Raw genomic sequence first — 142,483 nt, forward strand, 5'->3', positions numbered from 1 at the left:
ATGGCTTGAGAATACTCATGTAGTTTGTTTCATTGAAGGACTGTTTTATTTGAAGTATTTTGTTTATGGAGAAATATAAAACACCAAGAATTTGTAAGAAATGCATTAAATTTCTAGTTTAACATTTAGTGCGTCTAGCAAAACAATATATACAGTATATATATATATTTTTTATTTTTTTTCTTACAGCCGCAGAAAAAATTAAAAGACTATTTCAAAATAATTTTTAGTTTTTTCCGTATTTACTATTTTTAGGTATGTGTTTAGGTAAAAATGATCATTTTTGCTTCATTCTGTGAATTACTAACAACATTTCTCCCAAATTTCAAATAAAAATATTATTTCTATTTGCATTTCTTTGCATAAAAAGATTTTTTTGGATAAAAAATAGATAAAAACTTTTTGGATTATGACTATCCCAAAGACTATGGTTTTCCTGTAAATTGCCTTTCATATGTCAAAAAGTAATGATTGTGTGTGACTATAATGTACAATTTTTAAATAATTATTCTCAATAAGAGCTGTTTTTATCTACCACAGGATTGGCTGAGCAAATACGGGTACCTCCCACCCTCTGATCCCGTGAATGGACAGTTACAGACTAAGGAAGCACTGACCAAAGCCATTAAAGCCATGCAGAGGTTTGGAGGCCTAGAGGAAACTGGAGTTCTGGGTCGGTATAAAAGTCGTTTTTTAATATACTTTGTATATTTAATGTCCTTGTTTTTTTTTAGGTTTTTTTGGTTGCAGGTGTTCTTTTGCAGTCTGCGCGACTGCAAACATCGCTTTGTATTCTGCACATGTTTCTGGATCTGTATTTATTCTAGTATTTACTTCTCCCCAGACCAAGCAACCTTGGGTTTAATGAAGACCCCACGGTGCTCGCTGCCTGACGTGTCGGAGCCAGATATGTCAGCAGGTCGGAAAAAGCGAGCGCTGGCTCCTCAGACCAAGTGGAACAAGAGGCACCTTTCCTGGAGGTAATTATATGCCTTATTATGTATTTCTACCATGTTTTTACTATGCTGCACCCTTTAAACATACTATATCTGATTTCTTTGAAACTTGAATGGCAAGTTATTGATAAAAGGTGGGGGTCTTATTATCTTGTTTTTATTTTTTAAAGCTGCAATCTATAACTTTTACCTCTATTTCACCATCTGTGAAACAAATTTGTGTGAAATTAGACCCAAATGCTCAAATGTAAATAATTATTATGAGCTTACTGTTATGAATAAGATAGGGAGAGAGTTTTGAACACTGATTTTTTTGTACTTAATAACTGATTTTGGTTGCAAAAAAAAGTTGTGAATTGCAGCGTTATATAATACAGCAGCCAGTAACATTCATTTCATTCATTTGATCTAATCAACCATAAAAAAATAACACAAAACTAAAAATAAACAAAATTGCACAATGCAGCTTTGCCCGAGTTGAACGCAAACCGAGTCATTTGAAGACAGTCTGCCGCTTCCTTTTCCAAATACCACAAAAAGCGTTCCTCGACACGAGCGGTTTCTGACACAGTCATTCCTGAAGAGAGATTGACAGCGTGAATGTGTTTGCGTGTTGTGTGTGTCAAGATGATGTATTGTGTGATATCAGGTCTTGTTTACAGACTCTTGTTGCCTGTTTCTCATTACAGAAGCCCACTGTGATCTCACATTCTCTATGGTGCCAATCATAGTGGATTACTGTCAACCTACTGTTACTGTCTACGTGTTGGTTCTCACACCTTGATTACAAATCACGGTTTTATATGGATTTATCCCATGCACGTACTGTGTGCTGAGAAATACGAAGCAATGCAATCGATAAAGTGTTTTGAGGATGATAAATTCATGACGTTCCTCAGGCACACAGCTGAGGAACGTGTGTTTAAGAGTTTATTCCAGATCTGGATGTGTTTTTGCATTTATTGGAGATGTTTCTCCGAGCATCCGAGTGGTTTTATCAGCTGCTGGGTGGTGGAAATTCCCTGACTTTTAACGTAAACACACACCAAGCAATATCGTAAGCCTCTCATATCTCTGTGGAAGTGGCCTACCTGATGTTTGAACTGCAATTCGTGTGTGAACTGGGGTGCAACTGCTGCGGTAGAATCTAAATAACTCTGAAGAAGTGAAGCCTGTCCTACTGATGCGGGTACATGACCATCCGCTTGTAAATATTCGCTTTCCCGTTTTGTATAGTTCAGCTTCTTGATTTTGAAAATACTACAGTTTTCGACCTAATTCGCACAGCGATTGTGATTCGCGGCATCAAGGAGGCGACTCTCGCAGCGGTTTGTAAGCCTTCACAATGACATCATTCTGTGCGATGAAGTTTGTGACAAAAATGAAGATTGTGTCATCGTTGCCTCATGTTGTTCCAAACCCGTGATTTTCATTCTTCTGTGGTCTTGAAAGCAAATGAAAGCAGACAGTGACCACAGGCTGTCAAGCTACAAAACTGCAACAAAGCACACAAAAGTGGTCCGAAGTGTTCTGAAGTCGTTCAATAGATTTATGTGTAGAAAGATGTAGTTCTCAAATCTCCTTAGACCATATTCAGATTTAGCACACTGTGATTGGTTGACATGACCCAAGAAACAGAATTATTTTTATTAGGGATGCCCGGGCCCGATACCAAGCTCATGTTCTCGTACTCATTTAGATACACCGATACCAAAGACCAATACCTCACGTGACATACCTGACAGAACTGACTGAAATTTGTGCTTTGAAAGTTTGCGACAAGCACATAAAATTGTCTTTTTCGTAATTTCTTTTGAGTTATTAGTTTCAGTGTGTCGTGCTTGGAAAATTGCCATCACCTCACCAAAAAATACAGGTACAGTCATCGGTATCGGTGAGTTCCAGAAAAATATATAGATATTCCTACTCGATCTTTAAAAAATCGTATCGGAGCATCCCTAATTTTTATTGCCAAGTACTGTGCACATACATCACGGCTGAAAGAAACCCATTAAAACCATCACAGAAATTCTAATGGTTTCTATTCAAATACCAGGGCAGTTTGTCTTTGTGTACTGGTGCTTAATAATGACAAAAAAAGAAAAAATATTGTATTAATAAAGCTTTGAGAATTTTGAACAAACTTGTGAACTGAACAGTTACTACCAACAAAGTTACCTGTACATTGGTATATCAATGATATTACCAATGACATTTGGTTTTATCGATGTCAGACCTTCAAGATGTGCAACATTTTGATAAACTCAAGCAAAAATGACATTTGAGAGCTACAAAAAGAGGACATTTTAATAACTAAATAAATGTGAAATATAGTTATGTATGGATTTAGGAGACTTTACAGTCTGTGACCACTGCTTTCATTGTAAAAAAAAAAAGAAAACGTAATTTTTCACTTTGTGTACCACGAAAGGAAGACAATCATATGGGTTTGAAGTCACACAAGTGAGCAGATCAAACATTTTTGTGAACTGTGCCTTTAAGAGCTGAAGAAATTTCTGCCTGATCCATCATATCAAGTTGTTAACATCTTCAAAACAAATCCCAAGATGCTCCAGACATTTTACAAGACATCTTCACAGACATGCATCTAATATACGTCTGTGTTTTGAACTTTTGAGCTCCTTTTCATTGTCTTCCTCAGCATTTCTGTGCCTGTAATTTTGTCTTGAACCCACGTTCTCAGTGTTAATGAGTTTGGCCAGACCTTGGCAAGTGACCGCCACAAGCTGTCTCGGTGCTTGCTGGGGTGACATGACTTCTATAACACCAGCATGAGATCTCTATAAGGCTTGTTTCAGTCTTGTCAGGTGCTTTGTACCCCATCCTAAGCCAGAGGCAGAGGTGTCTCAATACTGCAGGTGAGAGGCCAGCCGCTGTAATAAAGCACCTAATGGCTTGTTCTAGGAGCAGTGATAAAAAGCCTCGCTTGTGTCCAAGGCAATTGCACAGGGGTGTACTGAAACAGACAAACAGGAGGGGGTGGAGAGGAAGGGAGAAAGACAATGATGTATTCTGAGTGATTATTTCACTGCGCCATGATACGGGTTGCTATGAGATGAGATGTTATCAGATGGGCTTGGGCAAGGGAAGAATCAATAAAACAGCATATATACAGAGAGCGTAAACTCTGCGCTTTGATCAGCTCAGACTGACAGTTTTTCGTTCTTTGTACACATCAAGATTCTTCAGGAAAGCAGCTTGTTGTCATTATTTACTCTCTCGGATGCTGTTGTTTTTCTGTGGAACGTGAAAGGTTTTAAAGAATCTTCACAGAACTCACAATGACGGTTTATGTGGCATTTCGCACCACAGGAACTATTTGCCGAAAGTACTCGCTTTTTGTTGTAAAGAAACTAACAGCGACACAAGCGTGTTGACTGTCTGAACGCAGAACAATGTTTTATCCATACAGATAGATAATGTTAGCAGCATTTACCTGTCGTATTTGGGTTTTCTCTCAGTCTGTAGCACTTTAAATTGATGTATGATGTTTCGTCTCTTAGTCCTCCTTACTGCTCTTTAAATCACAACTTGTATGTGTTATCACGAAACCCTCCGCAGACAACAAAAAACGACTCTGATCACGGCGTCCTTTTTTTTTTTTTTTAAATGCCATGCTGTCAGCCAGCTTATGTCACTTCAGAGGTCTTAATGCCGCAAACAACAGGCCTCTTTACTAGTTTAGGCACTTTGTTCCTGAAATTATCTGGTGTGAAAGTGGCTAAGAGTAAGAAAATTTAAAAAATCATGTTTTTTATCACGTTATCGTGTTTTTATTGTGTTAGTTGGCTATTTTTTGTTATTATTACTTTATCAGAACAACCCAACTGCAGTTTGATATTAATTGGAATGCACAACCCTGCTGAAAAAAAAACCCAATGGAAAGCCAATAGAAACCGTCACAGAAATTCTAATGGTTTCCATTCATTCTAATGGGCCCACATTAGCTTTTTCCATAAAAACCATTCCAAGATTTCCCTGTTGAAAAAAACAATAGAAACCATTAAAGAAGTTGTAATGGTTTTGAGGGTTTTAAAAGGATTTGCATTGGTTTTAATGGAAACTGTAATGGTTATACTGGTGTGTGATGGAATCTATTGGTGGCATGCTTAATTCTACTGGAATAATTCCCAAAACACACTAGAAAAATGCATTTTGTAATGGTTTTAATGGAAAAAGCTATTGGTACATAATGGTATTTTAATGGAAACAAATAGAATTTCTGTAATGGTTTCTATTGGGTTTCTATAGTTTTTTCAGCAGGGTTCTTTTTGTCGTGTGTTTTGGGCATTATTCCAGTAGGATCCCTGCTGGAAAAAAAACAATAGAAACCATTTAAGAAGTTATAATGGTTTTAAAGGGATTTGTTTTGGTTTTAATGGAAACTGTAATGGTGCCTACTGGTATGTGATTGATGCTATTGGTGGGATGTTAAATCCTACTGGATTATTGCCCAAAACACATAAATGGAATTTGTAATGGTTTTAATGGAAAAAACTATTGGGTTGTACTGGTATTCTAATGGAAACCATTAGAATTTCTGTGATGGTTTCTATTGGGTTTCTATTGTTTTTTCAGCAGGATGTAACATCCCACCAATATAATCCATCACACACCAGTAGACACCATTACAGTTGTCTCTTTAAATATGATTATAACCCATCAGCAGTTTATACTAAAACCATTAGAAAATGTCTTTATGTAGTGTGTTTTTACCCTTCAGTACAATGTTCTGTAATTGTGTTAGATTGTGTCCTTTCTGCCAGATAACATCCCACTAATAGAACCCAACACATTACCAGTAGAGACCCAAAGAGATCTTTGACCAATATAATTCCTATTATAACCATTAAAACGTAGAATTTCTGTGATGTTTTTTTCAGCAGTCATATGACTTATGCGCTATTTTCCACATAAAGTTATACAATTATTTGGAACACAGACTAAATGGATTTTCTGTCAGAAAGAAGTATGGAAAAAAGGAGAAAATATATGTTTTTCACTTTGGTCGGCAGGAAAAAACAGCATGCAAGTTTCAAACCACGCTGAAAGATATTCAGAATTCAATCTCAGGATTTTCATTTTTAGGTGAACTATTCCCTTAAGGCTCCTTGTACTGTATCTGCCTTTATTTAATGACACTGCTATGTGATTTACTCTTTATTTAAATAATTGACTCCACAAAAAGTTCCTGGCACAACATATTACACTTTTCTATTTTGTAGTCAGTTTCAGGTGAACATCCTCCTGAACTCCGCATAGGGCAAATACAAGATCGACCAATGAGATCGCAGTGCCCACTGTCTGGATGTGTATTCCGAGCGTGTGGATCATCAGTCATGAACCGAGACAACCCCTCATCATGACTTCATCACTCCACATTAGACCCTCACCACTGGGCCACTGTCTTCTCATTAACACTCTCATTAATTACCCAAATAGATTAGGAGTGATTGCTCTGAAGACAATGTGTGTTTTCCCTCAGACTTTGTGTGTCTCAAGGCCTGATCTCGCGAACTGATTAGCAGGGGAGAGAGTGAAATGGCTTTATGATAAGCATCTGCTTCCTCACCACCCTCCATTACCCCATCACATTTCTGTCTATCAGAACCCTTGATGCTCCTAATCCGTTCCGTGTCATCTCGAAATGGGAACATCTCTCACAATGCTTGAATTGGCTCTGGGCGAGACCTATAAAGGAGATGTGATTTTTGGTATCGTGGGCATCTTCGTGTGCACTTGAGAATCCAGCCCAGATACTGTCACACAATGGGTGTGAGTGTTGTAAATCATCACGCTGTACTTTAGCCAGATAATCCCATCCGTATCCAAAGAGCTAAAATGGCAGTAATCTGTCAGGGTTGGATTTCTTTTCATCCCTCATGGCATGTGTCTGTCTCTTTAGACGGGGTAACTAAAAACCGTATGAAGGAATGATGCAGTAGGGGTTTATGATTTAGGTAAGAAATTGTATTGTAGTTTGTCTGGGATTTGATCAACATTTAACATCTCATATTGTTGTTGGTAGGATGTGAAGGATGGATGAACAAGAATGCTTAAATTCACATTAGTGTTGTCACGATATCCAATTTTCACTACACAATTATTGCACACCAAAAATCACGATAACAATTTAACACGATATTTATCGCAATGTTTATAAAACGAAATAAATGATGCCATCGGTGAAATTCATTTTTTATGATGTGTTTTATCTGTTATTTGGTCAATGAATCATACTTAAAATAAAAGTGTATGAAGGCAGAGAGAGCGTTTGTAACCATTGTGGCTGAATAGTTTACGATATTATAGTATGTGTAGAATTAAAGCCACAATATGGAATAATTTTGTTATGAAATATCCAAAAATAACTTGCACAGTGTGATATATTTCATGCAGTTGTGTACTTACATTATCCCAAATGTTCCCAAGAATGTGCAAATCCAGAGAAATTCCTATTTAAAATAATGGCCCGTCCCTTGTCTCCCTTGTATTTGTCGCATATCAGTGACTTAATATCCGCTGCTCCGCACTACCCGCAGTTTCCGGTTGTAGAAACTACGGCAACACGCAAATGCGTAAGTGGTAATACAGCATCTGGGACGCAGCATCTGTTGTTCTGTTATTATGGATCACGATTACTCTTTGGCGAGTAAAGGAAACCCACAAAAGCGTAAACGTTGGCCAAATGAGGCAAGCAGGCTTGTGGACAAATGAAGAAATAAAACAAGGATTAATATCGGCGTGGCGTTTTCTAAATGGAGAGAGCTTCGCGACCAACTTGGACTCGACACAGACTCCGCTCTCGCATGTGTTTTAATAGACAGGTAAGCACATTTTTTTTATTGTCACGAAATACACATGCACAGATTATTTGAATAGTTATGAATGCAGTTACCCTATGAAATACACTATATGTCGCACAAAAATATGTAAATTGTACAATGTAAATTTACATTGTAAATACTGTGGCTTCGTTCAAATTTACTTTTTAAACGACGACTGTATGACTGTTTGAAACACGTAAAACTGTGTAGCATTACGCTACCAAATCAATTGACAAAGTCCAATATCAGTCGCGGGCTAACGTAGCATTACATTCCACGTTTCTTGCAAGCTAATTCATTACGTTGACATAAAATAAAATTCATTCATTACCTCGTCCGTGAACATGATGGGCGATCTCCATACGCCTCTGGATGGTAAAAACGACATGTCCCATAATTCCACTCTCCTACATAACGTCATTTAGCTTCGCCTTTTGTTGTTGTTTCGAAAGTGCGCCATGTAGCGGTCCAAATATTCCATATTGTGGCTTTAACGCGATTTAAATAATTGTATGTTTTTAATATCCCATATATTGTCAATACCAGTATATTGTGACACTCCTAATTCACATTAAGAGACAAACTTGCAACGATGCCTTTTTTCTTAAAATAAAATTTCTTAAAAGTGTTTTTGTAATAAGTTCTCAGTCTTATTTTTGGAACCCAGTTAAGTTTAATATAATACTGAATTATTAGTAGTAGTAGAAGTACTAGTAATATTAATTCAGTATTATATTAAAGTGATATTAAATGGCAGGCTGAATAAAGGAATGTCCCTTTAATCTGAAGCACGCACCACATGCAGATGGCACAATTATTCAATTAAATCACAGTTTTTTTTAATAATCATAATAATAAAATCGAGAGATCTTTAAAATATCACTCTCAGTTCCTGGTTGTGAAGATTGATTTAATGTGTGATTAACATACGATAAATGGTGAATCTGGGCCACTGAACTGCAGGCTGAACTGCAGGGGTCAGGCACACAGTGAGAATTAGGACAGAAAAGAGGAAATGAGTCTTTTAAGCCCGTTGCCCTGATTTCTATTTGCTATTTTCTCTCTTTTCATCCTTTTCTCGCCCATCTAATCAGTCTTGTATCACATGGAGACAAAGGCGGAGATTGTGATTGAAAATTAAAGCTCAACATTTATGCACCGCTGGGATGGCCAATCTTTCCGCAGGCACTTTTCAGTCTTTTTGGTCAGCCGACACAACTAGTACCTGTATGAGAGCCAGACGAGACGGATGAAAAAGCAGCCTTGATTATTCACCAATTTAAAGTCATCGTCATTGAAACCCTGCCGAGGGCACATTATAGGGAGAATGGATATAAAATTACGCTTGAGATTCATAGCCCCTTCCCTACCTACCTGAATTTCCCAAATGACCTCACGTAAGGTCTTTGTACTTTGGGCCAGAGACTGTGAACTTATTCACGCAAACTTGTTCTGACAAGAAGTTTCAGTGAGACAGTATGCAATGCGTAAGAAAATCGAAAAAATTGCAGGGACACCCAAACTGCGTATCTTTACTCTTACCTGTTCTTACAGTAGATGATGCATGAGTCCTCTTAAAAGCTTAATGTGGGGGGAATGATAAATTGATGATTTACTATTGATAACAATTGTATAGCTTATTGGCTGTCTGTACTGTAGGTAAATTGATAAAAAAGTGTAAAAATTGTAGCTCTGTGGGACTTTCCTAACATTGCTTTGTTAGTCAGCCTACCCGGCGAGAAGAAACTCAGAATTAAATGCCTTGGATAACCAACACAATATATGATCTTAGATTTGGAAAAATGGGCTGAGGAGGGATGTTGAATCCCATGAGCTGACCAAAGCATTTATGTTTACCTTATTTCCAGGTTCCTTCCTTGCTTTCGATTTCAACATGAAACTCATTTTGGTGTTGGCACTATTTGTTTGAAAAGCAACCTTTTGGTAACCAGTCCAGATCTTAAAGGGATAGTTCACCCAAAAATGCTAATTCTTTCATCATTTACTCCCTCTCATGTCATTCCAAACCTGTATCACTTTCTTTCTTCTGCAGAACACAAAAGAAGATATTTTGAGGGACATTTGAAACCAAACGACATCGGCACCCATTGTATGGACACACTAAGACATTTCTCAAAATATCTTCTTTTGTTTTTCACATACGAAAGAGTCATATACATGTTTCGAACAATGGGACGGTGAATTAGTGTTTTGGGTAAACTATCCCTCTAAACCACATATCATTTCCCATTCAATTCTTCAAGGTTCATGTTGCATTGCTTAGTTGATATCTGGAATACTATCAATTTTCACTGCATATCTAAAGTAAGTCAAGCAGAAGAGAAATAGGGTATGATGTATTAATGTACAATGTAGCACATCACATACAGCAGATTAGTACACCGAGAGGTCACTTAACTCATTTTAAATCCATCTGTGGCCAGCACTGACCCTGACATGCTGTCATTGTGCATGCCCTGCATTTCCATTCACACCAACCCACTGAAAACTCATCACATTACCACCCTTTATCCTCACAGAACATGATTTTACATGCTGACCTTAAGCAGCCACAAGCAATACGCCATAAATTGCCATGCTACCAGCACCCAAGTGCCCTAATAACTGCACTGGGAAAGTCAATGTTCTGGGAAAGGAATGGAACGGCTGGAACTGACGTTGGGTGCGGGACGGATAAGTGTATGCGGTGCAGAGGGCACACTTCTTACTTGGCACTTACAAGAGCAGGCACTCCGAAATTAATTTCTCATCGATTTGTCTCCGTACTTACTCAAATTGCCCTTGGAGGAAGCGATTACTGTGATTGTGAGGTGTAGCGGACCTTCATACCACTCTTGCTTGTCTTCCAACCACCTTGACTGGAACACAGAAGAAAAAAGGTTGACAGAGTTTGTGTTGGTCCAGTGTTTTACCAACAGACATCAATCTGAGTGTTAGTTTATATTAGAAAGAGACGGCAGAGGGCTTTCAGGGCTGTTTTTAAGCAGCCAGACAGTCTGATGCATGTCTCGTTCTACTTACGCACGTCTAAGAATTGTTCATGTGTCTTTGGTACTGTAAGGATTATTGTCTATTTTAAGATGCTGTTTCACATGTGTACATACTGAATATGACTGTGAACAAATTAACAAATAGTGCGCATGTGCGGGTGTATATACAGTATATGTATATATCCATTACATATATGTGACCCTGGATCACAAAACCAGTCTTAAGTAGCACGGGAACATTTTTAGTAAAAGACAAAAATACATTGTGTGGGTCAAAATGATTGATTTTTCTTTTATGCCAAAAATCATTCGTATATTAAGTAAAGATCATGTTCCATGAAGATATTTTGTAAATTTCCTACCTTAAATATATAAAAACTTTATTTTTGTGAGTGGATGGTCTGCCACAGTGCCTCTGATTAACAACTTCAAAGGCAATTTTCTCAATATTTTGATTTTTTTGCGCTCTCAGAGTCCAGAGTTTTAAACAGTTGTATCTCAGCCAGATATTGTCCTATTCTAACAACTCATATATCTATAGAAAGTGTATTTATTCAGCTTTCAGATTATGAAAAATTGACCCATAAGACTGGTTTTGTTGTCCAGGGTCACATATATGTATGTGAATTAATACTTGGTCTGTCAAATTTTTTGTACGTTTTATAAGTCTGTCACTAAACTACAGTCCACAGCAATGCATTTTACAAGTCTTTTTTTAAATTGTAAAGTGCTTTTCACAACTTGCGTGTTATTTTATTTTATTTGAATTCATGCATGTTTTGATCTACTTTTACGTTTATATTTTATTTTTTTATATTGTTAGCTTGACAAGTTTGTCGATAATTGTTTATTAATAATTTATCTATTGTTTAGAGGTTTTTTTGAGTCAATGAGTAATCGTGTTAAATAATTGTGATATCAACATTGAGCAAAATTGTTTTTAATTTTTGTCATAGTCAAGCAGCCCTAGTACTGATCTATCGTCTTTAACATTTTTTGAGATTTTTATTTATTTATTTTTATTGAGATTATATTATTCCATTATTTTGTTAACATGACACTGATATAGAAAGCAATGTACTGTACGTAGTCGCAAAATCAGAGTCTTCTTTTGATCATATCGCTCCAGACAGATCTTAAAACAAACACCTTTGTTTTTGCGCTCACAGGGTGAGGACGTTTCCTAAGGAGTCAGTGCTTCTGGGACGTGACACTGTCCGTGCGCTCATGTACTACGCCCTGAAGGTGTGGAGTGACATCGCCCCACTCAACTTCCATGAGGTGGCAGGCAACGAGGCCGACATCCAGATTGACTTCACCAAAGCGGACCATAATGACGGCTACCCTTTCGATGGACCCGGTGGCACGGTAGCCCACGCCTTTTTTCCTGGAGAACGATTTACAGCCGGTGACACACACTTTGATGATGATGAGGCCTGGACCTTTAGGTCACCAGGTGAGGGTGTGAATGCGTTTGTTTGTTACAATATCTGCTTCTGTTGCATCAGAAGAGTGCATAATTGTCATTGTATTGTACGTATATCAGCAGTACGGAAGGTTTTTTTGTGTTACAGTTATTTACCCAGGTTTAAAATGAATACTTATTTTAGATCGAACTAATATCAATAATATTCATTAATATGTTAACTGAGTGGTTCTCAAACATTTTAGATCAAGTATTAACTTCGATCAAATTAGACATTCCATGTACCACCTACTCACCGCCAAAGAAAATCGCATGCATACCACAATAAGTTTGTATTATTAAAATGTATCATTTTAAATAATTATTTTATTGCTGTCATTGTAGTGATATAAAACGTTATGCATAAAATTATAATATGTTAAACTATATTAAAACTACATGTATATTATCATTTATTAACATTTATAAAACATTTTAGTCGTCAATTTCTTTTGTGTCACTTACCACCAGGGGGCGCTAGTTTGAGTACCACGTGTTAATTGATTGTTGATCATCTATAATGTACATCCATCCTTTGTACATCCTGTACAAAGTTTTGCAGTTTAGATTAATATACATCTTAAACAATAGTGTTTTGTTTTTAATTAAATTATTGTGTGTTCTGGTAGAGCATTGTGTCAACAGTGCAAAGGTCATGGGTTTGAATCCAAGGGAATATGCATATTGATGAAATGAATTCATTACATACATACGTTATTAATATGATTGAGCTTCCACAATGCACCTTTAATCCAAAAGATGCTCACGTTTCCTTAGAGGCTGTGATAGTCACGGGTCTAATAATTAGAATGGGGACCAGATGGGGTCCCCAATACAGAAACTTGCCCAGCCAGTGAAGCCCCGCTGGGATTGGACAGCAGTGGAGTCTGCCCCAATTAGACCCCCCAACAGACGAGCAGCTGTTTGCATAGCCCTTTGGCAGGTGCACTTGTAATACGAGGGTTTGATGAAGAGGAAACCCCCCTCAAAAGTCCTGAGCCTTTAACCACCCTCTCACACTGTCTTGACAAACGCACCTGAGCATCTCTCTCCTCCTTATCTCTGTGTGTGTTTTTCTGACCCTTCATCATATCACAGCCATTTCCATGTTTTCAATTAATTAACTGTCCATCTAAAGACCACACCACCTGCAACCTGGTCCTCCATGTGGTTGTCAAGTACCCCCCTCTCATCATCACCAGAGATTATTCATTATGCGCCATTGTAACCAGCCCAAGAACTTCACATCGTTCAAAAATCCTCTCATCCTGATTCACCTGTTATTTTTGGCTTTCCGTCTATCCTCCGAGACTGTCGTCAGGTTACTAGAAGTATTTTGAGACAAGCGCAGGTGGCGTGTTTTATATTTTGAGCTTCAGTTGAGTTTGAAACATGAACAGTTTGGGGAGTAACTTACTACATGACCTCCCCACACACAAATGTATTTTAAAATGTATTCATTATTTTAAAAAATTGTATTTTTAATTCAGTTTCTTCATGCTATCACAAGCTGAAGCTTTTGTTTGTCATTTAATAAAGTTTATTTTTAAGCTAAATTTAGGGTGTCAAATTTTCTAGGGCTGTCAAATCGATTATTCGTGATTAATACATTTCAAAATAAATGTTTGTGTTTATATCAAATAAGTGTGTGTGTTGTTGTGTATATTTATATACACATGTGTGTTTATAACAAATATTTACATAAATATATATTAATTTATATTAAAATATAATTTGTTATATAAAAAAACATATATTTTACACATGGTTCTTATTTATGTTTTTGTATTGAAATATATACATACATACATATATGTATGTTTGTGTATTTGAAAACACCTAAAAATATTCACACCACTCAAACATATTATATAAACATTGATTTTGCAATTGATTAATCGATTTGATAATCAATTCACATGTGAACTCCTATATGTTTGTGGAAAAAGGCCTTTGGGTTTTTACCTCTTGACACTGAAACAATCCCATGATGCATTGCTTTCCAGCGACGAGATACCGCCAGAAAAATTGTAAGGTCAGAGAATGCATACCTGAGGCTCAGCAGATTTCTCATACCTTAAGGGCCAGGTATACTTGACTTTCCGTGTCCGTCTCGCAGAGAAATGCGCCCGCACAGCTTCTTGAGCATACTCATCGCGGATACGCATGGACAGACGAGTTCAACACATGAGCAATACGATTCCAAAAATGTTTGCGCATGCGCTGTTGTACGTGTCTTGTCCGCGTGCAGCCCATTTTTTGAGACCACGCGGATGACCGCTGACCCTCCTGATGACAAAAATTACGTCACGCGGGCGGCTTGCGGACGCGGACAATACTTTTGCCTTTAATCTTCTTCTTTAAGGGTGCATTCATACTTCTAGTTCATGAAGTGTTTAATGCAGTCAAAACGGCGCCAGGAATTCCTCCGTTACATGCGCAAGCACATATCTAATAAACACTCCTTTTATATTACCAAATCACTTCCTGTTTTTGGTTCGGTTAGATGCCATTGGTCCGTGTTGCATTCATATTTCAATCGAACCGTGCCAGAGTTCGTTCGAAGGTGGACCGAGATCCATCATTTTCAGAGGTCTCGGTCCGCTTGTTTGTTGCGCACTAGGGTTTGGGTGGCAGCGTTCACACTTACACAAATAAACCGCACAAATTTCAGCAATCGCACCAGATTTCGTTTTAATCGAACCAAACATGGCATGTATGAACACACCCTAAGACTGCTCTTATCATGCAAACAAGCGGGTGTGTAATCACAATTTCCCTCCTTACAGTCTGCAGGACTGTAAGCGAATTGTTCGTGACAGAACTGAAGAAGTCTCTTCTTTGATGCGACAGCAAGAAACAGGAAAGAGGAAGTTCTTTTATGTATACAGCGTAATCAATTCTTAATTGAGACTAGACAAAAATCTGAAATGCTTCATTTGAGATGGCGGGTATCCTCGTACTTGTTGCGCAGCAGCAGAGGCGGCTGGCATTCCCATGGGTCAGATGAGTGGAACTGGAGGAGCTACTTTGTTATCATGACAGCAGGCAGATTGCTTTTATTAATTATGCCTCCACTGGTTGCTCGCTAATGCAGACGGATGATTGTGGCCAAAACAAAAGCCTCATTAAACAGGTGGTTTTTTGATAAAATTCTCACGCTTAATGCGTGTGTATGTGTTTGCGTGCGTGACAAAATGCCCATTATTGCCCATTTCGTTGAGCTGCCTGTCACCAGACGTTGACTTTCCCTACTCAACATCTTGCAGGAGAAAACGCTTTTAACCTTTATAAAGAAAGTTATTTTAGGAAATCATCAGCCTTCTATCTATGCCTCGCTGACGTTAATACCATTCTGATCAGATAAGCCAAAACACACACCAAACAGGAGGTTTCGCGAATCCGTAACCTCAGCTCGAGCAATCATTAGAAATCCAGCACCAGGCTGGTGACACACCAATGTAAATTCCCGTCTTAAAAATATTGTTTACACTCATTTACTTCCCCAGCATCTCTGACAGACACCTTCAGCTCGGTGCCTGAGGCCGCTCGATTTACCAGATGTCTTCCAGTGTAATCAGATTGCTTTGGATCCATCTGTCATCTGCCGCATCTCCTCCTTTGCACTCCGAGCGACACAAAGTTCATCTGGATGAATCCTGGTCTGTGCTAAATAAATCAGCCTCGAGCGATGAGATACGGTGGTTTCAAACCAAACAGCAGAGGCGTGTGCTGGGCTTCATATATATGACTATCAGGGTTTAATCCAATGTAAATTCATGCCCCTTTTGATGTTTACACAGTTTTCTTAAAGACCTATGGAACATTTTACATTTACAACTAAAAAGAGACAATCATACTGTGCTTTATTTCTTTATTTGTCCAGTGTATGAAATTTTAGCGGCATCTAGTGGTGAGGTTGCGAATTGCAACCAATGGCTCACTCCACCGCTCACCCCTCCCTTTCGAAGCATTACGGCGGCTGACACAGGGCTAAGATGTTGTCTAATTTTCGCTTATTTGCCGAAGGAGATAACGCATTTACAAAAACGAAAAAATTACTAATTGGACATTTAATTAACAAATCGTTTTTAAGTCACATTGAGTCAATATGGTTTTGAACTTTGTCACAGTACATTGTTTTAAAAGTACTGACTACAATAATATGGTATCAAGGATATTCATTCTAGGCTAAATTTACAGATTTCAGCTTCAATTTAGTATTCATACTACTCGTTCTGTTTCTCTACAATAGTCATGTGAGTTTTCCTCAAAGTATGTACGGCATAGGATTGTTATCGTTGTGCTCCTAAAAGCTTGTATTCCTATTGTATAAGTGCATAATGCTAATGCAAAAGCAGACATACCTGCACGAGGGTGCCGAGGACCCGGCAGTGATACCTGGCTCATTCAGAGCCGTAATCTTAATAAAAAAGTCACAGGTTTAATCCTCTCGCTCAAGAAGCTTGTCTAGCTGTGTTATGCTTTTACAAACCGGAACTGTCACGGTTTTCGACATTCCCACAGCTTGTAGATCTCAAGGCTGTTCCCAACCTTCCTTTGTCTCTTTCAGTTTATCTATCTAAATATCTGTATTTCCTTCCATTTCCCGCTTTCTCCGTTCCATCGATTCCAATGACACTTTCATGGCTCTGACTGCTTTTATGTTGCCATCTCTTGGGGCCATTTAACAGAAAAGTGTAAATGTTTCTATGGCCGGCTGCGTTGCTCAGATTTGTCTTTGTACTAAAGAGAGCGCAGGGATAATGAAAAAGGTGAGCTACATTTAATGACACGCACCTCCCCATCAATCACCGGCTCATTGTGTTGATGTGTTGAATGACAGTGTCTCTGGACATCCTGAACTATTGTTAATTTAATCACCATGTTTTTGAGGACATAATTGCAGTGGATGTTTTATGATGGGTCCTTTTTGAAACATGGAATTAAGGGGTTACTTTTATAGGATAGAACAAAGATTGCTTTTGTTTTTGTTTTAAAGAGAAAAAGGCAAATTCTGTCATCATTTACTCACCCTCTTGTTATTTTAAACCTGTATGACTTTCTTACTTCTGCAGAACACAAAAGAAGATGTTTTGAAGAATGTTGGTAACCACGCAACAGCTGTACCATTTGACTTGCAGTTTTGTGTCCATACAATAGAAGTGAATGGTTACTGCCATTGTTCGGTTATTAACATTCATCAAACATTTTTACTTTTGTGTTCCCGAGAAGTAAGAGAGTCATACAGGTTTGAATGACACGAGGGTGAGTAAATGATTACAGAATATTCATTTTTGGGACTAGACAGCAGTGTGAGAAATGGAGAGCGTAAGTGATCTTATGTGGCACCCTATGTGTTTTAGAAAAGATCTCCACATGTGGTGTGATGATGGCCAAGATACATTACAGATTTAATATGAACATAAACATTTCTCATCAGATTCTTCAAAAATCAAATTGTCTGAGTTTTGTGGTCCACAAGAAAGCCCTTTACTCATAATTTCATTTACACTTTTATCCAAAGATGCTTACAGTGCATTCAAGGTTTATTATTTTTTTATCAGTATGTGTGTGTATCAGTGACTTTTCAATTGAGCTATTGTATGTCAACCATTTGTGTCTCCTGTTATTTAGCTTGCCCAAATTTTTTGGGAAAAATCCCTGCTGGAAATTCTGTTCGCTGTGTTTTGGAACATGGCATCTGGAGTCTGGATGTCCAAGTTGGATATGTGCTGGTCCGAGCTGGTTAGCCAGTTACCATCTTCCAAAAACCAGAATGAGCAGTTTTCCACTGATGTGACCAGCTGGTTTGTTAGCTAATGATCGGTTTGGTCCAGCTAAAAACCAGCTACCATGTTGTACAACAGAGCTTTCCGCATAGACTCCGCATAGTTTCCAGAAGGGCCATCTGTTATGTTGAACAAGTTGAATTATGTTAAATAAAACGGAACTGAACATTAACTCCATTACATAATTTCAACTGTGATGTATAATATTGTATATAATATCATTTAAAGTAACTCCTAATGCAATAAAACATTTCTTCCAGGCTGTTGTTATGAAGAAAACAATTTAAACTCTCCGATTTGTCTTCTTCCCATCAGATTCACACGGGATGGATCTGTTCGCTGTAGCCGTGCACGAGTTCGGTCACGCTATCGGGCTCGCTCACACCTCCACCATTGAATCCATCATGCGTCCGTACTACCAGGGGCCGGTGGGCGACCCGCTGAAGTACAACCTCCCGTACGAGGACAAGGTTCGGGTTTGGCAACTTTACGGTAAGAACAGGTCAGGTCTTCTCTGTGTACTCCAACACCTGCTTTATCTTCATCAGTTAGCTGTAAACAGACAGGGCGGCGGACTGCCGGAGCAAAGATCCTCAATCACTCTCTGAATCTCTGATATCTCTGAATTGTTTCTGGGAAAGCAGAAAGTGACAAGCGGACAAATCGAAGACACTGTGTGGAAGACAAACACATACTGTAGATGGCAAATTGTGTGTAAACAGAGAGTTTGGTTCAATCACTCAGTTGTGCACTACAAACTACTTCATGGGGTCTTCGGACAACTTTAAATGAGTTTCCTAACTCCTAGGAATGTGTATGTTGGTTTTAGAATAAGTGCGTGCATCAGTACATCACTTACATTTACATTTAGTCATTTAGCAGACGCTTTTATCCAAAGCGCGACGTACAAAGTAGGGGAAAACAATAGCAATTTGTGCAACAAAAGAATGCTTACAGTGCATTCAAGGTTTATCATTTTTTATCAGTATGTGTGTATCAGGGACTTTTCAATTGAGCTATTGTATGTCAACCATTTGTCTCCTGTTATTAGGGCACTTAAAGGGATAAAGGGATAGTTCACCCAAAAAATGAAGATTCTGTCATTATTTACTCACCCTGTTGTCATTTTAAACCTGTATGACTAAATAAACCCACTCACACGCTTGTCTTCATGTCAAGTGCCCCCCTGTAATTCGCAATGATTGGCACCACATGCCCCCTCTGCGAGCTGCCCTTTTCTGGGATCCCACCAGGCGATAAAACAAGCCACAAGCAAGGGAAGCGGCGTGCAGAAGTGATTTGGCTTGTATTAGGGCACTATTGATTTAATTACACGCCTGTGTTGAGCCAGACGAGGAGAGCGGGATTAATTGGTCGTCACCGCGGTTCGGGCCCCGCTGATGAACATGCAGAATGCCACACTCTGCTGTGTAAACACTCATGTGGGAGGCGAGGAGATAAGAGAGGACCATTGGATGTGGATGGAGGGACAGAGATGGGCTCAGAGACAAGACCAGAAGCCCTGCATCTCTGTTCTAGCTAAAAGTAGCAGGTGTGGGCTAGCCACGCATTTTAATAACGTTTAATAAATCCATGTATAATGTAATCTGAGAGCAAATGTTAAATGTTAGGAGTTAAATACCAAAGCTTTGTGTCAAATTAATTAAAAGTCACAGAGCCGATTGACGTTTCTCAGAATGTGTTTTAAAAGGCTGACTGGGAAATTTGTTGGATTACTTTAATGTTTTAATGGTGTTACATAAGCACATTATTTTTTATGACTCATTTTCTGACAATCAGAAGGTATTTTATATCTTTGAGTAATTACGTGAATGTAATGGGGTTTGTCCAAAAGTCAAGAAATTAAATAGTGAACCTTTGAAGGTCCCATGTATGAAATTTAGCGGCATTTAGTGGTGAGGTTGTGAATTGCAACCAATGGCTCACTCCACCCCTTCCTTTTGAAGCACTACGGTGGCTGAGACAGGACTAAGATGTCGTCACGTTTTCCCTTCCTTGCCGAAGGAGATAAAGTATTTACAAAATGTGATCTGTAGAGCAGTTTGTCCGTTTAGGGCTACTGTAGAAACAACATGGCGAATTCCATGTAAGGGGACCCGTGGTGTATGTAGATAGAAATAGCTCATTCTAAGGTAATACAAACATTATTAAGCTTCATTATGTAAGGTGTTCTTACACCTCTGAAGACATAGTTATATATATTGCATATGTATATTATATTGCATTTCTGTCAATAGATCCTCAAAAAAATGACACACTGGACCTTTAAATGCGTGTGGTTTTTTTGCAAGCATTTTTGCGCACGTTTGACTTATCTTTACTTGTTTTGTCAGGTGTTCGGGACTCAGTATCGCACACAGTCCAACCTGATGACCCCTCCCAAACGGCCGAACCTCCCGTCCTGCTTGACCTCCCGGAAAACAGATCCACGATCCCGTGAGTACAAAAACCACTCGCAAACAAAACACGCATTCCTCAGGTCTGCATGTCTTCAATATTCAAAATCGCAGAGGTCCGTAGGTCAGGAGTTGAGAGTATGTCTGGACTTCAAAATTGCACCGGACCCAGCCATCCTGAGGCAAATATCAAAATGACACAAATTACAGACTCAATTACCGATTCTAAGTAAGCAAGCGTAAGTAAGTTCAGCGCGCACCTCTCCGCTTGCCTCCTCCCGGCAGACATGTACGACAGGTAGATTTAGTTTGACAAAGGTCAGTAATATATTCCTCTCAGAGCGTTCGTCTAATAAGCTGTGAATGAAGATCTTTGTTAATAAAGTGTCACCGAGTTCCCGCTCACAAAAGAAGCTCTGTCGCTGTAATTGCTCCATCATTAGCAAGCCAGCCACGTCAGAGTTCTAAGTCAGTCATTAGCCATGAGAATAACACGTTCAGACACTTCCATCGCAGGTGATAACATCTCCCTTGATTTGTCTGGTCTTTAAAGCAAAGCACATGGTCAGGCTGTTCTGCACTCGCCTGCTTATATACAGCACGGCAAAAGCTTTTGTACACAGATATTGATAAAGTATCAAATGACATTAGTGAATGCTTGATTCTGATTGGCTGACAGATCGTTGTCGATTATTTCTTTGCTATGGTTCACGGGAATAACTAACGATAACTCCATCGTAATATTATTTAGCAAAATAAAATCAGGATTGCATGCACAAACAAATTATACTGAGAGCCATGTAATGAAACTTGGCCGCATTACCACATCAAGGCGAATCATTCGTACAGCGACGCAAACACTCGTAGTGCTATACATCCACACTCTTTACAAAGCCATGTCTTCAAAGTTGTCTTTCAATTCTTTTCTTTTTGCTTGTTCTTTCAGACCTGCCCGTGACGCCCCTGACCGATGCACTAGTCACTTTGATGCTGTTGCCCAGATTCGAGGGGAGGCTTTCTTTTTCAAAGGTATAAAAACCTGAAAGTCCTGACTCAGTAATTGACCATTCACGATGTACACATCCTTCAGTTTCTACTTCAAAAGGGTTTTATGAAAATCAAAGATGGGTCTGGAACCGATCCGAAACGTGGGTGGGACACATTATAAACCTTATTAACTTGCCTCATGAATATTCATGCTTATTGCTGAACGGCAGGTAAATAAGTGCTAAATATAGTGGATTAGTTTCATACTGGAACTCATGATATCTCAAGACGCAGAAAGAGTTTATGTGCTGCTATATTTGCTCCTCCTACCCATTTTTCCGGGCATGTACACATTTCTTAACTTTTAAAGGGATAGTTCACCCAAAAATGAAAATTCTGTCATCATTTACTCAATTTAAACCTGTATGACTTTCTTTCTTCTGCAGAACACAAAAGAAGTTATTTTGAAGAAAGTTTCTTAACAGTCATTTCTATTGTATGGCCACAAAACCGATGCAAGTGAATGGTTAACAACATTCTTCAAAATATCTTCTTTTGTGTTCTGCGGATGAAAGAAGCCTAAAACAGGTTTGAAATGACATGAGGGTGAGTAAATGATGACAGAATGTTCATTTTTGTCTTTTATGCATCTTGAAGGAGCACAGAGTAGTACCATGGCTTACTTTTTATTCTTTCAAATACTCAGTCTTCAATATTCTGAAATCTCTCATCAGGGAAGTATTTTTGGCGTCTGACACGCGAGAAGCACTTGGTGTCACTACGGCCAGCTCAGATTCATCGGTTTTGGAGGGGTCTGCCTGCCAACCTGGACAGTGTGGATGCTGTTTACGAAAGACCTGGAGACCATAAAATAGTCTTCTTTAAAGGTATGTGCTTCGAATGAATCATTTATCAGCTTTCTAGGGCAGGCATTGTTCATACTTTTGTATATTTACCTCTAAACCCAAGTTGCGGTTGTCCCTATTGCTTTCTTGGAAATTTTACAGTTAATAGCTCTCACACATCTTGACACAAGGCAAAAAATATATATTCAATATTCCATTTGTGACAGATGATTGTTTGGTTATTGCATTACATCATTTCAAACCAAATGCTCCCTGGAGCGTAAACACTCCCCAAAGCAAATTCTTGAAATGATTGCGATGTAAAGCTCTCGAGATATGTAAATGTCATTTTTAATAAGAGAAGGCAATAAAGCACACGCCGCCCTTCAAAGGTTATAATACGAGAGCGTTTTAAGCCCTATAAAAGAACGGGTGTTGTATATAGAGCACTTAAATGCATTTCACAGCAGGTCTGTTTTCCAATGAGACGCTGGTGAAGAAAGCCTTTCAGATTTCACCACCTCACAACAAGCTGTTGAAATTCTTCTCTCGCACCTCTCCAGGAGGGAAATATTGGGTGTTCAAGGACAATAATGTCGAGGAAGGCTATCCACGGCCTGTCAGTGACTTTGGCCTGCCCGTGGAAGGGGTGGACGCAGTGTTTGTCTGGCTGCACAACGAGAAGACGTACTTCTTCAAGGACAACCAGTACTGGCGTTACGACGACCATTTGCGACGGATGGACCTCGGATACCCTAAAGACACGGCGCTCTGGAAGGGAATCCCACCACAATTGGACGATGCCATGCGATGGTCTGATAGTAAGTGTTCTAGTTCTGTCTAAGTTCTTTTATTGCTTGTGTGATAATGTGTAGATATAGACCTGATGCTGGAGAGAAAGCAACACTTGTTTATGTATGAGATTAGCACTGTCCTCTTTGTTTTATGGGTTATCCTGAGGAAGGCAGAAAAATGACACTTTAATGAATCACCGCTAGATACATTTCAAATATTAAACAACTATCATCCTGACACACGTAGTGTCGTTTGTTCTATTTCTGGGTTTTTTTGTTTGTTTGTTAAAATAAAAGTCAAACACCCCCAACTAGAGGTTTTATCCAAATTTGATACAGTTAATATGTAAATATCACAGTTATAGTTTTTTTTATTGTAGCTTTATTGCTATTTTGAATTAGATTTTACTTTTAGATTCACGTTCATTTTAGTTTCGTTTTTAGCAATTTTGTTATGTACTTTTTTTATGTTGCTATACAGATTGAATTTATTTTATCTCAGTTTTAGTTTAGTTTTTAGTTAATTATTTTACTGACTCAAACTAAAAGAACATTAGAAATGCAATAAATTGAAATGTGATTTATTCACACTGAATAACAGCAACTAGTAGGATTTATCATTTTTTGTGTCAAGTTCTTGTACAGAATTTTTTAGGTACATAAAATTTGATACAAAAAATTAGGTAAATCCTACTAGTTGTTTTATTAAGAGTATTTTATTCGATTTTAATTCACATCTATAGCAAGATATATTAATCGAGGTAAATATAAAAATGAATGTTAAAATGTTTTTTACGTGTATAATGTTTCTTTGTAAACTATGATACTGTGAGAGATGTGTAGGTCACTACGTCAGATGTTTTTGTCAGGTTGCTGAATGTTCAGCCCATTATATTATATCATACCATTACAGTATATTACAGTGTTTTGCTCAGCAAGAACGAAAATTAGAGGGAACATTGATGGTAACTTTTCGACAGGATTTTATATTTCCCCCAATGACAAGATCACTTAGAACCGTACCACATCCAACTTATTCATAAATCAGGATTTAAATCCGCACAATATTCTCAAATCTAACACGCAAACCAAAGTGGAAGGGATGTGCGTGATTCAACGACACCCTCCACCTTGAAAGAAGCTGATTTTATTTAGCTCTATTATTTAGAGGATGTTAGCCGATGCAGGTGTTTTGATTATGTGGTTGCCATGGCAGCGGTTGTGAGGTCTATGTGGACGAAATGGCGAGAGGAGCATAATGTCCTGTCATTCCTAATGCACGCCACTGTGTCTCACACACAGCGTGTGTCTTATAAGTGAGGAGCGGTCGTTTGAAATGCCACGGCTGATCAAATCAAACCTGTCTCAAATTTAATCAAAGCGTACAGCACGTTGCATCGCACACACGTTTCTTTTGATGTTTATTATCTTTTACGTTTAGATGTACACACTGTATGGAGGGGTAGGTTGGTCCAGTAGTTGGTGAAAGGGAAGAATTAAATGAGACAACATATCTGAGAGGATTCTAGCGTGCTGACAGCATGCAGTGCATTAGTGTGCATTTCTTGTTTTAACTTTATCACTTTCAACAGCAAACATGAAGTTTGCCTGAAGTTTCTTTGTTGTGCATAACCTGCTGATTCATTTTTTGGGTGATCTGTCCCTTTAAGACTAATCAACCAGTTTTTCAGCCCACTGACCTGTCAGTTTTATAAAATGTAAGTCTGCACGTCCCCAAATACACACCACAGGCATGCTGTCAGGCTCTTCATGACACACACAGATCTTCTTCCCCACAGTGCTGGTCCTGTAGACAGCATGCGGGGGTGAGAACATGTGCTCGACAGGTGTCGTCCTCTGAGGCTTTGCCAACCCCGCTGGTTCCGCTCGTAGGGGTTTGAACTAAGAGCGAGAGCACGGCCAAAACTTTAAAGTGACAGTTCCGGGTCTCCAAAGGGGGGTAAAACGATCAGCCTGGGGAGGAACGACAACTGGATTCTGTTCAGAGACCGAAGCACCGAGGGCCAATTTTACCCATGGATTGAGAGAGAGAGAGAGAGAGAGAGAGAGAGATCGTAAAGCTTTCAATAGAGGGTACAAGAGAAACAGTTTTTCATCAAGTGTCAAAACATGGTGGCCTCCATTCTCTCCATTCATTCAATTCCTCTGTATTTAATCTCTGTACCTCTAAAAATCGTTGGTTTAAATCCTGTTTCAAGGATGTTTCGTTTTTTTAAGTTTTATATTTTTTATTCAAATCAATAACCAAATATTGTCATTGGTTTATTAAAAACGACATTAAACGTTTTCAAGCCACAGACTATCTCCAGACCAGCATATCCTACAAAAATTATTTGGACGTGAAGCCCCTCTTTGTCTCAAATCCCACCATCAGGTGGTCTCATACCTGAAAATGGAATTGCAGACAAAAGTTGCAATAATATAAATAAAAAAATGAAATCAGTGCTGTAAAATTCATTCAACTTTTATTTGATTTCCATCTCTTTCCAATCTTTCTGCCCAGGTGCATCGTATTTCTTCAAGGGAAAGGAGTACTGGCGAGTGGCGGGCAGCGATATGGAGGTTGAAGCAGGTTATCCGCGTCCCATCGGCAAAGACTGGCTGGTGTGTTCCGAAATGCAGTCGGACTCTCCAGAGACACAGAATAACTCAAACACCAGGCTCCACGACCAGCATCACGCGGACCATGCGGAAAATGGCTACGAGGTGTGTTCGTGCACTTCGGACTCTGCCTCGCCGCTGGGGTTGCGGCTCACCCTCTCGCCCGCTTGGGTGTTAGCGCCGCTCTGGACGCTGGCGCTCTCCCTCTCTGCTCCTCTCTGATGAGGGCAGAGCCACAGGCCTGTACTCAAAAACACTGTAGGAATGAAGTAGACGGCAGCCTGTGGTTGAAGAGAGCAACGAGAGGATTGGGTATTGCCTTTAGTCAGCCGGAGTGATGGAATGGCCTCAGCAACTCGATCCACGTAATGATTGGCTCGCATCATTTTGTTTGTTTTTATTTTAACTGGAAAATTCTACATTATTTGTGACAGTTGTTTTGTGTTTGAAAAAGTATAATTTTCGAATATCGCTAGATAACACCAGCATTTTGAGGCATTGCTAGGCTCAGTAATAATTATGATCATAATTATAATGAAACTTAGAAATTATTTGTGATATTGCTAATGCAGAAATGAATGGGGCTCCCTATTGGCTGACGTTAAAAGGCATCATGGGGTACCATGAGTCACAATCTTAACCTTTCCTCACTCCAAGTGCTTTAAAAATCCAGTCATTTGTTCTTTATTTGGCACTTTTGGGCTGTTTTCTTACTATATGCATAATCCTTTAAGCATTCTACAGGTTGTTTATTATAACCCTCTCCTGCTCTCTGATCTGTTTCAAATGTCTAAGCAATTATACTCATCTTCAATATTGACTGTATTTTTGTAATCACGGCATTACAGATATCATCGTTCTAAGCAATGACAGTTACTTAGAGTTACAACTGACTCCAGTTTTATAATAAACCACTGTTCTTTAGTTCATCAAGGGCATGCTTTACGCTGGATTCACAATGTCTGGATCACAGCTGAATATATTTTACAGCTTTGTTTATAAAGGGATCATTATTTTTTCTCTATTTTGTCTCTTGCTACTGTTTTTCCGATTCACATTTTTCCGGACAGAGAGCGTAGGACAGGAAATGCAGACTGGGAGGATATTTGACTCATTTCCTGGGCTGCTGAAAGTGCACTCAGATCATATCGGGACAACATGCTTATATACTATATATAAAACATATACATATATATATTTAAGGTAAAAAACTTGAGTTGCAAAAAATGTAAATTCTGATCTGTTTTTTATATGGTGAAATATTTTTGTAGAAAAATAAAGAGGAGTGGGCAAGCTTGCGTAAGGAGTACAGTCATTTCCTGTCACACTGAGACAAAATGTGAGCTCGGCGGAGCTTTTTCCCACAGATGTGACAGCAGTTGTCACACACCAGGAGGAATCGTATTCGCACCTCTGTTTTTTTGTACCGCATTCACCCAGCATTGCCAAAACAACATCACGTCACCAATCAGAATTGTCACACCACCCCAGAACTCTGATATTAGCATGTTTGGTTGTGTAGAGCCACACTACATGCGTTCAGCTGTAACTTTTGTTGACTGCCTCGGTATCACTCAAGGACAGGCTTCATATGATAACGAAAGGTTGAGCCCGTACTGAATATCTATTGCACAATGGGTATGAGTACTATCCGTCACCTTGGTAACGAGCCCACTCTCCTCCATGTATGGGAAAAATGCAGACATGAGCGAGCTGTAGACATTGTGTGTGTGGGTGCCGGCACAAAATATTTGAAAAAGTGTTAAAGGGAAAAGCAGTGATTGAATGATGCGTCTATCGTGCAGTGGTGATAACCAAAAAACATGAGACGCAAAAAAGTTAATCAAAGGTTCACAAGCTACTAATTACTGTGCATGGAGACCCACGGAGCTCATAGGTAAACAGATGAGAGGTCATGTTTCAGTGACTGAAACTAAATTTATTGAGACAAGGGACTTGTATAGGTTTTGATTTTTTTCTGCACACTGTTCCTTTTAACGGTAAAATGTAGTCAAGCTGATTATTTATTTATGATTGAACAAAACTAAGCGGTCTGGTCAATTAAATTTGAGTTTAACTGTTGAATGTTCCCACCTGAAAAATTTGACAGTAAAAAGTATAGAAAAGAATTCCAAGATACTACAGTGTTTTTGAACTTTACAGTAATTACAGTAATCTACAGTTTATTTCATTATTACAGTTAATACTACAGAATACTTTAGTATATTATATAGGGGTAATAATATCATTCAGCGCCACTGGTCTCTCTCTCTCTCTCTCTCTCTCTCTCTCTCTCTCTCTCTCTCTCTCTCTCTCTCTCTCTCTCTCTCTCTCTNCTCTCTCTCTCTCTCTCTCTCTCTCTCTCTCTCTCTCTCTCTCTCTCTCTCTCTCTCTCTCTCTCTCTCTCTCTCTCTCTCTCTCTCTCTCTCCCTATTTCCCTCCCTCCCTCTCTCTCTCAGTTTTTATAAAAAAACAATAAATAATATAATATGAAATATTTAGTGAATCGTATATCGTGTTGTGAACATCGGATATTGTGACAACCCTAATAACTAGTTAATAAATAATCTAACTTATAAGATTTTTTCCAATTCTTACGTTTAAAACTACAGAATACTACAGAAGCCTATACTAAAGTACAATTACTATAATATACTACAGTATACTACATTTTATTGCAGTTTACTATAGTGAATACTATAGTGTACTGAATTATTTTTTTCATGGACTTGATCATCAAACTGAAAAGAGTTTGTCTCAATTCAAATTCTATACCACTTTCCACAATTTTGCATTGTTGCGAAGCAGATTTACAGAAAATTCATTTATAAGAACAAACAGTTGAGACATAACAATTTTTTTAAACGAATTCAAAGATGAAGATTGTAAAATACACATTTTTCATAAGATAATCATAAATATAACTGTAAATAGTTGTTGATACAGAACGGAACGGAACAGAATAGAGCAGAATCTTGGTATTCATATTAGCAAGCATATGTGTCCAAATACATGGTAACATTTTAAATGCCAAAAACAGGCATACACAGTACATGCCTGCCAATTTAACACAAAAAATCTCCTTTAAAAATCCTTGCCAAATCCACACTACACCACTCTATTTCTTTGGTCTAGCACTTGTAGACATTCCTTATGTTTTTAACTGATTACATTACAATTATGAGCAATACAATAGTTGTTCTTCCTTCTGTGACACGGCAGGGCTATACTGACCAAGCCACAGCAAGAAACCCACCAGATGGTTCAAGCAGATCCAGTCCAATCCCTGCCGGGCCGTCGCGATTCACTCAGCCCACATATGCCAAGCGCCCGGGGCATGTGCTGATATTGATAGTGGTGATAGACAGTTTAAGGACATGCTCTTCAAAAACCACCTGCACCTCTCAATGTCCAACTGACAGCTACTGATAACCTTTTGCCTCTAACACACATGACGAACTCGCTGACTGTGAGTGATGCGCCGCTGCACTTTCACTTGATAAACTGACAGCCTTTCCCCAACTGTGTAGCATCAGTGCTTTTTTCTCCGTTCTAAATACCCAACATTGCTTTTCTAGCAATATGACAGTTCCACCCTGCAGGGTATACTGTATATTTATTAAAAAAACAACTTTCCAAGCTTAATTTCATATCAATCATAGTGTTTTTAGAGCAATAGTGGCTGACCATGAAAGACATTTTCTAGCGTCTGCACAAAGTTTGAGTAACCCTGAGGGTGTGGAGATTATGAGCAGACTTTCAACAGCATAAGAGCTAGCATAAAAGTGCTATTTGTCATCGAGTTCGATGCCAGCACCTGTTTCTTACCTCACACAGGACAAGCCAAAAATAGGCTATTAGATACAAAAAAGTGAAAAGTGAAATGAAGATATTTTGAGAAATGTCTCAGTGGTTTTGGCCATACAGGTTTGGAATGACATGACGGTATCAATAAATGATGAAATAATATTCATTTTTGGATGAACTATCCCTTTAAAGATGCAGTTTTTGCACAGTGTTCTTGTTTAAGCCTGCAGTGTCCTCTTGTGGTAGCATAAAAACACATTTAAAATAGATGTTCTCAACCGTGACTTTGACCTGTTCCATATTCATCACTGTCACCAGATCTCTAGTATTCTTTGTTCTAAGTCTAGATGGGAACCCGTAAAGGTATTTGGTGTATTGATGGTGTTGGATGGTAACACGTAATACAATACAATATTTGATATACGGTACCATGCAGGGTTTTATTGTATTTTATGTAGGTCTATCTAATTTTATGGGTTAGGAAAAACTACTTCGTGAAGGTTAAAATATAAAAATCCAACCATGGTCATTATTAATTATTATTTCTTTTGAAAAGCAAACAAGTACATGTATCTCCAAAATATAGTAATACAATTGTAAAATACAGTATTTTCTTTCTAGTGGAAGTGTAGAATAATTGACATTTAAATTTGAAATGAGCTCTCTTATAGGAGATCGGCAATGGAGAAAACATTTCTAAATTCGAAATATCCTCATGCATGCGGTCAAACTCAAAGATAACACTGCACCTTGATTTTATTAAATATTGTATGTCAGCTAAGAAAGTTAAGCCTTCAAAGAAAACGAAAGCTTATCCCTATATGCACTTGACTTTATGTAGTTCCCTTTACTTCAAGTTGTGTAGTGAACTCACAAAGTTTTCATATCCTCTTGAATTTTTCAATTTTCTCAACAAAGAGGAATTTCAAACTTTTCCACCAATTTCCAACTCCCATAAACACCCATCTGGCTCTGAAATGTATGTGAAGATAAAAATTATGTTACGTTCTTGAAAGTTCAGTATTGACTGATCTAGTAATTATCTTTAATAGTTTGTTAATGTGGTATTATTAGCTGACCTAGTAAAAAAAGGTTTTAGTAATCCTGCACCCTTAAACCTCGAATAATAATATTATAGACATTTTACCATAGGTCTAATTATAAATTAGTTAATTGTTTGAGCAGTTATTAGATATTGTATAAAGCTAAATGTTGCATTTAGTTAAAACAAACCCAAATGTTGTATTATATAGGCCTACGCTATTTTTCCAACAGAAGTGATCAGGCGGACCTTCTGCAGTACCGCTGCAGATCCCCTAGGGGTCGTACAGCCCCTATTAAGGGTTACTATAGAAAACCTATAGGCCTATATATTTAGAAAACCTGTCTTTAACAGTTGCACTTTGACAATAACATTCGTACTAGATTTCATATACATTCATACTGATGTGTACGTATTGATCTAATTTATTATTTTTAATTTTTTAAATGTTTGGTCATCTATTTCCTTTAGTACCTTATTCAATAAACAACTTATTTTTAGTGTTTTTCACATTTGTACACTGTTGCAAAGCAACTTTCCACAAAATACATTTTAGAGTAAACAGCAGAGACAGTGAAACTGTAGAAATAATAATAAGAAAAAACAGAAATGATAGCAAACTAAAAAAAGATCAAATAGAAAGAGTACTTTGAAGAAAAGCATACATAAAATATGCTCCAAAAAACTAAATATCAATTCTTAGCTTATTTGTTGTCTGTGTCATTAATAATGACGTGTCGTGACAGTAGCTCTGACGTCACCAGTGAGCTCCGATGAAACGGTGGCGCATGCGCACCACTACAGACCGCAAGCAAAATTGGGGTCTTCGTTGAGGCCAAAAGACAGGTCTTCCTCAAGCTTTTCAAATATATCAGGACTATTTACTGAAAAGAATACAGTGCTGGATACAGTCCCGACCTTGCCAGATTATTATTGATGCGAGGATACGTGCAGAGCTGACAACGTCGGATGTACACAAACAAAACCAGCGTTCTCGTTTTAAGGTGGTAATTTTAAGCGTACGTTGATTGTACGAAAACAATTGCGACAAGCGGTCAGTAGACATGGGAAGTCACAGCTATTAAAAGGAGCAGATCTCCTTTTCGCCTTCAGGATATCATGAAAGAGAAGAGGAATATTTGTATGGAAAGGCTGCCCATGGCATGCAGAAGTGGGGTTTCCAGTTGCCTCGTCCAAACAGAGGAAAGGGGGAAAGTAGAGAGAGGATATTTGTGGGCCAGCTGTATCCCTCATATTTCAGATAAATAGTCAACAAGCATTTGGGACCGTGGTGAGAAATGGAGACTGTCGGGAAATTCGAGTTCAGCAGAAAGGATCTGATAGGACATGGTGCATTCGCAGTGGTCTTTAAAGGCAGACATCGAGAGGTGAGAAAATAACACATTTTCATATGTAGTGGTTTTCATATTTCGTGTATTAGTACAACTTTTGTATGTACGCACTCATTAGCTGCAGACATTCCACCTTAAGGATACTGTAGGCCTTGAGGACAACAGATGAAAGCAAGAATGAGACATTAAATGTGTATTACTGTGGGTAATATTACACGACCGTTGTCCTTACTGAGTTATGAAGTACATATTTACATCTACACTCCATAATGTTTTATTTATGTAAACACAAAGGCAGAGTGAAATTTCCGGTTTTATTGCTCTGGGGGTTTAGGTCGTTGTCGACAATTATTAAGACAAATATTGTGAAACAAAGCACTCATGCAAAATGGACATGAACAGACATGTACTCCACGCACAATAATGCTCACACGTTGCATTTTCTGTGCAGAAGCACGATTGGGAAGTTGCAGTCAAATGCATCAACAAGAAGAATTTGGCCAAATCCCAGACCCTTTTGGGCAAAGAGATCAAGATATTAAAGGTAGATATTTTTTGTGACAATTACAGAATATACAATCTGAGCATTCACATACAAATAAACTCTTATTCGTTATTTCTAGGAGCTGAAACATGAGAACATCGTTGCGTTGCATGACTTCCAGGTAGGTTGATCATCAAATAGCACTGCAGGTGTTTGGATGCACACTGAGCAGTGTCCCTAGTTTTTATGCAACCGTTTAGGTTTTTTAAACCCCAAGTAGCACAGTTGGTTTAAATGACAAATATTTTTGTGTTTTAATTGTCAAAAGCAGACTGCAAATCTTAAATGTGTTTTAGCATTCCCGAGTCTGTATGCTTTCTGTTGCATTAATCGGATTGGTTCAGAGTGGTCACGTGTTCTTGTGTTGACATGGCATGTGCGCTTGATTGAATTGGTTAACATAAGGGAAAGCTTGCGCTGCATTGTGGGTATTGACGTTTTTTTGCACATTTATTACTCATTAAATATTTAGACCTATAGATTTATTATATTTGTATAAAACTTATGTAATACTGTGGGAGCAACGTTTAGAACATTAAAAACAATTGTATCACAGAATCACATTTTTTTTTATGCCAAGAAATGAGACATCAGTATATTTCTAGTGCACTTTCTGGTTTCGTTATTAAGTTTATTGACTTTGAGTGAAGCATATCTTGTAGCAGTGGGAGTGAAACCTGTATGTCCACTGGTGAAATGGTTACACGGAAGTCTTGACACGTTCTTTAAAGGAATACTACTTCACCCAAAAATGAATAGTCTGTCATCATTTACTCACCTTCAAGTTGTTCCAAATCTGTATCAATTTCTTTGTTCTGATGAACACAGAGAAAGATATTTGAAAGAATGTATATAACCAAACAGATCTAGCCCCCCCCCCCCCCATTGACTCCCATAATAGAAAAAGTTACTTTATAATTTTTTTTGTTTTGTTGAAATCTAAGGAAGACATTTTGAAGAATGTAGGACAGCAAACAGTTCTGGGGCACTTTTGGCTACCTTTATATTTTTTCCTATGGTAGTCAACGGGTGGCAAAATCTGTCTGGTTATAAGCATTTTCATTTTTGGGCGAAGTATCCCTTTGAACAGCTGGGTTGTTGGTATTCGCTCAGCCCTCGGGGTCATTGTAAGGTTAATGTGTCAGGCGTGTATCAATGCTTGTGAAATCCAGTTGAATTACAAAAGACGTTCTCCACACCTTCTTCCTCTTAAATGTGTTTCCTTTGATGCATTATGTTTGCTGCTAACTGTGTTTCCCTTCTGAAAAGAAGGGGATGAACCATTGGGGTTCTGTCTTGGCCGATAATTGTGTCTGCTTATCAGTTTAAGTGGTCATTTCACCTTTTTCCTCTTAAAATTTATCCATAAGCAATTTGCAAAATTATTAAAATATTTATTAAAACTTTTAGGAAGTATTTTTGTGTTATATATTGTGTGCCTTTATTTTGTGATAACAATGGTGTGCATATTAAATTTCACTATAGTTAAGCTATAATGTCATTATGTTGGCCGTTATTATGCTCCCTAAATATCTGTATCATTTTCACATTTAAAAACCTTTCCGGCAAGTTTGGGGATTAAAGTTCACTATAATGACTGCTTCATGAAGCACAGCTCAAGTGTCTCGGCACATTTCGGCCACATGCGTCTCTGCTCTGACCTGTTTGCTTCTCACATCTCCTGGATAGTCACACCACGTATTACTGTGGTGTTGAATGTCTGTGAATTGAACGCCAGTGAAGTTCAAAAAGTTCCTCTTGCTCACTCATGGGGGTAGAAGTCCGCATTTGAACTGCTTGGCTCCGCCACATGTGATAAAGTTGTTGTTTGTGCATGTGAATGTTGGAAGGACACAAAATAAGGTGTAATGACGTCTCTGCTCAACCTAGCCACCAGACAGCCACAAGCTGTAGGATGTCTTAGGTTTCCTTGGTTATACCTAGGTTTTAGTAACGTTTCACAGGTAAACTGTGCAGAGTGCAGAATATAAAAGGTGAGTTTGAATCGGACTGCAGTGCATTAAACAAATTAAAAAAAGCCCCTGCTGTGTTTCATTTCAACATTAGCAGATTTCACACCCTGCGGTGTTAAGCATCAATTTATTTTGTCATCGAAGTACAAACAGTCTGATTAATGTTAGCCTGGATCGCCAAACCCTGCGCTGCTTGTTCGGGGTCCCTCGAGTGCAGCTTTGGCCCAGTTTTGGGCCGCTTGTTCAGAAAGTACAAACTAGATGGGTTGCGTGAGTCTGCTGCATGGCAGAAAGCAAAACTTCAGTACTGCTGAGTCAGCAGCGCACGCCAGTCACGGACCGGCGGATTCAGCTCGGCTGATTGGTTGTAGGGTGAGACCAGGGGGAGGTCAGCTGTTGCTTAGTGATAAGGTCGTTCAACGTGGGCTCTGTTTTTTCTAGGAGCCTTGGAAAATAACAGGATTATGGCGCTGTAAAAACTGCGCTGATAGCAAACAAAACATGAACATCTTGATCTAGATGTCCCCATGCTTTGGTAGTAATTGTGTTGATAGTTAAAAAAGCAGTGCCTCTGTGTGCACTTTTGCATGGTCTGTACGTCTGCATATATAGACTGATACTACTGCAGTTTTCATTAGAAAGGTTTGTCTGTACAAAGCATTATCTAAAGGAAATAGTACCAGGCGGGTACTTTTGCTTGGGTCACTCACATTCATTGTGGATAAATCAGTTGTTCTTTGCATTTTGTCGAGTTGCAATGCAGTACACGCTTGAATAGAAACCTGTCACCATTGCACAGTTCACACACGTGGAATTGTGAAAAAAGATTGTGTTGATGAAGCCTTTGACCTTTGCCATCCCCCTTGCTTTTTATTAGTTCATTATGGCCCTGTGAAGGGAGACACGCTCGCGCCGTATGTGACCAAATCTAAACCAGCCCAAGAGTCAAGCTGGATTAGCGTCACTTCAGTTTGCTGCGTTTAAGATATATACAAATAAACTGTTCAAACTGATTTCAGTGTTCATTGTAGCATGTTTTCACTGAAGTCCTGACCTGCTGTCAACATATGGTTAATGTTATGCACAATGTTATGAAAGTAGGACATAAAGTGGGGGTCAAAAAGACTAAAGACTTCTGTTTTGTGTTTTATCGTTTTCATTTAATTTAAGAAGTATGATCAGCAAAGTAGTTTCTGTGAAATGGTTATTTTGCTTTAGTAGCTGCATGTACAGTCGGTCCTTGCTGTCATCCCAGCGTGATTCGAAAATGATCCAAAGACCATCTTGTATGTTTCAGTAAAAACAAGAAAAAATGACATGGTCACAGTTTTCTATTATTAATTACCCAGAAATAGTGCAGAATGTTTTTTTTTTTTTACATTTTTGCATATCGTACAACTGTTTATTTCTAGTTATAAGATACGTTTCTATGCTGCAGAAAATCTTTTTTTTGACTGTTTATCTAAACCTCCCTAAAACAATATATATTTACTTTAGAAGCAAATTAATGCACTTTTTTGTCTTGTTCTCTGAGAAATCTACCAGAATTTTGTGATGTTTTCACTTAAGACAAGAAGGTGTTTACCAATGTGGTAAGAAAAATAACCTAATTTAAAAAAAGGTGATTAAAAAAACAATGATTATTTGTCTGTTGGCAAACCTTTCTTCCTTTATTTACGTGTTAACATTAAAGTTTTTTTTTTAAAGATTTCTTGCCGTCTTCTACCATATTTACAGTGTGTTTTTTGACTGATGTAACTGTAAAAACACCAAACAAAGACGGTAATCTCATGTTTTATGTCTCCTAGGAAACAGCAAGTTCTGTGTACCTGGTAATGGAGGTAAGGTGGCATGTTTTCCAAGCGTCTTTGCTTGTTGACCTTGTCTGTCGTGTATCTGGTAATGCCTGCAATTAACTGTGCACTGGAGCCAGTGGAGGACAGCTGTAGTCTTTAATAACACACACTTACACAGGTCTGAATTAATTTAGAGTGTTCTATATAACACTGTGAGGACTTCAAGTTTTTACAATGACTATGAAACTTACTTTATTGGTCAGGCCAGCATGCTGGTTCTCAGAAAGCTCTTTTGAGTCCACAAAGGCCCCTGGGAAGCTTATCAGCGGTCCACAAAGGGAACTAACGGCCCCATCTTCTCCAAGTGATTTGGTTTAATATGCACCTGAATCCTCTCTCTACATGCAGTCAACTGAGCCCCATTCAGATGCAGTTTTCTTCCACACAGCCCTGTTTGAAACTGAAAAGAATTGTTGTGTACTGCACCGTTAAGATTAACATTCTGCCTTTCTTGTTTAGTACTGCAATGGGGGAGATTTGGCTGACTACTTGCACTGTAAGTGGGCCATATCATACCCATCAAGCAATATGTGATGACCTGATTTTGGGATTTTATTATTTTTCTAGTGGCTTTAACAGCATGATAGCCTCATTTAGTTAATTATGCGTTCATTTTTGGTAATATATATTAAAATAGGCTTTGTTGGGGAGAGCAAATTCAAGCAAAAACATGTGCTTTGACAGAATAGGGTATAAACTCTATTTAAGTCATTTAGTCAAATTTTATGACTTAAAACTAATCTTTAAGCAATAAAATAGCATATGTTGTATAATATAAGGTAAGATCCTGTGTCTTGCCTTAAAATGACACCCTTGCTTCATTTAGTAAATGTAGATTCAGGAATATGCAAATTAGTCCCCGCCTCCATTCAATCGTGTAAAATCGGACTGTTGATTCTAGATACATAGATGCCTCATTCGACGTGTGAGCAGCACATGCTCGTGTTGCAAAAACAGAGCTGAAACCACAGTGATTGTTTCAGTGCTGAGGCTTTATGATTGGTTGTAGGGCGAGACAACCAATCCTTACATACTGTATCTATGGCTCAAATCTGTTAACGTGATTGGTTACAGGGTTTCAAACGGCATTTTTTTTTACTTTGGTAAACTGCAGTTGGTTAAATGGTTTAAAATGATGCATTTGCACACGGTTTATCTTGAAGCAAAGGCATTTTAAAATCACCACATAGACATATAAACAACATTACAAATTCGATTTTCACCACAGAGGGACTTTAACACACTTTACTGACTGTAATTATTTTGTAATTTGCTTGGATGATGAAGGAAATCATGTCAGTTTATTTTAAAAGCATGCAAATGCAGTCACAGGATAATTAGCCAGAGGGACAAACTGATCCGAGCAAGTGCAGCGTAACTATCACACATTCTGAGAAGCTCAATAATTCCAGAAACAAAACGAGCATATTTGTTGTGATTTTAGTTTGCTCTGTATCAGTTTTTGAAGACACAATAAAACTTAAAAATATCGTTTGCATTGTTTGTAGTGACTTTTTTAACATAAGTTGCATTGTGAAAGCATTGCATTTCGCATTTGCATAAAATGTGCATGTCAAAGTTGTAACGTAACCTGTTACATATACCTAAGATTATATGTTTGATATAAACATTGTGGAGTGTAAACAATAGGTTTGTGCACCAGTCATTTTTGTTTATATTTTCAGCCTTTTATACTGTAGATGTTCAATATCAATATATCGATTAACATATTCATCACTTTTATTTCATTTTAGCCAAGGGCACTTTAAGTGAAGACACCATCCGAGTGTTCCTACAGCAGATAGCAGGGTCCATGAGGGTCCTTCAGGCCAAAGGCATCATCCACAGAGACCTGAAACCCCAAAACATTCTGTTGTCCTATCCTGCAGGCCGAAAGTCCCACTCCAACAACACCTGCATCAAGATAGGTGTGTGTGCCGTGCATCTAAGCATCTGCTGTATTGCTTGTACATACTTGATTCTTAAAGCGTTAGAAAACCTAGACGTGCGCATGTTTGTCTGTGATTTGGCTTTTCTCTGTTGGTTTTCTTTAATAGCACATGCAAAGGCAAGTTTCTCTTTCATTATTATTAAGTACTTTTAGATTTCTTTTAAATGCATTGCCCCTCAAAGCACCATACCATTGTGTCAGCATTTTTCAATGTCAAGCAAAACTCTTTTCCTCAGAAAAAGGAATAATGTTTGCCAAAGTTTGCCTGTCCCAAAGTAATCAGATTTGCATTGTAATTCTGATTGTTTAATACTTGATTGTTTTTGCTCATGGAGCATACAGGCATCTCACACAATGAAGCATTCAATACATAATTCTAATACAACGTGATTTCTTTTCAGTTCCAGCATATAACTGCAAGTGGAAACTCTCTGTGGGCTTGTTTTATTAGATAGTAAAAGACATCTGCAAAGACTTGCTGTTTTCCCACTCCTGAAACTGCTCAGGATTTTATTACATTGGCATTATTAACTCTTAAGTAGATTCTAAAAATACAACATTCTTTCTTCTAAATCTATGTAACAGGCCATTGATTTAAATGGTTTGGGATTACCCAGAATGCACTGCTTCCCCACTAGTCATTCAAATCGTACTTGTCTTTTTAGCTGACTTCGGCTTTGCGAGGTACCTCCAGAACAACATGATGGCCGCCACACTCTGCGGCTCCCCCATGTACATGGTACGTATATATTTTATTTTCTGCCTCAGACTTTTGCACAGAAATGTGTGTAATAGAGATAACAGCTATTATCTCTTATTGCAAATGACTATGATCACATGCTGTGCTGTATTCATCAGGCTCCAGAGGTTATTATGTCACAGAACTATGACGCAAAGGCTGACCTGTGGAGTATAGGAACCATTGTGTTTCAGTGCCTGACTGGGAAAGCGCCGTTTCAGGTATGCACAATGTTTTCCATGCAGACATGCTTTAAAGGGATAGTTCACCCAAAAATAAAAATTCTGTCATCATTTACTCACCCTCTTGTCATTTCAAACCTTTATGACTAGGTTCAGTGTCCATACAATAGAAGTAACTACAGCACGAGCACACAATATAGCATCGCATTATCCCTGCATAACTGTTGATTCACTATAAGTTTGTGTTTACATTATGCACGTACACGCCGATTGCCAACATCAACTACCGCGTGCGGTTCATGTCCGGCATCTTTTATTGGTGGGACCGCGCCATCTATCCGTTTCAAACGATCTCCAAATCCAGCGTTATATCCACCGTTTATATAACATTCATCAACGAAATGCAGTGAGCAAACAAACAAAGCTAAACTTCCATCAGCCGAGTGAAGCGGCATTGATGGGCGTGCTCTTTCTCACAATGGCTGTTGACGTGTGGGCGTGCTCTTTCGCTCGCTGGATGACGCGTGGGCGTGCTTTTCCAGGAGAATTGTCCAATAAGGGACTAAGAACCCTTGTTACGAAACGGGACTCCATGTTCGAAAAAAACTTTCCGAAACCTGGCGTAGTGAATTGAGCACAGAAATACTACGTCACACGTTCAACTCGTTTTTTGACAAGTTGACCATGTTAAGCTTGAGAAGCCAGAACGTTTAACAGGGTAAATAAGTCAGAATGCATGAAATAGCATGTTACCTTCACTTTAAAATGTCTGTTTTTGTCTGTCCATCAGGCCAGCAGTCCCCAGGATCTTCGCTTGTTTTATGAGAAAAATAAAACTCTTAGCCCAAAGTAAGTGTGAGCGTATGAATTTCATCAATTTGACAAAGATACAGGTAATGTGTAGAATGTTTTATTGTTATAAGAGTTACAAAGCTCCTTACAGTTTAAAGTCCCTGTGAACCGGAAGTTGCAATCGTTTTTACTTCCGTATTCTGACACACTTCCGAGTGAAAAGGAATTTCAAAGGAGAAATTCAGTGGGCGTGGCTTGTGTTTTTCACTGCGAATTGATTGGATGTGTAAAAACAGCTGTTGCATTGATTTTGAAATGAAACTGGCAGCAGACTGACAGTTGAAGCGGAGGCGTTAACGGACGCTCCGGCCAAGCCGTCTAATTTACGTCATTTGAGATGGATAGTCATTTCAGGGCGGAAGTGCATTTTCAGATTTTAACTGAAGATTATGAGGGTACATGAATTTTAAAAAGAAAATTACCCACATTGATAAGCTATTTACTGGGAACGCTGCAGTATTTCATGAAAATGTTTTAATTTCACTGTGACTTTAAACACTGTTGGTTCTGTGGCTTTATCAAAACATTAGCTTAACCGGAATTTAGGGTGGGACTATTTGGCTGACCAATAGCGGATCGGGTGGGGGTTTGAAAACAGTATTAAACTGTTTGTGTGGCAGTTTTGTTTGGCGATACTAGTGGCACCGAAATTGCATTTAACTTATAATTGCTTACTTCTGATTGGTGGATGAAATTCTAAGATTTTATTTTAGATTCATAGATTCTATGTATTGTCCTCTCTTTCTCTGTCTCTCTCTGAAGCATTCCCAGAGAAACTTCTATCCATCTAAGACACCTGCTGCTCGGTCTCCTGCAGAGAAGCCATAAGGACCGTATGGACTTTGGTCAGTGTTTGAGTGTTTACACTCGCCAGTTTGACGTGTGGATGTTTGTTGTATTTTTTTATTCGTTTCCCTGTTTGCTCTGTCATTCCTAATTCCATTTTCCTGTGTGGACTGTGAAATATTTCCAATTTTACAGATGAATTTTTCAAACACCCTTTCTTGGAAGCAAGTTCCTCTATGAAGAAGTGTGAGTTTCTACCCTGTCTATACCATTCTCAACTGTCATTTAAATAATAGTAGTTTATTAATGAATAATAGTTTAATTCTATTAAAATTGCTTCATCGGTGTTAACATAACATACGAATGACTTAAGCTTACCATTTTTCTGTGTTTGTCTTGATGTCCTCCAGCTGCTCCGGTGACCCTGACTTGCTTTCCTAGCTCGGCTTCTGCAAGCTCATGCAGTAGTTCATCTACATCACACCTGGCCTCTCCTCCTGTAAGTGTACTGTATATGTGTGTTTATTTCAGCTCTGTTTTGTGACTCCCGCTATGTGTCTCCCGCTATCGCCATTCTGCGAATAGGTCCGCACTTGTTCGAAACGACACTTAACCTGATATACCTAAATTCTGTATTTCAAGTCGCTTTTGATAACAGAGTTGGCTGCATGCATACATGCAAAGGTTTATGGGTGTATAATTGTCATTTTAAATCCCAAATGTTCCAGCAATCTCTTGCGGAGATCCAGCAGATCCGTGCGAAAGCGCTGGCCTCCCCTACCCAGGATTCTCCAGGGTACCTGCTGAAGGACTCAGGAGGCGGCGGAGGGGGGAGCAGTAGCAAGAACTCATCCTGTGACACGGATGACTTTGTCATGGTTCCAGCTCATTTCCCCGGTAAGCTTTATTTCCTTCACCTCCGTCTGCGACTGCCCCATTAAAGTGGCTATTTGTCATTCAACTCGTCTGTCCTTTTTCTCTTTGTTTCTGTCTCTTTCTATTTTTGTAGGTGACCTTACCTGTGAAATGCCAACAGGAAAGATTCTTCAGGAGAGTCTGATGTATAGTGGGTAAGAACTCTTTATAGATACTTCAGAGAGTCTTTTCCCCTTTTGGCTATAAAAGTTAAACGGAGCTATAAAGCTATAAAAAAGACATTCTCTCTATGTCAATCTACATAAAAAATGGCAAGAAAGTTCACCGTGCATTAGAGCTGTGGTCTATTGGTTAGAAAGCATATTATTTGGACACATTAAGCTTTTGTGCTCGTACTATTAAATGTGATAGATTGAGTGTTAATGACATCACCGGATCAATGTTGATTCTACAAAATGTCTTCCTCCTCTGCTTTGTGTTAGGAGTTCCTTTCTGGCATCTGGAGGTCAGTGCAGTCAAGGCAAGACCCCGCCACGCTCCCCCTCTTACAGCAGCTCCGCAGGACCCAGCGGGTAAGAACACATGATGACTGACACGATAACTGTTTCATGTCAGTGGACTTGCTGTGTTTGCTACAAGCAAGCATGTCTGTTATGGGCAGAAGCTACGGGCAGTCTTGGATATTCTGCATTTAGCAGCCAAGACAGAATATGACTTCCTCCTGCTTGCCAATGTCTGCTCGCTGATTTTGTTTTTGGATCATTAGAGATGGATGAGGGCCTTATGCTTTCATCACCACAGGGGAAATGATGTCCTGGATTGGCAGCAGCATTGAGACGGACACAGATCATCCTGTTCTTTTTATTATTGAATGAGGCGCGTGAAACCGACAATTATGTGCAAGAGATGATTGTAGTGCTTTCCCAGCCTCTGCATTGAACTGTTATACTGTTTTGCTTCCAAAAGAGTGGGTTATTTCCAAAAATGTCCTGTGAGATTTTAAAGGGATAGTTCGCCCCAAAATGAAAATTCTGTCATGAATTACTCCATCTCAAATTGTTCCAAACCTGTATACATTTCTTTGTTCTGTTGAAATATATTTGGAAGAATTCTGATTAATGAAACCATGTCTGTCTTTTCTTTTTTGCATTTTTGTTCTCTACATTATTTCACCCTTTCATGGATCTCTTCATTTTCACCGACTGAATCTCAGCAGGCCGAGTGAGTTTTCTGGGAGTAACTACGGCAACTCTGTGCAGTCTGCACCCATTCCTGTACCCACACAGATTCACAATTTCCAGCGCATGGAGCAGAACCTTCAGTTCCCGAGTCAAGACGAATCTCCGCGGTGAGTGTCGACGCGTTTCTAAATACAAACATACTTTGTATGAGGATTTAGCTAAATTTACATGTAACAAATGGTTTCCTTTTTGTGAATGAGTGAATTTGAATGGATCTGGCAACCCTCAGAGGATATTGTAATGGAATCAATCAATGATCAGAGAAAGTACTTCAGTACATTTTTGGACTATTTTCTCTTTCTCTCTGACAGGTCTGGCCCAGTACAGAGGTGTGGTAGTGGGAGTTTTTTGACCGGTGGAAGGTCAGGTCCTTCGCCTCCTCAGTTCGGAGGGCCTGTTTCTGCTCTCACCTCCCGCAGACTGTCTACAGGAGGAGCGAAACCTTTCCAGCTCTCCCCGCAGGGTGAGTTGCCTGGTATATTTTGCAAAACCTGGATCATGTGACTCTAGCTAGTTTTCTTAAAAACTGTTGTTTTTTTCTCTCTTCTGTTGGCTCAAAAGTGGGCACTATTCCTGAGTTGCCAGGCCAAGTGTGCCCAACTGGAGAAATGGGTCACAGAGGTTCTAGGGGTGGAGGTAAAAATGCTCTTCCTCTTTTGTTGTTGTCCTCTGTTGTTCTTGATGTAATGAGTAACTTATAGAGAAGCGTGGCCAATCAGATTAGTACTGGAACTAACTGTTATCTAATGGCTTTATGGATGACTCACCATGCACCCTTTCTGTCCGTACCCTAAAGAAACCAAACCTCGGACACAGCAGGGCCTGGGCACACGGCTCAACAGCGCCCCCTGTTTGATGGAGGCAGCTGGTGGGTGCAGACAGAAGATCAGGAAGCAGCATTCAGACCCAGTGGTAGTCCCTCAGGGAAACGTGATACCCTTTCGCACCCTGCACTCCTCTCCCAGGCTCAGCGAGCTTATGCAACGCAGCCCCCTGCCAACCATCCTAGGATCTCCTTCCAGAGTAAGCTCCCAGTCTGTCTGGTTATGTGTCCATAAGCTGTCAGATTGCATCTCAGGTAAATGCGAATAAAACTGATGATGAAAAAATGATCTATTCTAGGCCATGCCCCCATTCGAGTTTCCAAAACTCCCGAGTTCTCCAAACATGGTCACATTTCTGACCCAGCAGGGCCTGAGAACAGCTCAGGGAGAGACTGGTCTGCCACCTTCCTACCAACCTGAGGAGAGAAAAGCCTTCGGGAGGTAAGAGGAAAAGCGTTGGAGAGGGTTACATTTACTGTACATTACGTTAGCAGTTTACATGGGCAAGTACCTTCAAGGCAACATCCTAACTAAAATGCAAACTCTTGAATAATTAAACAATTAAAAGGTATAAGCAAATTTGTTTATGGTCACTTAAAATACATGTTTTAAATGACCGGACCTAGAAATGAAACGATCATAGAAATGATAGTGAGTACAGGGATAGTGGAATTTCAAAATGTTTTTTAAATTGGGGAAAAACACTGAAAAAACACGAGGGCCAAAGATCCCTGTCTGAAGCTTGGGTATATAAGCCAACTAATGCTGTGTAATGTAGACGCACGCAGCCCGTAATATTCTGTACCTTCTTTTTAAAACAGCCATTGCAGGGTTAAAAATTATAAACATGACTTTCTTCATTCTGGAACAGGACTTTTATTCTGTAGGAATCTGAAATCAAGTTGTTCTCCATTATCAGTTTGCTTTCATATCTGCTGTCTCTTTCTGTTTTGTTTTGTTTTTTCATTTTTCTTCTCTATCTCTCGCTCCCCCTTTTCTTGGGGTAGGTCTCAGAGCGCTGGTCGCCTGTCTGATGTGCTTCTGATGGCAGCGTTTGGAGGGCAGAGAGGAGAAAAAGGAAGCACAGAGAACCTCAATTCAGACAGAGCCATAGACATCACAGGTGAGCATATTAACAGGTGTTTCATTGCCAGGAACATGTGTTTTGTGACTTCCAGACAGTGAGGTTAAATGTCTGGAACAAAAGTGAAAATAGTGTTTTGGGTAATGGAGCTCCATAGTGGATTCCTACTTGATAAGCAAGTAGGTCTGATAAAGAAATCAACCTCTGAGATAGAATCTTGTAGAATTATTTCATAAAAGACATGGTTGTTTTATGTGACTTTGATTCACTTGAAAAAATGAACCATTGTTCAGCCGTTTTAAGAGATTATCTGTGCCAAGAATGAGGCTGAACATCAGCAAGTGTACTTAACTTACACTGAATGTGAGTTTACAGAATTATAGCTAATTTTTATATTAAGATAATGATTACACTATTTTTTCTCTGCTCACAGCACCCCCTGGTGGTGGAACCTTCTATGTAGGCTCAAGTAGCCCGGCTCGTGTGGTGTTCACCGTGGGTTCTCCGCCCAGTGGAGGGACACCTCCACAGAGTTATCGCTCAAGGAAGTTCTCAGGTAAAGAGAGACACTTCATCGCTCCAATTTTCACACCTTGATTTTTATCATCTTACATCCAAACATCAGATTATTCAGAGCAGTACTGACCAGACCTTCTCTATGACCCACAGTGGGTTCTTCATGCTCCATTAGTCCAGTAGGCTCCCTCACCGGCCGCTACCCACAATCAGGCTTTTGCATGGATGGCTATGAGGGGGCCTCCAGTCCTCGCTATGGTTTTAGTGACCCCATCTCGACGGTGACTTTTGAAGCACCTGAACTACCAGAGGAGACCCTAATGGAGGTAAACACCAATTAATGCATTTACTTTATTAATGCATTTAAGAAAGGATATTTAAAGATCCAGTTTGTAAAATTAAGCGGCATCTAGTGGTGGGGTTATGAATTGCAACCAATGGCTCAGTCCACCACTCACCCCTCCCTTTCAAAGCACTACGATGGCTGACACAGGACAAAATGTCGTCATGTTTTCGCTTCTTCAGTAACATATTTACAAAATGCGCTCTGTAGAGCAGTTTGTCCGTTTAGGGCCACTGTAGAAACAACATGGGGAATTCCATGTAAGGGGACCCGTGGTGTATGTAGATAGAAAAAGCTCATTCTAAGCAGTGTTGGGTGTAACTAGTTACTAAGTAATTAGTTACTGTTATTTACAGTTAATTAGTTAATTACTTTTCCCTTGAAAAAGTAAAGTAAGGGATTACTCTTATTTTTTTCTGTAATTTAATTAGTTACTTTTGATGTAATTAAACTAAATACTTTGTTCTCTCTCAATTATAGCAGGAACATACGGAGACTTTGCGCAGGCTTCGATTCATGCTGGACTTCACTCGCTGTATGGTGGAGGTAGCTGCAGCCCGGGGTGGCGACGCGGCAGAGTCGGACCCCTCCTCCACCAGCCTGCTCCAGCAACAGAGTCTAGTCGCCGACCAAATCAGCTCTCTGAGCCGAGAATGGAGGTGAGGAGATCTCCAGCATCTCTAGTCTCTCACAGCATGGGGCTAATATCTCACCCGCTGATTATAAGTCATCGGATCGAATTTTTGATCCAAGGGAACATGAAAATAAATAATTCAGTTTATACCTTCAGTGAACTGAAGTCACTTTCGATAAGTGTTTACGTATGTGAATATAGACTCTTGTTTTTCTCTCAGTTATGCCGAGCAGTTGGTGCTTTATATGAAGATAGCAGAGCTTCTGTCGTCTTCACTACAAACAGCCATTGACAGCATTAAGCAGGGAAAACTCTATCCCTCTACCACCGTCAAACAAGGTCAGTTGAAAGACTTTTCTTCTCATCATAAAAAACGTCTTATTCTAACATCCTCACCTTCTTGTTGATAAGTAGATTAGCTGATGTAAAATAGCGTTGTTCTGTTCAGTGGTCAAGAGGCTGAACGATCTGTACAAGTCCAGCGTGATGTCCTGTCGATCTTTGAACGCTCAGCTGGAGCGCTTCTTCTCCCGTAAACACAAGCTCATGGACCACATCAACAGCATCACAGCTGAGAAGCTTCTCTTCAGTCACACTGTACAGATGGTAAGAACTAGAGCCGGAAAGCCTGGAAATATCAGGGAAGTCTTTAAATTCGACTTGCGGTTTTCAGCTTTGTGTGGTCTTACAGGTGCAAGTTGCAGCTCTGGACGAGATGTTTCATCAGGGCGAGTCTTCAGTCCAACGCTATCATAAGGCTTTGCTGATCATGGAAGGTCTGTCACTCCTCCTCACCAAACAGACCGACATCCTCAGCGTCAGCAAGTGTAAGTTATACCACACATACAAATGACAAGTGTATAAATGGAGAAGGGGCAACATGTGATTGTTTTCTTAACTGATGTTCTCTACAGGTAAGCAATGCATCGAACGCCGTCTCACCGCACTGCAGTCGGGTCTCTGCGTGTAGTTTCTCCACCACTGACTGCTGAAGTCAAATGATTTTTCTGTTTTTCACTTGCACCCCTGTGCATTTTTCTTCACGCTCTGTTGAGGAGTGTACAACCCTCTGGTTGGACCAAGTTTTTCTGACTGAAGGCTGGCGGTGGGGATATGTCAGGATCCTCCATCACAACTTTATAGAGACAAATGACGGATTCTGTCAGACCTGTTTTCATTTCCATAGTTCAGTAATCGAATACAAGCAGATGCACCTGCCAGTTCTGCCTAGTGTGTACTTCAAGATGACACATTACGTCATGTTTCTCATCTCAAACGGGTCGATGGTACAGGATTGTAATGGGTTGTGCAATTTGCGGTAACTGACAGGTTTACCCACCCTGACAACATCAGTTTTATTTTTTTCCGTATTTACAGTAGTTATCTGCCTATTCACTACATGTTGACTCGCAGAGAGAAGTTTTTAAGATTATTAGGGAATTATTTGTGTATTTGGGGGAATGTGCTTTGGGAATTTGTTTAAGTTGAAGTCACTTTTGTTGGTTGTATCCAGTCAGAAGAAGTTACGATGACTGGATGAATTTTCAGACCTGCAAAATGTAAATTCTGTGCACCTGTTGAATGTTGCAGCATTTACCAAGGCCCAGATTCTCCTTATATACTTTATCCTTAGATTAAATTAAATTATGCGACCAGGCAATTAATAATACATACAAACAAATTTTGCCAATTATGTATAAGGCATTCCTTGTTTTACCGAAGGAAGCCGTATAAAGCCAGCAAAATCGTGTGTAGCACTTTAGTGAATGTTTACCAAATAAGAGCATGTCAAATTCCATTTCCTCCTTAAATTTTTAAGAAATTAATATTTGTGTGTGGTGTTCGGACCTCTCTTATGACGTAATCTTTTATTTTCCTTTTTTTATGTTTTGTTTGGCGATCATTTGTCTGAATCTAATTCTAATCTAATTTAGTCTGTGTTTTGGATCAGGACCAAAACTGGGCTCACAAAGAGAAAATTAATTGTGGACATCAAAGAAAGGTGGAACTTCAGATTATATCTATCATTCCAATATAACCTGATGGTCAGTTCTGGTCCGGACATCCACCTGGATTCATTTGGGACATTTTAGTGTTTGTTTTGAGACTTAATGTACTTCCTGTGGGTTGTGCATACATCATTGTGGTGTTCCTGCTGCTGATGTCAGCAGGTATCCGAAGGGCGGGTCTTATTATCTTAAGAGTAGACTGTTATAGTTTTCTGCACTGTTTGAGGACTCATTTGTTATATAAGCTAAAGACATTCGAGAGTGGACCATTTAATGTAAACGCCACACTTTGTAGAAATATTCAGTGCTTTTTATCTTTTATTTCAGTTGTGTTGTGTATGTGTTTATCTGTTGAAGCTGTTTAAACATTTTTTTATGTGCCTTTAAAAAAAAGCAAAACACTGAAAAATATATTGACTTAATTGTACTTTTTTGTATATTATTGTCAGATAGTCTGGAGTGAATTTGTTGTTTTCTTATTGGTTGACTTTGACCAGGTTAAGCCATAGAATTGATTTAGTTTTGCTTTTAGTTTGTGTGTGCGTGCGTGTGTGTAAATGTGCTTGCTTGTTAACGTATCGTGTGGAAAAATAATAGTTTTCTTTGAATAAACTGAAGTGTCATAACAGTGTGGCACAAGTTGTAATTTCTGATTTCCAGTGTGCAAAGGCCAGTTACCATAATAACAATGTGCATTTTTTGTCTCTAATGCCCACCACTCAAACCAAACCAGTTTGAGCAAATGTTCTCCTTGACGGGGAAGATGAACAGCATTTTGTTTTTGCAAATGGAATAATATAAGGTTCATGCTGCATAATGGTGTTTTACAGTGTATTTCTGTTGTCAAGACTGCATCAAATGAAATACACATTTAAGCTTATCTATAAAATGCTTATGGACATTGGCTGGGTCATAACGTTTTCGATCACCGAACAGCATGATGCATTTGTTTGTATGTAAGCTCCCTATTTCAGTACCCCTACACTGATGTGTGACAGTATCTCATTCTGTTCTTTGAATATAATGACCTCTTGTGTGTAAACGCAATTATTGATTTCAAATTGTACATTTAATACAAGCATGAAGAACTGCTTTCCGTCACCCTCTCCCAACCAAACAAAAATATTAAGGTTCCCCAATTGTGGCTATTGATAATTATTTACAGTTGTCTGGTCTGCAAAAAACAAGATTTAATGTAAACTCTCATGTCAATATAAGATATACATGTAAGCACCAATAAACAAGAAAAGTCCAAATATGTTCTCATTCTTTATTTACTGACCTGAGAATTATGTTTCTATTTTTAAAAGCATGATGCCTTTTCAATGATAAGAATGTACAGGCAACCTACACTACCCGTTTTTATTTGTGATGGTATATTTTGAGAATATCTGGCAACCCGTGTACCTCTCGCGATATTCGGCGAGATGTGAAAGTTCATCCACTCCACGTGGGTGTATTCGCGATACAGCGGAGGTAAATAAGTTGGTGCTTTGGATATAATTCATACTACCGTCAAAAAGTAAAACAAATCTCTCGCGGTTCTACATTAATTTAACACATCAGACACAAATGCCAGAAAACACAAATGCAGGTAATAAAAGCAATCCAGTGCGTTTGTTCTAAGAAATGTGTGCAGGCGCATCCTCACTGAAACAGATTGTCATGACATGCTGAAATTGTGTCGGGTCCTTGATGTTTTTTCAGCTCGAAGATTAATACCAACTCTCAAAATCAAAGGTAAGTTTTATTCACGAAATCTGTTGTAAATTAAATGCCTATTAACTTGATGTAACGTTACGTGTAATTAAAATGTATTTCAGGGTGGCCAGATCCTATTTTAACATCCAGTGGGTTTTGCTTATCTGGCAAAATGAGCGAGGATTCAGCAGACGTACAAAACAAAGCCCTGAAACGACAAGCGGACGATGCGTTGGTTGAGGATAAGCACGAAGACAAAAAGCTTAAAACAGATCAGGATGAGCAAAGTGCGGACAGGAAATACCCCAAGAAAAAGGTGGCAATGCTGATTGCATATTCGGGCAAGGGCTACTACGGCATGCAGGTGAGTTACAGGTTAAACGTACCATAAAGTTACCTCGGGTGTTTTACCATAACGTTTGGGTTTTCATACAGAGAAATGCAAAGAACTCTCAGTTTAGGACCATTGAGGATGAATTGGTCGCTGCTCTGATAAAGGCAGGGTGTATTCCAGAGGGCCATGGAGAAGAGATGAAGAAGATGTCTTTCCAGAGATGTGCACGAACTGATAAGGTAGGTTTAATGTTGTCTTGATCAACATCTTTCTTAAAGTGATAGTTCACCAAACAAACATTGACTTTCATTGAATGGACACAACGTTTCTGAGACATTTCTCAAAATATCTCCTTTTGTGTTCCACAATTTAAAGTCATTTTTTATTGGAAGGTATATCCAATCTTTTTCTACTTCTGTTACAGGGCGTTTCTGCTGCAGGTCAAGTTGTGTCTCTGAAGCTGTGGATGATTGAAAACATCCTGGCCAGCATCAATGCCCATCTACCCCCTCAAATAAGAATTTTAGGTACCGCCACCTTCAAGGGATACTTCACCCCAAAATGAAAATTCTGTCATCATTTACTCGCCTTCGAGTTGTTCCAAATCTGTATAAATTTCTTTGTTCTGATGAACACCGAGAAAGATATTTGGAAGAATGCTTGTAACCACACTGATTTTGCCCCCCATTGACTCCCATAGTAGGAAAAAATACAATGGTAGTCAAAAGTGCCCCAGAACTGTTTGTTGTCCAACATTCTTCAAAATGTCTTGTTTTGTGTTCAACAGAACAAAAAAAAGGATACAGTTATTTTTCCTACTATGGGAGTCAATGGGGGGAAAGATCTGTCTGGTTATAAGCATTCTTCCAAATATCTTTCTCTGTGTTCATCAGAACAAAGAAATTTATACAGATTTGGAACAACTCGAAGGTGAGTAAATTTTTGGGTGAAGTAGTATCTCTTTAACCTCTTGAATCTTCTTTCTGTGCTATTTTAAATTCCATTATTTGTACATTTTAAAAATACTCTCAATTGCAGGTTACAGAAGAGTCACAGGTGGTTTCAATTCCAAAAACAACTGTGATGCCAGAACGTATTCTTACATGCTTCCGTCAGTCGCTTTCTCCCCAAAAGACTTCAATCAGGAAGACACGTCGTTCCGTTTGAATTCAGAGACCCTTCAGAAGGTCAACCGTTTGTTCGGCGTGTACAAAGGCACCCATAACTTCCACAACTTCACCTCGCAGAAGGGTCCCCGGGACCCCAGCGCTAAGCGCTACATCACCCAAATGTCCTGCGGGCAGCCCTTTGTAAAACAAGAAGCTGAGTTTGCTGTCATCACGGTAAGAGGCCAAAGCTTCATGATGCATCAGATCCGCAAGATGATTGGTCTGGTGATCGCGGTGGTTAAAGGATATGCAAGTGAGGAGGTGATCGAGAGGAGCTGGGGGGAGGAGAAGGTTGATGTTCCCAAGGCGCCCGGCCTCGGATTAGTGCTGGAGAGAGTGCACTTTGATCGCTATAACAAACGTTTTGGAGGAGATGGTATCCATGATACTCTAGAATGGACTGAGGAAGAATCTGCTATTGCTGAATTTAAGGAGAAGCACATTTATCCAAGTATAGTGGAGACTGAACTCAATGAGAAGTCTATGGTGAACTGGATGGCCACACTCCACATCCATGATTTCGAAGCGACAGCGACAGGAAACCAAGATCGCAAAGTGGGTGTTTTAAATTAATTAAAGTTATAGTTTACCCCAAAATGAAAATTCTGTCATTATTTACTTACCCTCTTGTCATTTCAAACCTGCATGACTTTCTTCCTTCCGCAGAACACAAAAGAAGATATTCTCAAGAAAGTTGGTAACCGAACAGCTCCGGCACCCATTCACTTCTATTGTATGAACACAAAACCAATGCAAGTCAATGGGTGCCAGTTGACAACATTCTTCAAAATATCTTCTCTTGTGTTCTGCGGAAGATTTGAAATGACAAGAGGGTGAATAAATGATGACAGAATTTTCATTTTTGGGTGAACTATCACTTTATACCTCCAGAAAATAAATAGATCCGATTACAAGTAGTTAAATGTGTTTTAGAAATATTTAATAGTAGTTAACAAAATAAAATTGTATTGTACAAAATTGTTAATATTGTAAACAACAAAACTTGATATTCCTGTTACTTTTTTCCAGGATGATGACGACGATGGAAATGCATCTGACTGAATTGCTGAGAAGCAGATTTCTTTATTTTATTTTACCATAAAAGTTTGCTTGAGTTTCAAAAAATGTTGCTTGAGTTTCCTAAAGAATTCAAATTCTAAAATAAAATTACTTTTATTACAACCCTTCTGTAAGTCTCATGTTGAATATGTACAGTACACAATTATTCAGTGTTGCTAATTTGTAAAAGTTTCACAAGGGTTTTCAATTTTAACTTGGCATGTTTTGGCCGTTGGGTGGGTTATTTTAGGCAGATCTCGCAACCCCGATTTAAGGGCCCTCCATTGCCCACAACAATATTTATTTTCCCCACTCACAGTGTCTACCCAATGAAACATTCTATCCAGCTGATTTTAATGCTTGCTTGGTCTTTTAAATGTTGACATTTATGCATTTGGCATTTTTTTTAAGTCATATTGAGGCCTTCTAGGGAACTTTTGTCCACTGGCTTAGTTAGATAAGTTCTCTATGTAGCCACATGCAAATGTCAGTTTTTTAGAACATTATGTATAAGACACGTTGTAGACTACACAGGTACCAAAGGTACAACTTAAACGGTTTGGATAATTATTTATAAATGACAGTGATGGGTTGTAATAGTCATTTAACTGAAAATACCAGTCTATTTTGATTCACTCTCGCGATTCTTTGATGTCGTACGCCAATCAGTCTGCGCAGCGCTGCATGATGTCGAACGCCAAAACAGCGAACAGCCACGAGGGGGCGACCTCAACCATTCACATCAACGGCATGCTAAACGCCCAGGTGGTGAAACCGTCATGGCGCCGTCCAGGGACAGCAACGTGAAAAGAGGCGATACAGGCGAAAACAGTCAGATTTCTTATAAGAAAGCTATAAATGCCAAATCAGAGCGTGTACTTCAAAACAGAAAACATGCAAACGACATATTCGACGTCATTGAATATTTGCAGGTTTGTGTTTATTTTATAATACTGTAACGTACGTGTGTTGTGAGTCCAACAAGTTGTGTTGTGTAAATTAATCGTTTTAAATAACGTGCGATTTTATTTCTCAGTCAGATAAAGAAAAAGAAATCATTTGCGCCAGCAATGCCTGCGGTAAGATCTTCTGTGAGTTGTTTGAGAGAGGAGAGCTGTATGTCGGTCAGCTGCCTTCAGAAGATGAGATCGTGCAGGGTAAGATGCGGTGATGCTTTCTACTATGTGTTTACAAGTAGTTGTTATGTAATTTAATTAGACAATAGCATAATAATAAATCTGAATTGTTTTATAAAGAGGGGTGTACTGTATATAGGACACAGTACACACCTGTCGATAAAACAATTGCCATTTTAGTTGGTTTTATTACAAATACGATCATGAACTATCAACTGTTTTCCATTAAAACCAAATTTCCTGTATGTATTGTGGAATTTGGGATGGTGTTCTGTTGGTGCCAGGTAACATCCCAGCAATATAACCTCCCTGCTGAAAAAAACCATAGAAACCATTACAGAAATTCCAATGGTTTCCATTAAAACACCATTATGAACCATTAGCTTTTTCCATTAAAACCATTACAAAATGCCTTTTTGTAGTGTGTTTTGGGCATTATTCCAATAGGATTTAACATCCCACCAGTAGAATCCATCACATACCAGTAGAACCATTACAGTTTCCATTAAAACCATTACAACTTCCTTAATGGTTTCTATGGTTTTTTTCAGCAGGGCTTTCACATCACCAGTAGAGACCATTATATAGTTTCCATTAAAACCAGTACAATTCCCCTTTTAACTTTTGAATCCATAAGGATTTCTGTGACGGTTTTCAGTCGGTGCAGCACCTTACTTTAAAAGCAGTTGTTTCGTTGCCAGGTGATCGCAGTGCCAAAGAAAAGTATCATATATTTATGAGACACCGGTACAATAATTGTGTGGAGCTTCTGCTGGAGAATATAGGCCACAATGTTTTCCAAGTGAAGGTGAGTGAATTATGTCAAACAAAAGTAAAGCAACAGCAGGCATAACGTTTACACCGTTATGCATACACTAATTGGAAATTGATATTAATGTGTAACTAAGCAAGCAGAGTCTCAATGATCTGCTTCATTTTTGTTTTTCAGGAGAGCTCCCTTTGCGCAGTAATGAAATTTGTATCAGCAGAGGGCAAACATCCCCTTCAGAACCTGGACTGGAGTGAACATTACAGCTTTCCCAGAGAGCTCATACTGGTTGGATATCTTTCTAACAATGGAACATAATCTGTTTTAACGCTGAATGTGGAAATAAAGTGTATAATTTTTACCTGCCCCTCGTGTAAACAGGCTCTGGTGGAGCACCTTCTCTCAGAGAAAGAGGACATGTCCCTGCTCATCTCCAGGTTTCAGGAGTTTCTGGAGATGGATGATGTGCGGTATTACTTCATGAGTTCTGTGCGAGACAACATAACCAGAGTTATGGAGCGAAACAAGGGGGTATTGAAAATGTTCACGTTGCCAAATATTTCTCATAAATCACTACAATGTAAGTCTGGTTTAATATAAGGTTTTGTTTGTTCCTGGTGTTTGCAGGCTGTGATTTCTGTATATCAGAACAATGTTTTCACACTTCTCTCATCCATCAACATCCCCAGTCAGGCATCAGAAATGACCAACTTCCTTGTCAAACAAGAGTGTGAGTTTGAGGGTTTTCATGTGGTTGTGACTGAACCCACGGTAGTTCAATTATTTAAAACATCACATTAACAATTTTCTATTTTTTACTGACTACAGCAAAACACGAGGATTGGAAAGCAGCCAGATTAAAGGTAACTGCATGCTTGTATTGTCTACTAAATATACAGTACACACTTTTTTGGCTGGTGTCTGAGTGTAATCTGACATTATAACATGTTTTATAGGAGCACAAGAGAGCCTATGAACAAATGTGGCTGGTGTTTCTTAAGTACAAGGTAAAACAGTCAGTGCCTTCAGATGATGGAGTTTATGCCTGTGATGTTACCTTGACTTGGTTTCGTTTGTCTCTGCAGTTACCTGGCAGCATGTACAAGAAAATCCTGGTTATCCTGCATGAATCTATAATGCCACAGATGAGTGATCCCACGCTGATGATTGACTTCCTGACTGCTGCCTATGACATTGGTGAGTGAAGTACATAATATAATAATATAGTAACATATATCAGGATCACAATATAATTTGATTTTGTCGTTAAACACTTCTGCCTGTGTTTGATCTAGGTGGAGCGATCAGTTTGTTGGCTCTGAATGGTTTATTTGTCCTTATACATAAGCACAATTTGTAAGTTTTTGATAAAACTCGGCATGCTTATCTAAAAGAATTCATATTTAAAGCTCTTCGTGGTCAAATTACATGATTGTAACTCAATGTCTCTTCTGTCTTTTGTTATGCAGAGATTATCCAGATTTTTATAAGAAGTTATACAATCTACTGGAACCCACAATTTTTCATGTTAAATACCGAGCACGCTTTTTCCACCTGGCCAACATCTTCCTTTCTTCAACGTAAGTTTCTGTTGATATTATTTCAGTGTATAAATAAGCACATCTGTAATAGATGATTCTTGCGCACAGTCAGTGTTAAGTTCTATTCAAGTATACGGTATAATATCAACATGTTTGCTCTTTTCTTTTGCATTGTGCTCTGGCAGACATTTGCCAGTTTATCTCGTGGCAGCGTTTGTGAAGCGACTGGCTCGTCTGGCCCTCACGGCGCCACCCACAGCTCTGCTCATCGTACTGCCTTTCATCTGTAATCTCATTCGCCGACATCCCTCCTGCCGAGTCGTCATTCACAGGCCGAGTGCAGCGGAAGGTATTTCATCATTTCTTCTAATGCTCTTCACACTTTTAGAAGTGACATCAAAACAAAAGGCAGCTTTGCACAACCCAACATTTTATATACAGTAGCCTCTTTTTCAAAATGTAACAGGACAGATTGCTATAATTTCTCTATTTGCATAGTAAAGTATTGCTGCTGTTTTAGAGCCGTGTGATGACCCGTATGTGATGGAGGAAGAGGATCCAGCCAAGTGTCATGCTCTGGAGAGCAGCCTATGGGAGATCCAGGTAAGAGTCCAGGTGTTATAAAGAAACACTGAAGGAAGTCAGAGGCAATAAACAAATGTAGACCTTTCTGTTTGGTCTCTGTTGTTATGAAGTTTAAGTTATTACTATTGCAACCAATAAAGGTATATGGATATGGACAACAGATTTGATTTCATCGATTTTCAAATGAGTCTTAAAATGTTTTATATGAAACCCCAAATGTATTTACAGTGTGAAAGCCTAGAACAATAGAGGATGTTCTTGGAAATTGCATTTCTTAATTCTTATTTTGTAGACGCTGCAGAAGCATTACCATCCGGATGTGGCCAAGGCTGCTAAGTTAATAAATGATCCACTGTCAGAATCTGAGGATGACATCAGCAAACTGCTCGAACTGTCTACCTTTGAGGTACTTGACAAATTTGTTACCAGAACATGTCACGTTTTGTAGTTATAAAAATTTGAATAAGCATTTTTCCACACATTTTGTTTGCCAGCTAATGCAGCGAGAACTGAAGGCCGAACGGAAGACCATACCACTAGAGTTTGATACGGCCACAGAGCTCCTGAAGAGTTCAAAAGAAGTCCTCGGTGTGCATTTTTCTCTTGAGTGACCAACTTTTATTGGCAGATTATCCGTTTTTTATGTCCGTTTCATTTTTATTACATAAAAGATATTTGTGCATGGGTTGTAGCATTGAGTTTGCCTTTCTGAAGAAAATAAACATTGTTTGCACAAGGACGTGTTTGAATGTTTTCTGGGCTGACATTGATTCTCACTACCATTTTACTTTAGCGTTGGTGGTTTTCTCAAGATTTATTTCATTTCGTTTTATTGACGATTGCCAATACAGTGTGCTATGAGTTTTAAATAGTAATATAACTGAAGTTGGGTTGGGTGTTTGTAAAAGCCTCTTCAAAAATAAGTGATTCGGGAATAAATAACTGCTATAAAAAAGCTGCTGTCATGTTTCTCCAGCCCGGTAGGTGTCGCCAGTTCAACTTTTCTGAACATTTCACAGACGAATAAGTGGAGCGCTGCGCACAATTATATCCATTAGCTGCGCAGCCCGATCGATGTATGACATCAAAGTACCGCGAGAGCCCAGCTAACGGCCCGCTCTCGCGATTCTTTGATGTTAAACTGCAACCTGTCTGCCCAGCGCCGCATGAAGTCCATAGGCGTATCAGCTGTACTACTGAACTTATCGCATTTTTGTGGGTTTTCACTGACGCCTTTGCTAAAATGTCAGCCGAACGTCTCGCTAAAATCCCCGAGGTTGATTTAGATCCGGGTGGCGTGTTTAAATATGTCCTCATACGAGTGCACAGCAAAACCGACGAGTCGTATGTTGATATTGTGAGAGGATACGCGTGGGCCGAATATCATGGTAGGATCCATGTGTTTGAATGAATGAATGACGGGTGTTGTAAAAGCGTGTAACTTAACGTTAGACGTTACAAGTACAATGTGTTTTGTCGTGAATTTCACTAAAATGCACCACTAAAGATTCGCTGCGTGGTTTTAGTTCAAGGACAACGTGTTTCCTACATCAAAATTCAGCAATCCTGTAGAAAACGCCGGGGTTTTATTGTACTTCGGTGGACACAACCCTTCCATAACAAATACCATCAGCTGTTTACCATGAAAAAGTTTTTTATATAGTGTATTTTTGACTTTTTCCAGTACAATTAAATTGTGTCTTGGTTCCCATCTACCAGATATTATCCCACCAGCAGAATCCAACACATTACCAGTAGAGACCAACAGAGATCATTATAGCTTCCATTGAAACCAATACAATTCCCACTATAACCATTAAATTAACCTTTGCATTGTTTAGTGATTGTTTGCAAACGATTGCTTCTATCAGAACATGCAAATGTAGTTAGTAAAAGAACACAGTGCATCAGAAATGTTTTATGTTTGTGCATATTGCAATAAAATACACTTTATGTTTCAAATATGCATTAGGAAGCTGAAATAGCATAGAATGCATTGTCTATTTTGTCATCAGCCTATTTAATCATAGAATAAAACTGTTTGTTTGTCTACAAACACATTTCTGTCTTGGCAAAGCTGATATATATGACCGTGTTGCTGGAGAGCTGGAAAGAGCTGGAGGAGTGGACTGTGAATGTCTCGGAGGAGGGCGAATCAAACACAACAGTGCAGAGAAGAAGATCCATGTCTACGGCTATTCCATGGTACGTTGCGTGACTGTTAATCAGTGTTTTGCTGGAAAGAGGCGATACAATAACTGAAACGTTGTTTCTTTTGTTTCAGGGCTTTGGAAGAGCAAAGCATGCTGTTTCTACTGAGAAAATAAAGACTTGTTACCCAGACTATGAGGTCACTTGGGCAGATGAGGGGTATTGAGTATGTTCCCATACAAGGATCTGTCTTAATAGAGCAATGAACTGTTTCAAGTTATGCCAAGACGGAACAAAGCCTTAATATCATCAGATGGATAAAATGTTTACTTTTCAAATCATGGGCGGAGATCATGTTTTTCTTACATTTGATATAGAATGGCACCTTGCTGTGTTTTTCACCAAGGAGAGAATGCATCTGTGTTTCAACCATGTGTATCTAAATTAAAAAGATGCAACAAAGCCCTTAACAGTTAAGTGGAGACCGTTATATCCCGAAAAGGCAGTAAACTCATGGGAGGCACTCAGAAAGGTTCCCATAACTATTTTATAATGCATTCAAATTAAACAAATGTTACAATACAAACTAGTGTACGTGCTAGTTCCCAGCAAGGGAAAGTTGTCATTAAGGTAATTTATTTGTGCTTAAAACACCATATAAAAATCTTGATCCGGAGGTTGTAAACCTTGCCCGATAAACCTGACGATCTCATTGCATCCGTTTGTCAGCGATTTTATTTCAGAATCTCAGTAGAATGTGTAATGATTTCTGTACTGTATACATATCCAGAGAATGTTTTGCGAAGTGAAGCATTGAAACAGCATTTAAAGAAACATTGTCGGCCTAGTTTTAGTTTAACTTGGGATTTAGGCACATTTTTGTATTTGCATTTCGATTATTGTTGCACAAACCACAGAATTGCACTGCAGACTAACATGTCCAATAAATACATTTATTTTGTCTCTGATATTGCAAATCCTGCTTGTTTTGCTACATCGTGTTGCTGCTTTTCTATCAAGGTTAACTAGCAAACTTGGCTACTTTCAGAATTTTTGTTAAATAGTTACATCATCTGATGTATCTGTTGTAGGCACCAACAGAGGCCTTCGCTGCATTCTGCATGGAGGAATGTTGTCAAGAAGGTTGAGGTTTTATTAAATCCGGTACTTGTCTTAGGGTTAAAATGTAAAGTCCACGTGTTATCTCTATGTGACATCAGGAGGAAGGAAGAAAGGTGAACTTAATAACTTAAGTTATATGGTGGGACACGTCTTTTGTTCACAGCAGATCTTGTTCTGTAACCTGAAGTCAATGGTAGAGAATGAAATCATGGGCACGAAACAATGGATTCTCTTACTAGGTCTTGTGCTGAATATCTGCCAGCATGGTGAGATTTAGCTTTTTTTTATTCACTTAAAAAAAATCAAATAATGTGTTTTGAAGTGTTCGGCTATTTTTTGCACACTGTTTGCTAAACACTTACATAGGGCAGTACAATATTGTTTTGAATCCTCACATTTTTTATATTTCTATTAATAAACTTAATTTTAAATATACTGTTAATTATTAAATATAATCCCTGTCTCCAGATTAACACAATTGCAAATGCCGTTGTAGAAAGTAATGCAATATGATCAAATGTTTCTGCGAGGGATTTAGAGAATAAAATGTATCTTAATTTTATGTACTGTATGAAAATGTCCTTGGACGTGACAGCGAAGACTTGTGTATCAGAGACCTTTGACTGTGGAGTTTCCACTTCTGAGTACTAAAAAGAAATACCTTTGTGACAACCTGAACCAGAGGATTTATACATTTCTGTGATTTGTCTTGACCCGGTTTAAATGGATAGTCACCCAAAAATGAAAATTGGGTTGCACTTTATTTTACAGTATACGTGTACGTATAGTCAGGGATGCGCATAAGTGGTGCGCAGGTGCGCATGCGTGACCAAAATTAAAAATGCGCTCTGTAAATAAGTTTAGAACGCTCATTTGCGTACTGACATGGTTGAAACCTTTTGATGCACAATCACTGTTTTAGACCGCTTCTCTTAAACTTTCTAAAAGGACCAAGCTGTTTAAACTTGACACTTGGACGCAGCTTGTGTTTCTCTATGCTATACTCGATCCCAGCTCCGCACCGCCAGTCTCCATGTGCGTTCGCAAGTGCACTTCCCAGCAACCTGCCATAAACCAAAAAGGTTGTCGTTTTAGGTTTCAAAATTGGTGTTGAAGATTAATATTTACTAATGTAAAAAGAAAAACAAGAAGAAATACATTATCGTTGTATTTTAAGTGCACTTTAAAGTAATATAAATATAGTATTATCCCACTTTATTATTTTGTTTATTGTTCATTAAAAAGTAACTACTTTTTTTACTTTTATTTTTAATAGGTAAGTATAATTTGTCACACTATGTGCAATGTGAGCACCAAACCGAATCTCCGGGTGCTCTCTTGAGAACCAGATAGAAAAATGTATGTGCACCCCTGCGTATAGTGTACTTAGGCCTACCTAAGAAAGTACTGGGTAGTATAAGGTAACTACATGGTATGGGTTTAGGTTTAGGGTTAGACCCTAGTTATTACCCAGTTATTATATTTACTGTAATAAGTACACAGTATGTACATGGGAAACAGGACTGTAAAATAAAGTGTTACCGAACACTGTGTCATCATTTACTCGCCCTCTTGTCAGTTCACACCTGTATGGCTTTCTTTCTTTCACAGAACCCAAAAGAAGATATTTTGAAGAATGTTGGTGACTGAACAACGGCGGTACCCATTGACTTGCATTTTGTGTCCATACAATAGAAGTGAATCGGTACCCCTGTTGTTCGGTTACCAAGGATGATGAATTGAATGTGAATGATGACAAAAGGCCTAAACCTAGACTAAACTCAACCATTGAGAGCGACTAGCAGTATACATTTTTATTGTACTGATCTACAATAGAACTGTGTTTATTAAGGATGCAATATATAATAATCTCCATGCAATAAGATACAGTATATCCCCAAACTTTAAGACATTTTGCACCATTTAGTTGAATTGTAAAGCTAGAAGATATTTATGATAATGTTATTTAATAAATACTGTCTTTAAATTCAAATGAAATAAATAATCACTTAAAACGTCTTCATAATGTCTTGGTAGTCCTACAATATCTCAAATCTCTGATTTTAGAATTGTACTGACTTAAATACTAACTTTATTCACGAGTCTTTCCTCTTGTTCGCAGCTTTCGCATTTGGACGTACTAGCTGCATCATTCCACTAGAGAATAAATGTGACTTTATTTGCGACTGTAAAGACTGCAGTGATGAGCAGGACTGTGGTAAGATTCTCATCATCCATGTATACCACACATCACCATCTGCATCTTGCCTTCTATCCCTGAACCTGTTTCTGCTCGTTTTTGGGATGAGCAGGTTACAGAGGACCGGACTATGTGTGTGATTTTGAGCACGAGGGAATGTGTGGATGGACGGTCAGGTCGGATGAGGGCGGGTACATGTGGCAGAGACAGCAGAGTGGACAAACGCTTCCTGACAGCGGGCCGTCCTCAGACTACACCACAGGCACCTCCACAGGTATACAAAAGACATATCTTGTTTGTGTACATGCTTTTTGTCATCCAAAGCTTCTTTTTTTCACAGGCTGGTTTATGGCAGTGACTGCTGTATCATCAGACTCTCCCAGAACTGCTGTGCTCATGTCCCCCAAAATAAAACACTCATCCCCCACCTGTCGCATTCGGCTCAGATACTTCATCTGGGACGCAGGTCCACATATCCATCCATTATGATATGCATAAATCTAATGCCAGACAAATGTTCATTTTAACAAAATTCTTAACTATGTCTGTGTATGTTGCAGGTCACACAGGTCTCGGTGATGCCCCTCTGTGGGGATCGGTGTGGACCGCTGATGGTGAGGAGGCTGTGGTGTGGAGGCCAGAAGGTACCAGTGTCCGTGGCTGGAGGGAGGCCACGATCTACCTGGGTCGTATCCTGCGTCATTTCCATGTCCACTTTCATTCCAGACGCAGAGAAGGGAAGCAGGGAGACGTGTCCATCGATCAACTGGAATTCCTAGACTGTGCCCTGCCAGGTAGACATTGGGAAAATTTTACTTACTCATCCTTTTGAACACACCATAGTGAACAGATTTGAGTCTTCTTTTGCTCTCTCTCTCCAAGTTCCATCTGTAAGTGGGTCGTGCGGTCCTGGTTATGTGAAGTGTAAGAATGACGGTTGTGTGGAGGACTATAAGGTGTGTGACAGTACGGATGACTGTGGTGATGGAACAGATGAAGAGAATTGTGGTAAGACATTCTTCATAGTAAATAAATGTATCCATCTATATTTAATAGCCATCTATAGACCTTTTTGCATTTTGCAACGACACTGGTCCAGAAGGACTTCCTGTTTTAGTTTTAACAAAATACTAACAGAACATTTACAACTGAATCAGAATGTTAAACAAAACACATCTTTAAGACTTTAATAATTATATATAGGAAATGACTACATAACAAACTGAAACAGGAAGTGCTGCTGGACCGGATTTTATGTCAGCACAAGGATCTATAAACTGGGTCCAAGTGGACTAACCATGCAGCCAAACCTTGATTCTTATTATTTCTCTATTTACTTCTCATGCACAGACCTGTACACGGGCTGTAACTTTGAGGATGGCCTTTGTGGGTGGGACCTAAGAACATTTTCATCCATAAAATGGACAAGGACCAATCAGATGAACATATCGTTGTCTAAGCCTCTGAAAGGACCTGGGAGAGACCACTCAACTAATACAGTGGCAGGTATTGTCAGAACATTTGGAAAAAAAAGAGACCCATGAACTCGCAGGTATAACCAAATTTGTATCTGATAAAATGCTTAAATGAGAATATCTTTCTCAACCACATGGACGGTGGCCACCAGTGGGCCTTAAGAGACTTTAAACGACTTAAAATAAGATAAAACAAGCATAAAGTCGGATTAAACAGCTAGAAATCAAGATATAGCTTTTTTAGTTATGCCAAGAATAATTTATAGAAATTGTGAGTTGGGACTTCAAATGTTGCTGTGGACAATGGTTAAAATCTATTGATTTGGACCTGTTTCAGTACACAATATGTCAACATAGCAAGACAAAGAAATTCCTGAAGACCTTAAACTATTATGTCTCAAAACATTTGCAGAATAAATATTTAAATAAACAAATTACTGCTTTTTAGGACATTTCTTGTATGTAACCAAACCGGACGTATTGAAGAGTGATTGGACATCTTTTCAAAGCCCTCCTCTCTTACCAACCAATCACACACATCCATGTCAGGTATGTCTTCATTGTCACGTGTAAAAAAAAGGATTTCAAACAGCTTATTAAATTACAAATGTGACAAAAATGTAAAACACATCATTGTGTGTCTGTGATTACAGATGGTGATGTACACACATCAGTTTGGTCGTGTGTCCGGTGGACTGTCAGTGTTGGTGGCGGAGAGACAGATCTACCCTGTGTGGAAGCGTGGAGGTTCTCTCGGGGATCTGTGGGTAAAGGCAGAGGTGGAACTTGTGGTCAATAGCACCTTCCAGGTATGAGAACATGACATCATAGCACTTTTTGCAGTCTGTTCCATCTTTAATTTTTCTCTGTCTCATGTTTCTCTCTTTACGTCTCTCATTCACTCTTGCCGTAGATTATGTTTGTGGCTGCCATACGGGACCAGGAGTATGGAGGGGTCGCTATTGATGATATTGTATTGTCTCCTGAATGCCGCTTCACCAATGGTACCTCTAACTGTCTGTGATTTTATTTTCAGCTTTAATTTCACTGTTGCATTCAGTTTTGTGTCTCTGCATATAGAATCAATGCCACAGCCAGACTATCCAAAATCTCCCGCTCACCCCTGCACGGAGGAGAGTAAGATCTGTGACTTTGCAGTGGATTGTGTGAATGGAGACGATGAGGCTCAATGTGGTGAGGGCTTTATATGTATATGTACACTCATATTTAGTATTTGTATGATAGTTAATGAAGTGGTTGTCTATAAATTTCATTTAAATAAAAAAATGTATTTCACGTAATTAATGTTTTTTTTTAATTAACATTCTTGGCATTGTGAAATAAAATGCAGGTCGTCTTTTTAATTACCATTATGTATATGTAGTAAAACTAATTTAATTTAATTTAATTTAATTTAACAATTTAAAAAAATTATACTGATGCAGTACTGTTGAAACACTACAAATTTGTTGTCAGTTTTATATTTTATGATATACATTTTAATACACCAGAATCACATTATGGTCCATGATATGCTGTGTACACAGGGGACTTCTTTTATGTGAATGGCAGCTCTGGTTGGACAGATATCAGCATAGGAAACCATGCCTGGGATGTAAAACTTGAGTATAACGACTCCATCAAAGGTAATGAACACTTTTACTGTCCTGTTATGATCATAACACTTATGATAATTTACACTATGCATATTTGTTTGTCATTTAGAGGAGTTTCTGTATGTGACTTCTGCCCCTGGGCAACAGCTAACCGAAGCTCAAACTCGTACCCCTCTCCTGGGCCCATCAGGTCCTGTGTGCACCATGCAGTTCTCCTACAGTCTCACCGGCAGAAATCCACACATAGGTACAACATCACCTGCATTGTTTTTGAGATGTCTTTCCTCTTCAGAGCCTGAGATAATAGATCGTGTCCCTCATTCTGCAGGTGAGCTGTCGGTATATGTTGTAGACAGCGTGTTAGGGACTTTGCCTGTGCTGTGGGAGTTTGCAGGGAGGACCAATGAGACGGCAGGGATTTGGGTAAAGCAGGATGTCTACATTGGAGCCAGAGAACACCGCTTTCAGGTACTAAAAGTTTTGCTCACTTGCAATTGAGCTTCTTTTTACTTTCTTTGCATAGATTGGGTTTTAATTTTGAGTCCGTCTGTCCTCATTTTCTTTTTATTCTCAGTTGGAGTTCAGTGCTCGTGCTGAAGAGCTCTCCTCAGATACGCAGGTCGCAGTGAAGGACATTCACTATATCGACTGCCATCGAGACTTTATCCCCTCCAATGGTGAGTTGAAATGAATATTCAAAACAGTTTCACATTCTTCATGTTCATATTTATCATCTTTATGTTTCTCTTCGAACAGATCTGTCGTGTAATTTTGAGGTAAATTTGTGTGGGTGGTACCAGGACCAGACGGATAATTTTGACTGGAGTCTGAACAGTGGAATGGATCACACCATCTTTGATGGTTCGAATGCTTTTGATTGATTTTAAAAGAATTATTGCGCCAGTTTTGAATTTTATCATTGTGGTCTGTTTCTGACTTCTGTTTCAGGTAGAAGTCTGATGGTGGACATGTGGGACATTTCACTGCGAGGTCTTTCTGGACGTCTTCTTTCTATTAGACAGAATGCCATTAACACCGAGCATTGCCTCTCCTTCTTCTACAAACTCTATGGACCGAACACAGGTGGCTTTGAAGAATTCAACTTAAAATATCATACCATCGCTGTCCTTCCAAAACCTTGGATGTCCAGATTTGCTGTTTTTCAGGAAATGGAAAAAACACTGTACTTTTTAAATGATTAAATACTGTGTTGTCAAAGTTAGCAAGCACTTTTTAATACTTTTTATTGGTTAGATATTCTCAAAACCCAGTGACAAACATAAAGGGTGACTAATAATAATGATTTATGGCAAAAAATTGAAATATGGAGAGATAAGTTTTCAGAAGGACAGCAGTGATATGCCATAAACAGTATATTTCTGGCCTCAGTTAAAGAGACAGTTTACCCAAAACTAAACAAAAATTTGTCGCAATCATAAATTACAAAGGTAAAAGGTGACCAATGGTTGTCAAACCCCACGTTGAGTTCTTATGAATCAAGAACAATGTTTTAAGATCTATTTTTATCACATGATATCATAGCTAGACAGCTACTTAAATAAGTTGATTTGCCCCTCATTATTAATGAACTTGTTTTATAATGAGTTTTTCTTTCCCAGGTGCTCTCGCTGTAAAGTTGTTATTTGAGGATGGCACAGAAGACTTGCTATGGATGCGCAGTGGTGCCCATGGCAATGTCTGGCACGAGGGCCATTGCATTGTGCCTCCTCAGCTCACCGCCTTTCAGGTGCAAACAAAAGCTGGTTACTAATTCAGCAAAAACATATTTTTTATGAATGTAGCATAAATGTAATTGCAAAATGTATCTGACTATTCCTTCCCTGTGCAGTTGGTTTTTGAGGCCGTACGCTCTGGTTTCGACGGTCAGTTGGCTTTAGATGATGTGGTCTTTGTGACAGGCTCGTGTTCTTTGCCCACTATGTGCTCGTTTGAAAGTCAGACCTGCGGCTACATCAGTTCTGGAAGAGCCAGATGGGTCCATCAGAATTATGCATCAAGCGGAAGCGGTCCAGAGACCGATCGCAGCCTGGAGACGCAAAAGGGTATGAGCAAAATCCTCTGAAATATGAGAATAAAAACCTGTTTAGTTAGGTGAATAAACATGTATTGTGTTCTGGCTAGGATTCTACATGTTGGCACACAGTGGTGTGGATGTTCTTTCCCAGGGCAGTAAGACGACCTTGACCTCACCTGTGCGCAGAGGTTTGAGTCACACTGAATGTGTGCACTTCTGGTACCACACAGGAGGAGAGAATCCAGGCAAGAGAACATCATTACATATCTACGCGCTATATACAGTAGTTAAGCAACCTAAATAGAAATCTTCATTTGTATCACATTTATCCACACAGGCACTCTTAATGTTTACGTGAAGCCGTCTGAGGGAAACAGGATTAGGTTGTTTTCCAACAGCCTAGGGCAGGGCAATGCTTGGCATCGTGGTCAGGGCAATGTCAGTTGGCATGGGAACTGGCAGGTAGGTGGCACATTATATAGGTGACTTTCAGCAGATCTGCTGCCTGACTTGTTGAACCTGTATTGCCATGGTAACAGTATGTAAGTGGATATGTCTGTGTTTGTGAATTAGCTGCAGTTCGAGGTGGAGGGCGGTGGGGGCCAAAACACTTACATTGCCATTGATGACATCACCTACTCAACACACAGCTGTCCTACAGCAGGTTTGTATTATTTCCATTAGGTAACACAGCAAAAATTTTTTACAATTTACAATAAGGTTCTATTTGTTTACAATTAGTTAATGCATTAGCAAAGATGAACTAACAATGAACAATGCTTCTACAGCATTTATTAATATTAATTCATGTTAATTTCAGCATTTACTAAAACATTATTAAAATCAAACGTTGGCACTGTTAACATTAGTTAATGCACCATGAACCAACATGAATGACATATTGACAAGGATTAATAAATGCTGAAAAACTAATTCATTGTTGTAACTGTTCATTGTTAGCTAATGCATTTACTAATGTTAACTAGCACCTTATTGTAAACTGTCAGTTTTTTTTATTAAGCGTTTTTGTCTTGTTTTCTAGTATAATTATCTAAAAAAAAAAAAAATACATTTCCTTGACACGGAAAGTGACCTTAGATATTTAGTCTTATTTTGTGAAAGAAAATATCAGAACTAAGTAAGTTTATGTTTGAAACAAACAACTGGTAAGAAATGAACTTGAACTTAAGGCTGGAATACACTACAAGACTTTTAAAATCTGAACAGATTTGTAAAAAACTAGACATTATACACTTGCAGACTTTTTGAACGTTTGCATAGAAAACAATACATGATCAAATCTGCAGACTGGCGCAGACTTTCCGCAACAACTCCAGACTGGAAATCTGGGCAAAAATCTGAGCAAAAGTCTTGTAGTGTATTCAAGCCATTAGTTTACCTTCCAAGTCTAATTCAAGTTTATGTTTCTTACTTACTAAATTTGTATTTTTTCTTTCATAAAACAAGACTAAAAAACTAAATCTAACAATATCACTTTCCTTTGCAAGTAAATGTATCTTGATTTAAGAATTTGTAGATGTTTGTATTAGTAAACAAGACAAAATGCTTAGTAAGAATTTTTGTGCAGTGTATTTGTAAAGTTAACATAGCATCATAATAGTATATTTTCCTAATACACATTCTTGCAAAGAATTTGTGTTCTGTTTAAGGTAAGAAAAAAATCAAAATAAAATTTTATTCTATACAGACTTCAGTCAGTTTCTGATGGATAAACTTAAGTATTGCATTACTTTTTTTCTCATTTTACGTCGTGTTTCACATCACATTGTACTGTACATTGTGAGCAAAATAATGTGTGAGGGCTGATTCATGTTGACAAAATTTTAAAAAGTTCACATTTAAAAAGTTTAAATTGAACTGAATTAAATTGAACCATCAAAAATATTTGATCATATATGATGATTTTGTGTCTTTTTTTGTCTGTGCATTAGATAACACCTGTGATTTCGAGAGAGGTCTGTGTGGTTGGTCCAACACTCAGAGACCGTCTGTGGACTGGTTAGATTGGGATCTGACTAATGTGCAAGCTGAGAAGTTCTACAGCACACCACCATATGATCACACATTACACACAGATGAAGGTGATTTCTGCAGGTTTAGATGAGCTTGCCAATACTGTATACAATATACTAATGATAACATAATAGCTAAGCGGTAAATAATTTTCGCCAACTATAAACCTAAATAAACAACATTATGGCAGTAGCTTTACTTGAGTCTCTTTTTTGGCTCTAGGTCACTTCCTGTTCCTTCCTAACTCCCAGCGTGACACTGCTAACCAGAATGCTTGGCTGCTGAGTCCTCATCTCGCATCAACCAAAGGAACCTGCCTGAGTTTTTGGGTCTATCAGCCAACAATGTGTATGCCTTATTAATATTATTGAATATTCAGTCACAGTTTTCTATAAGCAAGCTTAATTTATTATTTAACATTTTGATTCCGTATCATAACATTAATTTCTTTTAATGAACAAGTCATTAATATAATACAGTATAATGACGAGTATTGTGTTTTTCCAAAGCTGACAGTAAACTCATTGTGTGGAGGCTGTCTGGAGGGGCCATGCACGAATTGCTGAGACTGCATGAGGGGGGTGGAAACTGGAAATATTTCAGTGCGAATATCACCTCAGACACAGAGTACCAGGTGATCCCTTACATTTAAACCACCTGTATTCTGCATTCTTAGATTTCACAATCTGATGGGATTAATTGATTCGATGTGGTTTAATGTATGGCAGATTGTTTTGGAGGGGTTTAAAGGAGAGAAAGGTGTTCTAGCCCTGGATGACATACAGTACACGGTTGGGGTAAACTGTGCCGGGCAGAAGACAGACACGACATGTAATGAAACACAAGATTTTTTTGTTTAATGATATTTAGATTTCATTGTACAGTGAATTCTGTATAGAGTAACAATATTAGCATTTGTATTCTGAATTACAAAAAGTGAAATACAAAGTACTTGTAATGCAATTATGTTGCATTTTAAAATGTTTATACAATAAGTTTACAGTTACTTTGTGAAATACACTGTAACTGATTGATAATCTAAATGCAAAAAAAATGAGAATTTGTGCTGATTTGGCACTTGAACATACTGTATAGTTACATTAATCGTGATTTTTGAAATGTTAACAACAGCATCTTTATCATTTCAGCCTCACCATCCTCCAGCAACACTGGAGCAATAGTGGCAGCTGTCATTGTCTCTGTTCTTCTCTTGGTCACTCTCTCTGCCTTGCTACTCTTCTACCTTAAAAACAAACAGAGATCAAGAGCTTTAGACTCAAACCGATCTGTTGTCAACTGCGCTGGCTTTGGCAATGAACTGTATGAATCTGATCAGACTGTAAGTTTGCTTACAATCTGTTTTAAGTCAACTTTTGTGTATGAGAGTTATAATTTTCTTCTCAGGATAGTTTTATTAAACAATCATTTTCTTTTGTGTGTTTGTTTGTAGGAACAGTAGGAACAAGTGAATACGGTAGCGTGAGAAGCTCTTTAAGTGATTGTGCTACCTTCTGGCAGGCTTCGGGCAAGACAGGCAACATCACAGCAGGAGAACTGCTTGTGTCGCCGTGGCAGGACTAGCCCGGTCATCAAATCTGCAAATATACGAACAACTTATTGTTTATAATTTAAACATCATAATGATAGCTTTATGATTGAATCGAAATGTATTACAGAAGTATAGTGGGATGTTTATCCATACAAGTAGTCCCATCCAAATTTGTGTGAAAATAGAGGAAAAAGTTAAGTACAGATACTGAAAAAGCAAGCAACGAATGGTCCATAGATATTTGTGATATTAGATGTCCATAATGTATGTTGTTAGAGGTTTGAGTGGTCCGGGTAACATGTTGTGAGTTTACCGTGGCAGAGTCTAAGACAGATTTGACCTGTGGATGATTTCTTACTTTTCTCTTGTGCAGAATAGCACACGGTCGAGAAAGAATGCACTCAATTCATAATGGAACAATGCACCATTTTGTTCATTTTTTGTTAAAGGGCAGGCAAAAGGTGCAAATTAAATATGTCATTTCCAATTTATAATGACGGTAGGGTTTGAGAGAGTTAACAAATGAATGTGGCCGAAATAAGAACCATGCGTTTCCATTCAGTGTATTTAAAATTTAATTAAATAAAGCATTTATTATATAAAAAGTGTATTTGTGTGTAATTGTTTAAAAAATACAGGTAGGCCTACAAATTCTAACGTGTGCTTTTTTTAGTTCTGATTATATTTTAGCAGCTTAAGCTTCTGTTGAACTTAATTTAGGCCTAAAATAAAAATTAAAACAAAATTATAATAGTAGTAACCGTGATATTATATGTATTTAAAATTGATCAACCTCAGTGTATAAGACTTGCAATGCAGACAGACGCTAAACCAAAATTGAATGGCGACGTCTCCTAGCAACGGCGATGTCTCCATGGTAACTCCAGATCCGTCTGTCGGAAAGATTTGATGGGATAATTCAGGCAACAAAATCCGAAAAAATGCCGTAAAATAAAGATGTTTACAGTAATAAAAAATAAGCACGCGAAATGAATTCGATAGTGAAACTTAATTTAAATGTCTGAATGACTTTGGCAGAGCGAGACGATGCAGCGACTCGGACACGAGCGCGTGAGAGTTCTGCAGTGAAGTGATGCTCTACGACTGAATTGTGCTTGTTTTTCCAAGCTGTCTCTATTGTGTAAAGACCAGTGAAATACCGAATATTGGGATGGAGCCTGGTGTCCTCATATTTTTACTTTATCTCATGATCGCTCACGAGCTGGTGTGTGGACTGATGCAGTATAGGAGACAAGCAGCCAAGCCACATAAACGACTAATGTGGCGCTCCAGGTAAGGTGTGTGCATGAGACTTTCTTTTTCTAGCACATTTTTTTAATGTCCTTTGAGAATTAACCATGGTGTTATTAATATTTTTGACGGATTAACTAAAAACAAAGCAATTTTATGGCTAATGTGGTTTTCTCCACGATTGCCATAAACTGTGCTTACTGTAGTAAATGTTTTGTCTATATGTGCCTGCTTTCTAAAGTGTGTGGACTTCACTCTTTACTAGTGCTCGTGTCTGTCGTGGGACCTGGAGAGTCAGTAGCCAGCCGGTGCATACCAGAAGACGAGTGAAATATGGACGTATTGTGAGGAAAGTGTGACATGGGGACATGTTGGTTGTGTTTGTCAATGATTCCAGCACTGTGACCACAGACTGAAGCTATGCTGGGCCACTCACTGCCTTTTAACCATTCATGATTGAAAAGTATGATGTTTACATATCGGCCACTTACTGTACTTTTGTGCACATCTATACTTAAAGGAATAGTTCACCCAAAATTGCAATTCTGTCATCAGAATTCTGCCATTCTGTTTTCTTGGTTTTCATTTAGTTTAGTTTCGTTAAGTTACTCCCTTCTTTTTGTTTTGTTTTTTGAAGCATTTCTAAGCTATTTTTTTTACATTTTCAGCCTCTTTAATTCTAAAAAAAATAATATGATGACAGAATTCTTTTTTTGGTAGACTAATTCTTTAAGTACAGTATATGTGTTGAAACACAGATTTTGGCTTCGTTTTTCTTTAAATAACATGGTCACTAGTTATTATAAGATGTAGTAGCAACATCCCCAGAACAGATCTGAGAACTGTGATCTTGCTCTGTTAGCACTTTGCAGAGATTTTCATCCCAAATAGCTGTGATGGGATTAAACCAATTCTGATAAAAGAAATCTGCTAAATGATGACTGATTTAATTTGTAAACTTGATTTGTACGTGATTTGAATGTAATGTTTTTTATAAATTTTTCTGCCACCATCGGTGTTTTGTAAAATAATTGCAATTACTATATGCTTTTGGTGTAACACAAGTATATGCAAGTTTCCATGTTATTGTCTTCTGCATTTAGCAGACTATGTAACCAAGTGTGTTAAATTTTCAATAAACATGCATTTCAGCATCAGCAAGAGTGTTTGTAGTGATAGAGATGAGCTGTCATAGAAACAGCCAGGAGAACCTGCCAAGCTCTGCAGTATAATCATTTGGCTTGTTGATTTTTTAGGTCAGAAAGGGTTGAATTTCCTCTTCAATACGTCAGACACAAGTCATTGTAATTCATTTTGAGCTTTAACTAAGGCTGCGTTCACATTTGTCATTAACATGCAATCTCTGTGCTCCGAACAAACAGATCAGATCTTCAGACAAACATGCACACAGCAGTTGACAGTGTTTAATAAGTCGTGAACTTTAACGACTTGTATGCCTAGTAAGATGCAAACAAGACGTTAAAGTACATGTTTGCTTCCAGAGCGTTTTATTTTTTTGCAGACAACTGCGTGTCATTTATCAGCTCAAGTAATGGGGTTATTTATATGGATGTTGTGAAGGCCAGCTCAGCAGGGACTCCCAGAGGATATCTGGCCTTGTATGCTATTTCATTCGGAGGTGAATTGGACTGTATAAACTCTGCTCCTCTGGGATGTATTTTTGCTGAGGTCTCTTTGCAGTGGAAACTTGCTGTGTAATTACATGCGCAGAGTTACTGAGGTGAGAAAACTGTCTCAGCAAGCAGATTCATTTAAAAGTACCGGTCATGTCCAACTCTCATTATTGTCTCGAGAGAAATCACAGAGCAGCTTTTATGAGTTTAATTTATAAGGGTAAAATGAGTCGTCAGGGTCAGGTTTTAGGTCTCCAATGATTGCGTCACGTGTCACATAAGCCTTAAACGTGGTTGTTTCAGCAAACAGGTTACAGTCTTAGGCCTATGGACTGGAGCCAAGTACAATAACTTCTCTGAGTGAGTACTCTATTAATTGACTTTACATTCATATTTAGTATTCAAATGAATTACTGTAATACGTCAAAGGTATTATATTTATAAAGTTATTATGTGTATACATATGTACACGGTCTATGTTTGATGAGAATGAATAATTCAGCTTTAAGACACTTGGTCAAATAAGAGATTCAATATAAAAACAAATAGCAATTGTGAAATTGGATTTTAAAACACAAAAAGCAAAACAATACAATTCTTTTGAAAAGTACATTTCTGGTCTGATCTGCATTGAGCTTTTGAAGTCACTCTTTATCCATTCATTCAAAGAAAGCAAAGCTATGCAGATTTTCAGATAATAAGACAATTGTTTAATATTAGATATACATAGCCTTACAATTCCTTTAAAACTATTAAAAATATTCAAGAAATGATTAACTGATCAATAATTGGTTGAAAAGGAATAGTTCACCCCAAGATGAAAATTCTGTTATCGTTTACTCGCCCTCTTGTCATTTCAAACCTGTATGACTTTCTTCTGCAGAACACAAAAGAAGATATTTTCTAGAATGTTAGTGACCGAACAACGGCGGTACCCATTGACTTGCATTGCTTTTGTGTCCATACAATAGAAGTGAATGGGTACCGCCGTTGTTCAGTTACCAACATTCTTCAAAATATCTTCTTCGTGTTCCGCGAAAGACAGAAGGTCACACAGGTTTGAAATTATGCGAGGGTGATTAAATGATGACAGAATTTTCGTTTTTGGATGAACTATCCCTGTAACTATAATTTGGAAAAGGTATTTTTAGGATAGCTATTATAAGATCCGACTGTTTTTCTCTCCAGCTTCAGCGTTTGCTGTAAATCTGGTCTAGCATGTCTTCCGTACCTGACAACTCTTGTCTCCGAAAGGCCGTCCGCCAGCATTATCTCAGTCTGGCCCGGGGAGACCACTGTCAGCTCACTTATGTCTGGATCGATGGCTCCGGGGAGGGTCTGCGTAGCAAGTCTCGAACCATGGATTCGGAACCAAACAGCATAGTTGGTACTAACATTTTGCTTTGAGTTGACCAGAAAAAAATCAACATACAGTATATGCTGGTTTGCTTGTTCCCTAACAGATCTACCGGAGTGGGAGTTCGATGGGTCCAGTACAGGACAGGCCGTAGGATCTAACAGTGACATGTTACTCATTCCTGTTAGCATGTTTAGGGACCCCTTCCTTTTGGATCCTAACAAACTGGTCCTGTGTGAGGTGGTGAAGCACACCCGAGAGCCTGCAGGTATAGGTGATATGATGATGTATAGTTTGGAAAATAAATGTAATATACTGTCTGATTATAGTGACAGGGCTGGAAAATACGAATCTAAACTATTAATCCTTTATTAAACTTCTTAGAATCAAACCATCGTAATAGCTGTAACAAGGTCCTGGAGATGGTCAAAGAGGAGCTCCACCCCTGGTTTGGGATGGAGCAGGAGTATACACTTTTAGGAGTGGATGGACACCCCTACAGCTGGCCCAGACTTGGCTTCCCGAAGCCACAAGGTTATAGAATGTGTTAATGTTTTTTGTGCACTTATTATACATGTATTCAAATGCAGTAAGAAAGATTTAAACAAATGTTTTGGCACGTTATCCAAATATCTTCAACAAAGATTACAGTTTTGTTACGAATCAGTCACGATTGTGTATTTTTTGTTTGTCAGGTCCATATTACTGCGGTGTTGGTGCTGACAGGGCCTTTGGCAGAGACATTGTGGAGTGTCATTTCAAAGCCTGTCTGTATGCTGGCATCAAAATCAGTGGCACTAATGCAGAGGTCATGCCCTCTCAGGTAACAAAAAAAATTTGGTATCACCAGGTGTTAAGGAATGTCTCTCCTGTGGATGCCCAGTCGGATTTCTTTGCTCTCTCTCTGTAGTGGGAGTTCCAGGTGGGACCGTGTGAGGGAATCGAGATGGGGGATCAACTGTGGATGGCTCGATTCTTGTTGCACAGAGTGTGTGAAGATTTTGGTGTGGTGGCCACTTTTGATCCAAAACCAATGGAAGGAGACTGGAACGGAGCCGGTTGTCACACCAATGTGAGCACTGTGCACACCAGAAAAGAAGGAGGAATTGAGTATGTACTGATGACGCAGACACACATAACTAAGTTTGGTGAGACTTAATACAAGTCTGATGGCTATTATTCTTTCCTTTACATCAGGCACATTGAGCATGCCATCGAGAAACTGAGAAAGCGTCATGTCGAGCATATTCGAGTCTACGATCCACACGGTGGTGAGGATAACAAGCGACGCCTCACGGGTCTTCACGAGACCTCCAGCATCCATGATTTCTCTGCAGGTGTTGCTGATCGAGGTGCCAGCATCCGCATCCCCCGTCTGGTGGCGCAGGACAAATGCGGTTACTTTGAGGACCGCCGTCCTGCTGCCAACTGTGACCCGTATGTTGTGATCTGTGCAATCGCCCGCACGTGCATGCTGGAGGAGGAAGATGATGTGCATGAATTGGAATGATACAATCTACACAACCAATAGCAGATATTGGAATGTCGTGTAGGGCATATTTACTTATTATTAGATTACCTCATTTTGTTGGATAATATACTGCATTATACTTTATATTACATTTGCATCTGAAAGTGTTATGTAGATCAACAGTAAACTTTAATTAGAATTTTGATGTGCTATGGAAAAAAGCAATAAACTTTACTTAAACAACTACCCAATGTACACTATTAAATGTAGTTTTCAAAATCTTATGATAGTCCTTAATGGATCATTAAATTTAATCACCATGTTTTATCCTATTTTCCCTGTTTTATTCTTTTGTTTGTGTTGATGTCACAATGTAGTAAGCTTAAAAATGTCATTAACAGAACCGATTTTTCTTATTTTTAATTAGATTTAAGAAATGGAAACTCAACCACACCAATCAAAAGTACATATGGCGCATACATTTTGTGTAAGCTACAACCTGAAGCAGTTTCTGACGTCACAACTATAAATGATTAAGATGATCTCTGTTGTGTGCAAGTGTATTTATTGTCAGAAGAGGAATTACATTTCATTCAAAATAAAGGATTTATCACTCACATACTGTATAGAAAGGAATGTAGGCCTAAATTATTGTGATTAGCAATAAAGTATTAAGTTAAATTCTGTTGTTTGACTAGTCTAAAATTGTTTGCCACACCACCCTATCCCCTCCACCTTTTAGAATACAGTATTTGTTACACTGTAAAAAATTGTTCATTAACTTAGGACATGTTTTTGAAACATGGTAACAAGTAAATGATATGATTCAGTTTCAATTTGAAACGTAGACATCAGTGATTTAATTTTTTATGTTTTATTTATTTTGCAATAATTTGTTCAGTCACTTTTTGGAATCAGTTTAGCCTACTCTAAATAAAAAAAACAATACTAGACAGCAAACATTTAGGCCTACAAGACGATATGATCAGAAATATAAGATATGCAGTCGATGTACATTTTCAAGTTTCAACATTAAAAGTGATCTAGTGTTTTTGCTTATCAACTTTAAATACAAGCTACTTCACTTTTGGCAGTCAGACATTGTGCGCTTGGATTTTGACCTCAGAATAAAGCGGCAAATTTTCCAACATGACGCAGAAACGATAGAACAACATTTAAAAATTAGATATTAAATCCTGACTGGCTTAAATTCTTAAAGTTTTATATAATCAGAGTTTCAAATCAGAATCGACTTTTAGATCATTAACTTGACGTATTAAACAGCGACAAATGAAATTTCTTGCATTGATAATTATCGCTTAGTTTAAAAAAATCTTTTGATCCCCTTACAACAATAGGTCTATATTGACTGACACTGAACTTTAGATCTCAAGTTGGCAAAACATTATGAGGCCTATATTATGTTTTATTAAGTAGGCTATATTTATAATGATCTTTATAACATTATAATAATAAATACTTCAGACAATGATTAGATGTTGAAAGATAATTTTTAAATAACTGTTTCCAACAATACTTTGTCACTGTATGTTTTACACGTACAGTATGTCTAAAACAAATGTATGGGTTATGCAAAATATTATTTAAAAGGGGAAAATAAAAAATTTCTCAATTGCATGTAGGCTACAGTTGTAAAGTTTTGTGTGCGTGTGTTGCAGCGGCCAATGGTCTGTACGTGTGGGTGGGACAAGGGACTGCAACATATTGTGTAGTGTCTACATAAAACATATAAAAATGAGTAGTGTAGGAGAGAGTGTTTGATCAGAGAACGTAGCAAAACAGTAACGTCAAATTAAACTTAAATTTTTATTTTGTTATTCAAAATTACAATTTCTTTAACTCTCTGGATTAACATGTCCTACATTTCTGTCAGCTCAACTGTAAACAAGTTCTTGCGATGGAGGTATCTCAGTCTTCCCCAGGGAGACCTATGTCAGATCACTTACGTCTGGATCAAAGACAAAAGCAACGAGGTTTGCAGCAAAACTCGAACTGTGGATTCTGAACCAAAAGGCATAGCTGGTAAAATATCTACATATACATTACATATACATATCAAACGTTTAGGATCACGTAGGCCTATTAATATTTTCCATGTATTTGAAATTATATTAAACTCAACACAAATGTAACTTTGGGAATTATGTGCCTAAAATGTTCATAATAAATGAAAACCTGTTATATTTTAGCATCTTCTGTGTAGTGCCTAGAGTTTGTAAAAAATGTTCACCCGGCATTTTATCAACCAGCTTCTAGACAAATCAACCTGTGATGCTTTTTAAACAGTGAGTTCCTTTGTTGGGCTCTTATGAATAGTTTTTTCTTCTTCATTAAGTCAAAAGGTGCCTTCATGCCATGTGTTACATTGTTGATTTTTTTGTAGCCAACTTCAACATTCTACACACAAACTTTGTGTAGAGGCTTGTGTGATACTCAAGAAAACAGGAAACGTGGAATAATTTAAATATTAATGAGTTAAATATAACTCCCCATACCTGTTTAGGCTATTTGTGATCTCATTAATGTGTTGTGTATGTGACTTGTGCCCCACCTATGTCTATGCAACAAATGAATAAATTACTACTAGCATAAAATTGTTTGCAGGAGTACAAAATTAATCATAGATCTAGTCACTCAAGTTTGTTCTCAAAATGCCACCCCACAGGCTCACAATGTTTTTTGCTTTTTTGAGAAGTTTTGTTTTTGCTAATTTGTTAATGTTAAGTTATGTGTATACTGTATATGCCCTAATTGCAAAAACGCATTTGTTTCGAATTATGTGCCATGGCGAGTGGTGATTTTTCATAGATCAGTGTTATACTGTAGAGTCATCAAACAGAAAGGTTTTAGTATGCTTTCAATTGTTGTTGTCATGATTTCCTGTTATTTCTTTGCTTTTTTTAATTGTTTTTTTTCATAGATATACCAGAATGGGAGTTTGCTTACCGAACTGAAAGATCCGTAGGTGAGAGGCTACTGGTTCCCGTTTGCATGTTCAGAGACCCCTTCCTTTTGGACCCTAACAAACTGGTTTTGTGTGAAGTGTTTGAGCACACCCGAGAACCTGCAGGTTATTTGCGCATTTGACATATGCTTTTATTCAAAGTAACATGGGCTGATATACAGTATGGAATATTCAGTAATTTAGACTCTTTCTCTTAGAATCAAACCATCGTAACAGCTGTAACAAAGTCCTGGAGCTGGTCAAAGAACTCCGCCCCTGGTTTGGGATGGAGCAGGAGTACACACTTTTAGGAGTAGATGGACACCCTTATGGCTGGCCCAGACTTGGCTTCCCCAAACCACAAGGTTATAGAAATTGTTAATGTTAGATGGGCACTAGCATGAAATATGTTTTCCATAATCTGTGTGTGACTGTTTTCCATGTCAAGTTTTGCTCTGAATTTGTCATGATTTTCTTTCTTTTGTCAGGTCCATATTACTGCGGTGTTGGTGCTGACAACGCCTTTGGCAGAGACATTGTGGAGTGCCATTTCAAAGCCTGTCTGTATGCTGGCATCAAAATCAGTGGCACTAATGCAGAGACCATGCCCTCTCAGGTGACTGAAAAGAAATTAATCTGTGACTAGAAGTTAGATTATTTTAGACTGAAAATACATTTGCAAACATTTAGATTGAAATATTAAATACAGTATGTCTTCATGTTGGATTAAATGCCCAGTCGGATTTCTTTGATCACTCTCTGTAGTGGGAGTTCCAGGTGGGACCGTGTGAAGGAATTGAGATGGGGGATCAGCTGTGGATGTCTCGATTCTTGTTGCACAGAGTGTGTGAAGACTTTGGAGTCCTGGCCACTCTTGATCCAAAACCAATGGAAGGAGACTGGAATGGAGCTGGTTGTCACATCAATGTGAGCACTGTGCACACCAGAGGAGAGGGAGGAATTGAGTATTTACTGATGACGCAGACACATAACAAAGCTTGTAGAGATTTAATAATCAATCTGAAGGCCATTATTCTCTCTCTCACATCAGGCACATTGAGCATGCCATCGAGAAACTGAGAAAGCGTCATGTCGAGCATATTCGAGTCTACGATCCACACGGTGGTGAGGATAACAAGCGACGCCTCACGGGTCTTCACGCGACCTCCAGCATCCATGATTTCTCTGCAGGTGTTGCTGATCGAGGTGCCAGCGTCCGCATCCCCCGTCTGGTGGCGCAGGACAAATACGGTTACTTTGAGGACCGCCGTCCTGCTGCCAACTGTGACCCGTATGTTGTGATCTGTGCAATCGCCCGCACGTGCATGCTGGAGAACAATGTCAATGGATTAAAATGATACAATCAGTTGTTTGTTTAACAATATCATTTTAATTCATATAACATTTTAATAGCCTCATTTTTTGTAGAATATTCAGAGGCTTTATATTAAAATATTTATCTCAAGCTAAATCTTATTAAATTCATTGTTAGCCTAATGCTTGCTGTATGAGAAAGGTGTTCATAAATCATTAATTCACTTATTCCAGTAGCAGTTGTTTAGAATGAGTGTCCATTTTATATATAATGACAAGACTGCTTTCTCACGTCTTTTGGTTTGAGCTCGTCTCGTATTGACTGCTCTCCTTGCTGTGCTACTGACTGTCCATAAGGGGGCGCAATAGACAACCGTTTAGCACCATGACCACATTTAAGTGTCTTTGCATAAACAAATACATATGGAATGAAGTTTTTCTTAGAAAGCCTTTAGAATAATGGTCCAGTATAAAAGTGTTTACTCACATTATTGTTGTTTGTGTATAACGCTTTTTTTTAAATTGCACATAGGCCTACGTCAAAACAAAATAGGCTAAGTATGTTCACTCAAAGTTGGGTCTACAATTCTGTTATAAAATATCTGGCTTATTCACTAAATGTATTCTGTTCAATTCAGCTGTGTCTAAAATTGGATTTTGCATAATTCCAAAACTTTATAAAATAGGCCTATATTTTTTGTCCATTGGCAGATTTTGGGCATGAAATGTATTTTTAAAATGTATTACTTTTTAAGCATTAAATGTGTTATGTACAAACAGACATCTTTCAGGACTATCAAGATTTTAGTACTGTGATACTACCTTATTATCATTTAGCTGCTGGATTGTTACATTTGGCGTAGGTTAACATGCCAAAGCTAGAGATTTTTAACCTCCTCCTTTCACACACAAGAAAAAGTTCACTTGCATAAGAAAGTAAAATCTCATGAATTATTAATGAAATTGGTACAATTATTTTTTTTCACCATTAGGCACTTATACTTGAATCCAGACCACAGAAAGCAAAGCAGAACATTCAGACAAGACAAAATGCTGATGTAAAGGCACAGGAGATGGGTTTAAAGTGGCTTTTTTTTAGCACACGAGGGATGTGTGTAGTTCAGGGGTAGATTTATTACTCCCAGAACAATATATATTAGCAGAAGTCATTTCAATGTGTGTGTCTCCGGACAGACTTAATGATTGGATATTGACTAAGCACAACATTTGCACGTTTATATTACATAAATAATGAATTAGCCTATTACAAAAACGTGATGGCGCTTTAAGACATTTTTGCAGTGATTTGGATCTATTCTATAGTTTTTATTAGCATCAATAATGCACAAGTGTTGTAATATGTAAAACGCTCCTGAATGTTGCGAGCAGGAAAAGTCTGAATAACTATCCGCATGACGTCAAAAACCAGTCCGGATGACGTCAGCGCTGGTTGAAGGGTGGAGAGACGAGAGACGAGAGCCGCAGGTGGGACGTGAAACCGGCCGCTTCTCGCCTGTTAACGTTACTTTTACCGACGATCTTATCCGCAGTGGAGTGCGCGAGTCGTGCTTTTCGACGACATGGGGAAGCTTCAGGAATTTGAAATTACTTTTACAAATAGCAAAGTGGTTTACAATCCCGGTGAATCGATATCTGGAACTGTGAGAGTTAAAACAAACCACGCCTTACAGTTTAAAGGTAAGAAGCCGCATAGACCCTTACAATAAAACGTTAATGGGCATGGACGCCTGTGTATGATGATGGTGATGATGTTGTTGAGTTGAAGCAATCAACGTGTTTTGCGCAGACGCATGGGCATGTCGCCATGTGTTGTGTTGTGTGTTGACATTTAGCATCCATTCCTGGTTTTGCGATTTTATGTTCAATGCGCGATTGATTCAATAAATTGATGTAAGGTTATTGTAAATGCATCGCATCGATGTTTGGATTGTCTATGTGTGTGCGTTAGTCAACATCCTGTTTCTCATGTCGTGCTGCTGGTTTCGGTTCGATTTCACAACCAAATCGAGTCAAGTTCGTTATGAACGCTATATGTCATGTGCTTCTCAACAACAGATGTGGTATCCGTATGTGTTTTGATACCTGTCATCTCTTTCCACCCGTTAACTTGAAACGTCCATGTAAGTTCTTCTCAATTTGCGTTTAGCGTTCACACATGACGCGTTTACACATTTTGCGTATCGACACGGCGTCTTCAAAACGCAAAACATCTACAGTAGATACGACGCAACGCAAGTGTACAAAGACCCTCAATTTAGAAAGACAAGAACTTATGCAACTTGGGCTTGCATTTACATGCATGTGTAAACATCATCTAAATAAAACTTTGCATGGAAGGAATTGGATAAACCTTTAATAAAGTTAAATTTTTAATAAAGATATGGAAGTAGGTTAGGTGCTTTCCACATCCTTTACAAAGAATACATTGAAAGTGTTTTGACCGAAGTGTTGCATTAGTGTGTCACTGTACAGACAGACAGACAAACCACAGAAGAAAGTGATAATTATAAATCTGTCCTGAACTTTGTTTCATTTTTATTGTCTTCTTTCCTCATTCCAGAAGGACTTCTACTAGGTCTTCCAGTAGGTGTTCTACTGTTTACCACCTGCCAGATAACATCCCCCCTATTGAACCCAAAACATAAAACGAATACAATTACCATTCTGTAAGGATTTCTATTGTTTTTCAACAAGCATGAGGTTGTGCACTGCTACACAACTCAAGGACCTCACCCTTATTGTGACACTTTTCAGATATGATCAAAAGTGGTCATGTTTCTTCTGTTGCTCTTTGTTATCTTTGTGCATTTGACAACACGTATGTGACCGTAATGTGTGAAGGATTGGCAAGCTGCTGTAGTGCTTATCTGTGGCATGTTTGACTGGTGATGTCACTCTTTTCAGGGAGAATGAGGTCATGTGACTGTGATTACTCATTCTCTGCCCGCACTTTAATTCATTAGGTCTTTCTGTATTCCCCGTGGGGATATGAGCTTGAAGCGCCATTCGCCTTGACTTAATGTGAATAAATCTCAGATTTGATAGTGACACATTTAACTGATAGTTACCCCAGAACAAAAAATCATGTTGTTTAAAACCCGTAAATGACTGTTTCTAATGTGGAACACAAAAGAAGATATTTTAAGAAATGTTTGTTTTAGTGGCTTTGTGTCCATACTAGGGAAGTTAATGGGGGTCTGTGTTGTTTGGTTACCCGCTTTCTTCCAAATATCTTCTTTTGTGTTGTGCAGAAGAAAGTTATACAGGTTTGGAATGATATGAGGGTGAATAAATAAATGATACATTTTTTGAGGCGAACCAGCCCTTTAAGCTTTGACTGTAGCTAGGTTCAGTCAGAGTTTGTTACATAAAGCCTAAGTGCTTGATTTCATCAAATTCTTATTTTACAGTCTGGCCGCTTATTTTACAGAACTTTTTTGTTGTAAGGCCCCCTTTGTGTTAAATGCATCGCTTTGCCCATATAAAGACGTATAATCTTAAACTTAGAATTTTAATTAAACCAAAAACATTCAGTTATACAATGCTGGAACCTCAATTCTTTTGGTTGGTGGTGTCATTTTTCTGATGTTTGATTGCATAAAATCTATGATAAATTTCTATATTTCATAAAATGCCACGAAATCTGTGGCCCCCTGGATCCATCTTGGGGCCCCCCAGGGGGCCACGGCCCCCAGTTTGAGAACCACTGACTTAATAAACAGCTGTACTACTCTTTTCAGAATGCTCCCAGCGTGTTTTATTAAAAATGTGGTGGTTGTTTTATCTTTTCAGTTTCCGTCTGGGCGCTCTGATAAAGAGCTCTGTCATGGACCTGATGGTCATTGCTTTGAGGCGCAGAACACAACATTTATATTAAAGTCTGTGTGTTTCCAGGCCTAGTCACAGTTGCTTTCAGAGCGTTCTGTTGAAAGCGGGTGTCTTATTTACATCACACCTGGCATTCTTTGTATAGGGTTACTGAGTGATGCTGGTCAACAGAGTGTAAAGAGCCAGACAGCTCTGGCAGAAGACATATATAATCCTTCTTAACTATAAAAGAGGGGCTTTAGCCTGTTTTTAATCAATCGGTTACAAACATTCCAAGAAGACAAGATTACGGTGGCTGACACAGGACTAAGATGTCGTCACGTTTTCACTTCTTGGCCGAAGGAGACATGGTGAATTCCATGAAAGGGGACCCGTGGTGTATGTAGATAGAAATAGCTCATTCTAAGGTGATAAAAACATAACTCTTCATTATGTAAGGTCTTTATAGACATAGTTATTCATATTATATTGCAGTTCTGTCAATAGATCCTCCAAAGAAATGACACACAGCACCTTTAAGACTTTATAGAATGAGAATGTCACCTTCCCTTAATACCACCTGCCACCAGATAGCAAAAGCAAGGCACATATTGAAGTTTTGCTGTTACGGAAATGCCCCACCCCAGCTTCCTGTTGCAATAGGAAATACATCACCATTGTAAAGAAAATCGTGTTGCTTGACTTAGAAATTCATCATTTCCTAATATTGCCTCAGGCAAACCTGTAGATGAAATGTGGGTCTCCACAGTTATTGTTACATACACAAGCACGATATGTCCATTTCATATGATTTGATACTTCCAGATCGGTATCAGATAGGCCCTGGTGATGGAGATAAGCTTGTTTTCAAAGCTCTGGAGCTTTTTGACTGTCTGTGTCTCCAGAGACTCTCACATAGACAAGTTCCTCTATTCATTACCCATGGACATATCCTGATTGGTCCTGTAAGCCCACTGTTATTGAGGCTGATATCATCACGGGTTTCACACTGACTCTGTCTGTGTGTTTGTGAGACTCACTCCTTAACATTCAGCGAAATGCTGCATTCATAATTTTAACAGTCAGTTTGGTACCCACACCCGTTTTTGTGTTGAAATATTTGGCACACTATTGAAAATAAATATTACGTTTAGCCCACAGCTGTTTGTCCCTCATAACGGGAATCGCAGGTCTCAAATGCTATAATTTATTAATGAAGCTAAACATGTTTTCAAAGTAGGTTTGTGATTTTTGAGTATTAAGCAGAAGAAAATGTATCTGAGGGGAAAAAAATGCTTTACAGCATAAGATGTGGTCTGTTTTGCCTCAAATAAGTTGCTCACCACAGCGATGCCAGAAGAACCATTTTTGCTTCCCCAAAGAACCATTCATTCAAAGGTTCCTAAAATATAAATTTCTTTTTTTTATTATCTAATGAATCATTTTCCGTAGCTCTTTAAAAAAAGCTATATTTGATAATCACTTGTAAAAGCTAGAAAGAGCTCTTTGAAAAAATAAAAAACAGAAACAATAACGTATAGTATACAACACAAGTGCGTAAATAAAACATTTATGATGTATGATCTGAACAATTACAATTAAATCTGTATACTGTAGTCTTTATGTAATGTTTCATGATGTGACTGACACCCAGATGTTTCAACTTTGAAATGAGAACATGTTCAGAAACACATTGTCCAGCTCATCCCCTTGTACCAAACGTTTTGACTGATTATCAGAAAATGTATTTGTTCGGATGAACTCTGACATTACAGCGTGTCCCAGCAGGCTTTGAAAATATCATGTAGTTAACCTGAACTCCACGCCAGCTGTAAATAGTGAACTGTGAACTGAGTCACAGTGAACCTGGGTTTCTGCTTATGGTCTTCCAACCCTCGCACCGCAATCTTGATTTAAACTCTAAGCAGAGAACTAAGACAGAGAATGTGTTTGTAAATAGGGATATATTATTATCCTCCAGTGCATCCACAATAAAAGTTAGTTTTAAATAGTTTTTCAATCCTTCAGGTGCTTTCTCATTTAGGCTTTAGAGTGTTAAATCAAGAGTGAAGATCTCTGTATGCTCTATAAATGTCTGGTTGTTTAAAATACAGGACCCTCTTGTAATGTTTCTAAGTGTTTGTGATGACAGAATTTTTATTTTTGGGTGAACTATCCCTTTAAGTAAGATGTTTGGATTGGCACTTAGCTATTCCGTGATGACACCCTTTACCTTACGTTTCTGTTTGTGCCTTCCAGTTGTCCTGTCATGCCAGCTGCCCCTCATGAGGCTTTTTATCACAGCCTCACAGGCCTCAAGAAAGGCTCTCTCTATATATGTCTCTATCTCTTCCTGTTTCTCTCTTTCTCTCTCCAGGCTGTCAGGGCAAGGAAGGGTGAAGATGTCTATTTCTGGCTTAAGATCAGGCAGATTTGTCCAACGGTTTCACAAATTGAGGGATGCAGCTGTAGCTGTTTGAAATGGAGTCGAGGACAGACAAACCGGGACAAATTTACTCTTCTCTTTTTTGGTTGCGACTAATGATGCTCTCAACTCCTTTAATTACAGTTTTTAAGTTTCGCTTAATGACTAATGTGGGACACACCGCACATCTGGCCTGTCTCACTAATATCCTCTAAATTTCGAACCAACGAAACCCCACGTTCCACATCAGTAAAGATTTATGTATCCGGCCACATTTAGGAACAAAACCTGTCACTTTTCTTTTTTCTGCCTTAGTTCCAAACCAAGTTTTTTAGATTTTATCTCATCTTCAATTCAGTCTTCAGCATTGCTCTTCATTTAATGGACGTTACGTCCCAGCAGTGCCCCGGGACTTAGATTTCCGCTCCTTTTTACGGTAAAGCCTTTCGGAAATGTCATGCTTAACCCTAATGGCCTTTCTTTGTTCCCATCTGTTTGTCTTAATCGTCCTCAAGTCAAATGACTGTGACGGAAAGTGTGGCCACACTTGATCATGATTCATGACAGTGGAATAATGGATCTGTTTGGAAAAAGGGGTCTGGAAGCTGGAATTTAACACATTCCTTGCAGACGGCGTTAAACTCTTCAAATCCCCTTGATGGTTCCCAATGATTTAATGAAATGTTTTGTTATTAGATGTATTTGTGGTGAGCTTTGGAATTGTGGGATTTCGTCTTTAGGACTTGTTTGTGTGTGTGCTTGTATGTGTTGTGTTGGGTTTTATGGAGGGAGGTTAGTCTTCACCTGACGGAAAGTTTAGGGCCGTTACCAGAGCTATCTTGTAGGAATGCGGTTGCTATGCAACCAGCTTTCAGAAGTTCTGGTCCCAGGAGATGTATGGGGTTTCCCAACCCGATGTCTTTTGTGTGCAGGTGCCCCCTCGCATTCATTCTGCAACAGAGGACAAAGACTCCTTTACCTTTCTAACCAGAACAAGATCGTGTGATTGTGCAGGGGATTAACAGGGACACGGACTTAAGCGGACAGCACACATTTGAGTGCAGTTTAATTATTCAAGTTAACGTTATATCAGTGGTGTGATATAGGCGAGTACAAGGTAAAAATCACAAGAAAAGTCAAGAGAATTTTTGTTGTATTGCTTCGATTTTGGCATTTTTGTTGGGAAGACAGTGGAGAGCTGACAGGAAATAAGAATAAGATGGGAGGATCGGAATGGGAAATGACAAAAGCTGGAATCAAACTCGGTTCACCTCCACAGTATTGTGTTGGAGCATGTATACTACACGACAGAAACATCTCTGTATATATATATTTATATAAATATACACTATACTGTATGTAAACACACACACACACACTCGCATGTATATGCAAGTCCCCATTAAAAAAAACTTTCTATATAACTCTGAATCTCGCAGAAAACTTGCTGCATTTTTATATTTTCAAATACTAGTCATTAAGTTTGATTTATAGGTGGTTTTCCTCATAGGGACCACAAAATGTCCCATCAAGGTCAAAAATGACTGGAATGGGGTATATGCACACGGAGCGATGACATACTTCCTCTAAAATCTCAGCCAGCTAAGCCACTTCCGCTCTCTTAGCGCTGAGGTCATTTTTCACCAAAAGTGATAACGATGTGTTTAGTAAGAAAACGTTCAAATTTCAGCAAATCCACAGCACTACGACTGAGCATTGCTATGTGCCTCTGTGATCAAGCCTCGACTAAGTGCTAAAGTTACATTTTTTCATATTTGTGTGAATGTAGCTTGAAATGGATAGCCTGAAGTGCATCTCCTTTTTGGTTGTGGATGTATGTAGTGTTTGGATCATTTTGTCGTTGACCGTAATCCTATGTGCACATTGAAGCAACCGAGTGAAAAACGCCATTGTTCCCTATGGACGCTACGTGCGCCATAACACAGCTGGCTGAGATTTTAGTGGAGATATGTCATCACTCCGTGTGCATATACCCTATTACTATCTTTGTGGGGACATTTGGTAAGCACACTGTAGGTTTACCAGGACCAAACACACACAAATCACGAGAAGGCAAAACAGTCAAAAGATGAAAGTTATACAGAAACATACTGTATAGTCTTAACCACAGCAATCTGCATCTTTTTAAGTGTTGGGACTTCAGATCTTTGAAAGTGAAATGTAACAGAACTGTCTGCTTTGGCACCGAGTTCACATGTCTTTAAGTCTTTGAGACTTTTGGGTAAAGGCAGTTTGTCTTTCACAAGTGGACATTCTTTAATTTCTGAGATGATGCGAGTAAAAAGCAAACCCGGCGTCTCGATTATAGTGTGAAAGATGGCTTAGTTATAGGTGTTTGTGTAATGGCCCAACTCTGTTTAATGCTCTGTTCACTCCTGTGTGAGTCTGTAAGTTTATCCACTGGTTTCGCAGGTACAATTTGTAAGTCTGAACAGGCTGAATTATTGACACACCTCTCTTTAAAGGAAACGTTCATCTCAAAATCAAAAGCGTGTTATTTTGTACTCGCCCAAGTACAAAATAAGACGCCCCGGCGTCTTCGGAACACAAATAAAGATAGGCCTGGAAATCTCTCGGATGTCACCTAAAATATCTTTATTTGTGTTCCGAAGACGCCGGGAGGTCTTAAAACATGTTGAACGTCATGTGGGTGAGTACAAAATAACACGCTTTTGATTTTGAGATGAACTTTTCCATTAACAAGCTCCATACACCTGAGGGATAACCGCATCTTATTTTACCATGTTTTCAAAAACGTCTTAATTGGTAAAGTCGGGTTTAGTTCAAATTCTCCTTGCCCTCCCAGCCCATAAGATATTATAAAGTAAGTAGAGGAGGACGATTTGTCTGTGTCAGACTGAATTTAATTACAGGCCTTTCATCAAACTGCCAAAAAAGGACTCCTTGTCTGAGAACACAGAAATACACTCAAGATGTTCTGCAGATTGTTTAAGTACTTTCATGTACCGTCATTATAAGACTTATTGGCTCTTTCCGTGTCTGAGAGAGAAATGGATGAGCACTCCAGGGCTAATACATGAGAAACGTGTTAGGAATGATTTTTCTTTCATTAGATATTTCAGTGACTATATAACATACCACTGAATAACATTTTGTCTTTTTTTTTAATTGAGGGAGAAAACAAATGAATACTGGGGTATTCCTTGATGTACAATGTAAATAATCTTTAAAAAAATATGGAAATCATTCAATACAATAGTACATTTTTAACATTAAATTTCATAGTCGTACCATGTTATCATCATCACTGTTTTTTGTAAGTAATGGGTTTGCCATTGACATCATAGTTGCATTATAACTGTTCATCATAGTTGCACAACTGTTCAATATTTCGGTTGTATTTAAAGTTTGTTTATTTAATATTTTTGTACATATAAGCTTTGACTGTTTAAATAATCGTCAGATATTAACAACATATATTAGTAAACGTTCATATCCTCAGGTTATATACACATCCATGTAGATTTAGAGTAACCTGTTTAATTATGATTCTCTCGGAAGGATGCAGATCTGTTCCAGTGTATTGAGCAATTATGATGCAAAATAGTAGCCATGAGCATTACCCATAATCCTAATGACAAGCGCTCAAACAGAAAGTAAACAAAAGCTCTGAATTATTATTCTGTCTCTCCTATTCAAAGATAACTATGTGCTCTGAGGATGGCTGTGTTACGATACACAAGAAACCACGAATATAGAGGAAGCGATACTGTTTAAATCAAGGTGACCTTTTCTCAGTTCACATTCTCACTAATCTGCCTGTTCCCATCAAGGCAGATGTGTAGTTATCGTCCCTGTGCTAAATCTCCCTGGTAGGCTTCCTGAGATTTACAGCTCGCTCATAAATTCTTGTGTTTATGTAAAAATTTCATGGTGAAGCAAGTACGTGCTACTCGACTTCTTACAAATTCATTTTATTGTGAGAAAAGTCTATCTGGCGAACAGATGCGCCAAATGGCGTGTGAAATAATATTCTTTCACTTCTGCTTGGCGGCTGCTGGTTATTTACTCGTGGGAGCTGAAGGGCGAGAGACTGAACTCAACATCTCGGTCTGTAAATGAGCACTGGTGGAATCAACGTTTTTTTTTCCTGTCTTGTTATATAGAATTTCTCTGATCTTTACACAGTCTCACTGATGCTCATTCAGCATGTGGTGATGCTTAATTGAGAATAATTGAATAATATTAAGTTAGTAGGATGCTGTTCTGAAAGAAAATGCGACTCTGTGGAAGAGATGAGAGATGGCTTTTGTTTTAGTGAGGTTGAAGCTCAGGAAAAGAACAGAGGATCATGGGACAGGCTGGATCTGGGCTCTGGTTGGTGGGTTTGAGATGAGGTGGGGTATAAGCAGAACATGGGCGGAACGATCAGAGCGAGTTGCGTAAGGTTGTCTGGTAGTGGTTAAGCTCCTTACACACTAGAGAGACAGACATTAAGTCAATTATGTGACAATTTTTTATATTTCTAATAAATCTTTTAGGTATTAGGGAAAATGATCATTTGTGAATATAAACCCAGTTGCTTCCATTAAGAATTGCAATGCTCCTTTCAGATGAGGGAGACCCTATTTAAGTCAACCAGCTACTGTATATTCCTGTCTGTCCCTCTCTCTTTCTCATTTCTTCTCACTCCAGCCGTAGGTTTGACCTTGCATTGATGGCAGTGTTGTGAATGGCAGATGTGTTGTGTCCCGGGCTGCTGAACCGAACTGAGCAGTGCTGATCTCCGGCCGCTGTGCATGGATTAAATGGTGTAATAGGCTCATAAAGGGAGTTGTGGTGAGGTCAGGGGTGAGTTGAGACTGGAGAGGGAAAGCAGGAGCTTCTAATTGCTCTTGAAGTTTTAATGAGGACATGGGAGTTTAGTTACTCTCGAGTCTGGAGCGTCAAGGATGATGAGATCCTTAGCCCGTGATGCCATGCTAATGCTCAAATATAGTAGACCAATTTCACTATTTGAGACATACTGTATATTCAAATGTTAATTTTTTTGTATATTTTATATTATTATTAAATTATTATATAACATTGTAAAATACTTTGCAAGACTTGTATGTTCAGGTACTGTATGTGAGAATGTGAAAACAATACACTGTAAATGGATACACTGCAATTTAAACGAATCACTTGGGTGGAATGTTTCTCTTGACCTTACAAATCTTTTGATTTGATTTAAGCTTATTCTGTAGACAAAAAAAACACTTCACAAACTAATGTTAACATTAGTTAATACATTAGCTCACACGAACTAACAATGAACAATGCTTTTACAGCATTCATTAATCTTAGTTTGTGTTCATTTCAGCATTTCCTAATACATTTTTTAAATCTAAAGTTGTATCTGTTAACATGAAGATAATGTGAAATGAACTAAGATGAATAATTGTATTGACATAACTAACATTAATGGATTAATAAATGCTAAAAATTTGTTTTTTTAGTTAATGCTAATGTTAACAAATACAACCTTATTGTAAAGTATTACCCATATTTTGTTTTATTTGGAATTTTCTTTAGTCAGAGCATAATTCTAATATGTGGAAAAAATACTAATAACCAAGTAGCTGAACTTTTTACCTGTAGTGTATTTATTTATATTTATGTATTTCCATACACATCTGTATTTTTAAAACCTGGACTGTTGCTTTTAAGAAACAGTAGCCCATTTCCTCAATTCAGTCAGTGTTTACACATCACTTCTGGACATAAGTCTAAACTCAAACTAAATGGATTTTAATTGTGTTTTGTGTTGCCTTCAAGACTAAATGATGCTTTCTTCCTGCTTATGATGTAAATTCAATTAGTCTCATTAATAATACTCTTGACCCATTTGCAACCGAACTTAGTACTGTCCTTTGTGATTTTGGCTTTGAGGTCAAATACTTCATCTGTGTGCACTGTAACGAGAAAAACCCGACCTTACAAACTCCCTGTAATGCTTTTGTGTGTCTTCTCTCCAGCTGAACTGTATCCAGCCCAACAGTAATCAATAAAACATCAGTCTCTCTAAGCGCAGCTGTCCGTTTCCATGCCCTTCCTGCGTGCTGACTCGTTGTATTGGCCTAATGTCACTGGGTCGAATTCTCCCAGAAGTTTTTCAAGAATTTGGTGCGGATTAGTTGTAAAGCTGCCAATTGCTAAGGAGTTTTATTATTTTTTATGGGGGTTGGCTCTTCTGACTTGCGACACCAGAACACCATAGAAAATGCTTATCAATGAGCAAAAAAATCCACTCCCTAGCAAACACGAAACAATCCTCTGAATACACCCAGAACGTAGCATCATGACAAATATATGCATGCATTTGGAAGACACTTGTATGCAAAACTGACTCTGTTTATTTTTTTAATATGTATGCTGTGTTCTCTAGAGATCTAACACATGACTTTTTGCTTTGCTTGCGAAATACCAGTTGAGCTACAGAAACACAAGTTCCTTAAACATTTTGAGTCTTTGTTACTATAATGAACCATGTGTTTATATTTAGTACAAACATCAGAAAAATATCAGTCTATTAATTAAATGCTAATTAAAATGCACAAACCAGAAGCAATAATATCCAACAAATGGAGAAGAGATGACTTTTCAAAGAACATAAAATATATCAAATATATTTTATAATTAAAAATGACATGAAATATTTTTTAATTTTCATGTGTCCATATGAAAAATATGGACCGTTACAGAGGTGACAATTCTGATTCCACCTGACTGAGGAAAATCATGCTTTAAAAATAAAAAAATGCTTTTAGAGATTCCTCTAAACCACCAAATTTTGACATCTGAGCTCTCTTTGATAAAGTCTTGACATTTGCATGGAATTGCCCATCACTGATGTTTAGGTTGAGTGAAAACCTAATATAAAAACCTATATAAAACAATGGTGTGCATATGATACTCTTATTTGTGTTATACCAGAAAAGCCCTGTTAATTCTCGTGCTAAGCAAGGAACATTATCAAAGCAAATGGGCGGCACTGAACCGAATGGCATTTCAAAGCAGATAATAAACCTTTTGACTGTTAGACTTTTGTCTACACTTTCACAGTCGTGTTCAGAACAGGGAGGATTTGAACGGTCTGCATTGTTCACAGAAATATGTCTTCTATGTTGTTAGCTGAGATCTCATTGATAATAAATGGGTGCGTTGTTTCTCGCAGTCTGCTGTTGATTGGCAACAGTGTTGCTCACGCTGTGTGTGTTAGGAAGCAGGTTCAGCCCATGCTGTCTTACCGTGTGGACGGGTTGTAATAAACACAGTGGACGGTGTGGACGCCCATGGTTCTGTTTCTCTGATACGTGAGATCAGCTATGTGAACAGCCAAGATGCCTGTAAAGGCATCCTATATTAAGTAACTGCATATTCATTTATTTTATATTATACTGTATATTAAAAGCTTTGCCGTCACCTTGACCAAGGAAGTTTTTACGTATGTAATGCCAGTGTTTACAGTCAGTGTGACCATTTACCGTACGTTTCCAAACAGAAGGCATATACATCTGTCCTGTCATGTATTATATATTGCATTTTACCTAATGTGTGTGCAAGTCTGTGCGTGTGCGTGCATGTGTTCTCTGTTAGAAAATCAATTTTAACACAATACACTGTTGTCGTTTTAGATACCTACTGATTTAAGTGTAAATAATAGTAAAGTATAGTCAACATAAAGTTTTCTCGTGCCAGGAGAGGTGCCCAGATGGCACAGAGCAGATGGCGCTGTGGTGGCGTATGCCTCTTGATTCGTTCATGAATTGTTTGAAACTCTCTTTCTCTCTCTCTCTCTCTCTCTCTCTTAAAGTCTCTTACACAACTATACGCTGCCATCTGTCGCCAGTGTTTTGTGGGGCTTTAGTTTTGGCCACACAACAGCCTTTAAAATACCCTGCCTGTGTGTTGTGCCTTTTTCCAAACCTCCCCTACCTCCTTCTAAAAATGCACACTCACAGTTTTCTCTGAGAAAATGATGCTCTATTTCTCCTCTCTTTTTGTAGGCAAGTACACTCTCCAAAATGGTCCTCCATTTCTGTGATGGGTATACTGGGGCCTTAGTACCCTGAGCAGTTTATATGTCTGTCTGGAGCTCATTCACTTGCATACTGAAAAGTGCCAGCGACATCTGTTCATATTTTCTCTCCTGCATCTCTTCAGCATAATGTCACTGTCAACCTTTTTGAAAGAGAACAGGACATTTGATGTGCCACGACTACACCGGAAAACATGCCCAGCCCAGTCCTTTGGTGTGAAGGGTTGTTCAAATGTTGCGTGACTGTTGCTCTACCATTGTCGACCAGTGCTCGATTCAGTCTCACCCTGTGAGAGATTGAAGCTGCAGTGATGCTGTTTGCTTTGCCTTGCTGTTTCAAGTCAATCCAGTTGAGATTTCTTGGGCTTTACCATCCACCGGATCATTACATAATCAGATCAGCGGGTGGTCACATGGCCGAGTCAGTTTGTCTCTGTTTTCACTTAAATTCAGATTTGTGTGCACCGTGTATCTGTGACCTGCTTGACGGGGTCACACCAGGCGTTTGTGTTTGTTTAGGTTTTAATCTTGACCCGGAGACTAAGAATCACATGAAAGTGTCTAAATGTTCATCTCTCCAGTGAATGAACATCTTTCTGAAGAAATCCAATGTAAAGCTGAAGTCTGTTTTTAAAATAATAGAGTCATGGAATTAAAAAAAATATTTTCAAACAGATTTTCCAAAAAGCCCTCCGTCTACCATTGGCTGGTCAAACAGATTAACGAACAATTTCTTGTCTATTTCTCTTTTTTAAGAAACCGAAAGCAGTCCGTTTTTGTAGACTAAACAACATGAAATTTTGTATTCACAAATGCAAATTGTAAAAGACACAAATTGTAGATAACAACATAAACGTATTTAATGAAAATGTCATATATCCTGAAATCAGATTTGTGGCTGAATTGTAGCTTTAAGGGGTCTGACGTTACAGGTTTTGTTAGTTCAGGTATTTGTGGTTTTATGTGTTAAGGTACATGCTGATCAAACCTTTGTGAAGAGGAAATAAAGGTAGACGGTTTTCTCAGACACTTCATACAAAAGCCTTTTCCGTCTGCGTGAATGCAGTTTGTACATAAGGTTTTTCTGTTAATCGGTAGAAACTGGACAAGTTGTTTTGTGGGAAAAACAATCAGCATTGTTAGTCAACATTGAGTTAGACGTCTGGAATGAGATCAGATCTGTTTACTGCGGACCATTCGGTCTTAAATAACTTTTAACAGACCTGTCCTTATATCATTTCTCTGCCTTGAATAGTTAAAAAGAGACCAATATATAAAGGTGTGGAGGAAGATTTGACAACTTTTGTGGTAAACAACCTTATCAGAGGTGAAATGATAAAGGTGTGTCAGAAGGATTATGGATTTGCTCAACATAGAATAATACTTCCTTATGAGAAATAATACTTCCTTCATTTGTATTATATGTTTTATTTAAAAAATACTTTGCTTGTAAGGGATAAAGGTGAGAATTCTCATCTTCTTAAATATTTTGATATTTCTACATGACTTGACACCAGCAAGAAAATAGTGTTTTTATGAGGTTTGTGTTGTGTTTACTCTCCACAGCCATCAAGGTGAACTGTGTTGGCTCGTGCGGGATCTCCTCCAAACTGAACGATGCCTCGTGGATGCTGGAGGAACGATACTTGAGCAGCACGCTGTCTGTAGCCGACAAAGGTGAGATTTTTTTACTCCTTCTCCTGTTGTTTAATGGCTTAGTACGAAAATAAATAACCTTACTTGCTTTAGTCAGAGGACTTAACTTTCTTTTAGCCGTATTGCTCGAGCAGCTGTTTGTGTCTGGTAGGTTTCCTGTTGCGTGTATGTGTCTGTTTGCGTCTTCCTGTCTGTCTGAATATGTCTGATATCACATAACCTTTAGGTAGGTTTGAGCAGTCAATCGGAAACCTTTCTTTGGTCGGTTTTGGACAGTCTTTTTGTGTACCTTAGGAAATGGCTGCTGCATAAAGAAACAATTCACTCAAAAATGACAATTCTGTCATCATTTACTCACCCTCGCATCATTACAAACCTGCATGATTTTATTCTGAAGAAAAATAAAGAAATGTACTAACTACTCTTTCCTTTGTCAAATCAAATCATGTATTTGTAAAGTAGTGAGATAAAATGTTGACTGCCTTGTACAGATCACAATATACAGTACGTTATACACAATTTAAAAGATATACACTAAGTACATGTCAAAGCTGCAATTAAAGTATTATTAAAGAAGTCCGTCTGATTTATATTAAGCCTTCTGAGTACATGTGATAGATTTATGTGAGGAACAGAATGAAATTTCATGCGTTATTCACTGAAAATGGAGAAAGGGCAGACGTGGCCAATCACAACATTTCTCCTTTTGTGTTTCACAGAAGAAAGGAAGTCATACGGGTTTCGCATTTCCTGTTTCTCTGCTGTGACGTTTTGAGCTGTTGACCACATGTTTGTGTGACCGATGGAACAAGAAAAACTGATATCTCAGCTTGTTTTACGTTAGTAGCTTTCAAATTGAACATTTGTTATATAAAAAGAAACAGTTTACCTAAAAATGAAAAGTCTGTCATCATTTACTCACCTTCGAGTTGTTCCAAATCTGTATACATTTTTTTGTACTGATAAACACAGAGAAAGATATTTGGAAGAATGCTTGTAACCAAACAGTTCTTGGCCACCATTGACTACCATAGCAGGAAAAATGTCTTTGTTCTGTTGAACACAAAAGAAGATATTTTGAAGAATGCTAGGAAAGCAAACTGTTCTGGGGCACTTTTAACTACCATTGTCATTTTTCCTACTATGGTGGTCAATGGTGGCCAAGAAATTTATCCATCCAAATATCAATCTCTGTGTTCATCGGAACAAATAAATGTATACTTATTTGGAATAACTCGAGGGTGAGTAAATGTTGACAGAATTTTTATTTTTGGGTGAACTGTCTCTTTAAAGAGTACTAGGGATTTTTAACGTCCTACTTTGGTTTATGGAGTGTCCAACAACAAGTTTATGTACATAGAAGGTATAAAAACACTATTATTTCGTAATAATCGGCAGTTATTCTTACCTTACTTCATGACTGACTCTCAAATGATTCGTTCCGTGAATCATCTGTCTAATCCCCTCCTTTCCGCTAGCGTAGTCTGATGTGATTGGTCAGATGGTCTAGTCTGCTGTGATTGGTCTACCGCGAATGAGGCTCACGAGCTACAGTGTTTGGAGGAGAAGAGTGAAGTTTTCGCGGGCAGTCCTAGCAAAACATAGGCGGGGACTATATGTAGTGACGTAAATCCGTGGCGGTTCGCGAATCGGACTAGGGACGACTCGTTTGTGTGATTCAGAGTCGACTCCCTTTTTTCCAAGCCAATAACTTTGTTATTCATTCACCTTCGGATTTGAATGAAATGTAATTTTCATGATCTCATGTTATGTACTCTTTAAATTTGTGAATGCCATTAACAATTTCCCTCTAATGAAAACCAGTAATTCCATAAATTGTATCTTTATCTCTGAAGTCTCTCTGACTCTCACCCTCATGTTCAGGTCACACACACTCATTATGTGATGTCTCAGCTTATGTGTGCTGGCAGGTCTTTCCCCGTCCGGGTGCTTGTTAGCGCACATGCTCGGGCTAGTCTTGCTTCTGCTTTCTTAAAGGCTTTTTTTAGCATCTGAATCAGCACTGGCACAGATGAACTGGGTAACAATTCTCATACGAGCCCGCAGGCAGATAGAGATGCTAAATGCTTCTCTCTGCTTGCTGCCAAGAACTAATGCTGTCAGCCCATTAAGAGTTCAGGTTCCACTTCTCATAGCTCAGCAGTCCTGATGTGCGGGGCGGTGGAGGTTTAGATGCTTTTTCCACCGAGAATCGAAAAGTGTCACTGCATGTTGATGATTTCGTAACATTCCATCAGACATTTGAGAACCGACTCATTGGCTCGTTCTGAGAAATTCAACAGATGTCTGTCTTGGCATGATTCTGCTCTGTTGCATCTTTTGTGTATGCACAGTTTAACTCTGTATTTAAGTTATTACACTTTCACTTACCAAGCAATGCGAACTGATTTATTAAAGGGACAGTCCATAAAAATTTCAAAATCATCATTTATTAAAATCATCATTAATCATCATGACTTTCTTATGTGGAACACAAAAGAAGATATTTTGAGAAATGTCTCAATGGTTTTGTGTCCCTACAATGGAAGTCAATGGGGGGAAATGTTGTTTGGTTTTCTACATTCTTCAAAATATCTTCTTCAGTGTTCTGCAGAATAAAGTCAGTCATACATATTTGAAATGACATGAGGGTGAGTAAATGATCAAAGAATTTTTATTTAAATAATGAACTATTCCTTTAATTTGTTACATATTGTAAGATCAGTAGGGTTGTGGAGAGCTCTGAATGCACCAAGACACCCTTTTGAGTTCATTAAGAGTGCATTTGCACGCTTTCTGCCTATTAGTGCACTTGATTCTCTTACATTTACATTTAGCAGACGCTTTTATCCAAAGTGACTTACAATATTGGGAAAAATAATAAAGTGATTCATCGTAGAGAGGCAATAATATGAGAAGTGCTGTACAAAGTTTTCAGTGACGAAACCTGTTGGAGGCTGTGTGTACACAGAAAACTATTTGGGTGTGTTGTGTCTACATCGTTCAGGTTAAGTCAATTTCTACACCAAATAAAAGTACAAATATGGGGATTGCAAACATTGGTTAGAAATCAGTGAATCCCGCCTCCAAACTCACACTATTGGTTGTGCCAGCTACGTCAAGGTGATAAAGATGTTTAAATGTGTTTTGATAGCATCTGATACGTTGTCATTACAGGCAAATCAAACTACGAATGCTATGTTGCAGGGTTTGAGTTTTTTTCATGATACTATTGTAACTGTCACATCAGTTCATACGGTACACATCACTTGCAGTTCAACCAGGGTGACAATTTTCATATAATTTTGTTATAATTCATTTTGCTTGAATGCACTATATGCAGTGTTGGGTAAGTTACTCTGAAAAAGTAATTAATTACTAGTTACTAATTACACATTCGATAATGTAATTAGATTACTGTACAAGTTACTCTCTTCAAAAAGTATTTAATTACTTATTACTAATTACTTTCTATATCCTACATCAACCTTGATGAGTTAAGTGATTCAAGGATAGCATGAAACGGCTCTTTTAATTCATTCAAATAAATAATATAAAACTACATAAAGTATTATTATTAATTACAAATGTGAGAATTATACATTAAAGCACGGATTTTAAAGTTAGACTTTGAATTTTGATGTAAATTCCTCTTCTGCACACACACATATTACACAAAGTATTTAGTTTAATTCCATCAGAAGTAACTGTAATTAAATTACAGAAAAAATAAGAGTAATCCCTTACTTTACTTTTTCAAGGGAAAAGTAATTAAATTACAGTAACTAATTACTTAGTAACTAGTTACACCCAACACTGACTATATGTCACTTTAAATAAAAGAGCCTGTCAAATGCATACATGTAGTTTTGCCATAGATATTGGATCAGAAATCTCTAGCGCAATAAATGATGCAGATGAGCTGTCAACTAGGCTGGAATTACCTAAATCAACCTCGTGTCCTGAATTAATGCTTCTCTTTTGAAGAAGTACTGCAATTGCTATTTTTTACAGAACAGTTTCCTTCCTCACAAACAATGAAATTCAGCTGGTATGGACAGCAGATACTCTGGTTTCAGACCTGCTTGTGTCAGTGAACTCCCCGTCATTTTCTGTAAGCGGCCTTTTCCTGTCTTACAGGCCAAGACGTGTAAACAAGAACAGATTCGTACAATACTGATGACTTGCCTCATGCAGTTCTCACACATTAAAGGCATACTACCCCCAAAATCATTTACACACACTCATCTACCTTAAACTGCAATGAGTAAACCTTTCTGGAGGAACACATTATAAAGTGACACAATATGTGCGGTGTGGATGCAAACCCTTATGTTTGACTAACCTGGTTTGTGGAGTTTAACTGGGAAAACCCCCGGTTAGAAAGCACAGGAGAGTATTGTTATCAAAGTGCTTATCTGCTAAGATTGTTCATCCTGTTTGAGTCATTCTGTCCTGTGAGATTTCCATCTCTGTAATATGGTTTTCTATTGATAGTGAAGCACTTATGGTAGATTATACGTGAAATTTAAATACATTAAAACTTTTATAAATAGCAATATATATAATATAACATAATATAATACATATACAATAAATGATTGACAGATGTCACAATGCCATTTTTGGCTGAATGGTTCCACAAAGAACCTTTATCATCTGAAGAACTTTCCTGTTTCACGAAATGTTCTTTGTAGTGGAAAGCTTTTTTTTAATGTTATTTACACCTTTATCTACAATTATCACAAAAGTTTGATTTGTATATTTTGATCTTAAACATGGCCTATATGAACTAGGCCTACTGATGTGTTAATAATTGTATCATATTTGATAGTAACTAGTTCGGAAATGAAGGGCCATAAAGAGTCCAAATCATTTTTGTCTTAACTGTAAGAACTATATGTTTTCAACCTGAATTGACCCTTCGCAAGCAGTTTGATTGACAAGTGATCTGACCAATCATAACGTCGATATTATGTGCCCCCGTGACTGACCACCATTTTGTCCGACAAACAAACCAGTCCGACAAACCTGGCGTAGTAGAGCTTTGGTGATTAATATGAAAACATTGCCTTTTAATTATTGTAATTTAGTAAACAGAGAGATATATACCCAGCTTTAATAGACGTTCACACTATAACGATAAACGAAAACTAAGTTATAACTTTTAAAAATCATTCTAAGTGAAGGAGAATAGCGGAGTTCACATCACAACTACACAAATACAGATATGAGACACAATATTGTTGGAATCATTAAAGATGTGATGAACTGGGCTTGTTTACTGTTATATACTGTAGTATGAGGTCTACTTATGACGTTCGCGTGGTTTTTACATTCAAAAACATCAAAATCAAGAAGTAATAGGCTATTTTCTACCTGGGTTTTGAGGCCGGCTCGACAAACGATCGGTTTGAATGTGCGTTCCGCCATGAAGGCTTGGAAGTAAACGCCCACTGCTATGATTGGATAGCAGTTTGCGTAGTAAACTTAGTTGGAGCCTTCTGTGAATTTGGTTAGAGACATAACGTTAGGTCACACATTAGCACCATTCGCACGAGATTAGCATTATCTGGGGACCTCGTATATTTGTTTATTGCTTGCTAGCTATATCTGGTTCCGCGCCACTTGTGTTACTTCAGTACTGTCATACGCGAACCAGTGGGCGGGGCTAGAGAAGTTGTCGTTGATATTCTTTCTGTGGAGGCGGTGTTCAACCTATCAATGAGATTATGTGCATTCCATAACCTGCCGTTCGCGGGGCCTGGTGTCAATAACAGTTGTAATCTCAGTAACAAGGGGTTTTTCAGTTCTGACACTTACAGGATGTTCGCGTGAATACGATTCCCTCTTATATAACAAAAGCTCGGGTTAAAATTGTGGTTTTAATTCATGGCGAATTAAGGTAAGAATTACAGACAGGAGCGTTTGGGAAGTGGTGTTCTGGAATATAATACTTATTTTATTACTTACACACATATATTACTTACATACTGTATTACATGTATGAGCAAGCTGGCAAGATATGCTTTGAGTCCCTGTGATGTGATGAGCGCACCTTCAGACTTCAGAGAGCAGCATTTGTGGTGACATTTTAAAGGAAAGACGTTTTCAGCAATGAAGTCGTAAAGCAACAGCTGTACTGTGTTTGTTGTATTTAACACTGTTATTCTTTTCTGTATAATGTTTAAAAGTTTACTTACCAAAAATACCGAAAGCTTGTCGGACATAGCAACAGAAACAAAGGGGGCGGGCTTTTGTAAAGGGTCAATTGTTGTCAGCCTTTGCCATTTCGTTTAATCTTTTTATTCCAACATTTTTGGCTTTCTAACACTTTTTATAAACCCACTATACTGTGTTGTGGTTAGTGTGGGTTAAGGTGGTTCTAAGGCCCCCATGACCCACATTAATTTTGTAATTTTAAAGTCCCAGTGAAATAAAAAATGACAATTCTTGTTTTTCATGAAACATTGCAGCGTTTATAGTAAATAGCTTATCGATGTGGATCATTTTCTTTTTAAAATTAATGTACCCTCATAATCTTCAGTTAAAATCTGAAAATGCACTTCTGCCCTGAAATGACTATCCATCTCAAATGACGTAAATTAGACGGCTTGGCCGGAGCATCCGTTAACTCTGTCAGTCTGCTGCCAGTTTCATTTCAAAATCAATGCAACAGCTGTTTTTACACATCCAATCAATTCGCAGTGAAAAACGCAAGCCACGCCCACTAATTTTCTCCTTTGAAATTCCTTTTCACTCGGAAATGTATCAGAATATGGAAGTAAAAATGATCGCAACTTCCTGTTCCGGTTCAAGTCTGTCTGGTTGAGCTCTGGCCTAGCAGTGGCCCTGCCGCTGTACGCAAATGGGCGTAAATCCTAATTATGTGTTTATTTCTCTGCCATTACAGGTACTCTGCCAGCTGGTGAGCACAGCTTTCCCTTTCAGTTTCTAATTCCAGGTAATTCTCTTTCATTTAACAATTAGCATTTCAAAGCCGGTAAAGAGCTTTTTCGCTGAGCGAATCTTAATGTTAGGTATTAACTGAAGTTTGTGTACTTTAGACCTCAGAGCTGTTAAGGGGAGAGCACTCAGGTGTGAGGTTAAACAGTACAGAGCGTCTCTGTGCTGTGATTAGTGTGTGTGAAGTTTAATTTTTAACATTGATCTGAATGCAGCTGTTTAAATCCTTCCTGACCAAACACATGCACCAACATGTGCTATTAGGGCTGATTTGACTGCAGCATTCCTGAATGCTGAATTCGTGCCCATTTTACAGTCTACATTTGCTCCCCCTGCTGGCAGATTGTATAAACAGCTGCTGAGGTTAAGTTGTCCAACATTATTCCAGCACATTACTTAGGAATATGTTGGGTATTCTACCTTTACTATCCAACAATATTATAATAATAGCAGCTATTTTATAGTTGAGGGATAAATTCTACAGTGCGTTGATTTTATTTTATTGATTGTGGGCTCTGCAATCTTTTAGACATTCTGGTCATTGACATAACAATAATATTGGTCAAGACATTATTTATTAATATTACAAAATGTATCAGATTACTTCATTGTATGAGCTTTTGAAAATCTTTTATGTAATTTAACTCATTTCTTTTTTAGCATCCGTTCCGACATCCTTTGAAGGCCCGTTTGGTAAAATTTGTTACAAAATTAGGGCTTTTATTGACACGCCACGCTTCTCAAAGGATTACAAGACCCAACGGCTCTTCTACCTTCTCAATGTGCTTAACCTCAATGAGTTGCCAGATATCGAGGTGAGCACTTTTATTGACTTAATTTGGAAAACTTCTGAATTAGCTGTTCATTAGCCATTACAAAATGTGTTTTGGTACTAATACATAATAAAAACATACAAAAAACAGTCCTCGGCAAAGATTATAATTGTTTTAAAGTAATTGTCAAAAATATAACCAATATGCAATATCTTGGTTGACTGTGCATGTTTGTTATGTAACAAATATTGTGCAGTAATTTTACAAGATGATTTAGAAAAGTATTATAACATATTTTGTGAATTGCAATATCTAATGGCCTACTGTTCTTATGAATGCTTTTCTGTGAAACAAGTTATATTTTCAATATGTACCTTATAACATTTTTCAGTATAACCATATATGCCATTTCTAAAGCTTTTTAATACATTTTGGCATCGCTTGCATATTCATCACTTCCTTTCTTTTCACAGCAACCCAGCTGTGCTGTGACAACAAAAAAGTTTAACTACCTCCTAGTTAAAACGGGCACGCTCATGCTAAAAGCGTGCAGCGATTTGAGAGGATACACTCCGGGCCAGATCATCAAACTCTCCACTGAGATCCACAACAAGTCTGGGAAAGACACCGGATGTGTGCTGGCTAGCCTTATACAGGTGAATTAACTGACTGCTAGTTTCATTATAATGCATTATAGATCATTTCCCAACATCGTGGTTGAAAAGACATATTACAAAAACTGACTAATAAAAATGTCATTTTACAGAGAGTGATGTATAAAACAAAGCGAACTGTATTTGACCTGCGACCTATAGCGGAGGTGGAGGGTGCTGGGGTCAAGGCGGGCAAACATGCAGAGTGGAGAGAACAGATCATCGTCCCGCCCCTTCCACAGTCAGGCCTCACCGGATGCAGCCTCATAGACATTGAATATTTTATCCAGGTATGTGATCTGAAAGCCATGTCCATGTGACAATAAAATGTGAAAAATAACAATATATTCCTGCCCTTCTTTGTCTTCCCTCAGGTTTCTCTAAAATCTCCTGAGGCCTTGGTCACTTTACCCATCTACATCGGGAACATCGCTGTAAACTTGACTCCCTCCATTCCGCCCCTACACCCCGTCACTCACGGCGCTCCAATGCCCGCCCCGCTGAGCCTCGGCCCCGTGTCTGTGGTCCCCAGTGCCCCACCTGTGGAAGATGACCTGGAGGGTGAGCTGGGGGCCGGGGGAGTAGCCAGCGAAGAGATCCCCACCAAAAGTCATTCCCAGCAGGATCAGTCTGGCGTGCCTTTCACCATGTCTCCCAGCGTGTTTGGTCACGCGTCCGGCCCGGCCCCGCTGCAGAACCAACAGCACGCCCAGTCTTCAGATGGTTCAGCACCGCTGTTCTGTGTGTCCACGGGGGCCACCATACCTTTCTTTACAGATGGCAACACAGCACCGGTTCCTACTTCCTGTCCACTAATTTTGCCCCCAGAATATAGCACTTGGGAATATCCACATGGTTAGTGATTTAGTCTGGAGGTTTACGTTTCTAAAAAATGAGAAATTCGTTATTTAATGTTTTTCTCCTCTTGTTTTCAGAGCCACCCCCCACTTATGAGGAAAGCTGCAGTAGCAACAATTCAAGCTTTAACAGTAGCACGAGGTAGACCGATCAGGTCTCATTTCTCCAGCCATTTATTTAAATCCAGTACTGCCCCCTGCTGGACAGTACAGACATTACCGTTATGGCCCAAATCTGGCCATTCTCCTCCATGGACCAAATATCTTTACTTAGACATTAAATGATGATTTTAACCCTACTCTCCTTTTTGATGTATCCCATGAATTGACATTTTAACAGTGGAGAAAAAATTCCTGGAACGAGGAGAGTTTATTCAGTGCCTAAGAAAATGTAGCACTCTCGAGCAGTCACCAGGTGACCATCTGAGGTTTTATGAGAGGAATACCAGCATATGTAAAACTTGTGTAAGTTACATTACAAAGTTACAGAATCGTTTTTTCATTCAACCAAGGCTGGCCTTACATGAAGCTCATAAAGAAAAATGCTCTGTAAGATTTGAATTGACCAACAACCCTAAACTCTGCTTTCGACTGAAAAGTTGCGAACAAATTCACTTGCAGTCTGTGAATGCTAAGACATGGGCCAGAAAGAAAGTCGCTCTGAAAAGAACGAGGTTTGTCTATTGATCATGATCGAAGTTGGACTTCTTAAATAAATAAAATAAATGGTAACCACTGTCCCTTGAATGTTTAAGGGAGCAACATATTGCATTTGATTTTTGAAGAAAATGTTTTCAAAATTTTTTTTTTTTAATGTTTTCACATTGTGGTTTGACTAGATGTCAAGAGATGTTCTGAAATAAGATGGAGGTATTATCATGTATTGTGTTCAATTTTTTTCCTGGGCTTTTTTCCCTACATTTTTTTTTCAAAGCATTCCAGCTAATGGGCACAGTCTTTCAGACTGTAATTTGTTCGAATTGTGTTGTCCCACAGGTGTGTTTTTGCCGCATATGCAGCACTGAGATTTCTTTGAGTCTGACGCGATCTGTAAATGTCTGATGTATGTTTTGATCCATAGGAAATGGAGTTTTATGATGGATTTCCAGCGAGGCCTTAGGCTGTGCAAGGATCATTGTGTACAGTCGTTTAACATCACAAACCATTTTTATTTTGATCTGATTTGACCCTCAAACTGTTGTGAAGAATTTGGAAGCACAAAAAGGCACTTTTATAGAGTTTATCATTGTGTATGTGTGTGATTGTATGCCCCCCAACCCCATGTATATTTCAATGAGATTGTAAGTGTTGTAGTTAAGCGTATTACTTGATTCAGCTTGTCAAAGAAAGATCTTAAAATGTCTGAGATTTTCTCAATCAGCTAAATTAGAAGTTTTCAGTCTTATTTTACTCCACCTGGTTTTCTGGGTAAAATACCACTATGTACTATTTACAATGCTGATAGAGAGGAATCATTTGTATTAGTATCAAATTAAACATTAGGGAATCTTATCTTTTGTGATTGTATCACAGCAAGCCACTGTGATGTCTTACAGCTCAGCTAAACTTAAAATTGGAGTCAGATTGAGTCTCTTCACTGTGTAAGCAACACTGTGCTGTAATCTCAGCCATTTCAAAAACTGTAGAAACAAAAGAAACAATTGAAAATCTTGTTTTATATTTAAAACTGCATTTGCCTTAAATGTGAATAAGATACATCACTGGTCCCATAGTTCTTGTAGCGAAGACTGAACTGAAGTACTTTTCAAGACGATACTGCGGCTTTCTGTTTCTCTCTTAAGTCTCTTTATATGGGCTTAATGGATGTTAATGCATCTGAAAGAGTCATGAGGGATGGGAATGCAGGTAGTTTGACAATGAAAGGACACAGTCCTCCATCTCTGCGCATGATGCAGTCGCAGCTCGAGCGAGCAGTTTTTCATGCTTAATTTACATGTTCTGTATTTTCCTATTCACCAAAGGTTTAACAGCTTTATTGAGTTATTTTCATCATTGTGTGGTACTTTTCTTCCTATGGAGCTTTCAGCAGGTTTTGAAATAAAGTAGCACGATTATGGATCAATGTTATGTGTAAAAAACATATTTGACAGAATCAAACTTGTACAACAAAGAAATAAAATCCCTTAAATTCTCCACTTTTTTAAGGTGTTGGTCATTTAAATTTGTCAATTGAAAACCGTTTCTTTCTTTATTTTTTATGACTTCGTTAATTCATAAACTAGTGATCAACATGCAATTAAAATTGACCTTTTTTAATATAAATTGTGACCCTGGATCACAAAACCAGTCTTAAGTAGCAAGGGAACATTTTTAGTAAAAGACAAAAATACATTGTATGGGTCAAAATTATCGATTTTTCTTTTATGCCAAAAATCATTAGGATATTAAGTAAAGATCATGTTCCATGAAAAAACTTTATTTTTGTGAGTGGATGGCCTGCCACAGTGCCCCTGATTAACAACTTCAAAGGCAATTTTCTCAATATTTTGATTTTTGCACTCGGTTTGACACGGTTGTCAGATATTGTCCTATTCTAACAACTCATACATCAATAGAAATCTTATTTATTCATCTTTCAGATTATGTAAGACTGGTTTTGTTGTCCAGGGTCACAATTCTGGTCTAATCATATTCATCAAGGTAAATTATTCCAAAGAAAAGGATTGTATTTGTAATCATTCATAAAATGGAATAACTTGCTCTGCCTCTGAAACGAATTTCCTATTTGTCCATTGTGGACTATTGGCTAATAGTAAATAAACATAACCAGATGGCTATTTAGCAATAGTTTTAGGTGACTGTTTTTATAAGACATTGCCAATAGGTAATGCTTGGTTGAATGCCTGTCAACATGATTTAAATAAAATAATAACAAAGGATTTTTGTTGAAATACATTTACATTTATGCATTGGCAGATGCTTTTATCCAAAGCGACTTACATTACATTATCCTATACATTTTGTTTCTAAGTATGTGCAATCCCCTGGGAACGAATCCACGACCTTGGTGTTGTTAGCGCCATGCTCTTACTACTGAGCTACAGGAAAGTTACAGGAAATACACCATGATGTCTGAGGGTAAACATGACCTTCAGCCTCCACAACCTGGTCCAAAAGCTTCCTCAAAACTGCGTTCAGTTTTGGCTTTAGTTGGCATTCCATATCATATTTTTCACAATCGAATCATGTTTCACGCTCTACATGTTTTTCTTTTCTCAAAATCCTTTTTTCTTTTCTCAATATCCTTTTTTACTATAACATATAAACTGTTGTTAAATAATGTGGGGCACAATATGTAGTTTAGAATAAGCATGGATGTAGTCCTATGTCAATGCCTAACTTACTGTATATTAGCAGCTTTTTAAAACATGATTCTTGAGGATTTAAGTTGCTGGATGGCAACAGAAAGGAAATGGAAGGGAAAAGATCAAGGCAACTGGCTACACCTCAAGCATTGCCTGGTGCCTCTGGTTGCCATAGAAACTGAGCCCCATTCCATCATTATCACTGCCACGCAAGGACATGGCCATGACTGTAGTCTGCGTTGTGAAAATGCTGTCGAGGCCTGAGAAGGTGAAGTCATGAAGGTGGGGTGAAGAAGCCTGTGAAGAGATCATGGATGGAGAATGTTGATGCTTTATTACTGCGATCATACTGCACATGTGCATCACTTTCCACTATTTGATGGCGATGTGACATTTAAAGTGGTTTGACTTTATTTGAAAAACTATCAAAAGTAGGCTACATACAATTCTCGCTTTTGGTAGTGATGTGACAAAAAGTGACCTGATTTGAAAAACTACAAAACGTGTTTTTATTCATTGATGAACACATGCCAGTATTAGACAAAACACAAGCAGTTGCAAATAAACATTTCTGAAGCTTTGAAAATTAGCAAGTGCCCACTTATCCCTCTATTTCAATAACGGGCAATAAAGAGCTCATCTACCCCTCCAAGCGGCTGCGAGAAAGCGAATCAGTGACGTACACCGAAGGGGGCGGCGTCTCGGGCTGAGGAGCCATGGCTTTATTGAAAACTGAGGTAAGACAGAGCTGGGATGCCACATTGTAACTTTGTTTATCGGCGTTATTACGAGGTTCGGTTAGCTTCACTTCACGGCTGATTGACAGACGGTGCGGGGCGTCTGGTGCAGTGGGTCAAAGCTTTGATCGGCTGCCCGCGGTGTCGTCTCGTTACGGGTTTTTCAAAGAGCCCGCCTGACGGACGGTCTGTTTCGGTGCGAAAACTCGGTGCTTTTGTGCGAGCGGGTGCGCGTGAAGCTTTGTGAAGGCACATAATGGGGCGGCCTCCCCCTGCAGTGGAGTCTGTCGTAGCCCTGGAACATGAATTAAAGTCGCCTATCCTTTGTACAAGGCATTGTTAGTGTTGTTATGCTGGTTCCCAGGCCCGGTACTATCCGGCTTCAGATGCTGCCGTGTAGTTGTTGTAAATACAGCAGCAGTGCAAGTCGTAATGTGTTAGTGCATCATTGTAAAATTCCTTCAGACGAACACACAACTTCAATTTCTTTGCACTTAAGATTTGTTCATGTAGTTTGCAGTGTTTTTAATGCAGGAAGCTACAGCTACGAGCTATTTGCTGCATGGCAGTTGTCAACATATGTGTTGTGTGATGAATATTAAGTTATTTGTGAATTTGTAAAGGGACTTTAGCCCCAGTTAATAATTGTGTGCCTTTTAAGATGCCATCGTGTTATGTCACCTTGTAAGTAAAGTTGTTGGCTTTCCTGCATTCAGAAATGTTTTGTTTTACATGCCATGACGTGCATATGGGGTGTAGTAGATATTATTGAACGCATTACAGTTTTAGTAGTAAAAGAGCTGACAACCATGTCTTGTTGTCTGGTGGTTTAAGCTTTTAATGACGCGTACTAAACAATAAACACTATAAAGAAATTAACGATATCTATGGCTTTCATTTAGTGGACCTGCACTTATTCACCGACAGGGGGAGCTCTATGAATGAGTTTCACTTAACAGTTGCCAGTGACCGTTTGGGGCTGGTATGAGCAAAAAACATAAAGGTGAATAAGACTAGGGCTGTGAATCCTGCTTTATGGTTGTGTATTTAGGTAAATATGAAGCTTGAAAACACGTGTTGCAAACAAATGAAGCTATGCCTTCAGATCATTAGAAGTATATAAAATAATTATATATTTATGTCTATCAATACATCATTTTAAGATCTCATTATGTAAGGCGTTTCCTCAGGGACATTGTTCTTAGTCTCAAGGCTGTTGGGCCCAGTTGTTGTTTCTAAATGTTTTAGACATTTATTGTGTAATCTAGTAAATACCTTCTGATCGCCCATATGGTTTGCATGAACTCCTGGTACTAAAAACCGAAGGGATTTTATGACATGTTGACTCTAGTTTTGAAAACAAAACTTCACAGCTTAAAAGCTTGGATGGCCGGCTTCGACTAAAGCCTTATGAGATGTTACTTCCTTGTTTGTTAGGAATGATTTTCATTTGTATCTTATGATTCTTTCACTGTTCTTGGTTCCTTTTTGGCTTAAATAGGTCCTCAAAGTTGTAATCATGTGATTTAAAATGTGCTCAGTTACAATGGTTAATATTGCTTGCTTAAAAAAACCTTCTGAAGAGTCTTGCAGAAATATTACTTGATTTAAAAAATATATATTTTGATATTAAATGCTGTGTGTGAAAATTTGTGTCTTCAGTCATTTAGACTTGCACCAATGCAGTTGAAAAGCCAAATTTAAGAACATAAAAAATCCGTTGAAGGCCATAGTATAACTCAATTGATGATCGGCGTTGTTGACTATTAGTAATATTCAACTGTATTCTGTCTATCTGATATTATGATATTCTGTTATGATGTTCTAGCTGTATTCTGTCTATCTGTATTTACATACTTTTTTAGAATTGTGTAGGATGTCCATATTAGACACAAAGTAGAAAAAAATAGTTACGTGACGCCAGTGTTTTATTGCTTTTTTCTAATTGGCATCAATCATATGGTAACTGAGAGTAAATACTGTGAAAGTCATCAATCAATTTTTGCTATTATTATATTTGTATTGTCACATAAAACATGAATATTGGCCACCCTCTTTCAGCGTTGTATAAATGTGAATAAATGTTAAATACAAGTTGCAGAGAAAGCAAATCTTTCATCTTATAAAACGGTGCATGCTGCAAACATTTTAGCATGAATGTTTTGAAAGAGGAAATGATGTCATTTGCTTCAAAGTATTGCTAAGTAGTTAGGAAATGTATTTTACACCTCAGTAGTAGAAGCAGGGTAATGGAGATTTGTGTAAATTGTATTGTCAGCAATTGAGATTAAGGAGCATTATTATATTCATCATGAGTACAAATACCAATGGGTTATTATGATCTGAATGTTAATGACGTTGAATAAATCCTTCTGTCTGATAACTGTTTTGTGAAGAAAGACTGCTCACATTATAGGTGCTGGCAGTATGGACAGAGCTGATATGGTAAAGTTAGTTGATCCTCTGTTTATTTATGTTGCATCTTATGTAAACCAACAAAGGAGATGGTGTAGGGTGAGGGCATAGAGGAAGCCAAGGCCAAGATCAAGTACTTGCCCATGAAACCCTTGCGATTACCTTGCTTGGAGGTTAGATAAAGATTGGTAACGTTTTGTACCTTCTAATGAACAGGGAAAGACACAAGCTCTTTCCAAATTAACCTATAGATAAAATGGGGAAATTTTCAGTGAAGGTCTTAGCTTTTTGGCTTTAATGGGATCTGTCTATAATTTACCAATTGTTCTCAGAAATAATAACTTCTTTGAAACTATGGCTAAAAGAACGTTATTTCCGAAAAAGGCAAACGTTATTCCTGCAGATTACTAGAAGTCATCTGACAGTTTTGTGGTTCGTTCGAGACTGCTTTTATTTGAAAACATTGACTGCAGAAAACTAGGTAACCATTAGTTCTATTTTTTCCCCTGAATATCAAGTACCAAGCCTACTTTACACTAGTTAAAGATTCTTTAACCTTCAAACTTTTCTGGTAGGCTATATTTTTTATTTAATAAACCAATTATAGATGTTCTTCCAGAGCAACCCAGAAAAGTGTTCTTAATAGCCACATTTCTAACAGGTCTCAAGACAGAAAGCATTCAGACAGCAGTCTGATTCAAACAATATGCTTTTGTTCCTATAATTTACACATTCATAAATACTGTATCTACATACTGCACCTACTGTAAATCAACAATGTTTTGCTAATAGCAGTAAGTGAATGATCACAACAGAAAGACAGTACTGTACTGTATTTGAACTGTGAGAAGCGTGCAGCTGAAGAAGTTTAACCAGGAAATTATTTACTATTTATCGGCTATAATATATCGTCCTAAATTTTAAAATAAAAAGCGATCATTTGTCGGCCGATACCGATATGGCCGATAATTTATCGTGCATCCCTAGTCTCAACCCTATTTTGCCCTGTTAGAGAACAAAGGCTCAACTGGGTCCATATTCATAATGAATCATTTGGCCAGAAGAAATGTATAAAAAAAATTATTTGTTCCAATGGCGGTAATTTTTTAAAACTATAATTTCTTGAAGTGATGTGTTTTTTTATGTGTGTATCCTATTTTTTATTTGGATATTTTATATTCAATTTAATTGATCTTGTTTAATTTTGTGTTAGCGGTGTTATGTGTATCGTTTATGTCTATGTACCTATGCCACCAGTGTCAAAGATAATTTTCCGCTCTGGGACAAACAGAATGGACAATAAAGTTAATCTTAATCTTTACATATTTGGCACATTTTTAGCAAACCTGATTCACAAACCCTGTCGCCATTACATTTTAGAGCAGCTGTAAATTCATCACAAAAAACATTCAGACATCTGATCGTCTCTTTGCTGAGAGACAGTGATAAACCACCTACATGTTTCCCATTCTCAAAAGGGCAAATAATTCAGACATGATTTCACACGCGTTGTTTTTAAATAATTGACAATTTACTGAGGAATTCGTTTCATGGTGCTTTTTTATCGAACAGCAAAAGCAAATAATTGAAATTAAAAATGTAATGTGAAACCCCAGCATTAAAAACTCTTTTCACGCTTTAATTTTAATCAGAAAGCTATGACCATAGCTCAATAGATTAGGCAGACCAAAGAATCCATTGAATCAAGCTAGACCCCGTACCATAAAATGGCTGCAGTGTTGTTTTTTCAGCTCTTCCTTCTTCGTGAGGAACAGCAGTGCTCCATCTGAGCATGCTCAGTGTGGGCCATGTCAGAGCTTTATACAGAGAGCTGATCACATGACCTGTGCGCAGGGACGGTGCATGAGTGGGAAGCTAGCTAGTCGTTGTAGAATGTAAATTTGTTTCCTCCTCCCCCGTGAATGGAGACCACTGCTCAATGCAGGTACAGCCATGTTTACCCTCTGATCAGTGCAGGATTATATCCAACTTCATTTTTGCTTTTGTGGTCAAGCATTGCCAGACACATGGCCGGTCCTTCTGGACTGCTGTTTGAAAGAAATGGAGTGCTTTAGCTATTCGGAGAGACTCGCTGATTTTGGATCTGATGGAGATGATCTGATCCATCTGTTGTCTTATTGGTCAGATGATTAAGCCGTTTGCCAAATCAAATCACATTACAGGGTCTGAAAAGAAGTCTGGAGCTTCTAGGAAATGGCACGTTTGGTTTTGAGAGCGCTGATCCTGTGATCACCCTGAATCTGCCAGGCTGTGGTGTTTTCCTGGAAGGACTGTTTCCGAGTGCTGGGTGTAGCTATACCTCAGGAACTTATTTAGGGAGTGTCCTTCCAAACATTGACCGGCATAGCCACATGTTTCTGAAGAACACTAGGGGTAAACATCATCAAAGAATTTGGTTTATCAAGGTGCCATCCAGACAAACCTGTAACTGTCTTAGATGGAAAAGCCTCAATGTAGAGTTTCTCTCGAGTCTTAGACAGGGACGTATTAGTAGGTGCTTTAGTAGGCTTGTTTCATTGGTGTCCAATGTAAAAAAAAGTATCTCTTAGAGGCTAAGCAGAGCAGATTATTCAGGCAATGTTTGATGCTTTTTGCTGATAGTGAGGTATGACATTGGACGAGACTAAAAACACAGACCTCTTGTTGGAAACTGTTGGGTTTCTTGTGTTGCATTGGTGGGAAAACTGTCACTATTCTGCTTTTGTCGGCGTGTGTATGTCCACGTGGTTGTTTCTTTTGTGAGGTGTCCTCTTAAAATGAGGTGATTTAAAAAGCAAGCTTTAGATTGAGTGAAATTTCAGGCCATCCTGCGAGAGTTGTGAATAGCCACATCGAGTCTTCCTCCGTGCTGCTTTCTGTTTCTCAATTTCTGCTCTCTTTCTTCCATTCTCCCTCTTTGTTTCTATCTTTCCCTCCCTCATTATTGTACTCCGAGAAAGCAGAGGATGTCTCACCCATTTACAAACTGGAGCATATCAAACTACAGAGGCTAGTTTTTCTCTCGAGTGAAATGAATCTCAGTCGGTTAAAGAGGGATCTTGATATGCTAAACATGGTTTCTTGGAAATAAGTTTCTCTGATTCGCTGAAGCGTAATTTATGCTGTCGGTATGAGGGGACTACAGAATGGCGGTCTCGGATAGCTACACACTCAGGCTTTCGGGGGTGTTGATCCATGCTGTGTCAAAACTGCAGGTTTTTTGGCAGAATGACAATTTGTGAGACTTCCTGCATGACAAGGTCTTGGGCACCATTTGGCAAACCAGAAGAAATAAAGTTGCATTTATTAATTTATTATTTAATTAAGATTTGCCAATGTACATTGTTTTTCAAACATGATGTATTCTACATTATTTTCTGTATTATATTAGAAGTATGAATTTGTTCATCAATTTTTATACTGGTTTATATGGGAACACTAAAGTGGGTTAGAGAGCACAGGAGTGATTAGGCCTCCTGTCTTGTCTTTAGCTCTGTAGATATGAATGTGTGTTGTATAAAAAACAAATGTTAGTATTAGGGGAAATGGACAATACTTCCGACTTCCTGCTCGAGACATGTCCCCACCCAATCCATTTAAACAGATTAAATGACATTTTCATTGGAAAGAGCTACATGAAATAACTAATGTAATCACACAGTTTGTCTTTGACTACAAGATTACTTAACAGATGCCAGACGGTGCGTTTATAACCCACTCGATTGGCAGAATAAGTATTGCTGTTTCTCAAAAGCGTTTAGGGAACCAGTGTCATTCAACCGTTCTGAATGCGATGTGATTTTCATGCATCTTGCAGCATTTTACATCTTCAATGTGATGGGTTTTACCATGACTGGATAGAGGCAGATCTTATGTAATCCTGAATCTTTTTCTTTAGACTGCACTTGCCTGTGCCGTTAACACCAAACACCACTGATTCTTATAAATGTACCAAATTACGTGGTTTCTCACAAATTTCATCTGTCTATTTTTGGCACCAGTATAAAAGATTTGTTTGAGCAATTGCCACTGGTTTCTCAGGGCCTTTCATCTCTTGACAGTCGTGCCCTACTACTGTAAGTCGACATAAAGACCTCTTTTGAAAGACAAGAACAGACTGAGGACAGCACACTGTCTTTCTCCTGGTTCCTGCGGTAGTGCTCCACGTTTCTGTGGCTTCACCGTACCTTTCCCAGCAATGAAATGGCTTCCTGAATTCATTGGTGAGAAAAAAAACCTGAAATGTGAACTGACCGAGCATGCTCAGTGTGAGATTTAGCAAGCTCGACCAACAGAGGGAGCCTCTGGGTCACATGATCAACAAGCCGGTTGAATGCTTGCATGCGGGAGAAGAGGAAGGAGGAGCAGTTAGCTCGAAGCTCTTTCTCCATCGGAGGCCATCGTGTGAATGCAGGTATGACACAGATGGTGGAGCACCTTTGGTTCTTTGTGGTTCTGAGGATTCATCTGTCGAGATTTATCATTCTGATTCCTTTTGTCATTTCTGCGTTCATGTTAGGTCCATTGAGGACCACTTGTTCTGCTGACGTTCAGAGGAGTGGAAGGGTCTGAAATATGGCACACTGCCTTCATCTTAAGCTTTGAGACAGTTCTGCGATCCATCACTTTTAGGTGAAACAAGAGCATGCAGTGTCAAATCTTTGAAGAACAGTAGCAGTAGCTTTCCTTCTTTTAGAAAAGTCGCACTTGAAATCGTGAGGTACGGATATCAAAAGCGGCCATTTTTTGGTAACTTGCAGAGATGGTGAGATTTTGGGCTTGACATCGATTTACGCCGAAAAAGAATGGCATCTTCTCCGAATACTTCTTTGTTTATATATGATCACACTTGATTTTGAAAGGTCTTTTTTCTGCTCTTTGGATCTTATCATTTGTGATATTTGGTCTTCTTGTTTCTTCTTCATTGGTCAGGAGGAGGGGAATCTTAAAGGCCTTAAAACATGTTGGGATGTTTACCATGTGGCTTACTGCACGGTGTACTACCTAGTTCCTACACGTTTACATTTTTTTTGGCATTTTTTGCTTTGCAACTGTGGGATGCTATTCATCATAGTTTGTTCTGTTGTACCAATGTTGTTCTTAAACTTTGAAGGTCATTTGGGTATATGAATACAATTAGATTGCATTTTTCTGCACAGAATACATACTGTATACTGCAGACAAATAAAAGTGTAGTTTGCCAAACATTGCTGTAGTGTTTAGGAAGACAACAAGTTTGCAGGTCCGGGCCTGCTGCTGAGAGATCCTAGGCTGACAATGTGTGGAGACTTGATCACAGTAAAGATACAGTGAAGAAAGCCTAATTAGATTTTTTGTGAGGTTTGTAAGAATGGGCATTTAAAGCAGTATGAAGGGACAATTGGACAAGAAACAGGTTTTGTAACAAGACCGATTAGACAGTTTGGTGGTTAGTCTTTGCAGCTGCAAGAACTGCATCAACCACTAAAAGAATGTGGCTGTATTTTATGTCCTTACATTCTTTGTTTTGCTTTGTTTTGTTTTAAGCAAAAACTAGATTAAAACTATTAATAATATGCAGAATGGAATAGAATCATCGTGCTTTTATGTGGATTTACAAATTCTAATTTCATTTCATATACTGAAATCTTTGTTTATAAAATTCTTATTTTTGTGTACAAGAGAGGTTGCATTATTTGTTCATTTAGAGTATTTATTTTTTATCTTTTGCATGGCACTGTTCTTCGGCTTATATTTTGGTTTCTTTATTGATTGTCATTCTAGCATGAGTCACAAACAGCTGATCTGCATCACATCTGACTGCACACGTAATTGGATATTAATCTGCAATGAACTTGTGAATCCTTTATTATCTGTTATATCATGTCCTTTTTACGACCGATTGTTACCATTAGATGTTCGCAGAAGCTACACACACAGATTCATCTGTCATCAGAAAGGAGCCCCCGCACCCGGTTCGCCAGTTTGTTACGAGGTTTTGCTCTTTGGCAAATCGACTTCGGATGCACTTTGATCTCTGATATGACACAAACCCAGTCACTGAGATTATTAGAGTCGAGTCTCAGAAACGCTGCCGGGCTTCTGGTTAATTCTTAGCAGATATTAGAGAAGCTGATTCTATATATGTGCAATGGAAAAGCCTCTTTATTGCTGTAGAGTTGAAAGAAATGCTGTGTTTGCTCTTTCCATAGACAGTGAAATACATCATTAGTGTTAAAACCATATCTCAGCCAGCTTTTAAGAGTACAGTAAACTGCTTTAGTCTCCTGTATCGTAGCAGCTTTTTATTTGTGCGGCCAAACCATCGTCATATAGCGAGATCATTTGTTTATGTAAGAATGTGTATAAATATATCGGTTGATATGTATGTATAGCAAATAATAGAGCTTTAGTGGATATAAATCTAGATTCTTGAAATGAAGGTTAGAATGAGTGGATTGGTGCAGATTAATGTGACATCTATCACAAGTCTGCCCAAATACAGCCCCCCTTGGAAATAAAACTCTGTCTGGCTCATTGTGTCCGTAAACAGTCTGGTTACAACATGGTGGATTGAAGCACAGGCTCTTCCCTCCCGTTTCCTCTACGGAGCATGCTCCATCTGTGGCCTGTAGGGGGCCACGTTCTCTTTCAATGAGAGGAATGTGGGTCGCTTATATCTGAGATCCACGTTGACTGGTATGCTCGGAAGGCTTTTTGGTAGAGAAAAGGTCACCGGAAAAATCTGTTGAGGTCTTACTTTTGAGTTAGAGTTGTGTTTCGGTGACAAGGCTGTCTTCATGGTTCTGATACAAAATTGAGCCTAGACATATCTGTGACTTGCATAACGGGAGCAGGGTCATTAAAAATACAGTACAGCCAATTTTTTCATGTGAATCTGTAAATGCCAGATTTGAAAGCATTTGAGCTCCTCTTAAGGAAACGGCGGTAGATTGGGTTGTGACTCTTGGGTCAGGAATGTGCAAACATTTCCGTCTTCACCGTGTGTAACATGGGAGATGCGGTGCCAGATTTTTGAAATCAGAGATTTTTTTGGGATAGCTTTGGCTTTAAATTGATCTCTTCTTAATGTAGTTGGTGTAACTCCACTATTATATATTATTCATTACAGCATTATCTGACTTTTTACCGAATTAGACAATTCATTTGAATTGTTAAAGAAGATCGTTTTTTGTGAAGTTGCAAGAATTATAAGGCCATGTAAATCGCTTTCTTCTCTGAACTGGATGTCATATGGGCCTATATTTGATCACCCAAAATTTTTATTTCCGTCATCATAAACCTGTGACTTTCTTCTGCAGAAAACAAAAGAAAATATGTCAGTAACTGAACAATGGCGGTAGCTTAATTTGCCATGGTTTTACTACAAATTAAACCATGGTTATTATAGTTAAACTATGGTAACCACAAGTTAAGCATGGTTCTGCTACAGCAACAGTTAAATCATGGTATTTGTAGTAAAACTGTGGTTATTCAAATAGTAATAAATCCACCAAACAACATGATTACTACACCTTTACTACAATAAAACCATGGTTAATCTTCCTAAGTGTTTTGAACGATGTAAAATGAGCACCCACAGATGAAGGGTGCTGGGTAATCACCTTTGGGAATCGATGTGTTCCTAGATACAATTCAATTAATCTATCAGTGAGCAATGCAGAACCTCTTCATTGAAGATCAGTTGTAGATTAAGTTTGAGACCTGACTCGATAAACGGGTAAAATCTTTGAGGCGTCAGTAGGGCAGATCGAGTCAGGTATGACCAAGGAAATGGGGGACTCTTATTATGAAGTGGCTCCCCTGGTGGTGAGAGAGGGGAATAGAAAGGCAGACGACCTCCTTTGTTGCGAGAGGAGCTCAAACGTGTGGCAGACATTTTCTGGCTGTGCAGTCCGCGCCTCTGCCAATCAGAGAAGGTCTGGGGATCCAGATGGGTTGGGGAGGGGCCGAGCGTGCAGGAGAATGCTTGGATTTGCCTGTAATTGCTGCACCTTCTGACCTTACCTCTTCCTCTTGATCCTGACCGCAGAGGTTCACTCCTGTAGTTGTAGGCTGGTATGTGAGTGCAAGTGTTATCTGATATAACTGGATGCACCACTTCTGTTGTGTGGCTTGGAGACATCTGTCTATCCTTCCAGAGGAGCAAATCAACAAGTCTATCTCATCGCCTCTCATGTTTCGATGTTTGTTTCATATACTGGGTTTATTTTAACAAGTTGGTCCATTGGCAGACTCCTCGATCGAGGATCACCTGACTCTGTTGCAGGTTTCTCCTGGGTACTGATGGATGTTGTAGTAGGCTGAGGAGGATCTCAGAGGATTATTCATCCATCCAAGGCATCTTTCTCAGGCCAGAGTGAGCTTGATCTCCCGTCTGACTGAGTCCTGGAGGCGATTAGGCTCATTCATGTATTTTGCGGTTACTTGAGGTGGTCTTTGCGAACAAGAGCTGTTAGCATTCGAGGCTCTGAATTATTAGATATTCGGCGGGTGTGATGACAGCAGCAGAATTGCTTTCTAAATGAAGTTTTTAACACGGGGTGCCTGTGATTCTGTGTACGGATTCAGATGGGATTGTGATCTCCAATTTAATATTCCAAGTCTGTTGTCTTCATGGTGGTGCTGCTATTGATGGTCATTTTCTTAGTGTGTGTGTGTGTGTGTATTATAAAACCCATTGAAATAAACACAAGTAATGTTCAAGGAATTGAGGAAGGTGTGGATCATATCTGGTTTTGCTAATACAGCAGCTGTTCTGTGCAATTGATTATTGGATTTTTCCTTATTTTTTAGTTATCTCTCTCTTTCAATTCATACTGAATGTGCACCAGTCCATATAACAGGACACTTTGCTGTAGTTTTGGGTAAAATAAAATAAATAAGTATACAGGATGGTTTCGGTACAGAGGATGATCACAAATCTTCCTCTCAATTCATAATTTTGTCTTGTTCATTGGGGCCTATTTTTGGGCCGCTCCACTTCTTTTCAAGTCCTAACTTCTTATTTTTTCCATGGTGATCAGAAACTCCTCACCTGAACCAGGAATTGCTTCAAATGGTTTGTTTTGCTTCACCTGCCATAGCGGGAGGGATATTCCACATGGGCTTGTATCAGATTCAGGATCGGCCCAAGGGAGAGAACAGCTGTGACTGTCTGCTTCCAATGGACCAGCAATGAAAGCAACAGATTTGACAGAAAGAGAGGGAGATACAGATAAAGAGAGAGGGACTATGAGAGGGAATAAAAGCAAGTGCATGCCGAGCTTTGGCATTCTTTGTATTTATTATGTTATCTCTACTCATGTTGGTTAATATTAGGATGGCATCACACAATTAAAAATGGAGTAACGGCTGATAAATTTTCAATAATGTTGGGGGGGAAGTTGTGTGTAAGTGTATTATTAGGTGTTTGTGGAAATCTGTTGTGGATTGCAGTGCTTGAAGACCTCAACTCGAGTGATTGACAGCACAGAGCATTTCCCCCCAGCCAATCAAATCCCTTGTTATTCAGATGTTATTTATACTGAACCATTGGAGCTGTGGTGAATCCTCGCACAATCCCAGCGGATGACTGTTTCTTTTCTTGTTGGCAAGGAAACTTTAAGGTGTTTTTGAAACGTATGGTTAAAACTAAACATCCATTTATTTTTTGATTGGAAGAATTATTTAGCACTTTGACTTGCTTCATTGCCACATGGTTTTGACAGGCTATTTCATCTGACTTGAAATATGTAAAGTTGACTTATTAGGCTTTGTGCAATCTCTGCCCTCTCTTTGTCTAGAATAAAACCCTGTTTTCTGTTAATTCTACGATATTCTTGTTTGGATAACATAGGAATCCATTTCTAAAACAATTCAAAAATATATTTTATTGCATCATTCATGAAATCGTATTGATCCAGTGTGTGTTTGCATGTTTTCAGCCCTCCGGTTTGGCCAATGGGAATTCGGGCAAGAGGGAATCCATGAAGTCAGAGGGCACGAAAGACTCACACAGTGATCAGGAAGAGGGTAAATAATACATTAAAAATAGTTTGCTTTTATACAACTAAACCAAATAAAAATGTTATCCAAGTCTCTATTCATTCGTGCAGTTATGTGTCAGCCATATAGATAACATTCTTCACATTTTGACATTTAGAAACACAAAAAATGTGAAGTCACTGAACGTAAGCTCTAGTGTATTTTTTCACCTGAGCTTTCCCATTGTTTACTGTTCTTGTTTTCTGTGATGTAGGTGGAGATGAAGACCACTCGAACGGGCGAGCAGACCCCCTCAGAGAGGCCACCGAACTGAACGGGACCTATGAGAACACGGACACAAAGCGAAGCGAGCAGGACCTCTCTACGCAAGGGTCATCGGTCAGATCTTCAGCCATGGAGAACGGACTGTTAGACACTGAGTTGCCTCATGGCTCTACGGTGGGCAGTAATGGATTTATCCTAAGCAAACAGCAGGAGGACACCATCTCTTCCCCACACAGGACTAACTGGTCCCCTGTTGGGGGTTCCACATTGGGGCAAGGGACTAAAAACATTCCTTCTGCACCTTCTACGTTACAATCTCCAGACCAGTGCTCTCCGAAAACTGACACAAACCCAGGACCAATGCAAACAGAAAGACGGGCGGAAACAGAGACTAAAAATGGCATAGTGTCAAATGCGCCCCCGCCTGTAACGATACACCGTGCACGCAAAACGATGTCAAGGCCGGCCTCGAATCAGACACTAAAGGTAACAGACAGACTATGTGCCAATAAATTGTAAGAAGCAAGCTAATCATGAGGCTTTTGCACTCAACCATGAAGATCTGAAATGCATGAGAAGCAATTCAGTTCTTGTTTTTTTGTCATTTAATACTCGTGGTGGTCATGGATGTTTTAAAGCATGTTTTATATTCCTGCTACAGCTTTTAAATAGGGAAAATAAGGCGCCAATCGTTGTGAAAGACGACAGTGTGGAGAAACCAGAGGCACTGCAGCCATCTCCAATCCAGAATCAGCTACCTCAAAGCCAACCTGATGCCACATCTTTACTGACCGCCACACCAACCAAGCCACAAACAGGTTACAAATTCACGTCTGTCTGAAATAATGTATATGAATAATGTACATAATAATGTTTTTAAAGTTCTAGTAAGTGTATAAAATTTAGCAGCATCTAGTGGTGAGGTTGCAAATTGCAATCCTTTCCACGGCTCACTCCACCCCTCCCTTTCGAAGCACTACGGTGGCTGACACAGAGCTAAGATGTCACGTTTTCGCTTCTTTGCCGAAGGAGATAACGTATTTACAAAACGTGCTCTGTAGAGCAGTTTGTCCGTTTAGGGCTACTGTAGAAACAACATGGCGAATTCCATGTAAGGGGACCCGTGGTGTATGTAGATAGTACTAGCTCATTCTAAGGTAATAAAAATATAACACTTAATTATGTAATGTCTTTATATACCTCTGAAGACATAGTTATGTATATTAAATTGCAATTGCTACAAAAAATTACACATCGGACCTTTAAGACATCAGTATGCAGAATACATACTTGGCATGACATGTATATTTATAGATAACTGACTTTGCAGATGTAGCTGTATGTTGTATTGTGGCTGTTAAAGTTCAGGGTAATCCAAGCCATATTTCTGACTTCCAAATCAAATCTCTCTTGCCCTCAGTAGCACCAGTGTCAAGGAAGAAAAAGAGGAAGATGGGAACATACAGCCTTGTCCCCAAGAAGAAGAATAAAGTCTTGAAACAGCGCACAGTTCTGGAGATGTTTCAGTGTATGTCCCAATCGTCATCCAACCCTCAGGTCAGAGCTTGAAACCCTACTAAACTACTAAACAAAAGATCTAGGAAAAATCCTTGTACTTTAAAGCAACACTAGAGAGTTTTTCAACCTTAAAATAATCTCTCTAAAATTATTTTAGTGTAGGACAACTCTTAACTGGACGAATTTTACTGCCGCTGCTACCTAAGCAGCCCTCTATCGGCTGAAATCACACTTGTAACTTTGATGTGCGGGTAGATTCACAAGCCCCGCCCATCACCTGCTTTACGGCATACATCACGTTTTACTCTTAGCCTGGGTGAAGTTAGCGAACAGCTAACAATAAGACGAATCGATCTACAAACCCGATTCCAAAAAAGTTGGGACTCTGTACAAATTGTGAATAAAAACAGAATGCAATGATGTGGAAGTTTCAAATTTCAATATTTTATTCAGAATACAACATAGATGACATATCAAATGTTTAAACTGAGAGAATGTATCATTTTAAGGGAAAAATAAGTTGATTTTAAATTTCATGGCATCAACACGTCTCAAAAAAGTTGGGACAAGGCCATGTTTACCACTGTGTGGCATCCCCTCTTCTTTTTATAACAGTCTGCAAACGTCTGGGGACTGAGGAGACAAGTTGCTCAAGTTTAGGAATAGGAATGTTGTCCCATTCTTGTCTAATACAGGCTTCTAGTTGCTCGACTGTCTTAGGTCTTCTTTGTCGCATCTTCCTCTTTATGATGCGCCAAATGTTTTCTATGGGTGAAAGATCTGGACTGCAGGCTGGCCATTTCAGTACCCGGATCCTTCTTCTACGCAGCCATGATGTTGTAATTGATGCAGTATGTGGTCTGGCATTGTCATGTTGGAAAATGCAAGGTCTTCCCTGAAAGAGACACGTCTGGATGGGAGCATATGTTGTTCTAGAACTTGGATATACCTTTCAGCATTGATGGTGCCTTTCCAGATGTGTAAGCTGCCCATGCCACACGCACTCATGCAACCCCATACCATCAGAGATGCAGGCTTCTGAACTGAGCGCTGATAACAACTTGGGTTGTCCTTGTCCTCTTTAGTCCGGATGACATGGCGTCCCAGTTTTCCAAAAAGAACTTCAAATTTTGATTCGTCTGACCACAGAACAGTTTTCCACTTTGCCACAGTCCATTTTAAATGATCCTTGGCCCAGAGAAAACGCCTGTGCTTCTGGATCATGTTTAGATATGGCTTCTTTTTTGACCTATAGAGTTTTAGCCGGCAACGGCGAATGGCACGGTGGATTGTGTTCACCGACAATGTTTTCTGGAAGTATTCCTGAGCCCATGTTGTGATTTCCATTACAGTAGCATTCCTGTATGTGATGCAGTGCCGTCTAAGGGCCCGAAGATCACGGGCATCCAGTATGGTTTTCCGGCCTTGACCCTTACGCACAGAGATTGTTCCTGATTCTCTGAATCTTTGGATGATATTATGCACTGTAGATGATGATAACTTCAAACTCTGCAATTTTTCTCTGAGAAACTCCTTTCTGATATTGCTCCACTATTTTTCGCCGCAGCATTGGGGGAATTGGTGATCCTCTGCCCATCTTGACTTCTGAGAGACACTGCCACTCTGAGAGGCTCTTTTTATACCCAATCATGTTGCCAATTGACCTAATAAGTTGCAAATTGGTCCTCCAGCTGTTCCTTATATGTACATTTAACTTTTCCGGCCTCTTATTGCTACCTGTCCCAACTTTTTTGGAATGTGTAGCTCTCATGAAATCCAAAATGAGCCAATATTTGGCATGACATTTCAAAATGTCTCATTTTCAACATTTGATATGTTATCTATATTCTATTGTGAATAAAATATATGTTTATGAGATTCGTAAATTATTGCATTCCTTTTTTATTCACAATTTGTACAGTGTCCCAACTTTTTTGGAATCGGGTTTGTAGTTCAATGCTCCAAGTCTCCAAACCCTCACCATGGCAGAGCCAGCAACAAAAAAAACAAAGAGGAAGAGAGAGAGAGAGATCGGACACGAATCAATATCTGACGGTGGCGCAAGCTGCAAGAGGCAACGGGTTGCAAAACGGATGGCGACCTAGCCTTCCTGCAACTGGATTTGAAAGTCTTATATGTACATTTTTTCTTACTGTCCTGTACTTTTGAGCTTATTAGTTATTAGGCTGTGCTCAGGTTGTTTATTGGCGCACTAACGTTACTGGTTCACAATTTATAACCGTAAGCTAGACTAGAGATAATGTAATGTTGCCGGTGTTCTGCCAATTTATGCTACCCATAAATTTGTGCTACCCTCGTGTTGTGATTGGGTTGGGGGAGGGGTTATTTAGGTGTAAGGTTGGGTTGGGGGAGGGGTTAGTCCTGTTTTGTATGGAGGTAGCAAAATTTGATAGGGATGCATAAATTGGCAGAACACCGGGTCTCAATAGCTTACGTAGCATAATCGTTACAAATTTAGTGTTACGTTTTAAGCGATGACTACGAAACCACAATAAATGTTGTATGGTCAAAAGTTGCTGATTCCTTAGTTCATGCACGTAGACTAATGTTATCGGTATCTATAGTTACTATGCTAGGCACTATTCCCATAGCAAGTTGAGTGTAAAGTGATTGCACCTATTTCACAAAGGACAATGCATGGTCGCGAGTGTGTTTCTGAAAATATAACTACAGAAAATGATTTTCGTTTGTTACTTACTAAACACATTCACGTCCATGCGTTGTGTTTTGGGTGACTGCTAATGTGCTATGTAGCTAACGTTAGCACGTTAGCTGTTATGTAGCTAGCACGCTATACATTAACGGCTAACAACCAGCTCCTGCCTCAGAATCTAGTTTGAGCTATTAGTATAGCCCAGTAGTACACCCCGCGGGAGCCAAAAGAGTGCTTTAGTACATGCACAGTTTATGAAGTGACATGATGTAACTGCGGTTTCTGCTTAGTCAACAAATTCAGGTGTATTGCCCTGCCCACAGGGAAGCTTATACAGCGACAGTATTTATGACACTGATAACAGACAATTGCGCTTATCAACCACATTGGGGAACCATAAGCAAAAGTTCTCTAATGTTGCTTTAACGTAATCTTTGTGTAGTTGTTGTTCAGAATGTGGTCTGAACTCTAAAGACGTCAGCATTCATATCTACTAATTTGCAATTCTTGAAGCCATTCTCAGTGCGTGCAGTCTCAGGGGTGGGGTGAGCTGATCTTTTATTTCTTTGGTTCGCAGCAGCCAAAGGAGGCAGTACATGTGAATGGAGAGAGGATGGAGAATGATTCTGACGAAGAGGAGTCAGACGAAGATGACACAGAGGATGAGGAGGAGGTGTCCACAGAGGATGGAGTCAAAACATCTCCGGACGAGTATCGGTCAGCTTCTGTTTCGCAGGTGGAAATTCATCCCAAAACGCTGCTAATAAAAAATATGAGCCAGGAAAAAAGTTTGTCATATGTTCTTCTGATCTTCTAATCTCTTCATTTGAACTTCCTTCAACAGGCTCTTGAGGATGAACAGGAGTCTGAGGAATCACAGGAAGGCGAAGAGGAAGGGGACGAATCCGATTTGGTCAGTTCCCAAACATTCTCTAATATCATTGAATATCATAAATACACTATATCCAATTTATCGGGTCTTGGGATAACTGTAAATACTTTGCTTGATTTTTTAAGTTCTTACAACGTTGCGTTCTCTCCAGAGTTCAGAGTCAAGCTTGAAGAAGAAATGGAAAAAGAAGGTCAAGGGAGATCATGCTTGGCTCCTGCCGTCAAGGAAACGCAAGAGGAAATTGAAAGCAAAGTCTGAAGGACTGTCTGGTACAGCAATTCTAGTTTAATAAATCAGATTAAATGATTTACGATGCTCCATATTACTCGTCCTCCACAATCCAAGTATTTTAGAAAAGTTTCTGATAAGTCTTTTCTAAAAAGTTCAGTCTGAAGAGCATGACTAGATGTTTTTTTAAATGTCTACTTTGGGGAAACGCTGACGTTTTTATTATCAGTTGTATTTATTTATTTCTGTATGTCTGTCTTAAAACTCCAGGAATGGACTCACAGTCCCAATCAGAGAGCCAGAACTCACCATCAGCCACTTCTGACAACAGGAAGGAGTATAGAGAAGTCTCGCTAGACTCTCTGAATCTGCCAGCACAGGAAGCCCTGCTGACATCTAAAAACACAGGTGATTTAAAAGAAGAAACCAAAAGAACATTTGTAATTTTACGCAGTGCCTTTAGTTTTCAAATGGCAGCTTAATCTCACACTGGTTACAGTTTATGTCCATCTCATGTAAAGCTCAGCCTCTTGAAAATAAAAGCATTTGTAACCTTTGTGGTGGACTCCATGTTGGCTAAAATGAGTCATCATCGTTTGAGACGCTTTACTGATGTAGTGCCCCCTGGTGGTTATGACTCAGAAATGTTGTGCTAACGTTTCAGATGTGCATCTAAACTGATTATTTTTCTTGAAAATTAGAGTCTTACTCTTAATGTTTGTGTTGCTCAGCTGTTTCAGGACCAGCCGAGAACACGGATGTCGATATGGTCCAGGAACTGCCCCTCTGCAGCTGTCGAATGGAGACGCCCAAGAGCAGAGAGATCCTTACCCTGGCAGACAGGAAGTGTATGGCGACTGAGAGCGTAGATGGCCAGGTGACATGACTGCTCTTGTGGATGTTTTAAAAAATGATATGATGGCTTTTTACATTCCAAGTACCATGTTCTGGAATGTATGTTTTTTTTTCTCGAGATACCATTTGAATGATTAATGGGTATATTTTTAACATGTGATATGACTTAAAGTGATAGTTCATCCCAAAAAATTAAATTCTGTTATTATTTACTCACCCTCACATCATTCTATACCTGTATGACTTTCTTGCCCTGTGTTTGACCTGTAAATGACTGCAGAACACAAAGAAGATATTTTGAAGTATGTTTGTAACCAAACATCATTGGCCCCATTTGACTTCCATTGTATGAACACAAAACCACTGAGACATTTCTCAAAATATCGTATGTTGTGTTCCACATTTAAAAGAGTCATATACAGGTTTTAAACAACATTGGGAGAGTAAGTGATGGTAGAATTTTTATTTTTGGGTGAACTGCCCCTTTACCTGTCCTTAGGGAAGGTACTAGGATTCATCTAATCGCTCAAAACATAAAACATGTTTTCTGTAAAATCATTAAATTTTGCTCTAGTTATTTTTTTTAAAAGCCAACGTTCTCATCTTCTCATTGGTTGCTTGTTGTCGTGAGGACAGCTGAGTCGATGTCAGAGCGCAGTGCTGAAGCACGAGATGATGAGGCCTTCAAACTCAGTCCAGCTGCTGGTTCTGTGCGAGGACCATCGCACTGGCATGATCAAACATCAGTGCTGCCCAGGCTGTGGCTACTTTTGCAGAGCAGTGAGTCTTTCTCTTTACCAAAGAGAAGAGTCGATAGGTTTTGAGATTTTTGTGAGATCTTGATCAAGTCAAGAGCTGAGAGCTTGATGTAATTTGGTTTAGATGAAGTTTACATATACGTAGCTTCCTGAGAGTCACACTTATTGTGCCCACCATTTAGGGTACCTTCATGGAGTGCCAGCCGGAGGTGAATATCTCCCATCGTTTTCATCGAGCCTGTGCCTCGGTTCTGAACGGTCAAAGCTTTTGTCCACACTGTGGAGAGGAGGTCAGCAAAGCCAAAGAGGTCACCATTGCCAAGGCTGATACGACCTCCACTGTGCCTCTCACCCAAGGCCCCTGCACCCCCAGCACTTCCGAAGGCAAAGCGGACACCACGACAGGAGGGTACGTGCCAAGCTCTTCATAAGATTTACGTGTAGTTCCTGGAACAACATTCCTGACAGATCGTAAGTTACTATTAACCTGTCATTTCTATCTTATTCTAGGAGTTATGGGTTGGGTGTGGCCTTTTAATGTTTGTAAGGAGTGTTTTTCCAGGACCAACAAAGACCCCAGGCAGGTTTTACAGCTGAGGCCAATGCTATATTTAGCACTAGATCACATTAAGCCTGCACAACAAAAATTGCATTAAAGAGATCGTTCACGCAAAAATAAAAATTCTGTCATAATTTACTCGCCCTCAAGTTGTTCCAAACCTGTATAAATTTCTTTGTTTTGTTGAACACAAAGAGAGATATTTGGAAGAATGTTTGCAATTTTCAGTTTCGGGACATCATTCACTACCATAGTAGAAAAAAATATTGTATATATTTTTTTTGTTCTGTTGAACACAATAAGATATTTTGAAGGATTTAGGAAAGCAAACAGTTCTAGAGCACCTTTGATTACCATTTACATTTTTCCTACTACGGTAGTCAGTGACGTCCCAGAACTGCTAAAATTCTTCCAAATATCTTCCTTTGTGTTCAGCAGAACAAAGCAATTTATACAGGTTTGGAACAACTTCAATGATGACAGAATTTTCATTCTTGGGTGAACTAACACTTTAATAATAACATTAAAATCTGCCATTGGTAACATTTTGAGGAAGATTGAGCACGTTTTTAGACAGAACATGTAGTCACTCATGCCTGAAGTTGGATCAGTGCAGAATTCCGGAAACATTTCCGATTTGATTCTTTTCCATTGATCATTAAAGATGTGATGAACTGGGCTTGTTTATTGGTTTATACTGTAGTATGAGGTCTACTTATGACGTTCGCGTGGTTTTAACATTTAAAAACATCAAAATCGATAAGTAATAGGCTATTTTCTATCCGGGTTTTGAGGCCAGCTCTACAAACGCTCGGTTTGAATGGGCGTTCCACCATGAAGGCTTGGAAGTAAACGCCCACTGCTATTATTGGATAGCAGTTTGCGTAGTAAACTTAGTTGGAGCCTTCTGTGAATTTGGTTAGAGACGAAACGTTTAGGTAACACATTAGCACCATTCGCAGGAGATTAGCATTATCTGGGGACCTCTTGTGATTTATAAATGACCTCCCCACATCAGTATTTCATGTGACGCATTCGCACGGGATGATTTTACTCAAATTTACTGACTTATTTCCCGGATGGGATGGCAAGGCTTTGCGTATAGTTTGTATAGCCTATAGTTGTATTGCGTTTAATGATATATGACCAAACCTGTCAGCATTTGAGACCCGTGATCGCGAACCGGACAAAAGATCACCGCGATCACGGGTCTCAAATGTTACGAGAGTTTCCATGATAAATAAACAAACGGGAGACTCCCGGTAACTTATGGATATGACCCAGCATCCAAAATAATTCAAAAAAACTTAAACAGCCTCCATTCGCAAACGGTGGATAAAACCTTAAAAAAATGATATATGAGCCCACCAAATCACAGAGATCCCGATTCGCAAGGGATTAAGATCACAGACAACCTCTGCAATTAATGCAAATGACTAGAGGTCCCCAGGTAATACTAATCTCATGCGAATAGTGCTCAGGGCATATCAAGCGATCTCTAACAAAGCAATAGTGACGCATAGTACAAAAATGTTTTACTCACATAAGATTGCTGCGCCATTCCTATCGGATCCAATATTGATGGCACAGCACTGCTTTTTAATTTTTATTAATTTTTTAATCCACAAATCCAGCGTCGACCTGTGCCTTGTTCACGAAGGAATCCTCGGAGAAATGAAACGAACAAATGCTCCATGTTTTTCTTACATGAGCTGAAACGTCTTTAAAAATAAACTTTAACCACGCATTCCTAATATCGGAATCTGAAGGAAGGTTATGCAGCGACTGTGTTCTTCCACAACCAGGGATGGCACAATATTTAGCTATCTTTAACGGCATGTTTGTTTATTGCTTGCTCTATCTGGTTCCGCTCCACTTGTGTTACTTCAGTTCTGTCATACGCGAACCAGTGGGCGGGGCTAGAGAAGTAGTCGTTGATATTCTCTTGTGGAGGCGGTGTTCAACCTATCAATGACAAGATAGGTGCATTCCAGAACCTGCCGTTCGCTGGGCCTGGTGTCAATAACAGATGTAATCTCAGTATCAAGGGGCGTTTTCAGTTCTGACACTTACATGATGTTCGCGTAAATACGATTCCCTCTTATATAACAAAAGCTCGGGTTAAAATTTTGGTTTTAATTCATGGCATCTTTAAGTCAAGAATGGATGGAAATGGTTGTATTTTGTTTAAATTGCTAAAGCAAACATTGATTTTGTTTGAACTATTACGCTTTGAATATAATTTTTGCACACTAATTCATTTGGATTTAAAACGTTAAATCACTGGTGTTTCCAGGTCCACTCGACTCTCTGTTCTTGGTGAGGGAAGAGCGGACAGCTCCATACCCAAACCTCCAGAGTCTCTTGAAACTTCTCTGTCTCCTGTGGGATCCAAATCAGTGACTTTGGGGGCAGGAATCGCTTTTGGACCTCCCCTAGGACCGCCTAAAGAAACTCTGGAAAGTGTCTTGCTGGCTTTGGATGCCGAGAAGTAAAGATACAGATCTGTTATTTATCTATCATTTGAGTTAAATCACCAATACCGTTTATTTACATTACAAACAAAATATAAACTTCTTACTAGTTGCATTTGTTCTTCTCAAGACCCAAGAAACTTCGGTTTCATCCAAAACAGCTGTATATTTCGGCCAAACAAGGTGAACTGCAGAAGGTTTTGCTGATGCTGGGTAAGAGATGGTGATAAATTAAATGATTTTGTCTGTCTTTGTCTGCTTTGTGCTGGAAACATTTCTTTCTGTTTACACAGTGGATGGAATAGATCCAAACTTTAAAATGGAGAGTCAGAACAAACGTACACCGCTTCATGTAGCTGCTGAGGCGGGACATCAGGAAGTTTGCCACATGCTTGTACAGGTGAGCGCTAAGCTGTCAAACTATTCTTTTAACTATGTGTTGATATTTTGAACTTATGGAAAGTTAATGTGTGGGTCTCGTTTTTGGACCTTTAAAATTTAAAGGGACAGTTCACCGAAAATAAAAATTCTGATTCAGCATCGTTTACTCACAACCCTTAAAGGGACAGTTCACCCAAAAATGAAAATTCTGTCATCAGTTTCTTCCGAACGTGTGTAATGTTCGTAAATTTGTTCTGCTAAGCACAAAGAAAGATGTTTGGAAGAATGTTTGTAACCAAATTGTTCTGGGGCACTATCGACTTCCATAGTAGGGAAAAAAACTACTATGGTAGTCAATGGTGCCCCAGAACTGTTTAGTTTTCACATTCTACAAAATATCTTTCTTTGTGTTCAACAGAACAAAGAATTTTATACAGTTTTGGAACAACTTGAGGGTGAGTAAATGATGACAGAATTTTCATTTTTGTGTGAACTACTCCTTTAAGTTATTCCAAAACCATATTACTTTTTCCTTTGAAGCACAAAATGAGATGTTATGTGGGATGTTAGTAACTGTCTTAATTTTCATTGTACGGAATAAATTTACTTACTGACAGTCTCAGTCCCCATTGACTTTCATTGTATGGCAGATTATGACTGACAGCCTTAGTCCCCATTCACTTTAAATGGAAATGAGACAGTGTCAAAATTCTTTAAGTTCTTTGTAAAGATTGTGTTTAAATCTCTAATCATATTTCTCAGGCTGGTGCAAACCTTGACATGTGTGATGCGGACCAGAGGACACCCCTGATGGAGGCATGCGAGAACAACCACTTGGAAACAGTGCGCTACTTGCTGCGGGCTGGAGCTATCGAATCTCACAAGGTCAGCTGAAACATTCATTGAAAATCATTCTGTTTAGTTCAAATTTCTGAAAACAACCCCGAAGGACCACTCATTCTGTTTCAATGAATTAAATGGTTAACTTCTCTTTCCTAAGTAAACAGTTCACATTCTGTTACTTTTTCTTTCCAGGATGTTGAAGGTTCGACATGCCTTCATCTTGCTGCTAAGAATGGCCACTTTGCCATTGTACAACATCTGCTGTCTACAGGCCTTATAGATATTAACTGCCAGGTACGGAATAGGTTTGTTTAGCATATACGACACGATTACATTTTAGCAGAATGCACCGTTTCATTAGTCACACTCCATTGGACGTACCTCAGAAAATTGACCTGTTTGCAAGACATCTGCACCAATGATTAAAAGTTGTTTGTTTCTCCACCCGTGTAATGAGTTTCTCAAATAGAAACAGCTTTATTTGTTTGTTCATTTATTTTGATGATACTGACATTTGAAAGACAATTTTCAACCAGATTTGTTGTCGAGACATTTCGCTAGTGTTTTTTGCACATTAATTACTTTGTGTAGTTTTTTGGTCATTTTGTAAAAACACAAACCCGAAAATTCTTCTGAGCAATATGAACGTTGGAAATGTTCAAGTGGTTTCTTTTTTGGTTCATAGAATCTAGGAAATTTTTCATAAACCGTTTATAAAAATGAATCAACACTAGTTTGTTTCGAAAGCTAAATTGATCAGTTTATTAAAATAATTATAATTCTTATAATTCTATAAAATTCTCTAAGCCTCCACTATAGTTGAATTCAGTTTTACTCTGGAGAATTTTGATCTAGTCTAATTATTTTCTGATAAGTCTGATGTATTTCAATTTTAATATAGAGTTCATGTTTCTTCTCTGTTTCAGGATGATGGCGGCTGGACAGCCATGATTTGGGCCACGGAATACAAACATGTTGACCAAGTGAAACTCCTGCTCTCCAAAGGGGCCGATATTAACATCCGTGATAAGGTTGGTTTGCCTTTAGATTAAAGTTACACTTTTGGATTAAAAAATGAATGTTGCTTCGTTTTAATTCACCATTGTAACTGTAAACCTACGTTCCAGGAGCAAAATATCTGTTTGCACTGGGCGGCGTTTTCTGGCTGTGTGGCGATCGCCGAGATCCTGCTGGAGGCGAAGTGTGATATTAATGCCCTCAACACCCACGGTGACTCGCCGCTTCACATAGCGTCACGGGAGAACCGGATCGACTGTATCAAGTGAGTAAAACTGTTTACTATATTTGACTGTCATGCTGATCATGGATGAAGAACAAACAATAAAGATTGGCACTGGAATTAGAGTCGAGGCAAATTCCCAGAGGGAAGCACGTTAAATGTGGCAAGCGTGGGTTGTGAGTTCCTTGAAAATCAGAAGTTTAGGACAGGATAAATATGGAATAAAAGAAGGATGTTACGTAGTATTTATAATAACTGTACCGCAGGATTAGAATCATATCCAACATCTTATTCAGGTGCTTGTGTGGAACCTTATCTTCTGATCGCCGGATCAATGTCGTGTAGATTTATTAGTGCTGGATTCTAGCAATAAAGTCTTGCTCTCATTTCCTGGATGAATTTTATTATTGATCTTTTGGCAGGCAGTTACAGTGATTGGTTAGGTCCCTAAATGTAATATTGCCATAGGAACAGCTTGGTTACGCCAACATATTTGGCAGCGTTTTATTACTTTGTACTTTGAAATTAAATCAGTAATATTAATCAGACTAATTAATCAAATGTTTTCTTAACAAATGCATTTACCTATAATATACAGTCCATACCAAACAGTTCATTCCTATGGAATCTTTCTATTCTATTCTTTTCTTTCATTGTCTATTCATTTTCACTGCACGGCTGATGTTATTTCGTACATTCGGCTAGTTTTGTTCGTTTATTTGACTCTCTTGTGTCTCCTGTAGCATGTTTCTGTCACGGGGGGCGCACGCAAACCTGAAGAACAAAGAGGGAGATACTCCCATGCAGTGTTGTAGCCAAGCTCCGAAGGTTTGGAGCGCCCTGCAAGCCAACAAGAAGCAGCGAGAAACTAACTGCAGCCAGAGCGCCCCTACAGAGAAACTTCTGAACCGGTAATCTCACTTAAATGAGCCTTCTCTTGCTTACATGTTACCCAAGAAACATGGCTATAAACCACCGCTCAATTGTATTTAGGGATATCGCTAGGGGCTACGAGAAAGTTCCCGTTCCGTGCGTGAATGCAGTGGACAGCGAACCTTATCCCGACAACTACAAGTATATCCCCAACAGCTGCGTAACTTCCCCAATGAACATCGACAAAAACATTACTCACTTGCAGGTAAACATGCTCACGCTCATCTCCGCTTCTTTATATTTGTAATATTCTATATTAGGGTTGCATGATTATGAAAAATTCATAATTGTCGATTATTCACCTCCATACTGTAATTGTGATTTTTATTGTCTATTAATAGATTTTACTTTGAAGCTGTAAAACAGCTGCATGCCATATTCTTTCTATAAACATCCCAAACTAAATAATATAATGTAAATAACAAAGAATTATGGGGGTTATGTTCTTAGTTAAACAAACCAAAACAAATGGCTAAAGGACACGTTGACATATTAATTCTCTGATTCGCCACTGTATTCTGTGCCCAAACACACTGCCGAAACGCACAGAAATGAGCGCAATCGGACTGCTGTAATTGAGGCTTTCGTCGATTATGTGATTGTTTCACCTGTAATTGTTATCCCGATTTGTTTTTCGATTAATTGTGCAGCCCTATTCTATATTGTAAAAACAGGCGTTTATTGCGCACTCCAGACATGAGTTGCTTTACATGTCACTTCCTGTCTGAGTGGGCGGTTCTTGGCTAAAACCACATACTCTCGCTGATGTCAGTTGGGACTAAATGAAAGATGAATCTGTCAATTGATCACTGATTGTATTTCTCCTCATAGTATTGTGTATGTAAAGACGACTGCTCCTCGGCAAACTGCATGTGCGGCCAACTCAGCCTGCGCTGCTGGTATGATAAAGTAAGTCAGTTCTTCTAAACCCTTCATCCACATAGCAAACTAAACTGATTTCTACACAGCTGGGATGTTAAACCTGTAAATTGCGAAGACCTTTATGAGATCAGAATAGTTATATGTGCAATTAAATGTGGAATTGATGTTTTAGCCCTAAACCTCTGTTAAAGGAATAATTCACCCAAAAATGGAAATTCTGTCATCATTTACTCACCCTCTTGTCTTTTCAAACCTGTATGACTTTCTTTCTTCTGCTGAACACAAAAGAAGATATTTTGAAGAATGTTGGTAACCGAACTACGGTGGGACCCATTGACTTGCGTTGGTTTTGTGTCCATACAATAGAAGTCAATGGGTACCGCCGTTGTTCGGTTACCAACATTCTTCAAAATATCTTCTTTTGTGTTCTGCGGTAGAAAGTCAGGCAAGAGGGTGAGTTAATGATGAAAGAATTTTCATTTTCGCATGAACCAGCCCTTTAATTTCTTTTTAATTTGGCAAACATCTCCTCCTAGAGGTTAAACTAGCAAAGCACAGCCAGCGAGATTTATTAGTATTACTAGGACAATCTTCATTATTATATTTTAAGAAGTTGTTTTTTTAAGAAGAGGTTGGTTTGGATCATTTATTAACCATCTAGCAACCACTCACATCGCGGTACCCATTTTGCCCATGCATGCATGTGAGTTCATATGTTTTGTGTTGGCAGGAGAGCCGTCTGTTGCCCGAGTTCTGCAGCGAGGAGCCGGCCCTTATTTTCGAGTGTAATCACGCCTGCTCGTGCTGGAGAACCTGCAAGAACCGTGTCGTACAAAACGGAATGAGGTACCTCGCAACCTATTATATTCCATACAAACCATTACCTGAAACAGACATTGTGATTCTAAAACAAATATGTGATGTTACTGTAGTCAGGTGAAGCATTTCTGATTTTGCCAAGTGATTATATATATAATCCTGTTTTAATACCAACATGAAATAACATGAAAATCTGTTTATAATTTTTTTATTTGAAATCACTCCAAAATCTATTCAAAAACCCTAAATGTAAATTAAAGGTCAGTTTAAGCCATTTAAAGTCAGTATTTACATGGCAAGCGACACCAGTGTTTGATGTGAACTTCTTAAATCTTCACTCAGGTCAAGACTGCAGTTGTTCAGGACACAACTGATGGGATGGGGCGTCAAGACATTGCAGGACATCCCGCAAGGGACCTTCGTTTGCGAGTGAGTATGTTTCTTTCATCCACCGTGAGCTTCATTAGCTCCTTCTACAGTTAAATCTGATCTCTGTGAGCCACTTTTATCTTAACTGTGTGTGTGGTTGTGTAGTGCGGTCTAATGTCTCATCTGCTTACAACAGATACGTGGGTGAGATCATCTCTGACGCCGAGGCAGATGTCAGGGAGAACGACTCCTATCTTTTCAGTCTAGACAACAAGGTATAGCTGTTCTTAAGATGCCTCGCTTACAAAATCACATTAACTTCCCTGGCCGTTTCCTTAAATAGCAGATTATCAATGCCTGGACGTATTGGATTTTTTCTTTGGTTTCCCTTTTTTTAGCAAAGAAGAATGTTTTAGTTCAGTGAAACGTCTACTAGTGTTTTAAAGGGACAGTTCGCCCAAAAATAAACATTCTGTTATTACGTACTCACCCTCGAGTTGTTCCAGATCAGTATACATTTCTTTGTTCTGATGAACACAGAGTAAGATATTTGGAAGGATGCTTGTAACCAAACAGTTCTTGGCCATCATTCACAATGGTAGTCAAAAGGAAAAATGGCAATGGTAAAGATCCCCAGAACTGTTTGCTTTCCTACATTCTTCAAAATATCTTCTTTTATTTTCAACAGAACAAAGAAATTTATGAGGCAATTTTTTCTAATATGATCTTCAGTGGTGGCCAAAATCTGTTTGGTCACAAGCATTCTTCCATATATCTTTCTCTGTGTTCATCAGAACAAAGACATTTAAACTGATTTGGAAATAATTTGGAGTAAATGATGACAGAATTTTCATTTGTGGGTGAACTGTCCCTTTAAGGCTCATTTTTTAAAGCACCAGAAACTTTAGAAATCTAGAAGGAAATAAGAGATGGTATAAATATTCCGTTCCACATTCTAGATTGTAACTTTCCAGATCTTTTGTCCTCAAGATGTTTTTCACTCTTGTTCTAGGTCGGTGATATGTACTGCGTTGATGCCCGTTTCTACGGTAACATCAGCCGCTTCATAAACCATCACTGTGATCCCAATCTGTTTCCCTGTCGAGTGTTCACCTCCCACCAGGACCTGAGGTTTCCTCACATCGCCTTCTTCGCCAGCAAGAACATTAATGCTGGAGATGAACTTGGGTCAGATTCATATATTTTATAACAATTTACTCGCTCAAACTGGAGATCGGTTTGTTTGATATTTAGCACGGCTATAAACATGAACTTCCCATCATGCATCAGTAGTTTCATGAACATGATTGGGAACCACTTTATTACATGAAACTACATACAGTTTAGTGATGTGACCATTGAAGCACTGAGATTTCTTCAAGCGTTTTTAATCACTCCAATTGTTCCGCAGGTTTGATTACGGCGATCACTTCTGGGACGTAAAGGGAAAGTTGTTCAGTTGCCTGTGTGGCTCATCCAAATGTAAACATTCGGCAGCCGCCATCGCCCAGAGACAGGCGGACAGCACGCCCGGCGACCAGCAGCCCAGCGCTCTGCCCGACACCAGCTCATCCACCCCATCGAGTCCCAGTTAGACCCACGTCTCTACCATCTGATATCTGGTTCTTCTACCAACCTGTCACCTTCCTTCACCAGCATGGCCATCACTAACAGCGCCAAACCAAGAATCAAGCGACAGCCTGGGCTATTTGAGCTACACCCACAATGACACATTGTGGTCCTGATTGGCTGACGCTACAATTGAGGCACATTGATCGCATTGAAAAGTGTTTGGTGTACAGAAGGTGAGAACTGCACATTTGGGCTGGACTTGAAGTGTTTAATTCTCAACTCCACCCATCTGGAAAACAGTAAACTAAGTGTCATAAAATGAGCTCTAAACGGATTGTTTTCTCAGAAATCGGGGCCAGTTAGGGAACTGTCTTTGAAAACTACCGTATTCTTGATGGCGAGCAGTGCGCGCACAACTCGGACGCCATCTTGTGGTTACGTCTTCAACTTGCTTTTCTGAACTTCAGACATTCTCTTGCATATTTCTGTTCATCTTTATGGATTCCGTTCTGTACACTTTTACTTTAGCATTCAAGATCTGAAAGATTCCAAGTGAATTTGAAAATACGATCATTTAACTGTTCCCACATTCATGTGCTGTCCTTCCTAGGTTTTATACAGAATATGGATCATGATGTGATTTTGAAAGACTGACCCTGTGCTTTCTCATTACAATCGAGCTCATAAATCAACTTTACATATAGGCTTCTCTATTGTCGTCTGTGGGATGGCCCCTCGTGCCCTTCTATGATTGGTTCACAGACGCCGGGCGTCGTGCCAGTGCTACCCAAATCCACGAAGATGTCAAAAACGCACATTCTTGGCCTGTTTCTCCAAGTTGTGAATGCCTGGACAAGGCCTAAATTGTGTCTAGAGTCCTATGGGTCATTTCGAGCATGTTACAGGCGTGGATAGACAAGGCTGTTCTGAAATGCAAATGACACGTAACACCATCACTGCAAACGAAACTGTAAGATATTTTTAACATTTCTGTACTTTCAGTTACAATGACGGAACCTATCAGCATGCTTTCGAGACATGTGCTTTAGGATTAGGACTGGAAAGTGTACTTGTGGTTGAATGAAACGCGAATAGGAAACGCAAATGGTGCTGAAAAAGGTTTTTTGTTATGTTTATTTTTTTATTACTCACTAAGTGAATACAAGTTGTAAAATACAAGCGAGCGTTTCATTTTTTCACTTGTATTTTGAAATTTACCTCTGGTTTTCTAACTGTTGTTGACATTTAGCCTGTCTCAAGTTTGTTCCATAAGTTCATTGATGGTGAAGCTCTTTCTGTCTTTTTAAATGTCGATAGTGTAGTGACGTCCTTTGTGCAAATCAAGACAGATACACAACACTGCAACATGAAACAAAACAACGAGGAAGGTGAAAACTGTAACATATTTCTGGACAGCGAAACATGATACACAATCCAACTGGTTGTGTTTTTCTTTTTCAATAAATTTACTACTAATAAAAGAGGATCTCTCTAGTTTTTATGCTGCAATAACATCGTGTGATGACGATGAATGTCAATTTTTGGAATGGAAGCCTAATGAAGAAAATGGATAATGGTAAATAACAGCACGTTGACATCAGTCATCTAAAAATACTTGGGGAAAGATTATAGTTAATTACAATATTAAAGCTTTAATTTCACAAACAAAAAAAGAATTATTTTATCAATAATTTGTAGTTTCACTTTTAAAGGGATACTTCACCCAAAAATGAAAATTCTGTCATCATTTACTCACATTCGAGTTGTTCCAAATCTGTATACATTTCTTTGTTCTGATGAACACAGAGGAAGATATTTGGAAGAATGCTTGTAACCAAACAGATCTCTACCCTCATTGACTCCCATAGTAGGAAAAATTACTTTATTCTTCTTTTGTTCTATTAAACACAAAAGAAGACATTTTGAAGAATGTTGGACAGCAAACAGTTCTGGGGCACTTTTAACTACCATTGTTTTTTTCCTACTATGGGAGTCAATGAGGGTTGAGATCTGTTTGGTTACAAGCATTCTTCCAAATATCTTTCTCTGTGTTCATCAGAACAAAGAAATGTATACACATTTGGAACATCTCGAAGGTGAGTAAATGATGACAGAATTTTCATTTTCGGGTGAACTATCCCTTCAAGCACTGCACCTATAAACAACATCAACAAAGTTAAATGAGGACGCCTTCAGTTCTTTATCAAGGGAGATTTTATTTTCGGTTTTCTAAACTGTATGATTGTTCTCTTCCTGATTAGAGAAAGCAGTGCTGTAATTGATCCAGTGAAATGCAGGCTGGTGATGATTAAAGCTTTTAAACTAGCGAAACAGGAAACCGCCTTTCCGCATTCCGCAGTGACAAGCAGCAAGACTTGACTACAGCTCTATCACAGTGGTCAGAACTGTTATAAGGTTTGCGGTTTGTGGATGCAGAGCATTACAGCTGGAAATTTATAGAGCTCCACGAGATTCACCACTAAGATCATGAACTCTAACTGGAAAGAGAGAAGGTCCACAGTGATCTATGGTAGGACATTCATTGGGTTTGTCTTCTGTGCTTTCTGTGTCATTTATTGGTTTGCACTTGTACGTTTTTTTCACTTGTTTTAGTGATGGATGATGCTGTAAAAAATGCTCCTTGTATAGTAATAATAATTGGTTTAAAAGTAAGATCATGATTTTTGCGTTGTGACATTTTCATGATGGTTTGTTTAT

General features: G+C 38.7%; 10 protein-coding genes across 21 annotated transcripts in view; all 10 read left to right on the forward strand.

Annotated features, from left to right (window-relative positions):
• The window catches only part of mmp17a (matrix metallopeptidase 17a), a 55,756-nt gene extending 28,731 nt beyond the window's left edge, over positions 1–27,025 (forward strand). The window contains exons 2-10 of the mRNA XM_057361146.1: positions 541–673; positions 845–980; positions 11,985–12,271; positions 18,388–18,564; positions 20,427–20,529; positions 21,436–21,518; positions 22,211–22,363; positions 22,885–23,142; positions 25,640–27,025. Coding sequence (XP_057217129.1) covers positions 541–673; positions 845–980; positions 11,985–12,271; positions 18,388–18,564; positions 20,427–20,529; positions 21,436–21,518; positions 22,211–22,363; positions 22,885–23,142; positions 25,640–25,959 — 1,650 coding nt within the window. The 3' untranslated portion in view covers positions 25,960–27,025. The remainder of the gene's footprint in view (positions 1–540; positions 674–844; positions 981–11,984; positions 12,272–18,387; positions 18,565–20,426; positions 20,530–21,435; positions 21,519–22,210; positions 22,364–22,884; positions 23,143–25,639) is intronic.
• A 4,335-nt stretch (positions 27,026–31,360) lies between these two features.
• ulk1b (unc-51 like autophagy activating kinase 1) lies at positions 31,361–49,598 on the forward strand. Its single transcript, XM_057360294.1, has 28 exons — positions 31,361–31,974; positions 32,390–32,482; positions 32,562–32,603; positions 36,264–36,296; positions 36,771–36,807; positions 38,066–38,239; positions 38,928–39,001; positions 39,121–39,222; positions 39,974–40,032; positions 40,798–40,880; positions 41,017–41,067; positions 41,232–41,320; positions 41,550–41,718; positions 41,831–41,891; positions 42,180–42,269; positions 42,911–43,045; positions 43,250–43,401; positions 43,500–43,574; positions 43,735–43,961; positions 44,061–44,203; positions 44,770–44,885; positions 45,280–45,402; positions 45,516–45,688; positions 46,186–46,364; positions 46,560–46,678; positions 46,788–46,945; positions 47,031–47,166; positions 47,254–49,598. The coding sequence occupies exons 1-28, from the start codon at positions 31,885–31,887 to the stop codon at positions 47,307–47,309; spliced, it is 3,039 nt and encodes a 1,012-aa protein (XP_057216277.1). The 5' UTR covers positions 31,361–31,884; the 3' UTR covers positions 47,310–49,598.
• A 187-nt stretch (positions 49,599–49,785) lies between these two features.
• Positions 49,786–52,740, forward strand: pus1 (pseudouridine synthase 1). Of its 2 annotated transcripts, XM_057360537.1 has the most exons (7): positions 49,786–49,942; positions 50,056–50,088; positions 50,172–50,413; positions 50,485–50,622; positions 50,808–50,910; positions 51,422–52,107; positions 52,582–52,740. In XM_057360537.1, exons 1-7 carry the CDS (start codon positions 49,921–49,923, stop codon positions 52,612–52,614), a joined length of 1,257 nt encoding a protein of 418 aa, XP_057216520.1. In that variant the 5' UTR covers positions 49,786–49,920; the 3' UTR covers positions 52,615–52,740. The 2 variants fall into 2 exon arrangements, with proteins under 2 accessions (XP_057216520.1, XP_057216519.1); XM_057360536.1 differs by having other exon boundaries at positions 49,786–50,088.
• Positions 52,741–53,203: 463 nt separating this feature from the next.
• noc4l (nucleolar complex associated 4 homolog) lies at positions 53,204–57,398 on the forward strand. The gene is made up of 15 exons (XM_057359606.1): positions 53,204–53,543; positions 53,648–53,768; positions 54,449–54,555; positions 54,697–54,804; positions 54,898–55,047; positions 55,144–55,246; positions 55,345–55,379; positions 55,473–55,523; positions 55,602–55,713; positions 55,812–55,872; positions 55,986–56,096; positions 56,243–56,406; positions 56,578–56,660; positions 56,935–57,048; positions 57,137–57,398. The coding sequence occupies exons 1-15, from the start codon at positions 53,391–53,393 to the stop codon at positions 57,251–57,253; spliced, it is 1,590 nt and encodes a 529-aa protein (XP_057215589.1). The 5' UTR covers positions 53,204–53,390; the 3' UTR covers positions 57,254–57,398.
• A 404-nt stretch (positions 57,399–57,802) lies between these two features.
• phpt1 (phosphohistidine phosphatase 1) lies at positions 57,803–59,761 on the forward strand. Its single transcript, XM_057359612.1, has 3 exons — positions 57,803–58,030; positions 58,720–58,847; positions 58,927–59,761. The coding sequence occupies exons 1-3, from the start codon at positions 57,886–57,888 to the stop codon at positions 59,017–59,019; spliced, it is 366 nt and encodes a 121-aa protein (XP_057215595.1). The 5' UTR covers positions 57,803–57,885; the 3' UTR covers positions 59,020–59,761.
• Positions 59,762–60,123: 362 nt separating this feature from the next.
• Positions 60,124–71,353, forward strand: mamdc4 (MAM domain containing 4). The gene is made up of 28 exons (XM_057359613.1): positions 60,124–60,181; positions 62,038–62,133; positions 62,228–62,389; positions 62,456–62,581; positions 62,676–62,909; positions 62,998–63,123; positions 63,466–63,621; positions 64,039–64,139; positions 64,244–64,399; positions 64,504–64,594; positions 64,671–64,784; positions 65,138–65,236; positions 65,316–65,453; positions 65,535–65,674; positions 65,781–65,883; positions 65,963–66,067; positions 66,155–66,289; positions 66,826–66,953; positions 67,056–67,269; positions 67,349–67,486; positions 67,579–67,703; positions 67,815–67,905; positions 69,194–69,343; positions 69,498–69,623; positions 69,785–69,909; positions 70,004–70,106; positions 70,424–70,614; positions 70,726–71,353. The coding sequence occupies exons 1-28, from the start codon at positions 60,124–60,126 to the stop codon at positions 70,732–70,734; spliced, it is 3,540 nt and encodes a 1,179-aa protein (XP_057215596.1). The 3' UTR covers positions 70,735–71,353.
• Positions 71,354–71,673: 320 nt separating this feature from the next.
• On the forward strand, positions 71,674–77,176 carry LOC130569764 (glutamine synthetase-like). 3 transcript variants are annotated; one of them, XM_057359609.1, is made up of 8 exons: positions 71,674–72,122; positions 72,341–74,069; positions 74,898–75,096; positions 75,173–75,334; positions 75,451–75,600; positions 75,762–75,889; positions 75,977–76,176; positions 76,264–77,176. In XM_057359609.1, exons 3-8 carry the CDS (start codon positions 74,928–74,930, stop codon positions 76,574–76,576), a joined length of 1,122 nt encoding a protein of 373 aa, XP_057215592.1. In that variant the 5' UTR covers positions 71,674–72,122; positions 72,341–74,069; positions 74,898–74,927; the 3' UTR covers positions 76,577–77,176. The 3 variants fall into 3 exon arrangements, with proteins under 3 accessions (XP_057215592.1, XP_057215591.1, XP_057215593.1); XM_057359608.1 differs by having other exon boundaries at positions 71,674–72,117; XM_057359610.1 differs by having other exon boundaries at positions 71,674–72,117; positions 72,341–72,538.
• A 1,235-nt stretch (positions 77,177–78,411) lies between these two features.
• LOC130569862 (glutamine synthetase-like) lies at positions 78,412–80,852 on the forward strand. Its single transcript, XM_057359760.1, has 6 exons — positions 78,412–78,580; positions 79,479–79,628; positions 79,721–79,867; positions 79,991–80,118; positions 80,268–80,429; positions 80,554–80,852. Exons 1-6 carry the CDS (start codon positions 78,412–78,414, stop codon positions 80,560–80,562), a joined length of 765 nt encoding a protein of 254 aa, XP_057215743.1. The 3' UTR covers positions 80,563–80,852.
• Positions 80,853–82,245: 1,393 nt separating this feature from the next.
• On the forward strand, positions 82,246–108,193 carry arrdc1b (arrestin domain containing 1b). The gene is made up of 8 exons (XM_057359607.1): positions 82,246–82,514; positions 96,701–96,811; positions 103,704–103,754; positions 104,417–104,571; positions 105,003–105,185; positions 105,296–105,472; positions 105,557–106,037; positions 106,118–108,193. The coding sequence occupies exons 1-8, from the start codon at positions 82,397–82,399 to the stop codon at positions 106,183–106,185; spliced, it is 1,344 nt and encodes a 447-aa protein (XP_057215590.1). The 5' UTR covers positions 82,246–82,396; the 3' UTR covers positions 106,186–108,193.
• Positions 108,194–110,018: 1,825 nt separating this feature from the next.
• On the forward strand, positions 110,019–141,492 carry ehmt1b (euchromatic histone-lysine N-methyltransferase 1b). Of its 9 annotated transcripts, XM_057359594.1 has the most exons (28): positions 116,862–116,931; positions 117,037–117,149; positions 122,444–122,531; positions 122,758–123,254; positions 123,430–123,586; positions 124,189–124,325; positions 127,538–127,696; positions 127,805–127,873; positions 128,004–128,121; positions 128,351–128,488; positions 128,812–128,957; positions 129,572–129,715; positions 129,876–130,102; positions 132,549–132,743; positions 132,857–132,939; positions 133,020–133,126; positions 133,870–133,992; positions 134,143–134,244; positions 134,877–134,981; positions 135,078–135,232; positions 135,934–136,101; positions 136,184–136,328; positions 136,955–137,032; positions 137,736–137,851; positions 138,167–138,253; positions 138,390–138,468; positions 139,206–139,381; positions 139,605–141,491. In XM_057359594.1, the coding sequence occupies exons 3-28, from the start codon at positions 122,486–122,488 to the stop codon at positions 139,786–139,788; spliced, it is 3,741 nt and encodes a 1,246-aa protein (XP_057215577.1). In that variant the 5' UTR covers positions 116,862–116,931; positions 117,037–117,149; positions 122,444–122,485; the 3' UTR covers positions 139,789–141,491. The 9 variants fall into 9 exon arrangements, with proteins under 9 accessions (XP_057215574.1, XP_057215578.1, XP_057215575.1 ...); XM_057359591.1 differs by lacking the exons at positions 116,862–116,931; positions 117,037–117,149 and adding an exon at positions 110,019–110,102; XM_057359595.1 differs by lacking the exons at positions 116,862–116,931; positions 117,037–117,149 and adding an exon at positions 110,163–110,440.
• The last annotated feature ends 991 nt before the right edge of the window (positions 141,493–142,483 follow it).

This window comes from Triplophysa rosa, linkage group LG19, assembly GCF_024868665.1.
Source record: "Triplophysa rosa linkage group LG19, Trosa_1v2, whole genome shotgun sequence".
Lineage (NCBI taxonomy): Eukaryota > Metazoa > Chordata > Actinopteri > Cypriniformes > Nemacheilidae > Triplophysa > Triplophysa rosa.

Bases quoted from the DNA above. Each gene is read 5' to 3' on its own strand.
- ulk1b (XM_057360294.1), top strand. From the start codon at position 31,885: ATGGAGACTGTCGGGAAATTCGAGTTCAGCAGAAAGGATCTGATAGGA. The intron at 36,297-36,770 runs GTAAGGTGGCAT...TTTCTTGTTTAG, and splicing joins CTGTGTACCTGGTAATGGAG to TACTGCAATGGGGGAGATTT. The intron at 40,881-41,016 runs GTCAGTGTTTGA...CCAATTTTACAG, and splicing joins TAAGGACCGTATGGACTTTG to ATGAATTTTTCAAACACCCT.
- pus1 (XM_057360536.1), top strand. From the start codon at position 50,019: ATGCTGAAATTGTGTCGGGTCCTTGATGTTTTTTCAGCTCGAAGATTA. The intron at 50,089-50,171 runs GTAAGTTTTATT...AATGTATTTCAG, and splicing joins ACCAACTCTCAAAATCAAAG to GGTGGCCAGATCCTATTTTA. The intron at 52,108-52,581 runs GTGGGTGTTTTA...ACTTTTTTCCAG, and splicing joins CAGGAAACCAAGATCGCAAA to GATGATGACGACGATGGAAA.
- noc4l (XM_057359606.1), top strand. From the start codon at position 53,391: ATGGCGCCGTCCAGGGACAGCAACGTGAAAAGAGGCGATACAGGCGAA. The intron at 55,247-55,344 runs GTGAGTTTGAGG...TACTGACTACAG, and splicing joins CTTCCTTGTCAAACAAGAGT to CAAAACACGAGGATTGGAAA. The intron at 55,524-55,601 runs GTAAAACAGTCA...TTGTCTCTGCAG, and splicing joins TGGTGTTTCTTAAGTACAAG to TTACCTGGCAGCATGTACAA.
- phpt1 (XM_057359612.1), top strand. From the start codon at position 57,886: ATGTCAGCCGAACGTCTCGCTAAAATCCCCGAGGTTGATTTAGATCCG. The intron at 58,031-58,719 runs GTAGGATCCATG...GTCTTGGCAAAG, and splicing joins CGCGTGGGCCGAATATCATG to CTGATATATATGACCGTGTT. The intron at 58,848-58,926 runs GTACGTTGCGTG...CTTTTGTTTCAG, and splicing joins ATGTCTACGGCTATTCCATG to GGCTTTGGAAGAGCAAAGCA.
- mamdc4 (XM_057359613.1), top strand. From the start codon at position 60,124: ATGGGCACGAAACAATGGATTCTCTTACTAGGTCTTGTGCTGAATATC. The intron at 60,182-62,037 runs GTGAGATTTAGC...TCTTGTTCGCAG, and splicing joins GCTGAATATCTGCCAGCATG to CTTTCGCATTTGGACGTACT. The intron at 62,910-62,997 runs GTAGACATTGGG...TCTCTCTCCAAG, and splicing joins CCTAGACTGTGCCCTGCCAG to TTCCATCTGTAAGTGGGTCG.
- LOC130569764 (XM_057359609.1), top strand. From the start codon at position 74,928: ATGTCTTCCGTACCTGACAACTCTTGTCTCCGAAAGGCCGTCCGCCAG. The intron at 75,335-75,450 runs GTATAGGTGATA...TAAACTTCTTAG, and splicing joins GCACACCCGAGAGCCTGCAG to AATCAAACCATCGTAATAGC. The intron at 75,890-75,976 runs GTAACAAAAAAA...CTCTCTCTGTAG, and splicing joins CAGAGGTCATGCCCTCTCAG to TGGGAGTTCCAGGTGGGACC.
- LOC130569862 (XM_057359760.1), top strand. From the start codon at position 78,412: ATGTCCTACATTTCTGTCAGCTCAACTGTAAACAAGTTCTTGCGATGG. The intron at 79,868-79,990 runs GTTATAGAAATT...TTCTTTTGTCAG, and splicing joins TGGCTTCCCCAAACCACAAG to GTCCATATTACTGCGGTGTT. The intron at 80,119-80,267 runs GTGACTGAAAAG...CACTCTCTGTAG, and splicing joins CAGAGACCATGCCCTCTCAG to TGGGAGTTCCAGGTGGGACC.
- arrdc1b (XM_057359607.1), top strand. From the start codon at position 82,397: ATGGGGAAGCTTCAGGAATTTGAAATTACTTTTACAAATAGCAAAGTG. The intron at 96,812-103,703 runs GTGAGATTTTTT...CTGCCATTACAG, and splicing joins GCTGTCTGTAGCCGACAAAG to GTACTCTGCCAGCTGGTGAG. The intron at 104,572-105,002 runs GTGAGCACTTTT...TTCTTTTCACAG, and splicing joins ATGAGTTGCCAGATATCGAG to CAACCCAGCTGTGCTGTGAC.
- ehmt1b (XM_057359588.1), top strand. From the start codon at position 120,451: ATGGGTTGGGGAGGGGCCGAGCGTGCAGGAGAATGCTTGGATTTGCCT. The intron at 128,122-128,350 runs GTACAGCAATTC...TTAAAACTCCAG, and splicing joins AAAGTCTGAAGGACTGTCTG to GAATGGACTCACAGTCCCAA. The intron at 129,716-129,875 runs GTGAGTCTTTCT...CCCACCATTTAG, and splicing joins GTGGCTACTTTTGCAGAGCA to GGTACCTTCATGGAGTGCCA.